The 144179-nt window shown below is 39.7% G+C and overlaps 2 protein-coding genes across 6 annotated transcripts; one reads left to right on the top strand and one right to left on the bottom strand.

The window, feature by feature from the left end:
- The first annotated feature begins 3248 nt into the window (after positions 1–3248).
- On the top strand, positions 3249–42851 carry TDRP (testis development related protein). Of its 3 annotated transcripts, none has more exons than XM_060752718.2 (5): positions 3249–3369; positions 6686–6912; positions 26071–26130; positions 36188–36291; positions 37754–42851. In XM_060752718.2, the coding sequence occupies exons 2-5, from the start codon at positions 6787–6789 to the stop codon at positions 38097–38099; spliced, it is 636 nt and encodes a 211-aa protein (XP_060608701.2). In that variant the 5' UTR covers positions 3249–3369; positions 6686–6786; the 3' UTR covers positions 38100–42851. The 3 variants fall into 3 exon arrangements, with proteins under 3 accessions (XP_060608701.2, XP_067324330.1, XP_060608702.2); XM_060752719.2 differs by lacking the exon at positions 3249–3369 and adding an exon at positions 6356–6444; XM_067468229.1 differs by lacking the exon at positions 26071–26130 and having other exon boundaries at positions 3250–3369.
- A 13715-nt stretch (positions 42852–56566) lies between these two features.
- FBXO25 (F-box protein 25) lies at positions 56567–105043 on the bottom strand. 3 transcript variants are annotated; one of them, XM_060752721.2, is made up of 11 exons: positions 104895–105043; positions 97367–97509; positions 83617–83714; positions 81241–81290; positions 80369–80461; positions 75986–76079; positions 72825–73009; positions 68035–68214; positions 66508–66651; positions 63305–63331; positions 56567–57782 (listed from the first exon to the last, which is right to left on the bottom strand). In XM_060752721.2, the coding sequence occupies exons 2-11, from the start codon at positions 97501–97503 to the stop codon at positions 57693–57695; spliced, it is 1098 nt and encodes a 365-aa protein (XP_060608704.1). In that variant the 5' UTR covers positions 97504–97509; positions 104895–105043; the 3' UTR covers positions 56567–57692. The 3 variants fall into 3 exon arrangements, with proteins under 3 accessions (XP_060608704.1, XP_060608703.1, XP_060608705.1); XM_060752720.2 differs by having other exon boundaries at positions 68035–68217; positions 104895–105042; XM_060752722.2 differs by lacking the exon at positions 63305–63331 and having other exon boundaries at positions 68035–68217; positions 104895–105042.
- Positions 105044–144179: the final 39136 nt, after the last annotated feature.

Genomic DNA, 144179 nt, shown 5'->3' with positions numbered 1-144179 from the left:
GTCTGTCAGTCAGTCTGTCTGTCTGTGGTGCTGGAAGCAATGTTCAGAACTGCCTCTATATATGCAGCTTATCTTTAGCAACCAGAGAAGGCAGGAGCTGAATTGTTCATGTTTTATACATCAATCCTGTTGTTAATAACTTCAATATGTGTGTGTGAATGCATAATGTATATGTATATGAGAGTCTGCATGGTTAAACTATTGGAATAAAACTCCAGAGAACAGGGCATGAATTCTTCACTCAGCCATGGAAACTGTCCTTGGGAAAGTCTCTCTCTCAGCCTTAGAGGAATGCAAAGGCAAACATTTTTTCCCCTGTGACGTGGCAGCTAAAAAAGCCAGTGTGGTTCTGGGCTGCATCAATAGGAGTATAGTGTCTAGATCAAAGGAAATAATGGCGCCCCTCTGTTCTGCTTTGGTCAGATCTCACCTGGAATAACCCTGTGTCCATTTCTGGGCCACACAATTCAAGAGGGATATTGACAAGCTGGAATGTGTCGAGAGAAGGGCAACCAAAATGATTAAATGTTTAGAAACCAAGCCATATGAGGAATGGCCGAGGGAGCTGGGTCTGTTTAGCTTGGAGAAAAGCGGGCTGGAGGGGATATGACAGTCATGTTTGAATATTGGAAAAGATGTCACATTGAGGATGGAGCAAGCTTGTTTTCTGCTGCTCTGGAGACAAGGACAAAAAGCAATGGATTCAAATTGCACAGCAGGAAAAAAAAGATTCCACCTAAACATTAGGAAGAACTTCCTGAGAGTAAGAACTTTTCGGCAGTGGAATATGCAGCCTCCTTGCTTTAGGCTTGTGAGCAGAGGATGGCCATCTGTCGGGAGTGCTTTGATTGTGTGTTCCTATACAGCAGATAGTTTGACCCAAAGATGCTATGATTCTAAGTAATCTTAACTAAGTAGATGATTACAGATCATTGCCTTTATACAGAGGAAATAGCATAGGGATTTGCTCTTAGAAGGGAATTATAGCTGATCACTGGAACTTGGCTTGGACAACATGAACAGCTTTCTGAAAACAGACAAGACTTTTTTGAGCCACTTTTTTGGTGTCATATTTATGTTGTGGTTTACCTCAGACATTGATAAAGAGTGTCATGTAACGAATTGTCACACACACTTCTACAGAGCTTTGTTTGTATTGGAATTCTCCATTCTGTTTTTAAATCAAGCGTAGCCTGTTGAGCAGGCTTGACTCGGGGGACTAAATTCATTAGAGCTCACTGGTTTTCCTCTATGAGTTTCTATATGTGATGAGTACGTCTATGATGAGCAGTCAGACAGACAGACAGACAGACACACACACACACACACACACAGACACAGACACACACAAGTAAACATACACATATGGTTTTTGTGAGTCTCTATATGAGTCTACAAAAATCTATATGAGCATATATATCTATCTATATAAATAAAAATGTAATGTTCGTTTGTGGGATTAACATAACTCAAAAACCACTGGGCAAATTGTCTCCAAATTTGGGCACAAGACACCTACTAATCCAGGAAGTGACCATCACTCAAAAAATATGAGTTTGCCATTTGAGAGTTGTAGTTGCTGGGATTTATAGTTAACCTACAATCAAAGAGCATTCTGAACTCCACCAATGATTGAATTGAACCAAATGTGGCACACAGGATTCCCATGACCAAGAGAAAACACTAGAAGGGTTTGGTGGTACAAACAGAGGCACAACTCTGTGGCCCAAATGATTCATTGGAGCTTTGGCACAAGTACCATCTGCCAGTAGTAAAGAACTGGTGGGATCATAAACCTGCAAAGGTAGTGGAAAATGAACACACAAAAATACTGTGGGACTTTTAAATCCAGTCTGAAAAGGTTTTGGAACACAATACACCAGGCATCACGATTGTGGAAAAGAAAAAAGTTTGGATTATTAATGTCGCCATACCAGGTGACGACCGAATTGACGAAAAACAACAGGAAAAACTCAGCTGTTATCAAGACTTCAAAATCGAACTGCAAAGGCTCTGGCATAAACCAGTACAGGTGGTCCCAGTGGTAATGGGCACACTGGGTGCCGTGCCAAAAGACCTCAGTCGGCATTTGGAAATCATAAACTTTGACAAAATCTGGGTTGTTGTAGGTTTTTTCGGGCTATATGGCCATGCTCTAGAGGCATTCTCTCCTGACATTTTGCCTGCATCTATGGCAAGCATCCTCAGAGGTAGTGAGATGAGGTTGCTTGCCATAGATGCAGGCCATGAAAGCCTTCGACAATACATTGGCAAAATCACTATCTGTCAACTGCAAAAGGCCACCTTACTTGGATCTGCGCACATCATTCCAAAATACATCACAAAGTCATTTTGAAATGGTCATATGACTGGTCAAATAAATAAATAAATAGTTATTATTATTATTACATCACACAGTCCTAAACGCTTGGGAAGTGTTCGACTTGTGATTTGAAATCAAGCATATATAATAAGCATGTGGACAATTTCAACAGAAAGGAAAAACCCATGAAAATGAACAAAATCTGGCTACCAGTATTAAAAAACTCAAAAATTACAACAGCAAAACAACAGAGAGTAAACGATCAGGCACATCAAATCACCTCTCAACAAAAAAAATTCCCTCAGGCACTTCCAAGCCATTAAATGCTAATCAAGGTGGTCAGCTGAAACATTCACACCTAGCTCCAGCAGACAAGAGTTTTTTGTCCCACCCTGGTCTTTCCACAGATATATAAACCCATTTTTCCTACTTCCAACAGACCTCACTACCTCTGAGGATGCTTGCCATAGATGCAGGCGAAACGTCAGGAGAGAATGCCTCTAGACCATGGCCATATAGCCCAAAAAAACCTACAACAACCCAGCATATATATCTCGTTTGGTGTGTCATACTTTGCTTTTTGTCAATAATAATAATTCATAAGTAAAAGATGCTGCAGGATGTGACACACACACAAAAAAGTTTTTGTAGCTTAATAAACTTTTCCCACGTATGTGTTTCTTTTGATAATGACAGACCCAATTAGGAAATGACATGAAGTCATTGTGGGAGCTGATGTCTAAAACACCTGGAAGGCCCAAGTTTGCCCATGTATATAAAGGAGAGGAGCCCCCCCCCCACTTTCTTCCAGTGTGCGCGAGGAAGGGGGTGTGCGCGAGGGAGGGGGCGCACGCGCGGTTGCCGTGACAACGCGGCAAGCCCTTTCCCTCTCTCCCCCCGCCCCCCTGGCTGGCTGTTTCCCCCTCCGCGCGCCCCTCCCTCCCTCCGTCCAGTCAGTCAGCTGCAAACATGGCAGCGCTGGCCGCTCTCCGCTTCGGAGCTGCTGCTGCTTTGGCGGCGGCGCTGCTCTCTCTCGACGGTCCCAGGTGAAGGGGGAAGGGGTCGGTGGGGTGGGGGCGGCGGGAGAAGGGCCTTGAGGGAAGGAGGGCCATCTTATTCGCCTCCTCCTCCTCCTCCTCCTCCTCCTCCTGGTGTCTCCGTCCCTTCTCCCTTCTTTCCTCCACAGCCAGAGCCACATTTTGGAGGAAGGCCTCTTGCTCCCCTCCCTCAGCCTCAAGCCCTATTTTTCCCGCTCTGGCCAGGTACAGCTTGCTATTGCTTCTGATGTAATATCTCTCCCCAGCTGCAGCCGGAGGAGATAAGATTTTGAAGAAGGGGAGGGTCTCTTGCATCTAATCTCCCTGTTTGTGGGCCCTGAATGGGGCCTCTGAGTGCCTCTGAGCATGTACAGACTACCTCTGAGGATGCTTGCCATAGATGCAGGCGAAACGTCAGGAGAGAATGCCTCTAGAACATGGCCATATAGCCCGAAAAAATCTACAACAACCCATGTACAGACTGCAACTGCCTCTGAATAATTTATTTATGTATTGATTTACCCTTCTCACCCCGAAGGGGACTCAGAGCAGCTTCACTTCACACAATATATTATATTATTAGCATAGTACAATATCATCATTAAATATTACTATATTGGACTATACCGTTATATTGTAATATTATTATTAATATTACATGTAATATAAATATATAATTATAATATCTTATTATTAGTTGTATTATATTGCATTGCATTATAATATTATAAACATTATGTGTATATATAATATATTAAAGGTAAACGTTGTCCCCTGACTCTGGGATGTGGTGCTCATCTCCATTTCTAAGCCGAAGAGCCGGCGTTGTCCATAGACACTTCCAAGGTCATGTGGCCGGCATGACTGCATGGAGCGCCATTACCTTCCTGCTGGAATGGTACCTATTGATCTACTCACATTTTCATGTTTTCGAACTGCTAGATTGGCAGAAGCTAGGGCTGACAGCGGAAGCTCACGCCGCTCCCAGAATCGAAACCTGCAACCTTTCGGTCAACAAGCTCAGCGCTTTAACCCACTGTACCACTGGGGGCTCCTATACAATATATACAATATATTATCTTATATTACTAGAATAGCAGAGGAGACAAGATGGAACTGTCCCCTGGCCCCCACTCTCTTCACTTATTTACTTATATCCCGCTTTATCTCTCCATACAGATACTCAGAGTCTCACAACTAAAAACAATTAAATACAACTTAAAATATAATATTTATTTAATTTATTTATTTGATCATTTCAAAATACAACTAGAGTAAAAGACAAGGCAAAAAGGAAAGGACAGCAGCTGACCCATCAATTTACAATCAGAATCTTATTTTCCTGGTTCTTCTCCCAGGAAATGTGTTCTTTACTTGATAGCTTTCAGAATAACTTAAAATATACAAATACGCAAGAATAAAACAGTATCGTTAATTATTATTATATATTATCAGTATTATAATTAATATAGTAATTATAATACTAGTATTGTATTACATTGCATCATCATCATCATTATATATACAATATATGATATTATTGGCATAGCACAATATTAACATATATTGTACTCTACTGCAATATTATTAGTAATATTACATGACTAATTAACCCAATTGTATACTATTTTAGGACTGGGAAATTATTGTTATTATATTTATTCATACTTATTCATACCCCGCTTGGGTCCCCTGGTGGTACAGGGGTTGAACCGCTGAGCTGTTGAACTTACTCACTAAAAAGTTGGCGGTTCAAATCCGGGGAGTGGGATGAACTCCTGCTGTTAGCCCCAGCTTCTGCTAACCTAGCAGTTCGAAAACATGCAAATGTGAGTAGATCAATACTTTCCTGCTTTGTCATACAGTTATGCCGGCCACATGACCTTGGAGGCATCTATGGATATCGCCGGCTCTTTGGCTTAAAAATGGATATGAAGACCACTTCCCAGAGTCAGACATGACTAGACTTAATGTCAGGAAACCTTTACCTTTACTATATTTATTCATAATCCGCTTTATCTCCACCAAAGGGGATGCAAGGCGACTTAAAAGAAAAGCACCAGCGTAACCATTTGAAAATAGACAAATACAGGAACATTCAAACAGACTTAAATAGAACCAGAATTACTAAATTCCCAGTTAAAAAGCCATTAAGAAACATTCAAAGTTTAAAACCCCAGCACCCACTTAATTGATCTTAAACACCTCCATCTTTAAAAGCCTGGCTGAATAAACAGGGAAGTCTACTTCTCAAACTCCCCTCCAGTGTCAAGGTCTCTTTCTGAGTTTTTCTGCTTTTGATGCCCTCTTTTTCCTGATCAAGGTTGCTTCTGAGCATGTACAGATTGCAGCTGTCTCTGGCTCAGCTGAGCCATTACTCTGTGGCAACTAGGCTGGATACTCATTGGAGAATGAGAGGGTCTCATTACTTCCCGCAGCATGAATCATAGAGTTGGAAGAGACCACATGGGCCATCTAGTCTAACCCCCTGTGGGCCTTCCCACACAGCTCTATATCTCAGAATATCAAAGCAGAAAATCCCACAATATCTGCTTTGAACTGGGTTATCCGAGTCCACATTGCCATATATTTGAGTTCAAAGCAGATCATGTGGGATTTTTTTCACTTGTGTGGAAGGGGCCTGTCATGCAGGAAAAGCACCTTCCTTCTTCCCCATTCAGTGCCCTTTTCCTGCGTAGAGTGCCTCGAGCATGTGCAGATTGCAATTGCCTCTGACTTACCTGAATCTCTATCTCAGCAAATTGTATACATGATTAGGAATGGGAGAGGCTCGTCCCTAGCAAACCCTCCCCTCTCCAAAGTATCAGGGTCCCTTCTTGAGATTCCCCTCTTCAGCACCCCTTTAACTCCTTAGAGGTACCTCTGAGCATGTACAGATCGAAGCCACTTCTGACTCGGCTGAATCTCCAGTCCAACCAGATCCATATTCAAAAGTGGGAGTGTCTTTTTTTGCTCTCTTTTCTGGAGCTTCGGAGGCCCACGCCTCCTTTCTTGGCATGGAATAAGATGGAGCTGCTCCTTGGTGGGTTTTCCGGGCCTTGAAGGTGTGAGGCTGTGGGCCTGGTGAGTGGGGAGTGCCTCTTCACTTCTTGCCTCTATTACTATTTTTACATATTCCGTGCACTTTTTTTTTTGCATATTTTTCGTCTGATCTCTTGGCTTTTATGCCTGGGCCAAGGTGTCTTTCAAAGCGCTCTTTTTTCCTTCTCCAGGGCAGTTCTAACTAACCTGAATAGCAAAGTCATTCCCATTTTCCCCTTCTCTCTCTCTCTCTCTCTCTCTCTCTCTCCTCCACTTTTCTCAGGGATAAATAAGACAGGCTCAACCACCCACTTCTCTCCCTCCTTTCCTCCCTCCCCAGTTTGCTTCCCTTCACCTTCCCACTCCCCCCCCCTCCCCCCAATAATGTGGAAACTCAACAAGAGTGGCAAAGTTCTCCTGGATGATTCTCCGGAAGACGAAGAGAACCGTCGCGGGCATGATTCACCCCCTCCCTCATCATCATCACCAGCACCTGCCTTCTCAGCACAGGTAAAAAGACAGACGCCACTGGGCTGACTGTGGATCGGATAGTATTTTTAGTATTTTTGCCATTGTGAGGCCTGTCGCCTTTTGTTCCATTTCATAGGACAGTCTTTTCCCACTTTACCCCTCCTGGGATCTTGGCGTCTTTAATCTGATTTTGGTGTTATGAGTAATCACTTTCCCTTTAACTTGGATGCCATAATAATGAGTTTTGTGGCAAGGAGGCATTGGTATGAACTGCTGCATACACACCCTTTGGAAAACTGTTTTCAGTCTTTTTCTCAAAACTTCTGCCTAGCAGTGCTAGGACTCATCAAAACAGTGGTTTCCAGTCACTTTCTTTTATAAAATACTTCTGTAAAGGAGAACTCTTAGCTCTACTGATGGAAATAAACTGCCAGTGAAACAACCATTTCACTTAAACATACTGTAGCTGAAAAAATGATGCTTGTTGGAAGAGAGGGCAGAGGACTGTTCAAATCTTTTTTAAAAGATTAAATGTGTTTCTTTGGAATTAAGGGCCAGAGAGACAATTGCTTCTGTTAAGCATATCCAAAAGAGTAATGCGTGTTGGAGGAGAGGATTATGCAAATTCTAACATTTATTTTTAAAGCAAAGAGACTTGAGACAAAGGACGTTTCTAGTATTTTAACATTCCGATATATCTGGTTTTGTTTTACATTTTTTAAATTTGTGGGACATTTTATGTTTCTTGGGTTTTAAAAAATATAAAATCTGTAGCATCTTAAGAGTACAGCAGTGGATATCGTTTTACGCTTTCATGTATTTTTGTTTGGAAGTAGTTGTTTGTTTGTTTTGAAGTGCTTTGTGGTGGAGAGAAAGGTGTAAAAGGGAAGGAAAAACTGCCATGAATCTTCAAATGGATGACATCTTGATCCTTCAGACTTAGACTTTATTATTGCAAAAATTGACTTCATTTTCTGTAAAGCAAAGGCTAAGGAGTAAAACCTCTTGTTCTTTGGACTGTAGTGTTAGTTATGGTTTGTTGAACTTATTAAGAGTAACATCTGAATATGCATGCTTAAAATGGAACTTTTAGAAACTGTTGTATTTTATTGTAAACATTTCAAAACAGAAAAAAGAATGATAGCTTGTGGAAACATAAAGTAAATGGTTGACACATAGATATTACAAATGTATTTATAAGATACCTCCAAAGTCTAGCTGATACAGGAGTTTCTTTAGAGGCCTACAGTGTAGTGTGATTACATTCTAGAATCTTTTCTTATATGTAGTCTACTAAACTTCTGCTGTAATTACCTCCCAAGAATGTAATGATTTGGATTCATAGTTGTGTGGTTTCTTCAAATGTAAAAATCAAAGAATGCTGAACAAGACCAAACTTTGTAGGCACTTTTGATTCAAAATGTCCCAAGGCAGGATTGACAATGATTTAGGTTAATGTTTGAAAATATGAAGCAGCTTATTTGGAATTAAGAAAGATTTAGGCAGATCAGGCCTTAACCACTTGGACTTTGTAGTTTGTATTTTGGCTTCTTTTAAAAAGATTTCCTGCTTGTGGAGAACACATAACTAGGCCATGACATCACTGTCACTGAAGGAACCGTATAATGACAGTAAACAGCGGGAAGACTGTTGTCCTGCTCACACTTCAGCCCTGATAACGTGATCCATATACACTGGCTGCACATTTTCATCTACAATCATCCCTCCCCATTTTCTTGGTATAGGGGCACAGGACCCTTGTGAAAGTGAAAAACTGCAAGTAAAAATACTTTTTTATCTAAAAAAAATCTTTCTAGGAATTTCTAAGTCTCCCAGCAAATAGAACACTGGGGAACCTATAGATTCTTAGAGAGAACATTTTAAATCAAATCAAAGTCAGAACTTCGTAAATGTGGAATAGTAATTGTGTTTTAATTGTGACTTTTAAATCACATTCTATTTTTTTTGTGTTTTAACTTTTGTCCCAGATATTTTCATATTTTTATGCTTTAATATGTGCTTTTATGGTTCCATTTTCACTATGCTTTAATATGTGGTTTTATAGATTATTTGACTTATGTTGTGCCTGTCTTGCACCAAAAGGAGAGGCGGGTAATTAATAATAATAATAATATCTCAGTGTACATAACTAGATCTGGTTCAGAGTGTCTTATCTGCGTCTCAACTAAACGTTCCTTTTCCAACATGGTAGACCTGTGCATAATATATACAGTGATACCTTGACTTAAGACTTTAATTCATTCCATGATCAAGCTCTTAACTTAAAATGCCCTTATCTCAAAGTGAATTTTCCCATTGAAATACTGTTACTCTGTTCCGGCCCTCTGACTCCCCCATACCCTGCTCATTTTTTTGTTACGAGTTTTTAAGTAAGAAAATGTACTTTATAAATAACAAATATTCATATGAAACAATAAAAAAGAAAGATCAGCTTTAGAATGGTGGAACCAAAAAGCTGTATCACAATGGTAGAAGTAGAAAGTTGTGGCAAGGAAGTGCAAAGCACAAAGTGAAGAGGCATTTTCTTCATACTGTACTCATTTCATTCTCCCTCCCCCCTCTCTTCATGAAGCCAACATACCAGGAATAAAAATCACAGAAAACCAACCAATCCAAAGTTCCTCAAAGCAGACAAGAGCATGAGGCACGGAGGGTCTCCCTTGAAGCTCTAAAGCCCTGTACTCTCATGCTAGCTCTCCCTCTGGTGCTAGCTCTCCCTCTGGTGCTAGTCCTCCCTCTGGCACAAGCACTTAACTCAAAATACTGATCTTATGTCAAAACTAAATGCAGGCTGAGTGACAGCTCTTAACTCAAAATGCTCTTAAGTTGGGACACTCTTAAGTAGAGGTTCCACTGTACTGAATTCCATGTAATGGTCCAAGATACCACAGAAGCTGTGAAAGCAAGTAACAGAGAAGGCCGTAAGCCTAAGTCAGCAGTCTTCAAAATAACTCTAGTGCTATGAGGTAGACATGCTCTTAGGTTGATTTTCTTTTTTCCCCTGTTATTCTGAGGGACTGGTCTGAGAAAATCACTCCATACAAGTAAAGACATAACAATAAGCATTATAATCAGGCGTCCACATTCACCAAGGTTAGGGGCTCAGGACACCAGTGAAAGTGGAAAATAGCAAAAATGTGAATAAAAAGCTTTTTAAAAATCTGAGAGTACATACCTCTAGGAATCTCTAGGTCCTCCAGCATAACTTCATAGCTAATTTATGCAAGTAAACCGTATAATCATGCTGGAAGACCTATAGTTGTCGACATAATTGTTCTCTTTAGGGATCTCTAGATCCTCCAGCGTGACTGGTCAGCTTTCACTTTTATGGAAGTTGACCATAGAGATTCCTAGACATAATATATTAATCAAATAATTGAATAATCAAAGCTACAAAAGTGAAACCTGCAAATGTGGAGATCTATCTGTACTTAGTTTGCTGCTTGCACTTTTTCTGTTGTTGGAAGGGGCTAGTCCTGCCACCTTAGCCCCACTAATCTCTTCTGTACAGCCTGTACAGTATTTATTGTGCCCCCCTTCTGGAAAGTGTAAGCCCTCAGGCCTATATAACTGTGATGAGGAATGTTGTGTCTCTGGATATGCAATGTAGATTATGGCACCTGCTTCTGCTGATCTCCTTACGATGGAATGAGCAAACAAACATGCATGAACCTTTACTTATTTCTTTCTCAATTTAAACTTCAAATACTTCCTTTCACCCCTGAAATTAATGTACATTTTTGCATACCTAAATCTTATGAAGCCTTCAGCAAACTCTATTGGAATATGGTCACAGTCAACATTGTCATAAACAATTTTGGTGTGGTGGTTCACAGTAGGAAGGAACTGATTGAGCTAGATTGGGCTGAATAGCTTTCCCCTGGAAAGACTAGAGCTACCATACATCAGTGCCTCTAAATCTTCATCCTGGAGAGATCTAGTAGGATACCATGGCCAGTTATAGTGAACACTGCCAAAAGATACAGAAGAATCAAGAGGGACATACTTCATTTCATAATCAGGCTAAAGACCAGATTGAAATCCATCCACATAATTTGTTTTATCTGGAAATCTATGGAGCTGAAAGATGCTCTGCAGCATTTCTCCCAAAGATGAAATATTGGAAACTAGAATGATGAGGTTCAGAGTTACCTTTTCAAGCAGAGGTCTTGTCACAGTATATTTTATGCATATTGTAATAAAGTTGATAGTAAGAAGCCTAAAATTGCTTTGGCTTTTATAGCTGCTTCATCACACTTTTAACTCATGTTAAATTTGTGGTCTAATAAGACTCCTAAATACTTTTTATATGTACTGTTATAGGCCATAACCAATACATTAAGTTGTATTTGGAAAAGATCTATACATATAAAGTTACACAGTGTCACTACTTTATGTCTCTTGAATGCATTGGATGTTCACTTTCTTCTAGCTACAGTACTTACAAACATTTACCAAGTAATTTAATGAATTATCAGTTTCAGCTTTTATATTCAGAATCTGAGATTTGATCTTGCCCAAAAGTTGTGTTACTTTGGGATATGCATTTCTGTGTGTATGGCTGTAATTGTGGATTGCCCTGAGCATGACATTAAGCTTTCATATATCTCTCAAGAGGGAGATTAGTAGTTTCAGGAAGGTAATTCTTGTTGCTTCACATTGTGGTTTTAATGGTATCATTACTGTATTTACTCAAGTCTAATGCACCATCAAATCTGATGCACACCTCAATTTTCAAAACCCCGAAACCCAAAAAAGTATTTACCATATTATGCAAATCTAATGTGCCCCCTAATTTTGGGAAGGTAATTTAGTGAAAATGGTGTGTGACTCAGCATCTCAGGTGCTTTTAAAATATAAATAAAACTTTTTTATGTTGTTAGTAGTGAAATTAGTGTGTCTTAGAATCAGTGGCATCTTAGAATAGGTGAAATACGGTAATTAGAAAATGTGTGGCTTCAAGAAGTTCAAACACTGCACTGTAGTATCTGTCTGACTTTATCATCCATATCTCTCTTCAACTGCTTTTTACTTAAATTCAAAAGCAAAGTTGACTTTTCTGGATCTTAGATTAGTTCTGAAGTAGCTTGGAGATTTCCACATCATTCACTCCTCAAAGCTGAAGCAGTAAAACAATTTTATTTTGTTCAAAAGTATTGTAAAGATTGCTCCTCATTCCTAGGTGTACTAATCCAGAGATAGCTTTGTGATATGACAGCTTTGTGTAGCTCTTTGACTATATTGTGCAGAAGTAGCATAAGCTGCTTTGATTAACTGAATAGCTGAAAAGATGAAAAATAACTCATATAGTCAGCTAATTCTCACAATAATTGTACATATTAGTAAAACTATACCATTCAAGGTGAAACTTTTTTTTTTTGCTTCTTTTGTGACAATGGAGGCTTCTTCCATATCCATTGTTTTCCTGGATAAAATAAGGCTAATATTGTTGTAGCTGTGTGTCTTCAAGTTTTTTCCGACATATGATGACCGTTAAGTGAACCTTTCACAGGATTTTCTTGGCAACATTTGTTCAAAGGGAGTTTGCTTTGTCTGAGAGAGCATGAATTGCCCAAGATCTCCAAGTAGCTTTGTATGACTTAATGCGGATTCAAACCCAGGTCTCAAGAGTTGTAATCTAATGCTCAAACCACTTCACCACAGTGTCTCCTTCCAGCAAGACCGTTGAAAGCAGTGTTTCTCCTACTCTGCTCCTCTAGGTATTTTGGACTTCAGCTTCCAGAAATCCCAGCCAGCTTACCAGCTGTTAGGAATTGTGGGGGCTGAAGTCCAAAACACCTGGAGGAACAGAGTTTGAGAAACATTGACCTAAAGAAGCATTCTGGAGAAAGTAAGTAAGACCTTGTCTTAGAGGGCATCTATACTGCAGAATGAATGCAACATGACACCACTTTCACTACCATGGCTCAATGCTATGGAATCCTGGGAGTTATGGTCTCTGCTAAAGAGTGCTGGTGCTTTAACATACTCAAGATACCAGGATGCCATAGCACTGAGACATGGCAGCGAAAGTGGTTTCAAATTGCATTAATTAGTGTAAATGCACCCCTGGAGTACATTATCTACTTGCAAAGCTGAATACACAGCAGTGCTGGAGTGACCTGGCAGGCCTGTTCTTACTTTTGTAAGGTGTATCTGGATGGCTATCCCTTTGGAACCTGTAGAATTGAACTCTCCTTCTTTTCTAGTATATCCTTAAATCAAAATGCCGAAGTATGGCAATACCATAGCTAACAAGATTGCAGCCTTGTCTGCATGTTCACTATAAGAATAGATCCCAGCTCCTTATTAATCTAACATATTAATGGAGCTCCTGTGTGGCTTGTGCACTTTTTCTAGAAAACTGCTTATATAATTATTAAGGAGTGGGAGACTGACTTTGTTCGGATAGCCTGAGAGTGCTGTCAGTGATAAGTCAAACTTGAATATTTGTGTTGGCAGGGTGTGCTTTTTAATTTAGTCAATGTAATGAGTTAAGTAGGGAGAACAAAGTGAAGATGGGCTGCCAGTTTTATTCTTTTACCCTTAAATTAAGCAAAGAAAAAATAGGGGGGAAAGTAGAAATATACACTATTTACATTTCTCTTTGACCTATTTTCCTTTGATCTTGTATTATGTTGTATTTAAGTGGCAGAAGTGCAGAGACATGTTTCATATTAATTGCAGCTTATGGCTGTGCAGTGAATGTTTCATAACTTGGCTGTGCAGTTTTATCTCTACATGAATTAATTATTTGAAAATCACTCATACAATTCTGACAGTAGCTTTTCTGTGAATTTCAGGGACCTCAAGAAAGACCTTGGGGGAATGGGAAGGAGATCAGTGGCTTCTTGGTATACTTCAGTGATACATATGAATTAAAAGCAATGAAATTAGATTTCATAAAGCATAAAACATAGGAGAAAATACTCAGGAAACACTTGCGTGAATTTCAAGATGTATATTTTGGGAAAAACCTAGACAAAGTTAACCACATATATTATGTTAGAAGAAGGAGCAAAAAGACAGTGAAAACTGTAAAGTGGGGGGTAGAATTAAGGAAGGGACTTTAGGCACAAAAGTAATTAGCAAGCAAAGATCTTTTTTTGTCTCATTGCTTTCCTTGCAACTGTCTTGAATCAGAGAGGGAAAGAAAAAACAACAGTGAAACTAGATGAGAGGTGATGGGGTTACCTGGGAAGTAGCTGTTTTCCACTTCTCCTCTCCCTCTCTTTATACACGTTTTATGTATTTTTGTGTACGTCCAGACTCGTAATTCCACGTTCTGCATCAAAAATAGCTGTGCAGAGTTCTCTACTTTTATCTTACATTTTGACTCCCAATTCTCCTTGTCACTCATGCATGTAATCTGAGAGTTGTTTTTGCCTCTTTGAAAGATATTTGATACTGTTGTTTGTAAATTCTGCTGGTTTGCTGATGGTGATAATTCATCCTGCTTATACAGTTAGAAGCTGTTTCCAGGATCAGAAGTTTCTGAGCTTTCTATTAGTGGTTCATTATGGGGACATTAGAGAAGCCTCTATTTAGAAAAAGAGGTGCTTTTAGAATGTAAATTTTAGGACTGATCCCTCCTTCAGTTTTACCCACTCTTTTGTTGTGCAAAAATGCTAAAACAGCAAGCAAGATCTTTTTGAGAGAGACTTTTTAAAAACTGGTCATAACACTCTGATGTGAGTTTGTTCCCTCAATTTCTATTTAGATTTAAGGATGGTTCCTCAATTCCCTTTCATTTTAGGTACTTCTTAGTACTGGATGGGAGACACCAAATACCAGGTACCAGACTCTATATTTCAGAGGAAGAAAGTGGTGAAACCACATCTGAGAAGTCCTTACCTAAAAAAACACACAACCATATTAACTTCATGGGGTTGCCATACATTGACAGGTGACTTTGGGAAACTCCAAAATGTCATAAATAAATCCTGAGTATTTGTTTATTCTTCCTTGGCTTAGGCAACAGTGGTTGGTCAGCTTTCTGGAGTTACAAATGCGCTTTCTCAAGAGAGCCTGGAGTAGGGAAAGAGTAATATATTTGTTTTCATATAGGGGCTAGAATTATCCAGTCTTGTGACTGCTTCATAGGCTGAAAATATGTGTTTCATCAGCAAATACATTTGGCTGTTTGGGGTTGGGACATCTAGAGAAGAACTAGTGACAAGTAAATATCCTCCTGAGACCTTTTCCTCCCATCAAGCATATTCCCTTCTTAGAAAAGGGGAAAAGGTTATTGAGGTGGATTTCAGGTGAGAACTGATAAGCAACAAAGATTTAAGCAATCCTCTCCTGCCATCTGACTCCTTTGCAAATGCTTCCCCATTACTGCCACTATGCATCAATGTTAAAATGCAGTCACAAGGTCTGGAATTTCTTTTAAGGATATAAAGTACTCGGCCTTTAACCAAATACATGCTTATATTAAGAATTTCTTAAATGATAGCATGTTTTGTAAATTAATCTTTGAAAGAGCAGGTGTGTGGGAGAGAATGAGAAAATTGTGTAAACTAGATTTAGAATGTCCAGTTATTGCCTTAAATGGCTGTATCTTGATTAGTATTATACATTAAGATTTTGACATCCAGAATTTGTGGTATGGGAACCCACAGTTTCTTAATACAAACCTAACTATTAAAGTGAACAAGCAAGAAAGATTTATTACTTAACCACAAAAGAATTGGAGTGTAATCTGTGTACAAAAAGAAAAAAAAAGTGTGCTTGTTGAATTAATCCCTTGATTACCTTATGGTTTGCAGAATAGTCAATAAAAGAGCATTTGTACATTCCTCTGGAAACACACTGGCACCGCTTTGCCAAAACTGGCAGGTTGTTACCAAGGTGTTAATCAGGATTTTCCCACTGCATGAAAAGCTACCATTAGTTACCTATTTATCATGGGAAGAATGTATCTTTAAATGTCAACTGGTGGGGGAAAGGGAAGCCAAATTAGGAGGTAAATTTCAAGTTTGCTCTTTAGCAAAAAGCATTTTATATAAGGCAAATTGAACAATCCATACATAGAAATAAAATAAAATAGTACACTATCACCACCCCAAAATTTGGAGGAAGAAATACAGTGTGTAATATTACGTTATTGTAATTTGTTATTGTAATATCGAAAGATTGGTCATTTAAAACATGTGTATTCCCATTCTAGAAAATATGTTTAATGTAGGATCTTTATTACGGTATATGCATATACATTGATTTCCTCATCTGCAAAAGGTTACTGTGGAGGAATTGCAATTCTTTATAGGTATTGCTTTGTTGGAACAAAGAACTACTCCTATGAAAGAGTTCAACTTGCAGCTAAGCACATTTTCATCGCTTGGTTGTGGATTTGCTGGTAATTTTTGTGTAGGGATCATTTCAAATTTTTCTGTGGTAAAAATGTGTAGGTAGTATATTGACTTAAGAGTGATGAGAATGATTCGTATTATCTATCAGCTACCTAGTTAAGTATGTTTCCATAATCGCTCTTCACCCGAATCTCCTTAAACCCTAGAAAAATATTGTTCACCCATTCTCTGATCACTGGCAGAATTCACCCCCCCCCTTTTCTCCATACATCTAATTCTCAGTTAATTAGGTGACAAGGTGAGTTGAGGTCATGGCAATAGTGTCAAAATGATGGCTTAGTAGTGAATGTGAATACAGAATGTTTGTGGATGAGAAAATGTAGGTACCTTGTCCACTCTGGAAATTTTAGAAAATCAACCCCCCAAACCAGGGCTGATTTATCCATGGGTCAATATGTAGATTAAATTATTTTAAAATAAGAACCGTCCCCTTCTCTGAGTAGAGTGGCAAGTCGCTTCTCAAGTCGCTCCTGGCAGGGAAAAAAAGTAGAGTGGCAAAAGGCGAGAGCTTATTCCATACTGGGAGAACTGAAAGGAAGCATTATCCTTCTCTTTTCTCTCCACTGTGGCATCTTTTCTATCTTTTTAAATGTCTGGGCAGGCAAATGGCAACAGCAGCCATTCCCTGCCTAACTTCCTGATGCAGCTTTGGTGCTTTCCCCTTTCCACAGAATGGCCCCTGAATTATCCACGGGTCAGCTCTAAACCCGCCCTTGACTTATACATGAGGTTGACTTGTACATGGGTATACTGAAACCATTCCATTACAGTTTTGTTACAGGAGGTTCCTTCTGGCAGCGATCAAAGCACAGATGAGTAACATTTCCATCACCTGGCAGAGGAATGTCAGATTAGAACAGATTACTTAGTTAAGTAATTTTAACAGATAAGTATAGATCATTACTTTTATACAGAGCAAATAGCAGAGGGATTTGCTTTTAGAAGGCTGATTCCTGAAGCTTGGCTTGGACAGCATGAATAGCTTTGTAAAAACATGGCAAGCCTTTTTGATCAATTTTATTGGTGTCATATTTATATAGTGGTTTACCTCAGACATTTATAAAGAATGTCATGTGTTGAATTGTCACCAACACTTCTGCAGAGGCTTGTTTTCTTTGGAAATCTCCGTTCTGTTTTTAAATCAAGCGTAGCCTGTTGAGCAGGCTTGTCTTGGGGACTAAATTCATTGGAGCGCATTGGTTTTCGTCCTAGGGGAAGATCATTGCCAGCTTAAAAAGGCAATATATAAAATATGGCACTCAATATAGTTTTTTTTAAAAAGTTTTAGTTGTATAAAAAGTTGTTAATATAGATTCCATAGGCATTGTGAATGTGTATGTTGGTGCAATCACTTTAATTTTATGTTCTTGGATGGAAGACGGTGTATATTCGATTTTAGTATGATGACTGACCACTGTAGTTTTAAATATATGTGCTTTTTAAATGTTTTTTAATGTTTTATTGTAATGTGTATTTTGATATTTTACCGATTGTATGTGTTTTTATGGTTGGAAACCGGGCTGAGTCCCTCTTACGAGGTGAGAAGCTCGGTATATAAAACTTTGAAATAAATAAATAAATAATAAATTCTTATATTAGTGAAAATTATATAGCAGTTTTAGGGGGAAAGAACCTAAAAGTTTATATCCAACTTTGCTTACCTAGTTGCAGTATAGACAGTGCATATGATGGATTCCCTTTCCCCCTGACAGTCTCTGTATTTGCTCAGAATATCAAAATCTCTTCAAATAGTTAGAGATTCTGTGGAGGTGCAAGGATAGGGAGAAGGTGATGGATGAAACCCAATGTGTTTATTTATATAGTCACAAAGATTTAAGATACTTAACATCTACACAATACCTAAAACAGGGGATTTCCTGTGCTGAAAAGGGGAGGGGGTGGCTGCATGATGTTAGTGCTAAATTTGCTCTGATTCGCTGCAATGGTAAAAAAAAGGGCATGCTTGTCTTTTGCAGAGTTTATAGAAAAGAACATATATACTTACAGAGTCTAAATGTTCTTTTTGAGACACGAGCCTTGTAGAACTCCAAACTCCTTCCCCAACTCCTCTGACCACACTGCGCCTTCCACACTTCTCCAACAACCCATAGCAAGAAGTGGTATTTTTGCTCCTTTATTTCCCCAGCAGCTCCCCCACCCTGGCTGTAACCACACAATGTTAGCCAGGTGGTTTGGCTCTCACTCCCTTCTGCCTTGATCCTTGCACCACTTACTACTTGTTGCTTAAGAAATGAACTCTAACATGCGTGGGGACCTGCTCTCAGGTCCTGTTTTTTTTATCCTCCCTCTTAAACCTGCATTTTCGTGCTGTCTGGAAGTGCCCTTACTCTCATTTCTTCTACACAGTTTTGTTCTTTGTTGCCCCCCCATAATGTAGTCACAGTACTGAATTTTTTTCATATCCCCTACAATGAGTGTATGAGTATTCACTTAAATAGACTCTTCTGTGGATGAATTACTAACATCTGGAAATTCATTTCTCACAAAAGAGATATTATTGCCCTTTGAATTGTATGGTATTTGGCACTATTTCTGTTGATAAGATGTTTTAGGTATCTTTTAAAAAATGAAATTAATTGTGAAACATATTATTGTGTTTTGTTATCTTCAGTGACCACTTTAAAGGCTACGTGTGGCCCTGATGATCTTTCAAAGGACTCTTCCATTTTGCTGAAAACATATATGCACAAGGCAGTTTTACCACTTTTTTCGGAGGTTCATTTATTTAGCAAGGAAGTACATTTTGGCTTACTTACATCTTTGTTAAATAAAGCTTGCTCCTGGACCTAAAACAGGTGACTTTATGGAAACAATATAAGTTTTCATGGTTACTTTTTGTTAAAAACAAGCCAGTCACACATGTCCACACATGTTATGTACACTACTGGCAGACCCCAAATTACGAACAAGATAGGTTCTGTAGGTTTTTCTCAAGTTGAATTTGTATGTAGGTCAGAATGGGTAAAATTTTAGGTGTAACTGCAGTCAAATGTATATGGGGGGGGGGGGGAGCAAGCTTTGGATAGCATAGGGAAAGGTTTGCTGTCTGTGCCCTTGTTCAAAAGATTTGATATCAATTTCTGGTCCTGTGATATTTGAGTTTGAAAAAACTGGCTTGTGGAAACAGATTGTTGAGTAAGCTTCAGTGGAGACACCTTTCCCCCATGATAACTCTTTCAGAAATGAATTTCACTTTTTAGGAGTAGATTTCTCTCACTCCCTGTTGTTTCACTACTGTTGTTCCCAAGTTGGATGTTTGTAACTCAGGGATTGCCTGCACACTGCTCTTAATTTTTTTCAGAAGTAAATGTCTTTCACATTGATGTTGTCAATTTATTCAGGCTAAAATAGCAATAGACCTTTTTTTTGCCACTTTGCGGGCAGTTATATATAAAGAGTGCTGTACCATCTTACGTATTTGTTCAAAAGTTCTCTTGGTTACTCCTATGTAATTAACTGTTCATATGACATAGTATATTTAAGAGTGATCTGAGGAAAGAAGAAACATTGTAAAAGGATTAGATTGTATTTCATATGCCTGCCAAGAAATATGGAAACTGTTTTGTAATATGAGATACTTCTAGGCTCTAGGTTATGTTTTCATTGAAATATGTGCTTTGATTGATTTCTGCAAAAAAAATATCAAGGAGTATTTGTCCATAAAGATGTGAAGTTTCATATTTTATATTTTATGCAACTCTATTCTTATCCAAAGAGATCTCTTCATTTTCCAAATTATTTTTGTTTTAGCATCACAATGCAAAGGAAGACCTATGCACACTGATGTATCTGTGTTTTTAATGTGTTATCATTTTTGTCTATTTTCTTCTTTCTTACTTATTTCCCATATCATATAAAATGTACATTGCTCACTTATGATAACTACAACCCATTTCCATTAAAAACATTACATGCATGATTCTCTGGAGGAAATCACATATATTAATATATGATTTGTGAATATTAAGTTCTTTTGAGGCCTGCATAGTTGCTAGATGTTACTTATTCCCATATTCTGAAGAAGTGTGTTCATTTCTTTAATAGTGATAACAAAATGCTCATCTAAATGTCTATACTCAATATAGAAATATAGGTAGTTGGGGTGTGGAGGGATGCATTTATTGTTTTATGGTGTGTTCTAGGGAAGGCAATTTTTTGTGCAGTAGTACAATGACAATAAAACTATTCTATTATATATTAATAGCAGTCTGTTTAAAATAACACATGTCATTAACATTTGGCAAATTTTGAATACTATTCTTATTTTCTTTCCGTCTGTGCCAAAACATGGCCTCATGTATTCCTAGGCTTTTTTGTCTTAGTATTTTAACAAATTTGGTGTTGTTGGAAACTTCAGCCAGTTGCTGCTATAATAATAATAATAATAATAATAATAATAATAATTTTTATACCCCGCCTCCATCTCCCTGAAGGCTCTTAGGGTGGCTTACATGGGGCCAAGCCCGATCTGCAGCTATTTAGAGTATAGTACAACTATACTCTAAACGTATCTCTACGGATACCTGAAACAATGGATAATAGCAAGCTCGGTATTTTTACTGTACTTGGGTCAAGAGCATACCATAGAGCTATATTGGGGAATCTAGAGAGATACATAAACACTTTTGTCTGGGCGTATTGGTGGTGTTTTAAAAAAAATATCCATGAAACTATGGGTGGTGAATTCACAAATAAAGGGGTCATTACTGTACTGGAGGCTACATTTCCTTCAGCCTCTTTTCTTTTGTTGAGTTTATCCAATTTTAGCAGTAAATTGCCAAACCCAGTATTTCCCAGTAAGTCTATATTTCTGAGCATTAGCATAATACTTGATTTGTTTCTTTATTGCTATAGCAATGTCCCGAGTGATTATATTTAAATCTGTCTGGTTTTCATCCTGATTTGGAAAGGTAGTAGAGTGTTTATTTGAAAATAGTTTTTCTACTACAGCGAGACATAAAACATGGAGGAAACAGAGAACAAGGAAAATAATATTTCTTAAATGACACAAATTGTGCTGTGATCTAAAACATATATATTTGAAGATAATGCCCATCTTGTACTGTATACTGGTGTTTTAATTTAGCAAAATAAGACACAATGAGCTGACTAAGCATATTCCATTAACACTGTGGCTGTTTCTGTTGCCTACTCATAAAATGTACTTTAAAAGGCATAACTTGGGCATGAGTCCACATATTTGGAAAACATATTTCCATGGATCCTGTTCTTCTGTCAATTTTAAAAGAACAATTTTGCAATCATTATCTCCTTGATAATTGTCACAATCACCATCTGGAGGCTGTGCGGTTGTTTCATTTGTCAGTAAACTGGCTGATAAAATACTCTGTAATGAGACAGAGGCCCCTTCCACACAGTTGAATAAAATGCAGCCATACATTTCTTGCATTTCTTTGCTTGAACACACATGAATGAGACAGATTTGAAAGGGTCCAGAATATCTAATGAGTTAAGTTTACAGGGGGATTTTTGAAATTGCTGTGGTTTCAAAAGCATACAGTTTCACAATTTAGAAATTTTGATGGCTGTAAAATAATTTCAGGAGCTTGAGCACATGATAGAACAATTGCTTGTGTGGTTATCCAGACACAGGTCCCTTCCACAGAGCCATATAACCCAGAATACCAAGGCAGATAATCCATAATATCTGCTTTGAACTGAGTTATCTGAGTCCACACTGCCATATAATCCAGTTCAATGTGGATTTTATACAGCTGTATGGAAGGGACCTTAGTTGTATCAACCAGCCATATGCCCTACCCCTGACTGCATTTACACTTTTGTATTCTGTACTTCCAAAGGTTCACAGGAGTGGTCTGTCTCTAAAAATGACTGATTTCTTATCTGGATACAGTTACTATGCAGAAAGAGTATAAGTTGTTGCCACCTAAAACTTGGACAAAGAGCTAAAATTAGCTACATGCTTTATGCAAAAGAAGATACCGATTGCATTTACTGTAAAGTTTTCAATGATTTTCTGATAATCTACAGTTATTATTTGGGCACCAAGAAAAAAAATGTGGATTATCAGAAATTCACAGAAATCTTTTCAGATTTCTACAACATATATGCACCTGTTGGGCCATCCCCTGTGGTAGATCTTTTAAATTGAATGCAAATTCAGCTGAAAGAGTGGAATGTATAACAGCAATTCTGCTCGGTTTGTTTCGGCAACATGCAGATTATTTGCCACTGAACTTCGTCTTTGGAAGCTACCATACATGTTTGTGATTGTTGAAAGATATAAGAATAGTTAAGGAAATAATTTGGGAGGGGGGAGTTTGAGGTGGTGTGAAGTCAGCTTGATAAATCCAATGTATAGGTTTCAATTACATCACAGTGCTTTGCATGCTAATTCAAGTATAAGTAATTTTAGCACCTAATCAATGTTTTACCTCAAATTTGGTTTTTTTCTGTGAGGAATTATTGCTGCTTCTTTATTAAATATATGGATTCTTGGAAATAGTAGGCAGCATTTGTTAAACCATATGCACTAGGATTGGCTTTCTGCTGGAAATGCTTTACTAGATCTTCCCTTTAATCAGCATAGTTAAGGGAAAAGGCTTTCATGATCAGTTTTATTTGTGATACTGTGAGTTCACTTTGCAACCAAACTGACTTCACAAGGGTGCTCTATATCCCCTTCTACACTGCCATATAAAATCCAGATTATCTGCTTTGAACTGGGTTATATGGCAGTGTAGAATCATATACCATAATCCAGTTCAAAGTAGATAATATGGATTATCTAATTTGATAATTTGGATTACATGGCAGTGTAGAAGGGGCCTGAGAAGCCCTGGGGAAGATATGTTCTCTGGGTGATTACCCAAAATGTCATTGGTACTGAAATCACTTAGCAAGGTGTTCATTAGTTGTAATGTGATATTCTTGATTAAACACATTTACCTTTTCAATACTATAATGACCCTTCTATCTTTTAAAGTGATAAATCCTTATTATGACACAATACACATGTAATTCCTCAAGACATAACAAGACATTCTCGATAGTTCCTTTAAGGATAGATTTTAGTGAGCTAGTTCTCTGTCTACAAGATAGGTTGGTTTTGGAAGTCTTGCTGACATCATGGTCAAATGTCCAATGCTAATGACAACAATACTATTTCTTGCCTTACTTGATTATAGTCAATTTGGTATTAGTAACATTGCTAGATGATGAGTTTGGTAGTTTGAGGCACATAAATAAATAAGGCAGAGAAAGAGAAGGTGTTGTGTATTTAAGGCATTTCAACATGGTACTGAATTTTAGCTTCAACAACTCAGTCTCATGAGTAAGATTTTACACAAGGACATTACAAGTTTTCAGGAAGCCTTATCAACACCATATAAAAGGGGAAAGATATATCTATTGTTACTGAAGCAAGTAAGAGATAGTTGTTTTGGTGGATCAAATGAAGCAATTTAGAGCAGGTGACACTGCTTTCTTCACAATACAAAGTAACAATCACAATACATTTTTTACACTGAGGAGGAGTCAATAGTCAAAATCAATTTATTCAAGGAGAATGGCCAAAGTCAGAAAAGGGACCAAGTATTCATTTATTAGAGGTCTGAGCAGTCAGGTTTGCAAGTAAAATAAAATACAAGAAGCAGGAATATGCAGACAACATCACTTTCAAAGTGATCCTTGGCAACCAAGGTAGAATGAGATCATACCTGCTGAAAGAGTCACCCAGAATACGTTTTTGGGTTGAGAACTGGTTGAATTCTTTAATAGCAGTATTATCCAAGGGTACTCAAATATGACAACAATTATTTGCCTGAAAGGGATCATCCACAGGAAAGGAGTTTTAACCAGGAAGTGTTCAACAACTTAGGCCCATTCTATGCTGCCAGTTCAACATAGATTATCTAGATTTTGTATGGCAGTGTAGAAGGGGCCTTCGAGAACACGACACACTGGTGTTGGATTGGCCAAAGGGTCCTCTATATATGCTTGCATTCCACTATCAAGGATTGTAATGAAAATGACAGAGATAGTGCAGAGATAGTGTTAATTGCCCCACCACATGGGCCATCCAGATCATAGCATCATCTTCTGCTGAATCTGTCAGTGGAGAGGCCATACTGTTTTCTTTGGAACTGGTTCTATTAACTCAAGATCCAGCAAATCATCCAAACTCATTATTAACGATTAACCATGTGGAGGATGAGCAGTAGTCTCTAAATAATGGGATATATACAAAGCCAATTCTGAACACCATTTGACTTCTAGTTGATTTTATCTATCTACCTACCTATCTATCTGAAACCACTTGGAAGAGCTTTCCAAAGGTGATGTGAATGAAATTCATTATTAATTGAAGAGGTGCAGATAAGTAGTGTCTTATCCTTTTTGCCTAGAGGAATTGAGAAGTGATCAAAACATAACAGACAGAAGCTTCTTTGTCTTCGGTGTTATCAATAGGAGGGAAGCATATCCTCATATTAAATGTTTTTTTGAGGACAGCAACTTTGCAAGCACCTTCCGACATTCAGAAATTTCCATCATGGGATTTCAGTTTAGTACTGAATTGTTTTAAAAAGGCCTCAATTGGAAAAAAAAAGATTAATGACTAAGATTAATGACTTTTAAGATGTCAATTCTAGTGGTCATTTCTCCAGCAGGGCAAGTGTCAGAAATAGTATTGTTGTCAACTAATCTAAACCTAGGCCATTTTAATAAAGATAAATTATCCTCGAACATTGATCCATCATTTCTTCCAAAATCTGTTTAAGGTTTCAAAATAGATGGATCATTGGAACCTGACACATTAATTAAAAATGGCATTCTTTGGATATAAGAAATGTTGTGAAAATCTCTATAGACACAACATTCAACTAAATAAGTGGCGACTGCAACAGCAGACAGCTTTGAACACATATGCAAAGTAGCTGGGTAAACAGCCATCAACTGTATAAGGCATTACAAAGTAGATAAATATATGTCAGTTCCCACCATCTTTGGATGAAATAACTGGCAGGTATTGTTTAAGACTTGAGCAGCCAAAGGGACACAGATTGGTTGTTTGTGGATTGCTTCTTTAGCCATCCTTACCATAAACGATGACCATTCTAGGAAGGCTGAAAGAACAATTTATCTCCCCTCATGGCTGTATTTTTTAAAAAATGGAAGGGAAGATTTGTCACTTTCTAACATTTTAACTTAATTCTGAGTTGCTTTAATGTTTGCATCTTGTAAGGATATCTAACAAAACTGAAAGAGTGAAAGAAGGGAGCAAGGGATAAAATCATATAGAATTTTGATCTCTTGCGTTAGTCAGCTGGCACAAGGGATTAACCCTGTGGTTATAGATTGTTCATTTAGCTTTCTTAGAATGATAATTCGTGGTACACATTAGGTTGGTGTATACCACAAATTTTATTTCCTACACCATTTTATTTCTTACACCATTTTATTTCCTACACCAATTGCTTCTCTCTTATTCTAGGCAGGTGCAGTAGGATTAATGATGGGGGAAAATCAGATGGGTCTGATTTTCAATCCACATATCCAAGAGAAAGCTGTCTCCTACAATCCCTTCACTGTCTCATATAGTGGTTTGAACAGAACAACAGGGATTTTGGTGTAGATACAGTCAAAGTTCATTGTGGGCACTGCTAACATCTATTCATATAACATTAACTAACATCTATTCATATAAATATCTGGTTGTTATCACAAAGTTTCTTCAGCTATCTTGAAATGTCTAAAATTAACCACAGTTATGTTTTTCTTTTCACTTCTTAAAACTAAGACCAAGGATCCATGTCTTCATGATGAAGTTTCATCCTCAGTTTCACAACTTGCAACAAAGGTATATGCCTAATTTTGAGATGTGACATTAAGCATATTTCTTGTAACACCTTTTCTGTGTATGTGTTGTTCTAGACTGGTTGAGAAATGGAATTACTCTGTGTGTGTGTGTGTGCTTCAAAATGCTTCAAAGGTAGTTTTGCCAGTTCCTTCCTTATTCTGAAATACAGCCTACAGCACATTGGCAGCCTCCTATCAAAATACTAACCAGAGCTGCTCCTGGTTAGCTTCTAAGATCAGGCAGGATCTTATCCCTTCAGGGTTTTATTTAATATGTATTTTATTGTCTCTATTTTATTTTCAATTTATTTGGTTCCTCTTTCTTCTTTCTATTTTGAAGATAAGCCTACTTGTGTTTTGTACTTCATACTTTCTTATGACAAAACAAATAAAAACCATAGTGCTTGCTTATGTTCTTTGCAATAGGAGTGTGCATGACATATTTGCAGCTCTGTAAACCTCTAGGATTTTTATATTATTGCTAATAGATTACGTAAGTATGTAGTGAGCCAAATGTATAGGTGGTTATATACTTCTCAGGTTGATCTTGAACCAAATGTTCCTAAATTATTTTATGTCCATGTAGCATTAGAAATACTTTTCTGGCAATAACAAGCTGACACAAGTGCACTTGTTTTAATTCAGTGTAAATTGTATAATTTATTAAACAGTGAAAAGTCAAATTATGAAACATCAAGTGAACACATGTTCTTTCTATATTTTGAATCAGTTTTGCACATAGTATTTGTATAGTCGGTAAGGTTTGGCTTAAAGTTTCTTTCAGCAACATTTCCCTTTGAGAGCACCCCCAATTTCCAATACACATGTATTCATGCATATGTATGTTTGTTCTCTTTCACACACACCTGTCTGCTTTATAAAATTTGAGTTTTTAAAAACATGAAACAGTATAGAAATTGTGAAAGGTGCCAAAGGACAAAGTGTGCCTCTTCTGTCCTTTCTGCCTTCTTACAAGCAAGATAGGTTCTGCAGGTTTGTGATTTTTAAAATACTATTTATATTTAATTCTGTTTTAATGTCTGTATCTTTTAAATTGTGTGCTAATGCTTTTATGTTAAGCCACTTTGAGTTCTCTTCAGGAGAGATAAAGTGGGGTATAAATGCTGTTGTTGTTGTTGTTATTATTATTATTATTATTATTATTATTTGTTTTTAAATTGAATTTGTATGTAAATTGTAACAGTTACATTTGTAAGTATAACTCCAGTCAAAATGTATATACTTTAGCTTTAGATAGCATAGGGAAGGGTTAACACCCCTGTGGTGTTTTTTTTTTTTCTGCCTGTGCCCAGGTTCAGAAGAATTCACGTTTTGTTCCTATCATAATTGGATTTTGAAAAATGTGGCTTGTTGTGGAAACAAGGATTGGTGATAAAGCTTTAGTGGAGACACTTTTCCCCCATGATTACCCTTTCAGGAGTGAAATTCCCTTCTGAGGGGTAGATTTCTCTCACTTCCTGTTGTCTCACTCCTGTTTGAGTCATTTGTAAGTCCTATGTTTGTAACTCGGGAACTGCCTATATTGCTCTTACTTTAGTTCAGAAGAATGAATGTCCATTTTAGATGTTGGTATTATTAACTGTTGCAAGGCTTTTCCTAGAAAAAAGAGCCAATAAGCATAATAATAATTACTGCTTTTCCAGCATGGCAAATTGTCACACTTTCTGCTTGAAGCATCTTTCTTCTGCACATCCTGTACCAACCCTACAGTCATGTGTCAAGAGTGATTTCTGGAAAAAGCATGAATGGGCATGAGGAGATTGGCCTCAAGTGGGAAACTGGATTGCCTTTAAAGAGAATGTGCAAGCTATTCATTTGGCAGTTGATATGATAGACATGGCAGCTTTATATTTGTCACATTCATATTGAATGAAGCACTGCTTTGCTAGCCAAAAGGAAATAGGACTGTGGCCTTCTGGATGTTAGATAGCAATTACAAGGAATCCTATATAGCAGTGGTTCCCAATCTGTGGTCCGCAAGAACTAAATTTTGTCTGTGACCTCACCATTACTACACTGTTGCAACGAGAGTGAGTGGTCTCGCAAAACCCTCTTATAATGCCAAGGCTTATTAAATATGGTTTTCTGTGGGTGAGCAGATGGTGACTACCAGATGGCTTATGTTCTGTATCAGAAACTAGAGTTGATGTGGTCTATCTAATGCAGTTTTCTGAATCAGAACCCCAAATAATCAAACTGAATCTCAAGTTAACCAAAAACTGATTTGCAACCTTTTTGGTACTGATGTTGGAGAGTGCTCTCTGGTCAAAGTGGTCCCTGATCAAGTGGTCTCTGGTCAACAGCATAGCGTGAGATGAAGTATGATGGTGGCTTAACAACACGTGGAAAAACTCACCCCTTTTGCCTTCTCCAGCCCATGCTCTTTGCCTTTGTAGACTGAAAAGGTATTCTGTCAAAAGTGCCAAGTGTGCAATAGTGACTTATCCAGGCCATTTGCTGAGAAGAAAGGAGCTTCCTGAAAATCTCTACACAGCTATTAAAGCTATGCAGGAAATAAGCACAAATAACCCCAAATCAAGTTTGGTGCTGTGATCAAATACTGAGACCAGATGTGGTAATTGTATAGGTGATGCTATCATGTGTTGGACTTCAGGACTTCAGCTAGTGGTCTAGGGCCCTTCCACACAGCCATGTAACCCAGAATATCATGGCAGAAAAATCCCACAATATCTGTTTTGAACTGAGTTATCTGAGTACACAGTGCTATATATTCCACTTACCGATAATGTGGGATTTTATTCAGCTGTGTGGAAGGGGCCCTAGAGCACTGCTTCTTAAATTGTGGGTCCTGACCCCATATGAGTCCTCTTAGCTCAGTGTTGGGATCACCAAAAAAAAAATGGCAACTGAAGGCCACCCATTTACACAGATTTGTTGGGAACAACATGCAATGTTTATAGTGGACTCTGCAGAAAATGTTTGAGCTGAGTTAACAAAAAGGGAAATCCGTGTGTTTAGCAAGCCTTGCAGCATGCTGATTTATTACCAGTAAATGTTTGATTTTATACCTATTTTATATGCCTATGTATCCAAGGCCACAGAAAAAATTCTCAGGTGGAAAGAGGTTGCTAGTGGGAAAATGTTTAAGAAGTCCTGATCTAGAGATTTCTGGCTAGAGGACACCTTATTGTAAAGTAAAAATTGAGCTATGGTCTGAAGCCCTGTGAAAATGAATACCTGGCCACATTTACTCTTCAGGCTCCTGGGTAAACCTGCTCAGTAATTGGAGGCTAATGGGCAAGAGACATTCTTCTCCCAGCCAGCAAATTCTGTCTCACAGTAATCTGCAAGTCTCATTTCTTCCCATATGCGTTACTACATTTATTTTCAGCTCCCTTCCTAAAGAACGATTTTACAGTTATTATCAACATTAAATTATTCTAGATTCCGCCTTTCCTTGTTTTGTTTTATGCAACTTACAACACAGAAAAATGTCACCCAAGATAGACAAGAATAAATTTACTCTGTGACAAGTTGTCAGTCTCTGTCTTGCTGTCTGTTTAGTATTGTGTTGGGAAAACAATATGGAATTCATCAGAAATTATCTCATTTTCAACCAGACTGTCCTGTAGGAGACAAGATAGTCTGCATACCTGCTCAGTTGAAAGGTTGTAGTAAAGAAAGAAGTTGTGTTATTTTTGCTAGGATGCAGACATATGTTGGGGTGCAGTGACCTTCCTGGCAGCAAGCTTAAGTTTGACTGTTTTACAACCATCTTAGGTTTGACTAAAAATACAGAAATGGATTAATTTAATTTTTTCTTTTGAAAAACGGAATGCACGTATGTGCTTAAAACAACCTCTGAAGTTCAGCTTAGACTGTATTCTGTTTCATATATGTAAAATATTTACTTCATAGCTGTGGAGAAATCCCACTGAATTTTAATTCTGCTTTACAATTCAATCCAAGATCTTTCATCATGTCTGATAATGCAAATTTCACTGACTCCCAGCTTAATGAGCACCATGACTTTGAGAGCATCTGCTCCATTACAGTTTGGTTTGCTACCATCATCATGTCGCAAGTGAGAGAAAGGTTTGTGTGTGTGATTGCATAATAACTGGGTGTGCTAGAAGCATTTCCTCAAGGAAAGTGCTAGTGAATCCCTTACCAGAACTCTGGGCTCACTGTCATTTTATCAAAAAGGAGAATATTTAACAAAATATCCCTTACAATCAGGAAAAATACAGACCAAAAGACTCTGTAGCCAAATGCACCATGATGATTGCTTAGTTCAGGATATGCTGTAGAGGTCCCAGGGGATGACAGTGCCATTATGTGTTTGGTTATAGAACAAATGTTTTGCTTAGTTAGTGGCTCCAAAATCTCTCACAATGGGAGATAGAGCATCATGCCTCTTTCTGTGATGATCGTCGTTTCCATTTCCACATTCTTTAATTATTAACCACAAAATAAGCAGTTGCTTAATCCCAGGCAGCACTTTTCAACAGTTTTTCCTAAGTGTTATGTACCTTGATATGTTTGTGCACACGTCAGAAAGTTGATTAATGCTTTCCTTGAATATATGGTGTTAACGTCATCCAAAAATTATTTTAGCGGATTATTTCTCATTAACATGCAAACCACCGAGCAACATATTTTATTGAGAAGCAGAACAGTTCCATTCAGAAACATTTTTCATAACATGTACGTTTTGCATTTTTGCTAAAACGGCTATGGGTTCTGTTTGCCATTTACTTCACATTTATTTTTACATATCCTATAATGCTATGATTCTCGCTGTATTGTCTGTTACCTCTGATGGAAGAATTATGAGTGAAGCCACCTCTGCTTTTTTCTCTTGTCACTCATTAAGGCATTCATTTCCTTTTGGTTTTAAGGAAGATAATACACAGACTTCACAATTTGTATAGATTTTTCCACCAACTGACATTATTTTAAGCAGATCTATTCTTTCCTTTGCAGTAGGCCTGAGTATTGTGTGCGGGGTCTGTTCCAGGATTCTATTTCCACATATAATATGGAACCCTATTTTTCTTACCTGAAATGATTAATGTCTTGGGCTTCTAGTGAAGCGTACTACAGAATTGCACTGGAGGACCTACAGATGTCTAGAAAACTATTCTCTGTAGACCCCCAGAGCCATTATATTGTGAGCTTTCAGAAAGATCTCTGACATAATGTTTAGCTTAAGATAGTGGTTCTCAGCCTATAGGTCCCCGGATGTTTTGGCTTTCAAATCCCAGAAATCCTAACAACTGGTAAACTGGCTGGGATTTCTGGGGGTTGTTAGCCAAAACACCCGGGGACTCACAGGTTGAGAACTACTGGCTTAAGTTGATGATATAATTGCTCTGGAGGCCTAGAGTGAGCACTTCTCTAGGCATCACTAGATCTTCCAGTGTTGATTCTTTCATATCAGATCTATTTGCATATAACTGAAACCACATTCAATAAGCTCACGTAATATTTTTTAAATGTTTAACTGAATTCTGAATTTATTCTGCTGATAGGAGTAAATAATAATCATCTGCTTTAATTGCTTTAACAATGACAAGTTGCTGTTCATATTCCTTATTGCACAAGTTGTTATCGATTAAACTACAGTTGCTTATTGGCAGAATATTTCTAGGACTTTAGGTTTGGGGTGCTAAAGGTACAGGTGCCTGTTCTGAGATATTGGGTAAAACTGTAAGACAGAAGTCAAAGGATGGTTTCTCAAGAATAGTCATTTTAGCTACGATTGTATAAGATCAGTGTGTGTGTGTGGGGGGGGGGGGGGGGGAGTATTCTATCCTACAGCAAAACCACCCTTAACCCACCAAATTCTTGCTTGCTTTCTTTGCTACTGGCACCAGTAGGACTTCATTAGAGGAGATATTATGGGGTGGGTTGATTTGAAACACTCACTGCCAATTTAAGTAATAGATTTTTTTTCAATTTTGAATTTTATGCTTTTACTAAATAAATGTTTGGGAATTGAGTGTTATACCTATTAAAATCTGCTGCAATGAACCAGAATTACGGTATATGCGATGTCTTTTATGGTGCATCTTAACATACAAAATTCAGAGTTCAAGGACTAAGGCCATTCCAAGGTCAAATTGCACATAATTCTATATTCAGCATACTGCATTGCCCTAATTTTCGGACAATTCAGGTATCACATCTTGCTGTCGTTCCAGAAAGATTGGACACAATTCACAAGGAAAACAACCATTCAGTAAATGAAACTTTAAAACTTTTCTCATGTATATTCTGTTCTGAAACAGAATTCTTTTTTATGTACGATAAAGCAAATTTCCTTCTGGGCTAAAGACCTCATGAGGGATTGTTTCCCTGCAGATATGTAGAAGTAGGCCTAAATTACTGCAAAATACCTAAAGGCACCAGGGCCTGTCTGATCTTGGAAGATAAACTGCTTAGTACTTGGATGGGAGGCTGCCAATAAATACCAGGTGCTGTGGGCAATATTTCAGAGGAAAGAGCTGGCAAAACCAGCTCTAAATACTCCTTGCTTAGGAAAACGCTATGAAATTCATAGGATCACAATGACTCGGCAGGCGACTTAAAGAGTTAACCCATTTTAACATAACATACAGAGTTTAAACGGGTTTTATGCAGTCGTTTTATTATATCCATCAGTACTCTTCCCTGTGGTCCAGTTCTTCCTTTTATGTTTACATTAAAGTAAGTCCAATTGAGCAAAGATTCCCAGCAACATTAATTACAAGTTTCCCCTCCTAGCAGCCTAAGCCTCCTTTATTGCTTCCTGATGAGCAGGGGAGGGGGATTAATAATGAATAATCTATTAACTGCCCTTGAGCGGCCTGGCGTAATTGCTATGTTTCCATGGGGAGAGGGGAAGGAGGCTGTAACTTTGGATTTCTTCTGTTCTATACATGTTTATTTTTTTGTTTATGTATGCTTGTTCAATGTTTATGTATATTGTAATAAAATTATAGTGAAAGGGTACTGTAGAGGAAAACTAAGAAGACAACACAATTGCAAATAAAAATTGATATGAGGACAGTTAAGATGCACAGTTGATTACTAATCCAATCCATGTTCACTATGAAACAGAGAAATAGCCAAAACCTGCAAAACCGGAAACTTTTAATTAACAACATAGAAGTCTTTTAAACCCCAGCAGAGCTTTGATTCGGAAATTGCCTTATGTCATGAAAAAGTGTCATAAATCAAGAAAACACAAGAAATGTTATAATGTGGCAGGGCAGGTGATAATATTCTTCAGATGTTTCATAAAAGGTGACTGGGGATGGCAAATCCAGAGAAAAGGCTTAATTTGGATGCAACCCAAGATTATAATTGTTTCTTTGTCCTGAGTTTTCATCAAAGAAGAATGATTGCACCTTCTATTTCAAATGCTGATTTGTGTGCACTTTTTGCCTAAATATCCGAAATGATTTGAGAGATCACTAAAGTTAGTAGCAGTTTTAAAAAAACCTTCTAAGAGTGGTAGCCTTTCAGACCATCTTGATACGAAAGGAACACACATTGTGACCACTAAAAGCTGGGTGGGAGCAGAAAGGATGGGGGCATGGCTCACCTAAACACAAGCATTTTCCTAAAGAACAGGGGTACTGTCATGAAGCAGGAAGGTAACATTAGGTCAGTGAGTACTGGATATGCTCAATTGAGTTGCAGATCTACCCAATCAAACCAAGTATAACTCTCAAAATTTTAGTAAAAAAAAAAATCAAACCAAAAAAACCTGGATCAACTTATCCATAGGTCAGTGTCAGGACTGTACCTTGACTCTTATTTTAAAAAGGTTGCCATCCCCTTCTCTGAATAGTGTGCTGAATTGCAAGAGCTTATTTTGTCCTGGTGAAACTGAGAAGTGCTAACCACTTGGACTCTCTCTGCTGGGGCACCGCCTAATGTCTTTTTGAATGCCTAGGTAGTAGGCAAGGGCCTGAATGGCATTTTTGCTTTTCCGTTTTTGCAGCATGACCCTCAAACTATCTATGGGTCATAGCAAAGTTTTAGCCCCATAAGTTGCCTTCAGCTTATATAGGAAGTTGACTTATACATCAGTATAAATGGCAACTGACTCTGTTTTTAAAAAAATAGTAAATATTGTTTTTGTAGTGAGGGAAAGAAACTATTTTGGTAAACTGGAGAATTTAAAAATAAAAAACTGCTATGTAAAACATTCAACTTCACTGCTTTGTGAGCAAGAGTGTGAAATCAAGGGGGTTGGAAAGAAATTTTGATGGTTTGGAAAGTTCTCACTTCGCCAATGCACATGTCTTTCAAGTTTTGAATGTGAGAATGAGGCTTACAAAACGTCCTGATTTCAGCATACCAAAGCAGACAAAAAACAAAACAAAAACCCCAACAACATTGTAAAATAACTTCTGGTAACGCTATGTACATTCCATTCTTGCCTGAAGCTGATCACCTGTGAACATAATTGAGCAGACTTTGCTCACTTTATATCCAGGAGATGTTTTAGCCGTGTTTTCTGAAAAACACTTTCAGGCTGGATCTACACTGTCATATAATTCAGATAAAGCAGATAATCCAGATGGTTAGTCAGGTGGTAAATGGGCTTTTAGGATGAGGTGTTTGACTAGACTCTACCATGCAGCACTGTAGTTATGGTAGCACCATGGTACTGTAGTTACAGTGCTATCTATACTATATACACATGTATGGATCTAGAAATGTTAGTTAAAAAACTCCCCAAAGCTGCGTCGATTTATCCATTCTTCAGTGTAAGTACTTCACCTAACGCTTATAAAAAAGGAACCATCACTTCTCTGAGTAGGGCGGTTAAAGAAAGAATTTAGCTGACCCCAGGAGAACCTAAAAGACACACCAACTTCCTTACTCTCTCCGCCATTGCACTACTTCTGGCCTTTTTGAATCCCTGAGTGGTAAAATAGTGGCAGTGGCCAAGATGTCCAAGAAAACACTATGAAATTCATAGAATCATAGAGTTGGAAGAGACCACATGGGCCATCTAATCCAACCCCCTGCCATGCAGGAAAAGCACAATCAAAGTATTCCTGACAGATGGACATTCATGGGAATCATCATAAATTGGCAGGTGACCTGAAGGCACATATACGCACATCCAGCTACAATTGGGAAAGAGTTACAGAAGGTAACTCTGTAACTTATCCTCCCACAAGGATGATAAAACATCAAATCATCCGGGCGTCCCCTGGGCAACGTCCTTGCAGACGGCCAATTCTCTCACACCAGAAGTGACTTGCAGTTTCTCAAGTCGCTCCTGACACGACAAAAAAATAAAATAATGCAGGCAAAGTTCAACCCCTCTCTTAGCCATTCGGAGACCAGGGAAAGGGGACAATAAAAGACAGGCATTAAAAATTAAACTCTATTGTCAACAGAATAGTTATTTCCTCTGAGACTCAGGTTGTCCCTGTTCTGTGCAAAGTTTACTGATCTTTTCTCAGGCAGAGAACATTGAATTCTTCTAGAAGGACTTGTGTCATTACCTCTGGAAAAAGCTTTTAAAGAGCTGCATAGGTAAAAATGTTCAATTATAGTCCAAGTTCAGGAATGTTACCTTTTGAGACAAAACAAACCACCTTCCACCAGTTTAGTTCCAGTCCTTTAGCTCCATCTTCTTAAAGTTTTCCCTGTGGCAGAAAAAAAATGGTATTTTCAAATCCAGGAAAAATATTCCAGGGTTGCCACACTGACCAGTCAGCAAAATACAGCAATATCTGCCAAAGAGCAGAACTTCTTTTGGCTGAAATGCACAAAATACACCATGCGAGCTTTTGAATCTCTGCTAGCTTTTTCATGATGCAGAACAAAGTGTTTGTAAATACGATGTTTATTTTTGCATGAAAGCACAAATAATCAGCACATGAAATGTTAATCATAGAGGTGTCACAGTTATAGATTCCATTATAGTAATACAAAACCAGGCTGCAGCAGGTGTTTTAACAAACATCACATATGACAATAAATCTACGACAACATGTATTTTATATAGTAGTGTTGTACTTCATACAGATGATATTTTAAAATTGTATTATCATTATTATTAGGTTCAAGGTGCAGGCTTTCGGGGCTGGAAAGAGGTAACATCCATATTCAATAAGGAGGATGAGCAACAATTGCTAACAGGAAGTAAATCTCCAAAATCCAAAGGGTATGTATATAGAGGAGTAGTCAATGATGCAAAAATGCAAAGGGCTGTGCCTTTGACAGAGTTGTTTATCAAGTTGCTAAAAATATTAAAGCTGAAATAAAAACTTATCAGGTTCAAATTTTTACGATTAGACACTTGTTCTATTATAAGGTTCATAGTCACACTGTCCTTCAAATGAAAACACCTTGTTTAAACTAAGGTGCCACAGTAGAACAACCCCTCTCCCTTAAAAAAAGCCATTCCTAAACATCAGTTATTAGGGTGCCAGTTGTGCCCATACCTTGGGAAGTCAGATTTGGCCATAGTAGTCCATGCTCAGGTTACATCCCAAATAGATTACTGCAACACACTCTATATGGGGCTGCTTTTGAAGACTTTTCGGAAGCAACAAATGGTCCAATAGGTGGCAGCCACATTGCTCACCGGAGTGGCATACAACTCCCTTGTTACATCAGCTCCACTGGCTGCCAATCTGCTACTGAGCACAATTCAAAGTGCTGGCTTTGGCCTATAAAGCCCTAAATGGTTCTGAATGTATCTTCCACTATGAACCACTGTGGAGTTTAAGATCATCTGAGGAGGCTCAGCTCTCAGTCCCGCCTCCCTCGCACAAGTGATTGGCAGAGACGAGAGAGGGGGGGCCTCCTCAGTGGTGGCCCCTCGACTGTGGAACTCCCTCCCCAGGGATATTAGATCAACCCCCTCCCTACTAACCTTTTGCAAGAGAGTGAAAACATGGCTTTTTTTACCAAGCCTTTAAAGAACTTGTGCAATAGTTACACTTGGAACAATATGGAATGACTATTGGAATGGCTTATGGATTACATGTTTAACTCTGAATGTATTGTTTTTAAATGTTTTAATTGTTTTTAATGTACTTTTTGATTCTATTTTAATATTTATTTAAGTGTACATTGTGTTTTAAGGCATGGAATCATTGCCTGTATGTAAAGCTGTCTTGAGTCCCCTCCGGGGTGAGAAAGGCAGGGTAGAAATGTTGTAAATTAAATATATAAATAAATAAACAAACATGGGATGGCATTAAAAAAAAACAAAGCCATTGGTTGGGACCAACCCAGTGTATTTAAATTCCTAGCTAACTCAGTTCGGTCTATCCAGTGTTTCGTTTCAAATAAAATGCCTGTTTTGTCTATTACTGAAAGATATAGGCATAACAACACCTAGGAGATGACTGCTCACTTTTCTGCTGCCCTACCCAATGTTGCCTGATATGATTGTATTGGTTTTGTGTTTCATCTATTTTAAATTTATGCCATTTTGCTTAATCTTATTTCATTCTGTGTTTTTGTCATTTTCAAAGTAGAATAAAATGTTTAAGTAAACAGGTATATGAGAATAATGGCAAAATTACACTAGTCCTCCTTTGCAAAGGTATTTCTTTTATTGGTCTTTCCCCCTGCAAAGTGTTTTTTCTTATAAAACCACTTTTTTTGTTTATTAGAACAAATTTAAAATTAAAAGAGGACGTGAAGTCAGAAAAGAAACCTGGATTTTGGGACAGTTTGGTAACAAAACAGAATATCACATCCAGGAAGCCAGATGAGATTGAAGGATGGGAGCCGCCACAGATTCCTGCTGGAGACCCCCTCAGTGATGCTGGAAATGCTTTAAGTGACTATTCCTCTTGGTCGGGCTGGGAGGATGAAACCAAAGGATCCACAAAATACACAAACCTGGCAAGTTCAGGAAATAGTTCACGGTGGAGTATCAAATCAGCTGGGAGATTGGTTAGCATTAGGCGACAAAGCAAAGGTAACCTTACAGATAACTGGGAAGAACTGGAATGAACCAAAGAATGTGAAATGTTCTCCAAATGATTATAGATTGTGTGATTTACATATATCCTCAAACCAAAATCAAACTGCTTATTATTGCACCTTTTTACAAATAATATTATTCAAATTGTCCTGTAGTTTGCTCATATTATTGCAAGTTGCTTACACTTTGTGTTTTCCATGCTGAACAAAAGTCCAAATCCTGTTTTGTAATTTTGTTTCACATATTCATACTGCCTGGTGTCTTTCTTTTTTTTAAAAAAATGAATGTACACAGTGGATTAGTATTGATTGCCTTATACAAGAACTTCACGAATATGAAGTTTTAGATTTCTTGGTCTTTGGACATGATTTTTTATTTGAATGCTGCCCTTGCTATTTAAAAGTACTGATTTGCAGCTAACACTGCATTGCTTCATCTTACTACATTCCTTTCCTTGTCCTTAGCATGAACGTATGATTCTCAGGCTGGTGCATCCGAGATCCTGCATTCTCCCAATGTACTAAATTGTACATGACATGTGAAAATATCATGGGCTTTTCTTCTTCTGCTACAAAGTTTTCAAAGATCAGTAAAACAAATTTCCTCTATATTATTATTATTACTTTAATTTATAATTCTGCTAAAACAGTGTTGCAATTACTACAAGCCAAAATTGGAAAAAGAGCAAAGGCAATAGCTAAGGTCTGGTTTTTATATTTTCAGCTTCCTTGTAATAAATATCAAAAACTGATTCTGAATTATTGGGCTCTATCTTGCAGAAATAACAGAAGCAAATGCTGGACATTTGGATAACTTACATCACAGAGGCCCCTTCCACACAGCTGAATGAAATCCTCCATTATCTGTTTTGAACTGGAATACATGGCAGTGTGGACTCAGATAACCTTATTCAAGGCAGATATTGTGGGATTTTCTGCCTTGATATTCTGTGTTATGTGGCTGTGTGGAAGGGCTCAGAGATACTTCCCATGGCACTGCTGTTTGTCAGCTGGCTTGCAGGGAAGTAAACGTTCTCCACAACTACTACATCATTCTGGGAATATAAGAATCAGGCCTGAGCTTCGGAAATTTGAATCTATGCATCTATGTTCATCAGATTAGAGCAGTGGTTCTTCAACTTTGATCCTCCAAATGTTTTGGATGTCAGCTCCCTGAATTTCTGACCACTAAATATACAGAAAATCAAAGTAAGTAACCATTGAAGTGGGAATTGTGTGGTTCTCCAGTCATTCTTGAACTGCATCTCCCAGTGGCCCAAGCCAGAAAAGACAAAAGAGATGTATTTCAACAATATCCAAAGAGCTACATGCTTCTCCAAGGATGCATTTTCATCTTTTGTCCCTTTTCTCCCTGAACGACAAAGTAGTATTGAAGAGTGTCCTCCCTTTGTATTTTCAGAGTGACAGAAGTTAACAATGTGGTTCTTTTATGTACATTTTAGCAGTTGCATTTGCTATTGTGAATTTGCTGTTGTGATTTGCTGTCTTACCAGTCGCTGCTATATTTTTTTATTAATAATAAAGAGCTATGCATTATAGTGCACATGGGAGAGTAGGGAAGTACTGTAAAGTATGGGATTCTTTCTGCCCCCAATGGAGTATTTTTAACAAATTCATTTTATTGTAAATTTCCCAGTTTATGAGACTAAAGGATATCGCATACCGCAGTGTGCCTACATACCACTGTGATATGAGAAGGAAAAAGGTCAGGCATATGATCTGAGCAACTCCCTTTCATTCAGTTTACAAAGAAAAAGAGTATCTGATCCATGCACACCTTTTTGCCTCTGCCATAACCAGATTCTGATCTCAAGTTGAATGGATTTGAAATGTAATAAAAGGTCATCTTTGCCACATAGGTCTATTTTAATGGCCTCTATAACTGTTCATCAGACGTTTTTCTGTTCTTTTGATGGCTGTGTGTGTGTATGTATGTATATATGTGCTTCCCTCAAAAGATGGAAATCTAACTCACAAAAAAATGATTTTGCCTCAAAATGTTGTTCCTTTGAAGAAGACAAGGGAACAAGTGCTGACGCCACTTGGAGGAATAGGAGCAAGTTGCAAATCAGAGGGAATGTGCAAGACAGTCACTAGAAAGCCATCTTTCAATTAACTACAGCCACTACTGATTTGAAATACAAACAAAAATGTTTAAAGTGCCTTGTTCCAATCCTGTAAATGCTCGGTTAGACATTTTAATCACTTTCTTCCTGTTCCAGATGCATATTTGTTTAATTTTTGCCTTAAGATTCTGTGAATTGAATGTTTAATCCAGGTTGCCAGAATAGTTGATTTCCCTCAGTGAGAGAGACCTTTACTTGACACTGATAGCAAGCCAGTTCACTGCTGCTGATATAATGAGCAATATTGACACCAAAACAAACAAACAAACAAACAATAAAGCCCCACAAAGTTCACAGTTTGCTTTCAACTATGAGCAATTTTTAAGTAAAATGAACTAGTTTGTAACTATGCAGAGAGTTCCCATGTAATTCTCCCCTTTCAATTTAATCACCTAATCCAGATAAAGGATAGAATTCATTTAAGGCCATCCGCTGTGTGGAGAAGGAACAGTTCCACAGACCCTCAGGATCTGCTTCAGATTATTCCCCCTGGAGTCATGTACAATCCTGTATTGAGAAAGAGTAAGGGATTATCATTGTCTTGACATATATTGTCCGTCTGTCCCCCAGTAGCCTTCATTAATATAAACACACCTGGCCTCCTTCAGATGTATAAATACTCTGCAATGTCTTTGAACTTCCTTAATCTGTTGGTCCCTCTCCCTTCCTGCCTCTGCTCATGCTAAGACATTCCTGTGCCAGCAGGAGCTGGTGACTCCTGTGCAGATTGCCGGATTCCTGGACTAATCATTCCTAACCGGAGGGTGCTTGCGTCAGAGCAGAGCCATCCTCCTGTTTTGTCCAGTTAGCTTGCAACTTGGAATTGGGTTATCAGATCACATCATCTTGTTTCCTTTTGATTCCTGAAGAAACCGACTGCATCTGTACTTTTCTAAAGGTTCTCTTGATATGGCACCTCTTTAAGGAGTGGTTTTACATTTGGATCACCAAACCTCTAATAAAGACTGTAAATTTGTTTAGGCAAGTCAGTAAAAAATAAGTTTTATTCCATTCAGGTCAGCAAAAGAGTTTCACTTTTTCTTGTTAAAGAGGATATCACTTCATTGGCTGTCTGTCCTCCCCCATCCTGACATATGTCATTGTAGAATATAGTCACTTCTTTATGTAAAACCTTTTCTAGTTTACACATTATGGAAGACCTTTCTATATCAGGAGTAGAAACATGTCATTCTGGCCCATGTTGAGGGCTCAAAAAATGATTGTGGACGAGATCAGGAGCTCAGGGATTTAGAGAAGCTTTTTAATACTGTGACAGGTGGAGATTCTGCCTCGTATGTTACGCAGTCAAGTGCCTGTACGTCACCTTGTTTGTGATGCATGGCTCTTTTCTTTGCTGAAGTGAAGTTCATACAATTTTGCTATTTTTAGAGAGCCTCTGAAGGGTACAGCTGCAAAGTGGAGCTTATCGTAATAGCAAACATACAACATCCAGTATGTTGGATCAAGCTGTTGTTGTTTGAGCAACTGACGTGTGATGCTGAAGCTGAAGTTTGAGAAGCAGGATGGATTTGTCTTATGTTTGCTCCATTTCTTGAAAATCTATTTTGTCACTGCTCACCGTCACATGTTTGGTTAGTCTTTATCACAGCTGGCACTAGTCCTGTAGACTACAAGGATGCCTAGCCCTACTTTCTCCTTTTTGTTGTCATGGCATACCTTGCTGTGAAGGCCACCAAACAGTGGTGGATGCCCTCTCTGGCACTTTTGCCCAATGACGTGTTGTCCTCCCATTAGTTCTTAATACAAAATCCTGGGTCCTCTGGATGGCAGGTCCATAGGTCAGGCCTCAAGGAGGAACCGGGGATACATACAGTGTGGCCTGAATTTATTTAAGCTATGAAAGCATTGGGTTTTTTAAAAAGATGGGACATATTCCACCCAAAGTTCTGTAATTTCATACCTTATTGATTTCTAAGGAGTTCAGTGGCCAGAATCCAATTATAGACTCAACTAGCATAGGCCCATTGAATCAATGAAATTTGCATTCAGTGCTTTACCAATGTCACGTTGAGTCAATGTGTCTACTGCAATTAGCACTAACTAATGGATTTTGGCCAATATGTTTAATCCTTGCATTGAAATTAAGGGGATGGAAATGCCCTTCACTTTGGCTGGGTCATGCCCATGTTTTCCTAAAGCAGAATTGTTTAATTTTAACGGCAGTGATTAAGTTTTAATATAATTTATTGTTGTGCTATTGTAGAATTATTTGAGTTTTATCTTGTGTATTTGTTTGATGAATGTTGACTCTTTCTTTTTTCTTTTTTAAAGAAATATCACTACCTAGACTTTTTGGGATCTTCCTTTAAATGGTGTATGACTTTCCTCTTCTGCTTTGTAAAACGTTTTGATTTAGTGTCCACTGGTTTAAAAGAAGATACCATTGTGATTGTATTCAAAAATTGCACATATGTAATGAATCAATAATTGTTTGTGTTGCCTTTTCTCTGTATCTATGCATAAATTCCTAGCTTAAACTCAAAGAAGGCGAAATGCTTTATGGGGCTGCAGATAGTCACATAATGATCACATTTTCTTTTCTCTAGTATTTTGTTAATTTCACTTCGAAAATATAGTATTTTCACAGATGAATAAAAAATGAGTTGAAACAAAAGTAACGAAGCTCTTCATTTCATTTTGTTAATTGTGACTGTTTCTTTAAGAAATTGTCCCTGAATACTTTAAACAATCTTTCCCAGCTATCCCTTTTGCTACATCTGTCTATGTTTCTGTGGTTTGATATCTCAGCAACAGCATGAGAGCTGGCTTCCTGGTGCAAGGCAAAGAGCAGGTGAGTACTCTTCTAGCTGCAATAGGTGCAGGTGATACATATAGCTGATTGCTTAAGGGAAATAGAAAAGGCTTTGATGCATACTATGGGAGTTTTAGTAACATCTTGCAAAAGCAGATGTGTCCAGTGGACTCTGAACCTTTTGCCAAATTTGAGCAAAATACCAGCTGCTTACCTTCTTTCTTTGGATTCCTATAGTCTCAGTACAAAAATACATTAAATTTTGGGCAGTACACCACAGTGAGAGCCAGCATGGTGTAGTTGTTTGAGTGTTGGATTGTGCTACATGGAGACCAGGGTTCAAATCCCTGCTCAGCTATCAAACCTCTTGGCTGTCCTTTGACAAATCACACACACTTAGTCTCAGAGGAGACAAAGGCAAACCTCTTAATAAAATACACTAAGAGAACCCTATGATAGGTTTGCCATGGGGTTACCATAAGTCAGAAATGAAGTCACATAAGAAAAGAACAACAACAACAACCTCAGCAGTTTAAGAACAGGAAACATTAATAGATAAAAATGAGAACCCCTATAGTATTCCACTATTCTTGCAAAGTCAAAATACTTTGGAAAATGCAATAATGTTCCCCAAATGCTGAAGCATGAAGATAAGATACCAGATATGTCTTCTTGGAGAGGGGCTGTTCTGATGCCATTCACTTTATACACAAAGATGATGGCATCTAGGAATGAAGCCAGTGTACAAGCAATCTCATGCAGGAGAGGAATAATAACCTTGCTGTTGGTTTCCTTCTGTCCTTTCTGATTTGGATTTTGATAGAAATCTTTCTGTGAAATGCCACTTTTGGGCATTTACATGAAGCATGACCAAAGGTACCGTGTGCCCTGCCTTCCTCCTAATGATTTCCTTGTGTGTGGCTAGCAAAGCCGTAACATAAGGTTCTCCACAAGCAAAGCCTCACCACCTCAGTCCTTGAATGCTGAGAGTGCAGTTTCTCTTTACATAGTGATATTTTGTTTGGCACACTGTCCTGTAAGTTATGGATTCCGAACTTAGAGTTATGGACCCATAACTGTTCCATATTCAATAAGACTATTTATATTTATTTACCACATTTGTACCCTGCCCTTCTCACCCTGAAGGGAACTCAGAGCGGCCTTACAAAGGCAACAATTTGATACTGCGCAATGAAACAATTACAATACAGAAATACATAAAAAATATAGTTTTATTGAAGGACTACATAAATGCCCCTTAAGAGGTCACCTTAACAGCCAGCTGCCAATCAGGTGAAGAAAGGTTGTTTAGCTGCTGGTTAAGTACTTTCCAGGCCTCTCCTGCCAGCAAATGAGGCTGTGACAGTTGGAAATGGGACCTGTACCACACTTCCTCATCAAAACCTTGTTTTCTGGTGAGATAGCCTGGGAATGTTATCTTTCTTAGGGTGCTTCCAGGCAGCACCAAAACGCGAGATTAATATGCAGGATAAACAAACCCGGGACTTTAGAGCAGGTCCCCACACAGTCCTGCCGGTCCCAGGCTTTCTTCCCCAGCCATCCTAACATCACTTCTGTGTCTTGGGATAACATGGAGGGCGGACAAGGGACATCTGCCAGAAGTTATTTTAAAATCACTCAGTTGTGCACTGATGCTTATATGCACTTGTGCAAATATCCTAAAATAAATATGGAGAGATTCCTATGTTCACATATACACATCGCCACATAACAGCGGGAAATATATATATATTTTAAATGCCTCTTTCCCCAATTATTTAATGTTATAAAACTTCTTTAAAAAATCACTTTCAGTAACTTCTAATGGCTCTCCGATTTTCCTCTCTTGAAACCAGCTGGAAATGAGCTGTGTCTCCGTGGGAGCCTGAAGAGCTGATCAGCTGTTTCAGGCTTTTTAAAACCAGCACAGGTGGAAAGCAGTCTCCAGAGGGGATAAAGAAGGAAATCCTAAACTTCACATGACTGCAGGGTCACACAGTCATGGGAAAATCCACTTTTTTCATCCAGAACCGGGATAAAGGAAGACCTTTTTGAATCAGGTTTTCCCTCCATTGCTGTGACTGAGTGCACCTTTAGTACAAATGTCATCTGGCCATCCTCCTTTGTAACCCGTTCTCTCCCGAATTGTAGGTACTGTGTGGAAGCACCCTTAGAACCTCAATTTGGAACGTGTCTTTGTTATGGATACAACTGCTGCTTATTAAGGTGGGCTTGAGGAATTAGGCCCAGAGCTGTTACTTGGTTATACAGGGTTAGTCAAAATGAATAGGCCAATAAGAAAATTAATTTTAGACGAATGTATGTTTATTGTAACCAAACTACAGCTACGTATCGACAGATAAATTATCAAAGTTTTGTCTCACCTTCAGAGATGTTCGATATGGGCGCCCCGTGTGACACGGCAGACGTCCAAGCGATAGTCCAGTTCATTCCACATCCGTTGCAGCACATCCGACGTAATGGCATCGAATGCAGCACATATGCGCTGTTTTAAGTCGTCCTGTGGTTTTACCCTTGCATAAGCAGCCCGTCTCCTCAAATTGCTTTACCCACCTCGCAATGGAATGTCGATGAGGTGGTTCCTTGCCATACTTGGCTCGAAATTCTCGCTGGACCGTAATTACTGACATTGTTTTAGCAAATGTCATCACACAAAACGCCTTCTCTTTGCCTGATTCCGCCATTTTGAAAACAACAACTCCTAGCGACGCCTAGCGGCATTAACGTACATGTGTGTTGCTCAAAAAAAACTTTGATAGTTTATCTGTCGCTACGTAGCTGTGGTTTGGTTACAGTAAACATACATTCGGGTACAATTAATTTTCTTATTGGCCTATTCATTTTGACTAACCCTGTACTATGTAACAAGTTGTTGATATCCGTGTTTTTTTAATTGTTTTTTTTCTTTCACAATGAGTGGTTTCTGTGCACTAAAGACATACCTTGTATATGTGTACATGGGTATAAATACCCATACATTTGTCTTCATTCCATGCATGTGATGAGGTAGACCTAGCTGCCACAAACATCTTTCTCTCTGTTAAATCTCAAAGATGCAACTTTGTCCCTTTGCATATTCAGACTGATGTGTCAGTGTCTGAATTCCCCTAAAACCTCTTAATTTCTCTTCCTTAACTCTGACAGACTCCTAATCCTAACCTTGTCTGACCTTATTCCCATTCTACTATACACACCCACCTCTTTAAAGTCCTTTCAGACCTTCAGGCAATCACCCAAAATCCCATCCTTGTTTCCTCTCCCTTAACAAATCCTTAGCACAGCACATATATTAAACATTACATACATTAGCATACTTTACCATAATACAGTATATTTAATGAATGCAATATTTTCCAATAAAAGTCCAGATCCTTATATTGGCAGCCAACCACTTCTTCAAATGCTTAACATCAGCCTACTATATATTGTACATAGTAGAAAGTTTTGTTTCCCGGAGACCCATTGAATGCCAGGCTTAACATACATTGTGATGCTACCCCTCGTGTTGTTGTTTAAATGAATATAGTAATTATTGACGAATATGTTCTATAAGCTTTTGTGTCCAGTAAATATGGTCTTGGTGAGCTTTGTTTTTGCATAAATATTAAAAATAAGGCAGGACTCAAAAGTTGATGTCTCTGCTGCTTTATGTAAACAAAAGTATAGTACCATCGGAAAAGCTAATAATGTCACTGCATGTGTATTTATGTGGACTGGAATGGCCTCGATTCAGCAAGTTTTTATTGACCCCAATGGAGGGTGCCAATGCACATTCCCTTTTGCAGCAGAAAGAAATTTTCAGAAAGAAAATTGAGGCTGGATAAAAGGCAGATATAGTACACACTGTGGAGCATTGCATTATGAAGTCAACGAGTGAGGTGCTCCATATCAGAGAGGCTGCCATTGAGAAGACATTTCTATCTTTGGGCTGCCCTAATGAGGACAAGAATCAGATCTATTTAGTCTTATGTAGATTAGATCCATTTAAATCAAAGGGATTAAAATTGCTCATGAGCACATTAAGTGTCTTGATTTTGATGGTTCTGCTCTAAGCATGAGTGACTTGATTTAAAGTTATGTATTTTTCTCAGCCTTTATAAGAGCAAGATTGTTTCAAATGATTATTCAAGATGTTTTGCAATCATGTTTGGGTTGTGCGTTGTAATTTTATTGCTGCTTTTTCAAATATAAGATACCTTGTGAAAACTTCCAAAGTAATGGAATGTAAATATCAAAAATAATATTATAGATATTTGCCGTTTTTCACGCAGATCCCTTGCAGAACCATTTATACTTTGATGGGAAAATTTCTAAATTGTTCCTATCTCAGGGATCACAGCAAACTTGCAACCAAATGGCCATAAAGCAGCATTTCTCAACCTGGGTGTCGGGACCCCTGGGGGGGGTCGCGAGGAGGTGAAAGGGCTTGACAAAGACTATCAGAAAACACAGTATTTTCTGTTGGTCATGGGGGTTCTGTGTGAGAAGTTTGGCCCAATTCTATCAGTGGGGTTCAGAATGCTCTTTGATTGTAAGTGAACTATAAATCCCAGAAACTACAACACTCAAATGTCAAGGTCTATTTTCCCCAAACTCCACCAGTGTTCACATTAGGGCATATTGAGTATCTGTGGCAAGTTTGGTCCATCATTGTTTGAGTCCACAGTGCTCCCTGGAGGTAGGTGAACTACAACTCCAAAACTCAAGGTCAGTGACCACCAAACCCTTCCAGTATTTTCTGTGATTATGAGAGTTCTGTGTGCCAAGTTTGGTTCAATTCCATCATTGGTGGAGATCAGAGTACTCTTTGATTATAGGTTAACTATAAATCCCAGCAACTACAATTCCCAAATGACACAATCAATCTTCCCAACTCCACCAGTATCTGGGATGTGTACCACATTTGGTCCAGTGAATGAAAATACATCCTGTAGATCAGATGTACATTATGATTCATAATAATAGCAAAATTACAGTTATGAAGTAGCAAGGAAAATAATTTTATGGTCATCACAATATGAGGAACTGTATTAAGGGGTCACGGTACGAGGAAGGTTGAAAAATACTGCCATAGAAGCGTAAAGCATCTTTCACTAGATCTACATACCAGGAAAGAGATCATATGAGGAATTGTAGGAGGCAAGAGTGTAAATAAACCCCTTTCTTTGTTTTCTCTTTCTCTATTTTTTTTCATTAAAAGGTCATTTAGACAAAGACCCTCTGACTTGTCTTCAGTTCATCTCATATTTTGCCCAGGGTTGCTGAAAGGCCTTGACTCTCCCCACATTCCCTTGCTGTGCATTCTGTTTAAACAGTAAACAACAGATTTATGACAATAAATTGGCGGTACAGCATATGGCAGCCACAAACAAAAGGAAAACAAATCAGCCTTGCTTCCCATGAGGAAGTAAACTATTGTTTGATAAGATCTACGGGTTGATTACTTTTGGATGGAGAAAATGTCCTAAGGAGTTCACAGATTTTTAAAAATAGTGTAACTTTATTTGTGGAACAAAATAATACTCTTGGAGCAAAGAGACTTTCTATGTATTAAAACCTCTTTCAAAGTAAAGAATTTCAATTTTCCATCCTCTACCCGTATTTTGGATTTGGCCCAAGGCTAACCCTAGGTGGGGCCTAAAAGCTTCCTTCTCTTTGTATATGTGTATGTTCATTAGCTTGCTTTGAAACCCTTGCCATGCCTTGGGATGCATATCAATTACCACACCAAGTTAAAGGTCCCTTTAGCACAGCCTTCTCTTTCTTCCGATATTCAATCAGAAGCACACAAGGTTAGCCAAACTTCACATTACGAGCACCTTCCACTCCTTACCTCCCTGGCATCCTAACAATTTTTCTTTACCCAGAACAGGAAAATGTAATAACAATGTGCACTGTGCTTTCTAATTGCAAGCAGGAAGAACCATTATCTAGACTTGAGCTGGATCTCCACTGACACTTCAGATGGCTCCCATAAACTGGATATTGGATTGGCCATAGTAAGTGTCCCCACATGAATTTCCCCAGAAGCTGTGCAGGGAGAAGGGAGGTGACCCCTCGCCCCTGTGTCACAGTGGTCATTGGCTGAGATATGGGTCCCACCTGTTTTCTGTCACTTGCCATGGCATCAACCAGGGCAGCAGGATGCCAAGAGAGAGGGGGAAACCTCTCTTCTCTCTCCCATCCTTTCCCAGTACTCCTAGCCAGTGTCATGCCAAGTGACAGAGAAGAGACAGGACCATGTCACAGGAAGAGACTGCTGCAACAAGGGAGTGGGTGGGAATTGCCTTCCCGTGTTGCCATCATGTCCTCACAAGCTGTAAGTCAGGAGATAGTCTGTGGCAGAATTTGGAATTTCCCCTGACTTTGGGTAATATGGTGCAAGGCCACATTACAGTGACTTTACTTCATGTTTCCCTGACCAAACCTGAGCGACATTTGGCTAAATGGCCAGTTTACACAGGGTCATGGCCTGCCCCAGAAGAAAGATGTTGGAGCATGTAAGGAATCTGTGTGTGTGTGAACTGCAAAATGAGATGCATGAAGCTGCATTTGATGTATATATAAAACTACTAGGAAAGGTCATTTGGTGTTTTGGGGTGTGCTGCTATCAATATGTGGAGATACCCAGTCTCAAGTCAAGGAGGCACTCCTGGTCCTAAATCAGTCTGACATCACTAATGGATTTCATGAGGGCAAACAAATTGAAATTTAATCCAGACAAGACAGAGGTGATCCTAGTAAGGAAAAAGGCAGATCAAGGAATAGGGATTTAGCTGCTTTTAGAAAAGATTACATCCCCCTGAAGACTCCTGGAGACGCAGTTTTATGAAGCTTTCGCACATGTAAAGTTTGCGTCAACTGTCCCCATTCCATCAGATATCAGATCTGGCGACAATGGCATATGTCTTAGTTATATCCTGTTTGGACTACTGTAACACATGGGGGTGCCTTTGAAGTGTGTGTGGAAATGTCAGCTGGTCCATAGAGCTGGAGCCAGACAGTTAACTGAAGGAGGTTACAGAGATCATACTATGATCTCATGGAAACAACTTTCTTGGCTGTCAATTTGTTTCCAGGCACAATTCAAAGTGCTGGTTGTGACCTATAAATGTCTTTATGGCTCAGGTCCCGGCTATTTGGCAAATCACATTTCCCAGTATGAACCTGCTTTGGTTTTGAGATCATAAGGGGAAGGCCTTCTTTCAGTCCTACCATCATCACCAGCATAGCTGGTGGGGACATGAGAAAGGGGCTTCTTGGTGGCTGCACCTAGACTCTGAAACTCACTTCTTGAGGAGACCAGAATACCCCCTTCCTACTTGACCTCCAATAAGAAGGCTAAATAGATTAATTCCTATGCTCACTTTTATGTTTTTTATTTGTATTGTGCTTTTAAATTGTGAGGCACTTTGAGCTCCAGCTTTGGGGGGAAAGTAATACAATATAATACTATTAATAATTGGTAAAGGTAAAGATTTTCCCCTGACATTAAGTCCAGTCGTGTCCAACTCTGGGGGTTGGTGCTAATCTCCATTTCTAAGCTGAAGAGCCCGCATTGTCCATAGACACCTCCAAGGTAATGTGGCTGGCATGACTGCAAAGAGTGCTGTTACCTTCCCGCCGGAGCGGTATCTATTGATCTACTCACATTTGCATGTTTTCGAACTGCTATAATACAATATAATAATTCCATATTTCAAATAGTGCAATATGGGAATGTATGGTAATAATATTGTGTTATGCTAATAATATAATATATAGTATTTACAAATAACTTGTAAGCTGCTCTGAGTCCTCTTCAGGGTGAGAAGGGCAGCATATAAATATCATAAATAAATAAATAAATAAATAAATAAATAAATAAATAAATAAATAAATAAAAGTAATAATTGTAGTAATAGTAGTAATGCTATGGGAGTTGTAGCTCATTGAAGCACCAGCATTCTTTGCCAGAAAAAGCTGAAGATCTTACAAAACTACATTTACCTAAGGATTCCATAGCATTGAGCCATGGCAGTTAGGGCAGCCAAACTGCATTAACGCTACAGTTGATGCACCCTAAGTGAAAAGAGAGCTGAAAACCCTTCCAAATTCATCTATCCTTCAAACAACAGGATTTTTTTCTGCTGCGTATGGTAGCAGTGATGGGAATGAATTTAGCTAGCTTTTAAAGAAAAGCAACTTCAGATAAGAAAACTTTAGCAGGGGAAAGTTTCCACATCATCTTCTGACTCTGGAAATGACCGCATTGCTCCAGCAGAAAAGCTTTGTGTCCTGAGCAACCACCACAGGTCAGACTTGATCTATGGCCTATTCATTGCAAATGAGCACAAAAGTTACTCCAAGAAGCACAAGAACTTTCCTTTCCCACATCTACCCGCACTGACAAAAGGTAAATCAGGCAGCAGGCACTTTGGCACAATTGCTGGAAGTCATGTGGACATGAATCATTTGACCCCCTTCGTTCATCTCCGCATTCCTCCAGCTGCAGGGGACCCATTTCAATTTAGGCATTTTTCTTTAACTCCAGGATCTTGATGCTGTTGTTGTTAGGGTTTATTTTAAAACACACTCTGTTCAAATTCCCCCTTTCTTTTACCCAAATACAGTTTTCATTGACTGCCTGCCTGCTAAGCCTGGAAAACCAGCCAGTGGCACCCATGAGAATAGGAAGGGCACCCAGTTCAAACACCAGCTTCTTGGGTTTAAAAACACTGAAGAAGACGGACTAAGTGCTGAGTCCATGCAGGTTGCCATAGGTGCCCTGCAACTTATTTGGAAAGTAATTTTTTTTTCTTCTAGTGGCTCCCAGGAAAGATCATTCATCCTTTTAATCTGAAAAGGTGTGTTTCAAGTGCTGGGAATTGTGAGGACTATTACTGAATTTTTCAAGCAGAGTGATGATATTGACAAGGCAGAAGCTGAACATGGTCTAACAGACGAAAATATATGTTTTCATAAAACATATGACCCCCAGTAGTGCAATGGGCTAAACCCTTGTGCTGGCAGGATTGCTGACTGATAGGTCAGTGGTTCAAATTCGGGGAGCATGGATTGAGCTCCCTCTGTCAGCTCCAGCTTCCCATGCGGGGACATGAGAGAAGCCTCCCACAAGGATGGTAAAACATCAGAACATCTGGGTGTTCCCTGGACATCCTTGCAGACAGCCAATTCTCTCACACCAGAAGCAACTTGCAGTTTTTCAAGTCGTGCCTGACACAAATAAATAAATAAATATAAAAAGTTTTGCTTCCAAAATACGCATAATAAAGTGGTCTAATGGAGATATGTGTGAGAGAAAAAAATATGGTTGTAGATTAGCATGATGCAGGAAGACAGAGGATATGGAGGAAACTATATATTATGCTTTAGTTATAAGGATGGAGAAACCAGAGAGACGCTCTATTGTGCAGGCTTGCTTCAATTCATATTACACCAGGCCTTTGTCCCAGTATCTTTAAAACAAAAGTTTATTGTATTGTTGAAGGCTTTCATGGCCGGAATCACTGGGTTGTTGTGTGTTTTCCAGGCTGTATGGCCATATTCAAGAAGCATTCTCTCCTGACATTTCACCTGCATCTATGGTAGGCATCCTCAGAGGTTGTGAGGTCTGTTGGAAACTAGGAATTTATATATCTGTGGAAACCAGACCTTGAAAAGTGCTAGGCCATCAAATCCTAATCAAGGTGGCCAATTGAAACTTTCACACCTACCTCCAACAGACAAGAGTTCTTTCTCCCACCCTGGACATTATTCCAAAAATATATAAACCCAATCTTCCTAGTTTCCAACAGACCTCACAACTTCTTAGGATGCCTGCCATCGATGCAGGTGAAAAATCAGGAGAGAATGCTTCTGGAACATGGCCATACAGCCTGGAAAACACACAGCAACCCAAATTATTTACACTATTTAAAATCTATTGCTGCAGTTTCTTCAAGAACCTTAAGTGTTAGAGTATTGGTCTCTACAGCCATTATTATATATGTCTTCACTTTGTTTAATAAAAGCCCTTTTGCCAGCATAATGTTAGACCCGACCCCCCACCCGCGCCCCAGTGCCGCCAAGACAGAAATCTTAAGTATTTAAAATGAGAAAAACTTGCTTCGTCTCCTGGACATTCTCTAAAATTGATCTGATCCTTTTAGCTACCCCTTAAAATTGACATCTTCCTTTTACTATTGCCTGCTGTAGTGCATTTAAGCTTTCTCATTTGGTAAGCCAGTGCCTTTCACTTTCTGCATAGAAATGCATTTATACAGGTAGTTAGCCAATGTGCATATGCGAGGAAGCAACTACATGCCTAATTAGGTTGTAACACACATGCTGTTCATAAGGCAAAGTCAAATTAATGTAGGAAAAATTATGTAAGTTGTTCATAATGGCTTGTGTATATCACAGTCCCCGGCTCATTTCTAGAATTACTTGTGCTTCAAGTACTTTGCAATATTCCATATGGCTCTGCTTAACTTGCACTTCTGAAGTGCATGCATTGACATGTGTGTATAACCCAATCCAAGCCAACGGTTTTTATCATGGCCTTCAGGGAGGGAAGGACTTTTGGTAGGGAGAATATGACTTTCAAAAGGTAAGTTGTAATACCTTCCATGTATTTTGAATTCCACAAGGATTTTAAGGCCAATGAAACCAGATGTCCATGGCTGGGGATGAGTAACGGGTTCAGTAAAAGTAGTTGTTCTCCCCTCCATCTGATTTGTAAAATATGTCTAGGTTATGCCAGACTCTCAGAGGTCGCAGCTGTTTCTTTTTGCCTATTGGAAAGGAAAGGCAAAGGAAAGGCTGTCTCTCCCTTTTGCTTTAGTTAACCGAATGCAAACTACTTTTTGCACTCTTGAACACAGTTTGCGTCAAGGACCATGGAGAAATTGGGAAGGGGAAGATAGAAACTGGGACATTTAATTGGGGAAGTTCATTGTTGACTCCATTTATGCAAAACATTATTATATTAGAAAGCTCTTTGGCCGATTCTTTTGTGATGCCTATTTTGTGAGGGCATAATAGGCTATGGCGCAGCTACTTAGTAGCCAGCTGCATTAAATCACTACTGACCAAGAGCCTGGGTCGGAGTAAGCTCTCAACCATTAATAGTCTAGCTTGCTGTTGACCTAAGCAGCCCGAAAGACAGTTGCAGCTGTCAAGTAGGAAATTTAGATACCGCTTTATGCGGGGAGGCTAATTTAACTAAAGTATGACACTGAGAAGGTGCGCAAACCAATAGTGCAGATGTGGATGATTATGGAGGGAATTAATCTCAGGCCTCAATTGTGTATAAGAATATATTATAGAGGAGTCCAATTATTAGTTGTAAATTAAGGTAACTGCCACCAACGTGAGGTATTTGAGGTATCACCGATGAGATCTGGCTCTACGGACGCAGGTTAGATGAGATGAGACGGTTTTTAACAAAAGATAAGTTTATTGTGTACAAAGCATATGGTTGCAGGCTGTTAAAATAACGTATAGAACTTTGAATATCATTTGGTTTTAATATAGTCCACTCTTTCAAATAACACAGCTCGTGGCCAACTTTTACTAAGGTGAAGCTCTTTAGTGAACAATGTTTCCCACTATAACTAGCCTTCCAATTTGATCTTTCCTTGATCAAATCTCTGATCTCTAGTCCTTCCTTGACTAGGGATCCTAACATGCTTCCTTTAGTCTTCCTTGACTAAAGAAACTGGCCTGGTTTCTCTCTTCAGCCCTTCTAGACTGAAAAACCTCCAGCTGCTCTCACACACCTCTCTCCCAGGCTTTTCAAGCCTCCACACTCTGACTCACTGGCCCTTTTCCAAAGATGGCTCCGCCCACATCTCACTCCCCTGAGCTAGCCTGCTTGGTCTCCTTGGCAACGATCACTGTGGATTCAAACCAGATAACTCTAGTTTTAGCTACTGTTACAAACACAAATATATACTCTAACGGTTAAACACATACATAGTATCAATGACTTCTACACAGACACCATAAAACCTTCCAGCAGCATGTGTAAGAATGAGGAAGTACTTCATCAAGGACTCTGTGTCACAAGTGGAAAGTGAAGCGGCAGCTCCCCCTGTGGCTGGAATAAAGCATAGCCCCATGAAGCCAGAAAGCTGGAATGTTAAATTGCCTCTGTGTCTATATATGTTGTATGTCTATGGCATTGAATGTTTACCATGTTTAAGTGCATGGTAATCCACCCTGAGTCCCCTGCGGGGTTAGAAGGGCGGAATATACTGTAAATTAATAAAATAATCTCACTAATGAATCAATGATGAGAAAAAGAAACTCTTAATTTCTTCCTGGTGAAAATATGGCAGTACAGTCACTGATGCAGTTCTAAGTTAGTAAGACAGAGGTCCTCCTGGTCAGTCATGAGGCCAATCGGGATATAGGGTGGCAATCTGTGCTTGACGGGATAACACTCCCCGAGGACACAGGTCCGCCGTTTGGGGGTCCTACTGGACTCAGCGCTGACGCTTGAAGCTCAGATATTGGTGGAGGTCAGGAGGGCCTATTCACAATTAAAGTTTGTGCACCCACTGCGTCTGTACCTTGAAAAGTCAGATCTGGCCATGGTGCTCCGTGCCTTAGTTATGTCTTGTATGGATTACTGCAATGCACTCTACATAGAGATGCCTCTGAAGATGGCTGGGAAGCTTCAATTAGGACAAAGATCAGCAGCCAGGCTGCTGATTGGGGTGGGTTATAGGGATCATATGACCGCCTCCTGAAGCAGCCACACTGCCTGCCTATTTGCTTCCAGACCCAATTCAAACTGCAGGTTGTTACCTATAAAGCTCTGCATGGCTCAGGTCCTGTCTATTTACGTGACTATATCCTCCCTTATGAACCTGTTCAGGCCTTACAATTGGCTGAGGAGACCCTCCTCTCGGTCCCACCACCATTGCAGGTGAGGTTGGTGGGAATGAGGGAGAGGGCCTTTTCAGTAGTGGCCTCCCGGCTCTGGAATACCCTCCCCAAGGAGATTAGATAAGCATCCACTGTTGCAACATTTAGGAGGAAATTGAAGAGGTGGCTCTTTAAACAGGCTTTTAACAGTGACTACAATATTTATCCTACCTTATGTATACACCTTATTGACTAGTCTATTTTTAACCTGTTTGCACACCAGCCCACCCTCCCACAACGAGACTTGAAGTATATCTTTGGTTGTTGTTTATGATGTCTGTTTTATTATTGTTATGTTGTTTTCTGTGGTCTTATACTGTTGTTGTATTTTATATGCTATGTTTTTGACTCTGTGTGATTGGACTTGGCCCCATGTAAGCTGCCCTGAGTCCCTTTGGGGAGATGGAGGTGGGCTATGAAAATAAACTTGTTATTATTTTATTATATAAGTATTGTATTGTATTGATTATGTTGTGAGCCACCCCAAATCCCATCTGGAGATGGGATGGGATACAAATAAACATTCTTATTATTAATTTAAATTGGCAACATGGAAAATCAATAAAATTTCATTCACCCTAATGTGAATTGATGCGTGTGTAAGGTGGCAATATATTTACATATAAAATCCCAAACACCAGTCAAAAGGCAAAAAACATTATTTATTTGTATACAAAACTAGATTCAAAACACAATGTGATATACATTGTACGGTATTAACCTGTATACAGTATTACATTGATCTGTATACAACATTACATGGAAATGATTGCTGAAGTCAGAAGAAAATATCAGTCTTTTGGAGTGTGCCATTCATTGGCCTGCTCTCCTCCATTCCTGCAAATCTGCAGAACAAACAGCAGCTTCCAAGAGATTCCAGTCCATCTTCATCTCCTCCAAAGTGAACTAAGAATTTTTGTAGAACTTCAACGGGTACCATGTAGGACTTTGCAGTGTGAGCTTAGCAATACACTTCTAATTGTCTCCACTAAAGCCCTGTAAGACCTTTCTAGAAGCCTAATGGCAGCAAAAACTAACAGGCAATCATTTAGAGCATAAGCACACGCCATAGAAACCCATGGGACTACCACCCGACAATTCCATCTGACACAATCAGCAGCTCACATTATTTAGGATACAGTTAGACAGGTGTGACTTAATTAACAAAATAGATTTTAAGAAAATAAATTATCTGGAAAAGGTATTTACAAAATGTAGTTGGCTTCTTCCATACAAAGATGCACAACAGGTTGCACAACTATGTCCTACCAAACGTGCAACATTCACAGCCAACACAGTATCTACAAAGAAGCCAAAAAAGTATCCTCTCACTATGCATAGGACATGTCAACTGTATACATTTGAAGGGGATGTCAGAAGACAAGGAGTAAATCCATTTTGGTCACCTCCCCTTAATGAAACTGCCCACTTCTCCCAGCTCAAAATCCATGTGACAAACCATAACAAGATGGTGATAATTCCCTTGATAAAAGTTCCAAAGCTTGACAAACTTCATGTATTCAAGTGGTCGAGATCACTCTCTTCATGATTTTCCTTTCCTTGCAAACAGCACATTCCTTCACTTTTCTTCCAACAAACTCAATAAAATGGTCTAGTCAATACTCTCTCTCTTTGATCCCATTATGTCCCTTTAAACTACAAAGCTCACTCACAGAAATATTGCACAAAAAGCAGTACACATATAAGTGCATGATTATGCCAAAAAAGAAAGAAGAAGTGAAGAACACACACAAAAATGAATTACACTTAAAATTTGAAGAGGTCTATGAAGTGCTGAGGAGATACTGGCATGAAACAGCTGTTTGGATCATTGGCTGTGCAGGGATGTCCTGTATCCTAAAAAAAATGAAGGACAGAGTTATTTTCTCTAGGTAGTGATAACCGATTCCCTGTTGTAAAGCAGTTTTGAAAGCCAGAAGTTTATATATAGCAGCAGCATTGAGGTAAAAGTGCAGCTTGATCAGGATCTTCTTGCTTCTATTTTTAAATCAAGTTCGGAGAGAGAGCCAAAACCCACTCCAAACTCCAATAGGATCTTCCTGACCAATCTTACAGTTGCTTAGGAATAACACTTTCAGGGGCAAGAACACAAGAAGCTGGCATATAATATATGAGATAGTCTGCCACTGGTTTCACCATGATATATGTATGTCTATGAATGGCTGTGACTGGGGTGGATAGCCGCTTATTTATTTATTTACAGTATTTATATTCTGCCCTTCTCACCCCAAAGGGGACTCAAGGTGGATCACAGTACATATGTATGCGGCAGTTTATACACTGACAAGACAGACAATTGTACACAGAGAGAGGTATAGGCTTTTCCCAACTCCGGCATCTTGGAGGCTTGTGCTTGGCTAAAGACCAAAAGCTCACCCTGACCTGGGCTTCGAACTGCCAACCTTTCGATTGACATGATATATTTACTGCAGTTGGTGGCTTAACCTGCTGTGCCCGGCCCTTAAGAATCTCCTCCTCTTCCCAACTAACTTCCTCTCACTGTCCACAACTTGGTGTCCTTCTACCAGAAAATGCTACATATTAATACCTTTCAGGTAGGATACAGCAAATACATGGAATAGGCACACTATTCTATTTATACAATACACACTTTGTTTTATTAGAGGGCAATGTTAATAAAGCAGGATTGGACAGAAATATATTGCAGATAGCTAGTTTTAAAGAGGATCTAGTTTAGTAATGCACTAATAATCCAAGAACTCATTACACATTCCTCCAGTCCAGGCGGTAACTTGCTAGATTACTTGTTCCTAGCACAATACCACAACAGTTATGATTCAATGACCTAGTCATGTTAGTCTGGAATATCAGCATGTAAAGGGATCTTGTAGCGCTTTAGAGATTACTGGAGAGAATGAAGTTGGCAATATAAACTTTGTAGATTAAGTCTACCTCCTCAGGCACAAAATCTTATACCAACGTTGGGTTGTTGTAGGTTTTTTCGGGCTGTATGGCCATGTTCTAGAGGTATTTTCTCCTGACGTTTCACCTGCATCTATGACAAGCATCCTCAGAGGTTGTGAGGTCCAATGTTGTTTTCGCAGTTTCAAAGGTCTACAACATCACTTTGCAAACTGTTATTGTGCCATTTTTTAAATGGAGGACAATATGTTCAGGCCTCCCCTGATCTCTTATCACCATAATCTAGAGTGGCTGGTCTAATCTGGATTCTGTCTCTTCCCCACAGAGTGACAGTGTAGAAGGGCATGTAGTAGTCACCTGCATTATACAAATATTCAGACATATCATGATCAGACATATCAAAGCAGGTCATTACTCAATCCCATTTCCCCTTTTTCTTCTGCCCACTCCCCTCACCAAAGAAAAACCCTACTCTCAATCTCTAAAACTACTAAAGCCATTGTTTGGAGCAACCAGATTCCCAAGGCAACCTTGGACCGGGTTGTGGCACAGCTGGTTGGGAGTCAGCTGCATTAAAATCACTACTGACCGAGAGTTCATGAGTTTGAAGCCAGCCCGGGTTGGAGTGAGCTTTCGGTCATTTGTCTAGCTTGCTGTTGACCTTTGCAGCCTGAAAGACAGTTGCATCTGTCAAGTAGGAAATTTGGGTACCGCTTATGTGGGTAGGCTAATTTAACTAATTTATGACACCATAAAACTCTCCAGCAGCGTGCAAAAAGAATGAGGAAGTACTCCATCGGTGTCACAAGTGGATGGTGAAGCGACAGCTCCGCCGGTGGCCAGAATTCAAAAGCATACCTTCATGTGGCTGGAAAGTTAAATAGCCTCTGTGTCTCTGTCTATATATGTTGTGTATCTATGGCATTGAATGTTTGCCATTTATATGTACATTGTGATCCGCCCTGAGTCCCCTGTGGGGTGAGAATGGCGGAATATAAATGCTGTAACTAACTAACTAAATAAACCTGCCATGTCATAAAGATTAGTAGTACTTTGGTCATCTTCAGAGTTTATTGCAGAAGCTAAGCAGAGTAGATCCTGGTTTATACTCAGACTGTTTGGTGTAGTTGTGTTACTTTACATCAGTGGTGTTAAACTCCTGGCCCTGCAGGTGTTTGGGCCTCCAGCTCCCAGAAGCCCTAGCCAACATCTCCAATTGCCATGAATTCTGGGAGCTGAAGTCCCAAACACCTGGAGGGCCACATATTTGACACCATTGCTTTACATCGTTTCCAATGTACGGTGAAGCTATTGTGACGTATTATTGGCAAGATTTGTTCAGAGGGGTTTGCCTTTATTTTCCAAGGTCAAGATACTGTGATTTCTCCATGGTCACCAAGTCAGTTTCCATGACCAAGCAGGGATTCAGACTCTGGCCTCTAGAGTCATAGTCCAGTGCTCAAACCAACATGATACATTAGCTTTCGTTCAGATATGGGATCACTAAAGTACATCTGCAATTACCAGGTAGGACTTGGAAAGATTTCTGTCTGAAATTTCAGAGCCGCTGCCATTCAGCTTACAGTGGCACAAGGTATTATAACAACATAGTAGCAATCCTTAGATGAATAGAATAATGCATGATAGGGACTATAGAGATTTTTCTCTCTTTTATAATATCAATATCTGGGGTCATACAATGGAACTGAATGGAGGGAGATTTCTCCATGCAATACAAAGTTCAGCTTTAGGACTCATTCTAACAAGAGGAAACAAATCACCCTAAACCTGAACTCTTTTAAAAGGAATTTTTTAAAAAATCATAAAAAAACATCAGTCAGCAACGTGTTTTGTTGCCTTGAAAATAAGGGAGAGCATTTTTCTTAATACCAGTTGCTAGGGAACATAACTACTGCCCTCAGACCCTGTTTCCTGCATTGCACCTGGATTTCCATTGTGTGAAGAGAACAGTGGAACAGGCATGCTTTTTGGTCTGACCAGGAGTGACTTTTACATGTTTGGAAATAGGGAGAGGGGAAAAGTAATCCACACCTGTTAATCGAAGCAAAAATAAAGTGAAGGAGATATTCTTATTGTCCTCTTAAGATCAAGTAAAGAAGAGGGGAGCATAGGGCCCACAGGGAGGCATAAGCTCCCCGTGGGCTCATAAGTAGCTAAAAGCGTTCTTGGTCAAAATATGTAGAAAAGTAGGACCTTCTTGAGAGTCAACATGGTGTAGTGGTTTAACTACTAGGTTACGACTCTGAGGAGAAGGGTTTGAATTTCCACGCAGCCATGGAAACCCACTAGTTGACCTTGGGCAAGCCACACACTCTAAACTTCAGAGGAACATTAGGGCAACCCCCATTTTGAAAAATCCTGTCAAGAAAACCCTGTGATAGATTTGGCTTAGGGCCACAATAGATCAGAAATATGTTGAAGGTATACGAACACTGCCTTCTTAGGTGAGCCTAGATGACATATGTGATGATAAAAGGAGGGGGACCTCAGAATTATTTAGAGTGCAGACAGGAAAGGGCTTTGGGACCATGACTATAACTCACAAGCTTTCCAAACTTTGAATACTTTCATCATTTTTCCTCATGTTCATGCAATACAGCTACAGACTGCAGCTGTACACAGACACATGAGTGTATCGGCTGCAGTCTGTAGCTGTGTTGTGTGAACATGAGAAGAAATGACCAAAATCTTGGGAATGTATGTTATTCTCTTAGAAATCATATATTTTAAATATATATATTAATGAAATGTTTTTATGCAATACATTGTGTTTCCATACACTTAGTTATAACAATTTATTTATGTGTCCATATCTTTCATAAGGGGTTGGCTTAACCTCCAGTTTGGTAGCAAAACTGAATTACTGTGTCGCAAAATGATGTGTGTCACCTACATGAAATGTTTGGAAAGCTCTGCTCTAACGGATCCCTTGTATTTTTGTGGAAATGAAGTGTTTCTCTATGCTTGAAGTGGATCACATTTTCTCAGTCTAATTTTCCCCAAAGAATAAGACATAGTAATGTGGGGCAAACTTGGGGCCACAGCCCCTAAGTAGGATGGGATCTAAATTAAATCCATTACATTTGATATACTTAATCTAGTGCAATGCAGTTGCCCTCTCTCAGCTCTACTTTTCATCTTAGCAGAGGAAGAATGGGAAAGACACATTACAATTAGTGACAACACAGAAGGCATAACAATAAAAAAAGAAATTTACAAAATGAGACAAAATAAGTGTTGTATTTATTCCAAACATTACCAATTGTCTTCAAAGAATCACTTTTTAAAGTTTGGAAGAAATTTGGAAAAATAAAACAATCTAGAATTAAAATGAAAAAAAATGCAATCTAGTGCAGTGCAGTGCGCTTTTTTCCATTTGCAAAACACTCCACCAAAAGGTTGCTGCCCAAGATGGGGAAGAAATGGAGTAGCGACAGCTAAAGTTAAGCTTCCCATGCAGTACATGGGAAACTAGCCTTCCTCAATCCACCCACTTTGGAATTTGGAAGGTTCAGGATTGGAAAAGGCTATCAGGAAGTATCAGTCAATATATAACAAAGGATCAAGAAATTATTCAAGGCATTTTTGGACATCCATACCTGAGCAGAAACAACCTAAAATAAATCTTAACATTCCTGCTCCTTAGGAGATAAAGATTGTTTATAGAGACACTCTCTTCTGACTTGGTATCTGACAAAACACATTTTCCTGCCTTTAAGCTAACTGGAAGCTGTGCTTGCTTACATTAGAAAGCTAAACAGCAGGTTTTTGTTTTGTTTACAGTACTTAAAAACAGTAACCTAGACATATTATACATTACCCAGAGCTGAGAGAACAACATGCTTGGATTTGATACATTGCATTTACAAAGAGGTAAAGCCAACCCTCCCATTTGCTTGGGTTAGGGGCACAAGACTCCAATGAAAGTGAAAAACCATAAATAAAACAATGTCTATTATTTTTATGTGAGAGAACACTTTTCTAGGAATTTCTAGCTCATCCAGTATGACTCTATGATGATCTACTTGGGAGGTCCTAGAGGTCTCTAGATCCTTCAGCATGATTGGAGGAAATTGAGGACCTAGAGGTTTTTAGAGAGAATATTTTTAAGCAAATCAAATAATAAAATCTACAAAAATGAAACCACAAATGTATAGCCCAGGCCCAACTGGGGACTTATGTTGACAGAAGAAGTTCAGCAGAGGATCAAGGAAGAGGTGAGGAACCCCTTCACTTGAAGGAAGATCTTACTCTTCCCACCTACACTTATCTTATCTACAGCTCTGCTTTGGTGGTTTTTTTCAGTCCTCTGGGGCAATTACTGAAGGTGGTGTGTCAAATCCTCTTCTTGAATCCACCTTCTGCCACCCTAAGTACCCAAGTGGCCTTTGGCCATACTATTCAGTCCCGCAGTATGACAGAAGAAAACCATGAAGAAAAGCACATGGAAGTACCTTGAGTAACAAAGCAAGATGGTAGTCCTTTTGAAGCCATGAGAGAAGAAACAGGAAGGAAGGCAGTGAAGCAAAAGAGAGGAAGATTTTACTGGACAGAATAACAAGAAGTAGCAATGTTCAATACATGATTACAATTCTGTCTACTGAGCATTCCTATCTAGACAACCCAAGTGGGGGAAATTATCCCTTAAAATACATTAAGAATAAGAAGTATATAGATACAATAGAGTCTTGCCTATCCAACATAAACGGGCTGGCATAACATCGGATAAACAAAAATGTCAGATAATACAGAGTCTCCTATTGATACTCCTCCGACGTGGCACTAGACACCTAGATTACTAACAACAGGGACTCAAATGGTTAACGCAAGGCAACACCTTGGAGCTAGAGCAGCCCAGCGGGAAATGCCTGGATGTGGAAGAGAAGCGAGGAAATCACAGAGGGAAGGAGGGAGGATGCTTCCTCTTCTGGTCCTGCCTCTTTTCCTCCTTTCCTCCCCCCTCCTCCTCCTTGTCTTGCCTTTTTCACTTATTGGGAATGGAGAGAGAGTTGGAAAACACTCCTTTAATTGAAGGGGAAATGCTGGTGGAAAAGGGGTGCATCGGATAAGATGGAATGTTGGATAAGCGAAGGTCGGATAAGCGTGACTCTACTGTATAACATTCTGTATGAAAGTCAATTTGTTGCATTGAATTTCTTCAACATACTAAAGATCTTTGATGATGGAATTCCTATTTCAAATCTGAGTATTGGCTCCTTTCTCTGCCTAATTCTAATAGGTCATATTATTTAATTACAGAATCTCAGCCACCTTCACACTTCCTAAACACAGTTTTATCTCATGAGACAGCGCTTGTCAGACACTGTATCCTCAAAGCTCTCCTTGGAATTTGGTCGTTTTAAAACCAGCAATGCTTGCTTCCAAAAGGAACGGGCATAATTTCTCATTGTAAATTATTTTAAAAGGTAGTAGTTAAACGCTGTAGGTGGGAGGCTCTTAACCTAACTGTTCGTCATTGCCAATGACTGACATTAAATATATCTCATCTTCTCATTTCTTTGACCCTGTTTGCACTACCTCTGCGCCTCAAAGCATTTTCATTTGTGATACTTAAATCATCTCCAAGGTTTTTTTTCCTGTGCTATTTATATGTTAAATGTCTGATAGCTGTTCAGAGGTAGGCAGCCGTCACAGTGAGAACTTTACTCCTGCACTCCGTTTATAAAACTGATTGAAACAAGAGCTGCTTAATGCCCGTGTGTGCACAAAAACTTACCAGTAACTTTAGCTGTTATGAAACATCGTAACTGATACAATATAGCAATACAGTATTCTATGCTCTAGACCAGGGCTTATTAAACTTTTTCAGACTCATGACCCTTTCCCACCAGATACAGAATACAGAATAGGTATAAAAATAAAACATTTACTAATAACAAATCAGCATTTGCAAAGCTTGCTAAACAGGTTGATTTTACTTTTTATGAAATACAGAAATCTATTGTAAACCCTACACATTGTTACTACAGTCAAATAAATATCTAAAACAACCACTAGGTGGCATTCAAAAAACCTACACTGTTGCCAAATTTTTCATGACCCTGACATTGAGCTAAGGCAGTGGATCTCAACCTGTGGGTCCCCAGATGTTTTGGCCTTCAACTCCCAGAAATCCTAACAGCTGGTAAACTGGCTGGGATTTCTGGGAGTTGTAGGCCAAAACACCTCAAGACCCACAGGTTGAGAACCTCTGAGCTAAGGGGACCCCCTTTTGGGTTGGGGACTCACAGTTTAAGAGGCAGTGCTCTAAATCAGCTATGATTGGAAACTAGCAAGAGAAGGACACTGCACTTTGCATCAGGCTTCTGTTCAGAAACTGAATGCTAGATAGGCTTGTCTTTGACCTGATTCAGCAGGGCTTTTGTGATGCTTACAAGCTTTCATCAACCTATTCAACATGGCAAAATGTGGCTTTGGCAAGTTTGATTAATGGCAAGCATAATGCACAGCTAATCATCCTTCCAGTTTCAAATCCTGGGAAATGTGTAAGGATTGTATGACCAGTTGCATGTCAATTTCTGCCAAAAAATAAGACTTGTTGAGGGACCAAGGAAGGTATCTCAACCAGCAGGCCCAAGTGGATAGCTCCTGCTGTCTAAAAGCACCCATTCTACGTTTAGACAGCTCTTCTCAATCTCTTTACCCTGGAGGAATATCTGAAATAATTTATCAAGGAACTCCTCCATAAAAAGGCAGCCCCCTTCTTTTGGCAATCACGATCTCTAGTTACAACCTGCATTATCTTAGGGTTCCAAGGAATCCTAGTGGAGAAACACCAAATTAGAGAGGACAGCATGTATTTTTTTCTTTTTGTGGCTTGCCTACATTTTTTTGACAGAAAAAAATGTTAGGTTAGTAAAGGTAAAGGTTTCCCCTGACATTAAGTCTAGTCATATCTGGCTCTAGGGGTTGGTGCTTATCTCCATTTCTAAACTGAAGAGCTGGTGTTGACAATAAACACCTCCAAGGTCATGTGGCCGGCATGAGTGCATAGGGGGCCATTACCTTTTTGCAGAAGCGGTACCTATAGATCTACTCGTATTTGCATGTTTTCAAACTGCTGGCTGGCAGAAGCTGGGCCTAACAGCGGGAGCTCACCACGCTCCCCAGATTTGAACCACCAATCTTTTGGTCAGCAAGTTAAGCAGCTCAGCAGTTTAACTTGCTACGCCATCGGGGGGGGGGGGGGAAATTAACATTACACATGTCTAAATGGGCAATAAGGGACCCAAGCAGGCCAGCATGACTTTAAGGGACAGCATTTTCTATTGATCTATTTATTAAGTCAATCTCTGCTAAGACAAATTCCATTTGGATATTTGGGAGAAGCTCAAAGAGATGACAATGGAAGCATTCATTAGCTGGCACAACTAGTCATGTCAAAGCTGCTTTCTGTGTTGCATGACACATTTCCCAATGGAAATCAATATGCTCTCAAAGTAATTTCCCCAAACAAGTCACTACTAAATATAACACAATGTTTGATCTTTTAAATTATATATGTTTTGAAAATATTTATATTTTAGAACTATGAAAACTGTAAATAATATATGAAAAACAATATTAGACACAGTAACATTCCTTAGTGCTACCAACTAATGGTTTAAAGTTTTATAATCAGTAAGAATTTTATTACCTTCCAAAAAAGAATACTGCAATGTCGACAAAAATGCAAGGTGTCTCCATACTGTTCCTTTATAGGATAGCATTTCTGAAGTGCGAAGTACATCAGCTTCCAGTCAATATGACCTTTTTCTGACAGAATAAGATGCCTACAGAACTGAACATAAATGTAACATTTGAAAGCCATCATGTTATTTCAATCAACTCTGCGAAGAAATATCTAATGGCACCAAAATGCTTAGTTCCAAACACAGATACAGAAAACCATTGTCAAAATGTTACACTACATGATGATTTTGCTAAACAATGCTAAATTTCTGGAGTCCTAGTTATAACTCAATGCATGCCTCTTATCAGGAAAGCACCACTGAATCTAGAATTACTTATGAGTAAAGGCTATTTCAGGTTGCACCCATTATCTCTCATCATAAGCACACCCGACTGCAACCAAATTCCACAGAAATGAGTGGGGTTGATTTCTTTAAAAGTAGACTTACAATGAACATGTAACAACAAATGAACGTTTTTGTCTTTTGCTTAAGTAAATTCTATGATCTACATTATTCACAGACCTTTAAACAAATATGAATTTCTCTCTCTCTTTCTGTTGTATATCTGCTATATTTATATAGAGCTAAACTTGTACACAGTTGTATTACTAGGATTGGTGTCACCAAGTGTGATAATTTATGGTGTCATCCCATGGACTATCTCTTGTACTAGTAACTAGACCAGTGATTTCCAACCTTTTTCTGACCAGGGACTACTTTGACTAGGGACTGCTCTCCAACATTAGTACCTAAAGGGTTATGAATCAGTTTTTGGTCAACTTTAGATTCGGTGTGGGGTGCTGATTCAGAAAATTGCATTGGATAGATCACATCAGCTCTAGTTTCTGATACAGAACATATTCCATGGTCAGTGATAGGGAAGGAGTAGCAGGTGGCATGAAACGAGCAGAAATAAAATAAAATAAAATAAAAATAAAATAAAAAAATAGAGGAAGGAGGCTCGTGGACCAGATTTTTGTCCTCGCGGCCCACTGGTGGTTTGGGGCCCGCAGTTAAGAACACTGAACTAGACTATACAGAATCTTTAGTGATGTTTTTCTACTAATGTTATTCATAAATCATTCCATATATCATTGAATGCAATGACAAAATCAGTAACTACAACAAAAATAACAGCAAGAAAAACAGTGGATGTTTGTAGTATGTGCAGACAAAAGAATGTGATTCAATTTGTCATTGTAATTGGAAATTAATGACGGTTCTTGCCAAAGCACAACCACATTGAAAGACTCAAAAAGTAAGTTAGCACAGAGTAGGTATATCAATATGTGACATGTCAGTTAGGCTTAAAAATAACAATTGTGAGGTTATAACTAACTAGAAGTATATTTTTAATAAAACAATAGATCTCTGCTGAAATACTTTTATCACAAAACTGTTATCAACAGTCATTTTAGTTTCACCCCTTCTGACCAGTGCTAATGGAAGCTCCTTACATCTGTACAGATATGTATGAAAGCTCCTCTTACCTGTTTTTCAGCAAAATGGTACTGGCAGAGTTTTTTCCACAGCTGTCTGTCTTCGCTGAGCATATACAAAGTGGGAGTCACTTGGCCCAAAGTAATGATGTCCCAACCATCTGAAAATCTATACAAAATGTTGTTCAGCATGTGCAAAGGAAGATCACTGAGCGTACATCCATTGTTGACCTGCTGCAAAGCAAATTGATCACTGTTAGTTTGTTAGTTTAATGCTCAAGTCATCAAACACACTTTGATAGCATGGAAAACAACTATGAATGTCCCTGGTAACCTTCAACCAAAACAACACAAGTTCTTATAAGAGGTTTCAAGTTTATGTAACTTTACTTTTATTGCAGGGGTAGTAGTTGCGTGGCTCTCCAAATATCTTCAGAAAGCGAGTTCTAGTATCTGTTGCAATTGGCTAAAACTAACTACCGTAGTTCTATAGAGACTTCCAATTATATCTGGAAGGCAGTAACTAACAGTATCCAGCGGGTCAAACAATCCTTATACCTGTCTTACAATGTAGTATTAATTCTACTTCTACCAGAATGACAACCAGAAAACTATGCATACGAGGAGTTAAGTGATTCTTTCCCCTGTTAAAGCTTTTGGTACGATATTGTCTCTAGAAGCACTTTATCCAGAAATTTCTCATCTAAGAAAAAAAGCATACAGCATAGCGAACTAGTATTTTATCTTTTTTCTTAACAGGCAACTTATTTGCTATCATTACAAAAAGGATTTTTTTTTTTACAAATCACTGGTTTTTTAATTCCATTCTCCAAGATTTTGTGATACACCAAACAACATATTGGTCTGTTTTTCACAATTATTTCAGCTATGAGACATCCCATAGTACTTCACAGAAGATACCAGAGTTGCTGGTAACTGAGGGAAATAAGGTTGAACACTGTAAAAACCACCCACTGCATGGCTATCAGCCTCTACCCAGTAGACTCAAATCAAGGAAAAGCTTCCAGAGAACCACCACTCCTCTTAATGTTCTCTCAGGTCATCCTTCTGGGCAGCTAAACCAGGAAATCCCAATTGAATGGCTCCCCACAAGGGTCTTCCTCCAGGGAAAAAACAAGAATGGGCAACTTGGAAGTCCCTAAACAGACTCAGAAGTGGAGTGGGCAGATCAAAAGACAACCTGGCAAAATGGAACTACCTAAAAGAATCCTCCAGCTTGTGTGACTGTGGAGCAGAACAAACAACTCTGCATCTGTAAGCTTGCCCACAATGCCCTGCCTCATGCACTGAGGAAGAATTGTTTAAAGCTACAGAAAATGCTGTCACTGTTGCCCAGCTTTGGTCAAAAATTATTTAGCCACTTGTGCTCCTTCTATTTTTATCAGTTTTATACTTATGTATACAATAAAAAATAGTGTTGCAAATGAAAGCTACTAGTGCAATTTATCATGTGTTGTAATTACAGGTCTGGTCATGGGCCGACATCTAAGGATGCAATAGCACTTCAAAATCTAGCATCTGCAGTGGTCCAGAAATCAACCTATTTTACAGGAATCCACATTAATTATTACAACTGCCAAGGCATTATTATTCTGGCTGGATGGTGAATAAAAATTGCCCTTGAGTTCTTTCTCAACAATACTATCATAGGAAGAATGTTTCTGGCTTAAAGAAATACCTTGGTATTTAGTATATATCAAAGAAATAAACAGGCAAGCTTCGTCCAGTTATACATGTAAATATATTGTAGTGAAAAAGAGGAATGCTTATGTGTTGAGGGCATGTAGAGGTATAGTTGGTTGCACTGTGCAACATTCACCTGAAAATGACAACCAAAAGTTACTTCTGGTTGTGACTTCCCCGATAGTCCCAGCTGTTTTGGCGTGTTGCAGCAGGTGTTTTAAGTTAATTAAATACCATCATGATAAGGTTTAGGCAGATATTTGGTTCATATGGTTCTCCTGAGGTACATTTGACTCAAGAATTAGACTGTAGAGTCCAATTTTTGTAACTGACAGGGTATTACAAATAAAATCATTAGCATAATTTATAGAAGTTCTTTATTTCATTTACCTCACTGTAAAAAAACCACGTTAAAGCTATACTAATCCAACTAATTACGACAAAGAAAAGTCACTGCTCTTTCCATCACAATTTTTTAAAATTGAATATTGGATTTATTATTAGGGTGGGAGAATTAGGAGCTCTTCTTGTACAAGAAAAGTATCTTAAGCCTAATATTTTTTCCTATGTAAGCAAACACTGATTAAAGCCACAAGATATACTGTTGATATTTCTAGCATTTCACATTCAATAGCTTATGATATTACAGCTGTATTGATATGAATGCTTCTACCCTAGGGCTGAGAGCGGCGGTTAATAAATGCAATAAATAAATAAATAAATAAATAAATACCAGGCGCTAAGTAACATTTAATTAGAGCAATCACATTCCCAATTTCTATGTATAGCTGAAAATACTGGACAGTGAAGAAAGCTGACAGAAAGAAAACAAACTCATCATTTATCTATTTCATTTGTACGGCAGCCTCCTCTCACAGCAGGACCCAGAGTCGCTTTCAGAGACAGTTAATTCAAAACATTCACGATAAAAATGTTCAAACATTTGTCATATAAAACATTTAAGTTTTTAACAAACATATATTTAAAGAGACAAATAAAACATCTCAATAAAAAGCCATCCTGCTTATACATCAAAAGCCTGTTTAAACAATATATAATATCTATCTCCTTACTTGCCTGATTACTAAAGGAAAGCAGGGAGGGGTCTGGGATGGTGGCAAGACTGAGGGAAAACTTTCTCCTATAGATATTAGAACTCTGGTAGGTGCGCATGGGGTGATGTGGCCTTTCAGATAGTCTGGACCTAAGCCACACAGTGCTTTACAGATGATGACCAACACTTGAATTGTGTTGGGAAATGAACTGTGATCCATGTAATGAGTGCGACTGGTGCATAAACTTTAGCTGTGGCAATTGCGCTTCTTTCGACTGCTGAAGCCTTGGCATCCAGGGGAACAAACCGCAATTCTGAGATTTCAGAGGAAGTGCAATCCCAATTTTCAGAAACTGAATCCTTATTTCCTGGCCTGCCTTCCCAGTCTGGATTAAGTTTCAATTTCTCTCTCATCTGCTTCAGACACCTGTTCATTTGAAATGTGGTGCTGTAGAAGCTCTATGGAAATGCACTCTATGTGGGGCTGACTTTGAAGACGGCTCGGAGGCTGCAGCTGGTGCAAAGATCGGGCTACCTATAGGGAGCATACCATGCCTCTATTAAAGCAGCTCCACTGGCGTCCGACAAGTTTCCAGGCCCAATTGAAAGTGCAGGTTATCACCTATAAAGCCCTATACGCTTTGGGTCTAACCTATCATTGAGACCGCATCTCCTTCTATGAACTGGTGTGGACTCTGAGATCTGCCAGGGAGGCCCTTCTCTTGGTCCCACCAATGTCCCAAGTACTGTTGGTGGGGACAAGAGGGCCTTCTTGGTGGTGGTTTCCCAGCTCTGGAATGCCCTCCCTAGAGAGATTAGGTTAGCCTCCACTCTCCAAGATTTTCAATCTAGTCTAAAAACATGGCTTTTAAAATAAGCCTTTGACCTTGAGTAGATTGTAATGGTTAGACTTGACTTAGTGATTGCTTCACCCTGGCACTTTGACTCATTAATTGAAGACAGTCAGTTTTATCTGCAGGCACTACTGCGTTTTATGAATTATGTGATGTGCTATGTGCATTCCCTGAGTTCGCTGTTATAATTTTATGTTGTCATCATTTTTATGCTTACGTATTCTTTGTTTTATGTGTGACACTCTGGAGTGCTTTTGTGAGTTGCCCCAAGTCCCTTCGGGGAGATGGTGGTGGGGCATAAATAAAGATGATGATGATTATTATTATTATGAAATGCTAAAAGGAAGAATAAATGGGTCCAGGGAAAATCAAGCTTTAACTATCTGAAGAAACCAGCATGACTAAACGGAGACTGAAAAGACATGATTCCCTAGAAAATACAACCACCCTTAAAAAAAGTGAAAGTAAAAAAAGTGAAAGACCATATTACAGATGGATAGGATGCAGGAGTCTGAAACATGTTTACAGGGTGACTTGAACATCTCTCATTTACAGGGTCACTGCAGGTTGAAGTTGACATGGCAGATAATAACAACAGAAGTGGAAATGGCCTCTCTAGATTTTCCAGCTTACAGAAACTGGGGTGCTATTTCATGGAATTTCTAATTTCACCTTAGCTTTCATATTAAAAACTGTGATCAAACAAAATATGCTAAAATTCCCCACAAGCACCAGAAAGATGGGAGTATTAAAAACCTTCCCCTTTCCTATTGCCTAATGATCTGAAATTTGGAGGAAGGTCAAGGGAACAAGTGATGGAAAAGAACCCAATAGGAATATATAGGAATGCCTTATTGTTTTTTCTTCAAATTTAGCAGTTCTAAAGGGAACTAGAAAAAATGTAAACTTTCACAGGTATGGAATATATTCAGACACTTAAGCAACTCAAGATTCTTCTTCTTCCCAATGGGAAAAGCACCCAACACTGAAAAAAACACCCCATCATAGGTTAGCTAGGTTGCAGTTTCAAATACTTTAAAATGGCTAACGTTTTTTAAAAAAGTTTAAAAGATTTTGTAACTTTTTCTCACAATTTGAGGTTGGGACAGGAAGGGAAGAGACCCCGTTGAGAAGTTTAGAGGAAAGGATTCCATGTTTCCAAACCTTTGTTTGAATTCTATTATAACAAATCAAAAACATCACTGAGATAATATAAAAGCCAGCTATACCTTGGTCATCTGAAGATTGCTGAGCTGTTGCTGCCACAAAAGGATAGTTTCCAGCCGGCAAATCCAAATATTGATGTTTCCTACCAGCACTGACTTCCCTACGCCTCTTATTAAGGTGCAAAGTGTAGAACTCAGGTCTTGAAGGAGGTCTTTGATGAGACGTGGGTTGTACTGGTCTTCTAGAACTAGACGGGGAAAATTTAAAAACACAGAAATATTCCAGATTAAGTCTAATTTTTTTAAAGCCTAGGTTAAAATCGATACTCAATTTTATAAGATAAAAGCAACACTGCCATTTTCAGTACATCCGTGCTCTTTCCTAAAATCCTATTATATAAAGATATACTCTGAACAAGACATAATTTACATATTTTTCTATTACTGCTGATAATAATGCACATGTATTAAAGATTTGTAGAAGCTGGTGTCCAAAACCTCAAAACGACTAAGTATCTGAATGAGATAGGGAAGCAGAATATGCAAACTAAGAAAACACCTTAGGATATCATGGTGACATTGGACTTAGGAAAATAGAAGCAACATCCTGCCTGCCCAGACCTCGATCAAGCAAGAGCGAAGATGGTGGCACTCATTTTGCAGTAATTGCATATATCTCAGTGGGTGTCTGACCTGTACAGCCATCTATGCAATTAGGGCTGGGAGCCTGCTGCTCATAATTTAGGTATTTGAGTCAAACATGGGAGAATCAGCTCTCCTGTCCTGTCACTTTTCAGTAAATCAGGCTTAAAGTTGCTTCACAAAGCTATGCAGGTGTACCTCAGTCCATTAAGTTTCTGACATACAAGCCAAGTTTTGCAAATTATCTTGCCTCACCAGCTAGCCCGCAGCATGTTAAAAAAAAAAGTCTAGATCTACAAGTGTGACAACCAAAATGGAAATCATAAAAAAGGAAGCTTATAAAAGAAATTGCATTCCTGGATGCATTTCTGGAAGAAAATTATGTAATCATGCAAGTTCTTTTGCTGGCTGGTTTATACAACAAGGGCTCCTACATGGTGTGATGGATCTGGACCAAAGCCTTAAAAAATCCACCCCTTTTGAGTCCAAAGCAGAGAGAAAGGAAAAGAACAAAAATATTATTGTCTGCAGATAGGTGAAGTGGCCCTGTCATGTGACTGGGAAATAAAGAGTGAAACAGATTGGTTGTTGCTAGGTGGCATGTTTATGTGAGGGAAAAAGGAGGGGATGAAGGGAGGGACGGAAGAAGAAGGGAAAGAAAGGAAGGGAGGGAAGGAAATGAAAAGGTAGAGAAGGAAGAACAACAAAGAAGTGAAGAGGAAAGAAGGAAAAAAGAAAAAAAATGGGATGGAAGGAAGGGGAAAAGGAAGGAAGAAGTATATGATACTACTACTACTACTACTAATATTAACAACAACAACAACAATTTATTTATTTATAATCCATCCTCTCTTTCCAAAGAGACTCAAGGCAAAAGCAAGGGTGATAGAAAGCAAGGGAAGAATGGAAGTAAAGAAGAACAAAGAGGGAGAAGTTGTATGAGGGAAATAGTAGAAGAAACAAAAGAATCACAAATAGAATAGAATAATTTTATTGTCATTGTACTAAAATGACATTCGCACCACCACTGCACAGCCCCACAAGAAAGAATCGCAAACATACTATTGTCAGAGTATTGCCATGGAATTAGGCTTTCTCACCGCCAGAGAAATGAGAAAGCAGGTGGGCAACAGCCAGCCACTCCAACATTGGGTATATACGCTACTATAGTATAAAATTATTTTCAGACTATCTGTACAACTTATATATGAAACATAAATGAATTGCGTGTTTATACTTGAGTACCATATCCAAAATAGCTTATTGTGGAAATACATGCAAATACAAGTATTCTAAAATCAGAAATCCAAAACACTTCTGGCCCCAAACATTTTGTATTTAACCTGTACCAATTTTTCCATGAAAGAAGTAGTTTCCAGAATCTCAGGCTTAAAGTTGCTTCACAAAGCTATGCAGGTGTACCTCAGTCCATTAAGTTTCTGACATACAAGCCAAGTTTTGCAAATTATCTTGCCTCGCCAGCTAGTCTGCAGCATGTTTTAAAAAGTCTAGATCTATAAGTGTGACAACCAAAATGGAAATCATAAAAAGGAAGCTTATAAAAGAAATTGAATTCCATGCACAATCATGTAGTAGTTAATGGCAAGCTTTGGGGCCAAATTTATAGATTTTGATTTCACCCATGGGTCAGTCAAGAGCCATTCTGAACAGAAGAAAGCACCAATGCCACTGCTACACAGTCATTTTCCCACTCAGAAATTCAATCAAGTCCATGAGTAAGGAGGTTGTCCTAGGACTGACTAAGCATTTCCCTCTCACTACTCTGCTCAGAGAAGAAGATGGTTCATTTTTTATAACAGTCAAAGTACTCAAACTACAACTCCCATGATCCCACAGTATTCGGCTATGCCAGTTCAAGTGATGTCCATCTGCATTAATTCTATAGTGTAGATGCACCCTGAGTGTGTCCATGCAGCTTACTATCATTTAATTAAATTCAAAGCAGAGTGAATATCTGCATTTATCTTAATCTGACAACAAGAATGTATGGCCTTTGCCAACAACTGCTTTGAGAGGCCTACAGTAAGAGAACATAAACTGTGCTTCTAGGGTTTCTTGTTTTACCAGCTCCTACACAACATGACTGATGGCCACCCTGGCTTGGCGTTGAAGCTCCAAAAGGTTTTCCACTTTTTTGGTCGCTTCCTTTCTAGTAAAATTGCAAGGTAACGCAAGGTGTCAACTACATATTTGTATTCTTGAAATACCTGATTACTCAGGTGACCAGCATACCAAGCACATGAAAGGTTAGACCTTCTCAGCCCAGTAAATAACTCCACAGGTTACTGGCTTGCTAGAAGGCTGATAGAAGAGAGGCCACAAGCCCCAAGTTCCACCCTGTAGTCTTATGCTTGCCTGTGTTGAGCTGCAGAGGAAAAATGTATGTGGGTGTGTGTTTCACTTCTACTGCTAGCTTGCTCATTCACCATAGAGAATCCCTGACTGCCCACAGATTAAATACAAGAAGCTTTTCTGTATGTAAAACCTAAACCAGCAAAACCCTACCCTAAACCCCCTTTACTTCCAAGCATTTAGGCAGATTAGGATAGCTGCAACCTTACCTTTTTGAACGATTTTGTCCAAGATGTTGAAATAGTTCTTTTGAGCTGCACCGCTCAAAGACGTCAACTGGGATTTGGCTATTAACTGCAAAAGCTAAAAGAAATCAGTCTGTATTAGAAAATATGGAAGCCCAGATTGAACATTTAGTCATATCATAAAAACCACAACAACAACACAAGATGCAGAATCCCCCAACTAGCATGGCAATGTTCTAAGATCTGGCGGAAACAGCGGCACTGTTAGGATGGTAAGCTCGCTGTCATTTTTGGAGCTCTACTAAATGCCTGGGCTACCCGTTGATGCAGCGGGTTAAACCACTGAGCCGCTGAACTTGCTGACCGAAAGGTTGGTGGTTCAAATCCAGGGAGAGGGGTGAGCTCCCGCTGTTAAGACCCAGCTTCTGCCAACCTAGCAGTTTGAAAACATGCAAATGTGAGTAGATCAATAGGTACCACCGTGGTGGGAAGGTAATGGTGCTCCATGCAGTCATGCCAGCCACATGACCTTGGAGGTGTCTACGGACAACACCGACTCTTCGGCTTAGCAATGGAGATGAGCACCACACCCAGTGTCGAACACGACTAGACTTAATGTCAGGGGAAAACCTTTACCTCTACTTTACTAAATGCCCAACCTTGCCAATTGTCATTGTGGTGCAATGTGCTGTTTGCTGTCAAGCTGACTTTGGGTGCACCCACATCAAAGAATTAATGCAGTTTGATATCACTATAAGTGCCATGACTTAATGCTATATAGAATTTAGTCGCAGTTTCACGAGGCACCAGTACTCTTTGGCAGAGGAGGCTCAAGACGTGGTAAAATGAGAACTCCTATGATTTCACAACATTAAGCCCTGGCAGTTGAAGTGGCGCATTAACTCTACAGTGCAGATAAACCTTTTGACCTACAATGATTCTGCGAATAAAACATCTCTAAAACCTCCCATCATCAACTGCCCCACTCTGGTCTTGCAAACTCAGGACCTTGACTGAATCAATCCAGCTATAGTGTTCCCCGCTTTTCCTGCTGCATTCCACCTTGCCAAGAATTACCATTTCTCCTCCAGTCAGTAATTTCATCTCATGGTATTCTCAAACTACTGCCTCAGTTTAGACATCTTCTCTTCTAATGAGAGTTCAGGATTGATGTACCATATATACTTGAATATAAGATGACCCAAATATAAGCCGAGGTACCTAATTTTACTACAAAAAACTGGGAAAACGTATTGACTCAAATATAAGCCAAGGGTGGGAAATGCAGCAGCTACTGGTAAATTTCAAAATAAAATTAGATACCTATAAAATTACATCAATTGAGGCATCAGTAGCTTAAATCAATATTTTGAATATTTACATAAAACTGTAATTATTTTTTATTACATTTATTATTTTATGATTATAGAATTATTATAATGGAAATGCAGTAATAACAGTAACAAAATAAAATAATAAAAGTAATAACAATAAATAGAGTAAAATAATAAATGTAATAATAATAACATAGTTAAATCATAAATGTAATAATAATAATAATAATAATAATAATAACTCAGTAAAATAATAAATAACTTTGACTCGGGGGGGGGGGGGGTTCACCCTAAAAAAGGGCTGAAAAACTTGGCTTATATTCAAGTATGTATGGTTCTCTTGGAACTCTTCTCCAGGACTACATTTCACATCCCATACCTAACCTTGAAGCCAAGCAGGCATAGCCTGGTTAATACTTGGATGGGAGACTGCCAAGTAATACCAGGTGCTGTAGGGTATCTTTCAAAGGAGGGAATTGGGCAAAATTGCATGAATATTTCTTACCTAAAAAAACTATGAAATTCACAGTAGGGGGTCGCCATTCGTTAGCAGCAATGTGAGGTACATAAACACATACAATGTTATTATTTAATTTTAAACTATTACTACTATTCTACTATGTTTGGCAAATACACAAAAAGCAGCTAAAGAGCAACACTAGAGAAGCAGATGGGCAAGTGAATGACACTCCTGAAGTTGCCAAAGATTGAATTCTTAAAAAGGATAAGCACAGACTATGTTCAAATCTCCGATATCTCACTAATCCATGTAAAATTCCCTTTTCAGTATCACAGCAGGAGTCCAAGTAACTTATGTGTATCCATTGTCAGCACTTGCTGTTAACATCAAAAGCTCTCCTATGAATTGCACACAGTTCTCTTTCAAACTGAATTCTGCTTCAAAACAAAAGATACTTATATATATTTTAAAATGATTGGTATACAAAAGGAAGAAGCAATTGCTTCCTAGCTACTGCTACACGGACTGGAAATTAAATCCTCCAGAAATATTCTCTCAAAAACATTTTAGAGCTCTTTTCTACACTTTTGCATCGCCCCTGTGATGGAGAGAAAAATATGTCTTGTTCACCTGCCTACATTTTTGAGACACTTCAAACACCGTTCAGCTACAATGAAACACAGTTGCATCCCACTTTTTTCCATTAGGGAACAATCAAGAATATCAAAGGAAAGGAGCGGGAATAGTGGGCTAAAGGCACACTCAACATATTTATAATTGCATGTTTAAAATAATGGCATTTCGACAATTAAACTTCAAATGCATTTCTCTGAATTGCTGTGCAATCCTACACGTCTAGTCAAACTTTATTCAATGCAACTGAACAAGCTGTGTTTAATGGAGCTTAGCCCCATTACAGAAAAGCTGTGTTAGAAGGTCTGCAGCATTGAGGCTGTGTTTTTGTGGATTGAGCTGCAAAATGTTAAGAGGGCTACTAATCCCTGGTTTGGTACCAACCCAAGCTCCAATGTGAACTGAAACGCGGGGGTGGGGGGCATCTACATTGTAGAATTGATGCAGTTTGACACCGCATTAACTGCCATGGCTCAGTTGAATGGAATCATGGGAAGATTTTTAGCCTTCTCTGGCAGAGTTTTGGTGTCTCACTAAATTACAAATTCCAGTTTTCCATGGTATTGAGACACGGCAGTTTAAGTGTTTCCAAACTGCATTGACCAGCCGGCGTATTCAAAGAATCAAACTATAGGATTGCTTTTTCAACAGCTTATTCCAAGGCCAATCTAAACTTGAGTTGTTGTTGTTTATTTGTTCAGTTGCTTCCGACTCTTCATGAACTCATGGATCAGCCCACGCCAGACATCCCTGTCGGCTGAGGCCACCCCAGTTCCTTCAAAGTCAAGCCAGTCACTTCAAGGATACCACCCACCCATCTTGCCCTTGGTCTGCCCTTCTTCCTTTTTCCTGCTATTTTCCCCAGCATCATTGTCATCATTGACAATACATCATTGTCTAAATTTGGGAGGTGCTCATAGTATAAAGAATACTCCCAAAAGTACTTGAGATGAAGGGAAAAAACAGTACAAGATGACTGAATAACATCCGGGGAATAAGTTACAATAGTATTTAGCTTAGAGAAGCAAGCTGGGAGTATGAGAGGTTTGTATGATACTTGCAGAAAGTTAATGAAACTAGGAATATATAAGTAACCATTAATACAATTTACATTTTGAAAGCATAAGCAGACACTCCTCTCAAAATCAGTAGCACTGTATAAACATCAGGCCTTTATTTTATCAATGACATTATGAACTATGTTCTATACTTGACTGAGAATTGACCCCATTCTTAATTTCTGATTTTTATGTGAATATGGTTAAAGCTCTGAGTTGCTGAACTTGTTGACTACATATTATATATTTTATGCGAAACAATGTGATTCATAATATAGATTCGAATGTGTCATCTTTTGTGCCATTTCCATTTTAACATATATATCTTGTTTTACTCACTGGAAGAATTCAAGCCAATTAACCAACCAGGAATGACCACTTTATAAAAGGACAAAAATGGTATTTGTTCCTAGGAATTTTAGGAAAGCACAGCACTGAAACAGACCAATAGCAGCTTCTAAGAATAGCAGTCAAAACTAGGGAAACTAGGGATTTTCACTATTACCTTGACGCATATTCTATTGTTATGTAAAGTGATGAACTTTGATATGGTTATAATATATGAGACAGCAGCACTAGAGGAAAAATAACAATATAGACATTAGCAGGCTCACTGAAAGCAGCTTCAAAAGAAGGCATTCAAAACCCACTGAACTGGCAAGAGGGGAATCTCATCTCAAGTGACAATTGCCCTACGAAACTGAGAAGCCAACTCTCGGGTTACTGTTGGAGAAAGATTTCCTGACTGCTTAAGCTCTGTTACCATATAACTCTCCCTTCGTGTTTAATCTGACAAATGGAGGCAATTGCTTTCTCCCAGTCTCAGATAAGCTCTCCCCCGAAGGTCACCAGCATGCAATGAGCTGATTATTTTTACAGTTCAGTGAAATTCAAACATGGAGCGATCACACAAATATCTTACTTTAACCACGTAATTGAATCTTCTGATGTCCTGAATTGCGCTTGAAAAATCTAAGCGATTAAAGGCTTCTCCCAAAGTGCAATAGCCATGCCTCTGGAAGAGAAAAACAGAAATTGATATTAACGGTCCTTTCTAAAAAGAAAGCTTCTTGAAGGGATGCATACAAGAGCCTTAAGTGTCCTGCCCATACAATGGTCCACCTACAGCCTTCCCTGTGATATAGTCATTGAGCTTCCTAGCTGTACCATAGCCTTCAGAGATGAGAGAGAGCAGAGAAAGAAGACAAATGAAGCTGTATCCGAAAACACAGAAACAGCCTTGGTTCTTTGTGCTCCTTCACTCACCAATGGCCCATTCTCCCATATTTAGCAACATGTCCTTGATCTACCTATATACAGGAAGGCATGTATGCACTTCGGCATAAACAAATAGGAATATAGAGTGTATGAATAAAAGAAAAAAAAATCCCAGATGACTGATGGTTGATACTGAAGCCTTGAAATCTAAATTGTTCCTTCTTGTCCATATGAATGAAAGAATGGCAAGAAATCAGCTCATTCAATTCCCACTCCTGAAGACGAGTTAGTCAGTCTCCCATTGGGTAACATGCATGTTTAATTAATTCATTAATTTATTAATCTTATAATAAAATAGATTTCTCTAGGCACAATGCAATACATGCAACAAAATCCAATAAAAGCATCATGAAAACTAATTCAGATCGCAGCGGAGTATAATCCAGTAAGGACACAAACATTAAAATCATCATCAGATATTTGAATTAAAAATCACACCGCAGGGAGTCAGATATTTAATTAAAGTTATTAATTAAACAGATGAGGACTACTGAAATATGTTCGAGTTACACTTACTTCTTTGGTACTTTCTTTATGGACATATATCCATTTCTCCCCATAGAAATCTGAAAAATAAAACACAAAACTAATTCCAGTGTTCTACTCTACAACAGAGCCCCCAGTGGTGCAGCGGGTTAAGCCATTGAGCTGCTGAACTTGCTGACCGAAAGGTTAGTGGTTCAAATCTGGGGAGTAGGGTGAGCTCCCACTGTTAGCCCCAGCTTCTGCCACCCTAGCAGTTCAAAAACATGCAAATGTGAGTAGATCAATAGGTACCGCTTCTGTGGAAAGGTTAACAGTGATCCATGCAGTCATGGCATCCACATGATCTAGGAGATGTCTACGGACAACACTGGTTCTTTGGCTTAGAAATGGAGGTAAGCACCACCCTTCAAGAATCGGACATGACTAAACTTAATGTCAAGGGGAAACCTTTACCTTTACTTTACTCTAAAATGATCACAGTTATAAGAGAGGATAACAAAGATTTTGTTTGAAGAACTGGAATAAAGTAATTATTATCTACAGGCAGGACTTTCACAGACATTATTTCTCTAGCTGAAGACTGAAAAAGACTTTAATAACTCTGTCCAGCACTGGATGTCTGCAAGCACAAAAGCTGAATCCTAAGTAAGGAGGGCTTGTCTTCTTCCCTTTACATCAACTTGAGTACATTATGAATCTGCGCCTATGGAGTGTGAATCTCACTGTAGCCAGTTTTGGGATATCTTTCACACAGTTGGGTGGTTGGGGAGAGAGGCAGAGGTTATCTGATGCACATGTTGAACATAGAGCCAAGAAAACATTTGCTTGCATAAAATGTTAGGAGGGGAGACTTCTTTTAAAAGTATCCAAATTATACCATTCTGATCTGGCTGAGGTGCTCCACATGTGATGGTTTTTAAAAATTGTGTCAGAAGCGATTTGAGAAACTGCAAGTTGCTTCTGGCGTGAGAGAATTGGCCATCTGCAGAGACTTTGCCCAGGGGATGCCTGCGGGAGGTTTCTCTTATGTCCCTGCATGGGAAGCTGGAGCTGACAGACAGGAGCTCACCCTGTCTTGCGGATTCAAACTGCCGACCTTCAGGTCAGCTGTTCAGCCGGCACAAGGGCTTAGCTCACTGCAGAGACTCCTTTCAAAAACACCCAAATTATACCATTCTGATCCGGCTGGAGTGCTCCACATGTGAGGGCTACGTGCACTCCTGAACTGGATGGGGAAAGATGCCTAAATATTCTGTGCTTGAGTTCTCCCTTCCTACCGTAGGCTCAGCACAATTGACAAGTTGATTTACATTCTGAGCAGACACTGCTGTGTATATGAACCCCTGGAATAATATTGAAAGCCATTCCGTGATGCAAATGATTATGCTGCAAGTGAGCTGAAGTCTAATTGATTTCAGAGGAATCTCACTTTCAAGAAAGTATAAACTTTGGGTATTATTTAGAAGTGCTTGAAATTGTTTTTATTTTTAATCTGCCTCACAAACCTACAGTCTACATACCCATAAACAAGTTATTTTATTGAAGAAAGCCATAGGTTTAAAAAATACCCTCCGTATGAGTATGGTAAGAACACATGCCTTAAATAAAAGCACATCATTTTCCTTCAAGTTTCCCCTTGTCGAATTTTGCCTAAAATACTGTATGACCACCAGATCTCCAAGAAGGGTTCCTGCGGTTTCACTGTCTGGCAAAATGCCATTTTCTAGGTCCTCCAGAACAACTCTATGATTGGCCAGAAATCCTTTGCTTCAACAGGGTTTACTATTTTCTGTGGTTTTGTTTTTGCTTACCCCTCATGAAACCTGGGACGATATGTCCCATAGATACGGGCATCATACTGTAGGCATCATACTGTACATCCCTCTTTTTCTCTCTATGTATTTGTAATGATATATGAGGGTGGGTCAAAAAGTTTTGCTTCCTGTGCCATAAAAACGTTATGAATGAACATATAACAGAAGTTACTACAGATCATAACCTGAACTATCCTCTACACAAAACTACCATTCAACATAGTCACTATCAATTTGTAGACATTTACACCATCATTTAACCAGGCATCAAAACCATTATGGGAAAATTCAGGGTTTTGCTTTGTGACCCATGATTTTAAAGCTGTTTTAAAGTCATTTAAGTCATCGAATCTGAACCAACATAGGTTGTATTTTTGGATCTCTGAAAGACAACTCATGTAGTTTCAGATTCAATGACTTGTATAATAGCAGAATCTCCACATATTTTACACTTCTCATATATACAAAGTGTCATGTTTACATTATGTTTTTTTCATAGATTCTATTGAAGCACAAGCTTATATTTACACTGAATATTTTTTTCTTCTTTTTCTTTCTAGAACTGAAAGTAAACATAAAAATTAGAGCTTACATTGAGATTTTGCATTATTTCTAAAATGATCCTTTTTCCTCTTCTTGCTTGTAAATTCGCAGTCAGCATTATATATTTCTTCATCATTATCCAAGATGCTGGAAGAAGAACACACATACACATTTCAGCAAATGAAATATTTCCTAAAATGCATTTCATATACTATACAAATCCTTGAATACTGAAAGATTCAAAGGAGCAGGCAAGCACATTAAGGTCATTAGCTAGTGTTAGTTATTTGCAATCCTCAAGAAAAGCATCCTCTCTCTGGAGGTTTTTAAGCAGAGGCTGGACGACCATCTTTTGGAAGTGGTTTGATTGTGTGCTCCTGCATGATGGCCCTTAGGGTCTCTTCCAACGCTATGACTCCATACAAGCTTTCATTCTTTGTTTGTAAACACAAGGATTACTTACACATGTGAACATCCCAGAGTGAATCTAGCCATGTTGGCTTCAGTAGATCAGGTTGATCAAGCTGGACCAGAACTAGATGAGATAGGGCATCTCCCAGAATGATCTTCCTAACTTGCCCCATGAGATGTGGGGTTCTGAGAATGACCATTCCCCTAAATAAAATTTTCCAAGAGAAGAGCTGAAGCATGTCTAAATCAACCATGAAAAGCGACAGACCAGGGATGGGACAAATGGAAGCCTGTAAGCTGCATGCATCCCAAACAGCTGTTTTGTGGTCCCCAGAGCCTCCTTGATGTTAAACCTTTTGTCCCCAAATGCCCTCCTGGGGCCATTTTACTACATTCCTCCCCCCTCCCCCCATTAACTAAACTGAGATTAGAGGGGTATTTTTTTGAATGAGAAGAAGTGACTCCGGTTCAGCTCCTTCAGAAACTTCTCTGGGCCCTAAGAATGTTAAAAGCATGGCAAAAATTACTACTGTACCTTCAGAGGCATTTTGATGCTGAATATTTTTAGTCTTTTCCAGATTTTTTTAATCCTGCCAGAAACTGCAAGTCGCTTCTGGTGTCAGAAAATTGGTTAAGAGGAGATGTTGCCCAGGGGACGCCCGGATGTCTTACCATCCCATGGGAGGCTTCTCTCATGTGTCTGCATGAAAAGCTGGAACTGACAAATAGGAGCTCACCCTATCTCGTGGGTTCTTACCGTCAACTTTCAGGTCAATAGTTCAGCCGGCACAAGGATTTAACCCATTGCACCACCGCGGTTCCTGTCTTTTCCAGCGGATATGGTGGATTGTGGGATTCTCCAAGAATTAATGTGGTCCAGACTTACACAATTGCCCACCATGTGCCAGAGCATATGACAGCTGACAGAGGTATATATTTAAGTGTCAGAGAAAACTGAAAACCCAAAACTAAAAAAAATCATCGCCCTTTTTTTCTTCCATTCTTCATTGCTCCCATTGGCAAGTCTTCCATTAAGTTCTCATGAAGCCATAACATACATCATGATTTCTGGAGTGCTGCACCTGACTTCCAAATAAATACATACAAGACTACAGTTGTCAATTTCCTTGAATACATTTCAAAACAAGTAGGCAATAAATGTGTGCGTATGAAATGTATCTTTAAAAGTGGTGCCATTAATGAAAGTACCAATACAATTCTATTTACAACTCACATATATGAAACAGAGCATGCAATGTGAATACTAAATGTTGAAATAATTCATTCTGAAAATATGTACCAATGTTAAGACTGATCTGATGGAAGGAATGCTTTTGTATTTAAAACTTACATCCATATCCTATTTTTCTGCTAGAAATGGCTCTGAAGGCAATTAAACAGCAAAATTCAAATAAAAAAGAACACAACAAATAGACAACACTGCTTTTAAAATTCCCATTCAGTCCCAAACCTGTGTCTACTCTTCGCAGTCTCCAAAAATAGATCTGGCTGGCAAAGATATACACAGTTATTTGTGGGAAAAGCAACTGAGTAGATTAATTGTAATTATGTTCAGTCTTTTTGGAAAGAATATGGTCATCTAATAATACTGTGTACTAATTAATGGCTTGCTGTAATATTTTATGACACCATTTTACTATTATTCCAGGCTGTTTAAGATCAGAGCTAAAGCAGTTTGGTGTAAAAAGTTCAAAAAAATTCCTCAGTTTAGACATTGAATTCACACACAAAATATTTCAAGGAACAGTAGTGATTTAAAGACAAAGTATTCATCTTCCCAGAACTCTGATTAGCTAAGATGTTCTCCTTCACACAAAGCAGTCCGCCTTAAACAGATGCTGAAGCTTTACAACACAGCATGTACAATAAAAGACAGTAAACATCTTCCCACCTTCATTCCCTGACAGGAAAATTGTATACAAGCGTTTTCTATGCTTGCCAGTGTTCACTTTTAATAAACAGCTGACTCTGTCAAACGAAAGTATTTATCACTGTCAATGTAGGTTTACAAAACATCCACAATATAGCCCAGATGCTGTAAATCACTAAGACGAGAAAAAGGAAGAGCTGGAGACTGTGTAGGTATCCATATATTTAGGATTAAAACTGCACTTATTTAAAAAGTTGTCACACCATCAGTTTAATGCTGGATTTCAAACAATTAATTATAGGAATTTGATCTTACTGAAAGACTTTCAAATTGTCAAAAAAGGGACTTGTCCTTTTTTTACTATCAACATCCAGGTGCAAGAAGCAGAAAGCTGGGTCTATGTGTAAGACTTACTGTCTAGCACCTACAACTGGAGATTTCTTAACTTGCACAAAACATGATGAACTTTATTTCACATGACCTTTCGTACACACCAATGAAAGTCTGGCAAATTTCCAATAAAATAACAAATGTTAATAGCCAGAAGGAATTGAAAGCTTGTATATTCAACATATTCTTAAATTATAAATTAACACAATGCCTGACTTGGATAGAAAAGGATCAACTTCTAGAGCAGGTATGGGCAAACTCAGGCCCGGGGCCCGGAGGTGACCCCTTGGACTCTTTTCTCAGGCCCTCCTCTCTCTTACCATTCTTTCCTTCCTTCCCTTTTACTTTCCTTCCTCCTTCCCTCCCTCACCTCCCTATTTCTGCTTCCTTCCCTTCCACTCTTTCATCCTTCCTTCCCTCTCTTCTTCTCTCCTCCCTCCCTCTCTCCCCTTTTGTCTTCCCTTCCTTCTCTATGGAGCCTTTTCTGCAGAGGCTGTCTATTGGGAGTGCTTTGCTTATGCCTTCTTGCATGGCAGGGGGTTGGACTGGATGTTCCTTGGTGGTCTGTTCCAGCTCTAGGATTCTATATTAGGTGTAGGCAACAACCCAGTGATTCCGGCCATGAAAGCCTTTGACAACACAAAAGTTATCTGCTACTATATACCCACCTACACTACAAGAAAAAATTGGACCACTGCCAATGATGTACCATCTTCTTAGCAACTAAATAGCCATTTGTTACTCAGAGAAAAAGTACCTGATACTGCAGAGGCACAACTCTATGGACTCAGTTTTGAGAACTGAATGAATCAGCTGGCCTATGCCATCTATGTTTCCCTTTTTTAACCTATGAAACCTCTTGCAACACTGGATAGAAAATTGCCTAACAGAGTTGTCAGACAGCTGTTTCTGGTTTAGGCAGCATTCCTCTCATTTGGGGAGGGCTGTCTTTTCAAAACAGAACTTACTGTGTCTTACAGAAACTAAGTAGCATGGTTGCTATGAGGCCTTGGATTGATACTTCCATTAGACTCAGGCAAGCTCACAAAAATGGACCATCCTCAACACATGCCATCCTTGCAGCAGCAAATCTGTAACTATGTGCCTCCATCTGTCAACTTCTTAGCCTAATTCGGGCAGAACTTCTTTAAAAAAAACCCAAACTATTCACTTTGTACAAACATAGATACTTGCGGCACAGGCTCAGCATTGAATATCTATGCTAATCCTGTTGGATCTTTTTGTAGGCTCTGACACTTTGGTCCATCGGATCCAACTACAGGCAATCCCCAAGTTATGAACAAGATAGGTTCCATAGATTTGTTCTTATGGTAAATTTCTATGTAAGTTGACTACATTTTTAAAGTGTAACTCCAGCCATACATACATACACACACACACACACACACAGAGAGAGAGAGAGAGAGAGCTCTGGATAGCATTAGGAAGGGTTAACATTCCTGTGTTGTTTGTTTTGCTGTCTGTGCCCTGTTCTGAAGATTTCCCCTCACTTTCTGTCCCTGTGATAATTTGGCTTGGATTGGTGATAAATTTTCATTGGAGACAATTTCCTCCCCATCACAACTCTTTTAAGAGTGAATTTCCCTTCCAAGGAGTAGATTTCTCTCACTTCATACCACCTCATCCCCATTCTTACCGATGAGTTCTTTGTAGGTTGGATGTATGTAACTTGGGGACTGCCTGTATCATGATTAACATCACTAGGAATGCTTTGCCCTGATTGTTACATTTGATCACCCCTCTTCCGTTTCATTTTAAGGATCTATGTCAAAACTTTTCCTGAAGGGTGTGACAAGGATCAGTGTTAGGTCCTCTTCTTTTTTCATTGTATACCTTCCCTCTTTGATTTCTCATTTCAGAATTGGATTTTCAGGGTCACATTCAGGTAGATAACATTCAGATTTTCCAATTTTGTATCAACCAATGCCTCTGTTGTGTCTATTAAAAACCCCATAATTTCAGTGCATCTTATTGCAAAGTAAATATGTACAGGTTGGCAATTTCCTCCACCCCCACTAATATTTTGATTGGTAGCATCCCTCTAAACTAATGTTCCCCAACATTTTTTTGGCCATGCTCCACCTAAGCATCTCTAAAATCCTATCCCCCCACCCCAGTGACATATAATTTTTATTATTCAAAAAGTGAACTCCACATGGAGGAAGTCTAAAAGGCCATTAACTCTATCTAAACAGAAGTTGGATGGCCATCTGTCAGGGGTGCTTTGAATGTGATTTTCCCGCTTCGTGGCAGGGGGTTGGACTGGATGGCCCACGAGGTTTCTTCCAACTCTATGATTCTACGATTCTAACAGGGGAGTTTGGGATGAAAGTGGTCTCCCTCTTCTGAGCTCATGTACTCTCTAGTTATCTATACTCTCATCACTCCTTCCTCTCTATTAGTGGATTTTCTTGTTACCAGCTGGTCGCAAAGTACATTCTGATTTTAATTTCAAAAATATGCATGTTACAATATATGTGTATATACTGTATATAAGGCCCCTAGAACTTAAGAAATGCAAAAAAAAAATCATTGTTGATAACTCATTCTTAAAGTCCCTCCCGAAAAATCAATCTCCCCCCGGTGGGGTGTGTGTACCACGTTGGGAATCAGGTCTCTAAAATGAAGGATTTACCCCAAGCAATGACAGTGAAGGTCTGCCCTAAAGGATTTCTCCCAGGGAAGGGATTGTTAGGCAGGTTTGTCATAATGTCATCATTGCTTCCCAATGAATACAGCACAACAGCCTGTATTATAAGGACTTTCTGGATATTATGCTAACATGTACCAATGAAGTTGTGAAAGAAATGCATAATGCTGTACAGACTATGTGACCCAAGCTGAATCATCTTTTACTAAACAAATGGTTTGAAAATGTAAATCAAGATAAGGGAATCTTACGGTATTCCATTAAAATATTTTCCTGATTTGCATTTTAAAACCATTTATTTAGTAAAAGATGATTCAGCTTGGGTGTAGTCCAATGTGTTAAGTTTCAAGTATCCACAGTAGTTTTGAAACATATCCCCTATGCATACAGAGGCCATACTGTACGAGAGGTTTGCTTCTTTTGCATACCATGCCTGTGGTCTACTATCCGTGACCCCTTTAAAACAACTCCTCCATTTCAATGCTCAGAATGTTATTGTTATAATGCCTCCCTATCCAGTAATTCTGTCTTGCTTTTCTGCCATGCTGCTTGGAAACAGCAAGGATGATTGATGCCACAAGTCCCTTCCCCCTCTTTACTAATATTTTCAATGCACACACAACAAAATTCCACCAGTTTATGGGGTCATTGTTTATTGTTGTTTTTACAGATATTGTGCATTCACGGCTCAAGAAGTATAAAATGACCTCCCAGGGGGGTTATTTTAATTGCTAATAAGGTGAATATTACAGGAAAGGAAGGTTGCCAAACTGTTTCCCTCAGGCAAAAGTCACTCTCGCTTAACCAAGTTGCAATACTGAGAGGTTACTATAAACTAAAGTGTACACTGCACAGGAACAGCAGGGTGTTTTTAAAACTTTGAAAGACTGCATAAAAAATAAACACAGTAAAAATAGCTATTTGAGAAATGTACTATGCAATTGAGTCATGGATAAGAAGGGGGGAAATCTTAATATAGACCGGACCCTGTGTTATCTTCCCTGCACATGAACAAGCTATCCAAAATATTTATAGTCACTGTTGTGACACTAACTTCTAATCCAAGTGTTTTTTTAAAACACCAGAATTTACACAGGAAGATAATTTACACTCTTTCTGAGTGACCACATATCAATGTTATGAGAAGCACAATAAATTATATGTCATCCCTATAGGTTTGCCCTAAAAATAAATGCAAAGCAAAAATTGTACAACTTTTAAGATCAAGATTTTTTTGCTAAGGGTGGCAAAGTATGTAGGCTGGCAAAATCCACTCTAGTAAAGGTAGGTAATGGTAAAGGTTTTCTTAGACATTAAGTCTAGTCTGGGGAGTGGTGCTCATCTCCATTTCTCAGCCAAAGAGCCGGTGTTGTCCGTAGACACCTTCAAGGTCATGTGGCCAGCATGACTGCATGGAGTGCCATGACCTTCCTGCAGGAACGGTACCTATTGATCTATTCACATTTGCATGTTTTCGAACTACTAGGCTGGCAGAAGCTGGGGATAACAGTGGGAGCTCACCAGATTCAAACTGCTGACCTTTTGGTCAGCAAGTTCAGCAGCTCAGCAGTTTAATCCACTGTGCCACCAGGGGGCCCACAACCCACTCTACCTTTGTCATAATGAATCTAAATATTGCAGATGCATAAGGTGGGAGATGATCCACATTCATGCTGCAATATATTAATTTCAGCTTCAGCTTTTGGCAGAAACAGCTGGTATCCTGATTTCTTCTGCTGGAAAGAACCTAGCTCACCATAAGACAACCGTCAAACCTCTTGTTAGACTTTCCCAGGATTATTCCTGAAAATACATAATGCTTTCTTTGGATAAGATATGAACAAGTCACACCTAGCACTTTCACTCTTACTAAGATGAACAGGAAGCCTTCAATTCAGAGCTTTCCAAACTGTGTGTTGGGACACACCAGCGTGTCGCCTGTGGTCCCTAGGTGTGTCAAAACCTCCAGGGAAGAAGACACCACTAGACAAGACCCCAAGGGGCATCTAGCCCAACTCCTTTCTGCCAAAGCTCTCCTGACAGATGGCCATCCAGCCTCCATTTAAAAACCTCCAGAGACGTTCAATCACTACAGATGTGGAGTGCTGTTTAAGTGTAGGTGCTGCTAGAACATTTATAATGTGCACAATTTGTTTATTGACTTGCAGTAATAACCACTAAAATGGACCAGTTTCTAATTAGGAAAGAAAAAACTGTTGACAGTAATGTTTGTGATTAACCCCATGGAGCAGCTATAGAGGAAATGACACAAGAAGCACCTGGAAAAAATTCCAAACCTCAATTAAATTGTAAAGATTATATGAATATAAATATGTTATTTATATTGCATGAAACTGTTCTAAGGGGTTGGTTTAATCCCAATTTGTTAGTAAAACTGAATTGCTGTGTTGCAAAAGGATGCCTGTCAAAAAAGCGTGGCAGCAACTTGAAAAGTTTGGAAAGTGTTTCTCCAGCCACTCTGCTCTAAGGTATCATATTCTCACATTTTGTCTTAACAGGGAAATTTTGGTTCCATAGTTTTGGAAGAAGCCAGGATATGAAATCTAATTTTGAAGGTGGTTTAACAGCCTGACTTGTTCTCAAACTGGTAACGAGTTTCAAATTCAGAGGATGAGAAACAGATGGTTGGAAGTTTCTGATACGTTCCTGCTCATGCAACAAAGGGATTGCCTAGACAGACAACAGATATATTAAAATCATGCATGCTGGGCCTTAGACTAAGCTTAGTTCCACATGAATAAATTTAATCTATCTTGCCCATGGACTGCAAATAATCTAGGGCAGTGAAGCAAGCTTCAATAAAGAAGCAATATCACTTATATAAAATTGATTCCAACAAGCAGTAATTACAGCTCATTTTCTGTCACTTTGGATGTAAGATATAATTAAACAAGAGGCAACACGGATGAACAGCTCATGATTAGAATTACCATTGTTACTGCCACTAGAAAGGTCGGTAGTTGTGTACTTTTAGTATATATATGAAATGTTCACTTAGAATTATGGCGGCTACAGAGCATAAAAGTAGTTCTGTTCCAAAATTGGGAATATTGCTAGGTCTCATCAAGAGTTATTTCGGTGCGGAACATTGACATGTATTATGGCTATAGCATCTCCTTACAGTTAGAAATAGCAACCTTCTTCAAGCTTCCACTAGTAATTTGTTTATATATGATACTGTTTTGCTTACTGAATTGTATATGTATGTTTTGGTATGCAGTTTTCCCTTTGTTTCTTAAGGTTGTGGGAGGGGCTGCAGACCACATGATCAGATTTGGGACTGCTCAGAGCTAAGACTCCATTTCAGACTTCAGACTCCATTATACTCTCTGTAAAGATATTGCTGTTGATTCTAAGAGAGTTGCTTGAGACTTTGGACTGTTAAGATTCTAAGAAAGATGTCCTGTATAATCTGAACAGCGAAACCATTTCAAACCTATCTATAACTGGATTGACAAGTTATGTACCTGTATGCTGAATACATGAAGATTGTGAGTAAACCAGCTATGTTACTTTTATTTTATTTTTTGTCATGTCAGGAACGACTTGAGAAACTGCAAGTCGCTTCTGGTGTGAGAGAATTGGCCGTCTGCAAGGACATTGCCCAGAGGACGCCCGGATGATTTGATGTTTTTAATCAACCTTGTGGGGGGCTTCTCTCATGTCCCCGCATGATGAGCTGGAGCTGATAGAGGGAGCTCATCCGCCTCTCCCCGGATTCGAACCTGCGACCTGTTGGTCTTTAGTCCTACCGGCACAGGGGTTTAACCCACTGGGCCACCGGGGCTCCTAGTTACTTTTAATGAAGAATATCCATTTTTGGTCTCTTGAGAAAATGATTTAAAAGCAATATATTTTATGGGAGTTTAGATTTTTTTTGGGCACTGAAAGAAACACTTCTGAAACTCTGGTGTTTTTGTGCATGGGCATAATCTCTGTTCCTAACAGATCAAAGACAACCAGGTGATCATCAGTCTAACAACTGAGAAACCTAATTTGCCTTGCATAAGTACATGTGGATCTGTACCACTGAAGAGATGATTTTACTCAAATAAGTTTTTAGCTCTTCTCAGGAAGATCACACTTTACAAAAGGGTTATTATTTTCCATATGGTAGTGAATGCCAATTAATCTCCAAAAGGTCACACTTCCAAAAGGCTTTGGAGATTCTGGTTTTCCAGAAGGTCATGATTTCAAAGGTCATGCCTTTCCAAAGTACAGTCAGTGGAACAAGCAGGCCCACAAATAAATTCTGTCCAGATTATCTGTAGCCAACATTATCAATTGCTAAGAAATTCCTCATTGCTGAATATTTGGGACACAGGGGTTGGGGTAAATGAACTCCCAAGGGTTATATAGTGGTGAAGCAAACCAAGAAAATCCAAGTGCAGAAGTATGCCTCAACCCCCCCCCCCTCATAGTTATGAGACCTTTACAGGCAGGTTAACAACACAGGAAAGTTCACATATACTAATACAAAAATTATCAACAAGATCAGTCCTACAAGTGGACTCTTTCTTTACACATTCTTAACAACTATTATCATGCTACTAAGATTTCAGAGCCCATCTGGTTGGAAGCAGACCCTCAAAATAAAAGAAGTTCATAATTTTCTTTCCTTCTTCTATGTAAATGTCTACCCTTTTTTCTGACAACCTATTCTTTATTATTTATTTATTTATTAGATGCACTTATTGACCGCCATTCTCAGCCCTTACGGGCGACTCATGGCGGTGTACAGTACACATAAAAAGACAGTTACAGAGGCCAGTATCAACAACATATGACTATACAACAAATACAAACTACATAAAAATCCGCTTCATCTCTTAATAGAATCATAGCCAGTCTCATTTTCCTTATACCATTCCAGTTCTCATTACCGTAATGTTGTTGCTTAGCACTTAATTAAATGCCCTCTCGAACAGCCAGGTCTTAAGGCTTTTTCGAAAGGACATGAGGGAGGGCGCCTGTCTGATGTGTGCCGGGAGAGTGTTCCACAGCCGGGGGGCCACCACCGAGAAGGCCCTCTCCCTCGTCCCCGCCAGCCGTGCCTGTGATGCAGGCGGGATCGAGAGAAGGGCCTCCCCAGACGATCTCAAGGTCCTCGTGGGCTCGTAGGCCAAGATGCGGTCAGAAAGGTATTTTGGGCCGGAACCGTTTAGGGCTTTGTAGGCCAAGACCAGCACCTTGAATTGGGTCCGGTAGCAAATCGGCAGCCAGTGAAGCTGGGACAACAAGGGCGTTGTGTGCTCCCTGCTACCCGCTCCAGTTAGTAACATGGCTGCCGCACGCTGGACCAGCTGAAGCTTCCGGGCCGTCTTCAAGGGCAGCCCCACGTAGAGAGCGTTGCAGTAATCCAGGCGGGATGTGACAAGAGCGTGTACCACCGTGGCCAAGTCAGACTTCCCGAGATACGGGCGCAGCTGGTGCACGAGCCTAAGCTGTGCAAATGCTCCCCTGGTCACCGCTGAAACCTGGGGATCCAGGCTCAACGATGAGTCCAGGGTCACACCCAAGCTGCGAACCTGCGCCTTCAAGGGGAGTGCGACCCCGTCCAGCACAGGCTGTAACCCTATATCCCGTTCGGCCTTGCGACTGACCAGGAGTACCTCTGTCTTGTCTGGATTTAGTTTCAGTTTGTTCGCCCTCATCCAGACCGTTACAGCGGCCAGGCACCGGTTCAGGACCTCGACGGCCTCCTTAGTAGCAGGTGGGAAGGAGTGACAGAGTTGGACATCATCTGCGTACAGATGACACCGCACCCCGAAACTCCGGATGATCTCACCCAGCGGCTTCATGTAGATGTTAAATAGCATGGGGGACAGTATGGAACCCTGTGGCACCCCACAAGTCAAAGGTTGTGGTGCGGAACAGGAGTCCCCCAATGACACCTTCTGGGTGCGACCCTCCAGAAATGACCGGAGCCACCGCAAAGCAATGCCTCCAAGACCCATTTCCGCAAGGCGCCCCAGAAGGATACCGTGGTCGACGGTATCGAAGGCCGCTGAGAGGTCCAGGAGCACCAACAGGGACACACTCCCCCTGTCTAGCTCCCGGCGCAGATCATCCACTAAGGCGACCAAGACCGTCTCGGTACCATGCCCCGGTCTGAAACCAGACTGTGCCGGATCCAGATAATCCGTGTCTCTCAAGAATACCTGGAGTTGTGAGGCCACCACGCTTTCCATGACTTTGCCCAAAAAGGGGAGATTGGAAACAGGCCGAAAGTTGTCCAATTTAGTGGGGTCCAGTGATGGCTTCTTCAACAGCGGCTTTATAATAGCCTGTTTTAGGCTCGCTGGAATCTTGCCTTCCCGAAGGGAGGCATTCACCACCACTGTTACCCACTCGGCCAATCCCCCTCTGGCCTCTCTCAGAAGCCAGGATGGGCAGGGGTCTAGGATGGACGTGGTGGGCCTCATTCCTCCAAGTATCTTGTCCACATCCTCGGGTTTCACAAACTGAAAAGAATCCAACAAAATAGGACAAGCAGGTGCTCTCGTTACATCCACAGAGTCTGCATCTAACGCAGCGTCCAGCCCAGAACGGATCAAGGCGACTTCTTCTACCGGAACCTCTGGTGGTGCAGCAGATTGATCCACTGAGCTGCTGAACTTGCTGACCAAAAGGTTAGCAGCTCAAATCTGGGGAGCAGGGTGAGCTCCTGCTGTTAGCCCTAGCTTTTGCCAACCTAGAAGATTAAGAAAACATGCAAATGTGAGTAGATCAATAGGTATCGCTTCAGCGGGAAGGTAGCTGCGCTCCATGCTGGCCACATGTCCTTGGAGGTGTCTATGGACATGCTGGTTCTTAAGCTTAGAAATGGAGATGACCATCACCCCCCAGAGTTGGACACTACTAGACTTAATGTCAGGGGAAAACCTTTACTTTTCCACCAGTTTTGAATTATACTCGGAATGTGGATACTGGATGTATGATCCACTTTGTGGCTTTGGTAAAATGAAACTGATTGAAAATTCTACCAATTTAATACACATTTAATACATGTTGAAATAAAACCAAATGAACATGTGTCGTAGGGTTCTGCATTTCATCTTTTCCCAGTTTGATAGTGCTCTTTCCCCTAACCTGTCAATAAACAGAGGATATCTGTATTTTCAACATAATTTTGGGGGTTGGGGGGAGGTGCTTTGAACATCAAAGTGTTGTTATGACTTTGTGTGAAGTTCACATACTGAGTCTCGTAAAGCCAGCAATTTCAAGCTTTTTGCAGAAATAACCTCATTTTAGTGACATGGGTCTAATGGCCCATCTCCCATTCAAAACAGCCGAGTCCCCATGGCAACCCTGTATCAGTTAATTAGGTGGTTATATTATTGCTGAATACCATGGTAATCCAAAATAGCTTTCATCTCCTATGATGTTAGACAAAACTGGTTTCACGTCTCAACACCTGCACCATCGCACATTAATACTTTATGCCTACTGATGAAACACAAGGCATTTTTCAACACTTACAGCACTGTTATTAGTGTAATCCTAACAAGCCAAGGAGGCAAACATTTAGTAAATGCTTCAAAGTAGCAAAGCATGAAGCAAACGGGTAAAGTCTGCAAATGTTTAACTCCAGGAGAGTTATCTTGCTCACAGTCCTAAATTCAGAAACCAACAGCCTTCTTCAAAAGTTCTTGCACCTATGTTGAATTTCAAAGTTCAATATAGTATTTAAAACTCATATTTCTGGTCTTTTCTTAATCCCACCCATCCGGCAATCAGTCCAGCATCTGTATATGGTTATTTATTTATTTGCCATATTTATATATTGCCTTTCGCAGCCCAACGATGACTCAGGGTGGTTTACAAACGACACAATTCGATGCTCCCAATAACATAAAAACAATTAAAAACATTTAGCATAAATAACATCACATTAAGCAGTAAAAACCAAGAAAAACATAAATCCTCAGCATCTCATTACTAAAATCATTATCTAATCACATTGTCCAGTCGTTGCGTAGATCAAAGTTTGCCTGTTACACTGCATTTGTAAATGCTTGCTAAAAAGCCAAGTTTTAACTTTTTTGCGAAATGTTAGTAGGGTGAGGGCCAAACTAATATCCTTAGAGAGGGCATTCCACAGCCGAGAGGCCACCACTGAGAAGGCCCTGTCTCTCGTCCGCACCAACCGAATCTGTGAAGAAGGCGGGACTGAGAGCAGGGCCTTCCCAGACGATCTTAGAGTCCTAGATGATTCATAAGATGGTTATATTTTAGCTGCTTCCCTTTATAACAGATGTCTTGTTTTAGCCCCAATGGCTACTTATCTAAAAGCAATTTTAATACTGGCAGCCATTCATCACATGAATATAAAGTATGGTTCCAGTCACAATGGATACCACCAGGTAGATAGTTTCTTGGTTGGTCTACATTAACTAAAACAGATAAACTTACACAGCATGACTGATGTCATTAAGGCGATTGTTCTCCTCCTCAAGTTCTGAGCTGGATGGCTCACATCGCTTCCAACCATCTTCTGTTTTAATCCACCTCCACCCTGGAGACCGCCAGTCCTGGCCCAAAAAAGGCATGGTTTCCTTAAGGGGAGAAATAATCAATGCAATTTTATCAATTTTACCACTGTGGCAGTATAATGATCTTTAGGATCTATCAACCCAAAAAAAGGTTTCTTGGAAGGAAGACTAAGATAAGACATGATCACAAAGATAACTATTCAGTGGCTACTGAGCAATTGAATCTTCAATTACAAGAAGGTGTCAGACACAGTGAACAAAATGAAAGCATGCTTTCAGCATTTTATACTACAGCAGAGTTTCTCAACCTGGGGGTTGGGACCACTTGGGGGGGGGGTGTCGCAAGGGGGTGTCAGAAGGTTTACCAAAGACCATCAGAAAATATAGTATTTTCTGTTGGTCATGGGGGTTCTGTGTGGGAAGTTTGGCCAATTCTATCGTTGTTGGGGTTCAGAATGCTCTTTGAACTACAACTCCCAAGTGTCAAGGTTTATTTTCCCCAAACCCCACCAGTGTTCACATTTTGGCATATTAAGTGTTCATGCCAAGTTTTCTCCAGATTCATCCTTGTTTGAGTCCACAGTTCTCTCTGGATGTAGGTGAACTACAACTCCAAAACCCCAAAACCCTTCCAGTATTTTCTGTTGGTCATGGGAGTTCTGTGTGTCAAGTCTGGCTCAATCCCATCATTGGTGGAGTTCAGAATGATCTTTGATGTAGGTGAACTATAAATCCCAGCAACTACAATTCCCAAATGACAAAATCAATTCCCCCTAACCCCACCAGTATTTGGGCGTACCGGGTATGTGAATTATTATTGCTGCAGTGAATTAAAATGCACCCTGCATACCAGATATTTACATTATGCTTCATAACAGTAGAAAAACTACAGTTATGAAGTAGCAATGAAATTAATGTTATGATTGGAGGGTCACCACAACATGAGGAACTGTATGAGGGGGTCACGGCATTATGAAGGTTGAAAACCACTGTACAATAGCTTATCTCTCTAGTACTGGTTCTATAGCATAGTACTGTGCGCACCGAAGCTGTGTATTCAAAATAATTTAATCCAGATTAATGTGTCTCTAACATCATTCATAATAATGTAGTTGTTATAGTCAGCATATTTACTAAGGAGCAAAATGGAAAAATATTTTAACTTTTCAAGGCTTGCTTATAGAAGATTGATGAGTTATGAGTTTGATCTTTCCTTGAATCTCCTATAAACAAGCCTTGAAAAGTTTGAGTACTTTTTCATTTTGATATTGATGTTTCAGAATCTATCATTTTAAATGTAAGGATTCCTTCAAAGTGTGACAAAAGATGGGATTACTGATTAGGAGCATGCTAAAGGGGTATAAATTAATTGAAATGACATAAGCAGCACCACCATATATGGCATTAGGAATATGAAAAAGTAGTATAATTTAACTGAAAGTAATTATGCATGCAAGAAGTCAAAAGTTAAAGGTAATATCACAAAGGACCTGAGTCCAAAGTGATGAGACCAATAACCTATCTAGTTCTGTGTCATCCTATGGCTCCCAAGTGGTCTGCTAGACACTTAAACATCTGGGGACCCACAGGTTGAGAACCACTGTTCTAGATGTTGGGACATCTAGGAGATGTCCTAACCACTGTCCATGTCTACTGGGGCTTCTGGAAGCATAAAATATCTAGAAGACCAAATATTGAAGACTAGTGCTCTAATTTTTGGTACTTGGTGGCATGCTATTGCTGATAATGAACATTATGTTCCCTACAATCCCTTTCAATGTCATCTAAATCAGTGATCATCAGCCTAACTATAGGCTATGTGAAGAAATACTTCAATGGTTTAATCTTGAATTTCCTACTGCTTAATATCACTCAACCATTGCATTTAGATTTTTGATCTAGTCTGCAAGTTACAGAAATAATACTCTATTTGCACACATTTATCAAAAGCTTTTGCAGCCTAAGTCTACTTCCACAGATGATCCCAATGCCACCCTGAGTTCCTGGAATGAAAAGACAGATATACATGAAATAAATACATGTAGTCTACAAAAGCTTATGCTACCAACTTTGTTTTGTCAGTCTCTAAGGTGTAACAAGATCCCTTTGCATACTAATAGTACAGACTAGCATGGCAATGTCTTTGATTTCTAAACTTACTAAGAATAAATTTGATTACATTATTTTTACACACGCAACCCATTCACACCAACCTCTTAATGTTGCAATTGTAGTTGTACCCTTCACTTCGAAATATGTATCCATATAGACTGTTTTCTTCATTATACCAAAAAGAAAAACACATTTATTGCTACCACTGTTAACTAATAACTCTAATCTTGCCAACTTCATGATGATTTTCCGAAGCAAGAAGAGAATGGAAGAAAGGCATGCAATCTACTTTTAATCTACAATATGTCTGATTATTGTATTGTAAAAAAAAAAAAAACCTTTTTTTCTTTTGCTCTCTCCCCAAATCCTGGTTTATCCCCTCTCACTCACCTTTAAGGAAGGGTGATAAGTACTACTCTAGCTACATTCTTGCAATGAGCTTTTATATATCTCTTCTTTAAACAAACTTTATTGGTTTGGTCAGATATTTGTTTTATCACCTAGTTATGTAAATAATATACCTGCCCTTTCATCTAAGGAACTCAAGGTGGCATAGTATGAGATCAATGCTCTAGCAAAAGGAGTATCACCATATATGGCATTTAACACATAGGTAAGATTATTTCCATTCACAGCACATTAGCTTACTTTGCCGTGAAGGTGAAACAGAGAATATCACTGGCCTAAAGTCAACAACTTGTATATAGTGCCCGAGTGGGAATTTGAACCCAGGTTGCCATAGTCCAGTGTTACAACTTCAGAGCATGTAGCAGTATCACCATATATGGCATTTAGCAAGGAAGTAAATATACTTAGGTTATAGCTCATCAGTTTAAGTAGCACTTCACTTTACAGAGATTTATACTAAGCATTAACAAGATACAAGGAGCTTACAATCTAGTATATCAATGATTAGAACACAATAAAGGGGACTGGTTGTATATTCTACATTTACAATGGCACATCCACACAACAAAAAAACCCTCCACATATGTTGTGGCTAGGGGCACAGGACCCCTGTGAAAGTGAAAAACTGCAAATAAAGTGGTTTTTTGTTTTTTTTTTTACCCAAGAGAACACTGCATTAGAAAATTTTGGGAGTTCCAACATGACTCTTTGGTCAACTTCCATGAAAAGTTGACTACAGAATTGCATCAGAGGACCTAGAGATTTCCAGGTACCTTCTATATTGTCATATAAAATCCAATTATCTACTTTGAACTAGATTATATGGCAGTGTAGACTCATATAATCCAGTTTGAAGCAGATAATGTGGATTATATGGCAGTGTAGAAGGGACCTCGGAGAGATGTTCCCTCTAGAAAACACTTCAGTGTTTCCCAAACGTTGGTCCTTCTGTTGTTTTTAACATCTCCAGATTTCCTAGCCAGCTTGGCCACCAGTCAGGAATTTTGTGTACCAAAGTCCAAAAGATCAAAGGTTGGGCAACACTGCTTCAGGTCCTCCAGCATGACCAAGGGAAGCTGGCATTAGAGTCACGCTGGAAAACCCAGAGAAAACATTTTTCATCAAATCTACTAAAGTCAAACTGCAAATGCACAGTGATAACTCTACTCTTAACTTCATTTCAAAGACCCTTCAAATGGTTGCTAGAGGATTGATGTTTTTTAAAATTTCTACAAGCCTTACCTGAGCTGGTTGTTTCACTTCACCGAAGCATATTTTTAATTTTAATAAAAAGTTTGGTGAAATATGTTCAAATGCTTTTCTTTATTTCTTTTATTGTGCTGTAGGAAATTATTCCTATTATTTTGGTGTTAATTCTGCCCCTGGTACCAAAGTTCCTGGTCAAGTAGTAATGTGGAGGGACCCCTCTACTTGATTAACTGAGTGTATTAAGATATTTAGCTTTAGCTCAATGCAGGACAACCAAATTCAGTGTTGCAATTTGGCTATCGGCCTACACTTAGGAATATTTATTTATTTCATGTCAAAAGTATTGCATAAATAAAACGAGTATAAAACTGATAAAATAGAGAAAGCACAAGTGGCTAGCTAATTTTAGACCAAAAATGGGCAACAGCCAATTGCATTGTCTGTAGCTTTAAACAGTTCTTCCTCTGTGCACGGGATAGGGCAAGCACACAGATGCAGAGTGGCTTGTTCTGCTCCAGAGTCGCACAAGGTGGAGGATTCTTTTAGGTAGTGCCATTTTGCCAGGTTGTCTTTTGATCTGTCCACTCCACTTCTGAGTCTGTTCAGGGACTTCCTAGTTGCCCATTCTTGGTTTGCCCCTGGAGGCAGACCCTCGTGGGGAACCATCCAGTTGGGATTTCCTGGTTTAGCTGCCCAGAGGGATATTTGTGCTGTTGCTGGGGGAAACATTAAAGGAGTGGTAATTCTCAAGAAACTTTTCAGAGTGTACTGAGAGGACTTTCTGTGGGGGACACAGAAAAAGCCTTCTCAAAAACAGAATAAATATAGTCTGGCATTCCTTGGGCAACGTTAATTGTAAACGGCTTATCTTTCCAATCCAAAAGCATTGTTTTACAACATTACAACTCAGGAAGATGGTATAATTGGACCCACCCACCCCTGTATCCACAAGTCCTGCATCCATGGATTCCAACATCTGTGGCTTGAAAATATTTCAAAAAATCCAAAAAAGGAAACCTTCATTTTGGCATTTCTAAGAAACACTATTTTACTATCCCACTACATATAATGAAATTTGAGCATCTATAGAGCTATTCTACAGCAGTCCTGGGTGCAAACCCCAGCAAATATTAAGGTCCTTCTATAATTTCAAATTCCTACCCAAGCACTGACCATTCCCACTCTAAACTATTTCACAAACTGGTTTCAAGAACCAAGCAATTCAGTAGGAAACCTTACAGGCTATGTTTGAAGTCCCTTTCTGAAAAAGAACAACAGTGAAATGGCAGAAAATGGGTGTAAAGTGAAAAGGAGAAATATTGGACAAGTAGCTTTTACCCAAAATCCTTGGGACCAGAAGCATTTCGTATTTTGGAATACCTGCATGTACATAATAAAGTATTTTGGAGGTGGGACCCAAGACAGAACAGGAAATGTATTATACACATAGCTTGAAGGTCATTTTCATACACAACTAGTGTATATACCTGGAGTTGCCAGGGTTTCAGAGGGACTGGTGACGCCCTACTTCCATTCCTTTTCCCTTTCCCTTCTTTTCACTCCTTTCTTCCTTTTTCTTTCTTCCTCCCTTCTCCTTCCCTTTCTTCTTATATTTCTCTTTCTTTCTTTCCTCTCCTTTGCCTCCGTGGCAATATGGCTCTCTTTGTGGCTCTTTCCTTCCTCCCTTTCTCTCAGACAGGTTAACTTTCTTTCCCAGTGACACCACAGAGGGCACCTTGGCTATTAACAGGCAGTCCTTCACCAAGCAACAGCCAATACAGTGACATCACAAAAGGCCACGGGATTGTCTCATTGCAACAGCCTTTGTGGTACAGACAGGCAGGCTTACTATGACTTTTAAGCATATAGACTCATGTATACACCCAAAGTTGGCAGGGTGGCACTGTGACTGCTCACCTGCTTTCTCCCTTCTCCAGCTCTGAGAAGGCCTACCTCACAATGTCTCCATAGCATCTCAGGGCAATGTTGGGCAGGCTCTTTTTGTGGCCCTTTCTTTCCTTCCTTTCCTTCCTTTCCTTCCTTTCTTCTCCCTTCTCTCTATCTGTCTCTTATCCCTTGCTTTTCCTTATGTGTCTTCCCAGTAACATCACAAAGGATTAGCAATAGCAAAATCCTTCCCCTAGCCACTTTGAGTCTCCTTTGGGGGAGATAAAGTGGCATATAATAATAATAATAATAATAATAATAATAATAATAATAATATAGCAGTGACATCACACGAGTCACATCAACTAGCAACAACCATTGTGGTACAAACAGACAAAAATATACTTTGGCTTATATAGATACATATATTCTAAATAATTATGTGCATGAAACAAAGTTTGTGTATACTGAACCACTGAAAAGCAAAGGTATCCTTACCTCAGCCACCCACGTGGAGGATTTTGGAGTCTTTCGGGCCCCTTCAACACTGCCATAAAATCCAGTCCGAAGCAGATAATTTGAATTTCATGGCTGGAATCACTGGGTTGCTGTGAGTTTTCTGGGCTGTATGGCCATGCTCCAGAAGCATTCTCTCCTGACATTTCACCCACATCTATGGCAGGCATTCTCAGAGGTTGTGAGGTCTGTTGGAAACTAGGCAATTAGGCAAGTGGGGTTTATATATCTGCGGAATGTCCAGGGTGGGAGAAGCATTCACATTCACAGTTCTTTCTCCCACCTTGGACATTCCACAGATATAGAAACCCCACTTGCCTTCTGGAACATGGCCATACAGCCCGGAAAACTCACAGCAACCCAATTTCGATTTTTACATGGCAGTGTAGAATGGGCCTCAGATTTGTGGCTAAGGAATGCTTAACCCTGACTCCCCAGTGGGGAGATGGGGCGGGATACAAATCAAGTTTATTATTGTTGTTGTTGGCTTGGCCCCATGTAAGCCTCCCCGAGTCCCCTTGGGGAGATGGAGGCAGAGTAGAAAAATAAAGTTCTTCTTCTTATTATTATTATCCAGAATAAAGAGACGGGAGAAAAGGAATCCTGCTGAATATTATATTTTCTCATTGCTCCATAGGACTGAGGGCACCCATCTTTTGCACAGCTTTGGAAGCCATGGCACTGAATTAAGGTCTTGCTTATAAGTAGACTAGCATAAGGCTGGCCTGTTATTTATTTTAATGTAGAAAAAAGAATGCTCTTTGACCAATATGAGGGATTGGAAAAGGGGCTTTTTCAGGTGGGCTGATGTCAGTTCAATGGAGAGGAAGTTCTCAAGAATATATACCAGGCATGGGCAAACTTGGGTTCTCCAGGTGTTTTGGGCTCCAACTCCCATAAAAGTTTGCCCATACCTGATCTACACTGTAGAATGAATGCAGTTTGACCCCACTTGAACTGCTAGGGCTCAATGCAATGGAATCATGGGAGCTGCAGTTTCCTGGGGCTGGATTGACACTGCCATATAATCCAGATGATCTGCTTTGAATTGGATTATGTGAGTTTACATTGGTACATAATCCAGTTCAGAGCAGATGCTCTGGATTTTATGTAGAAGTGTAGATCCAGCCTGAAGCAGAAATAACCCATGGCAGGGAAGGCTAAAGACCTTGCAAATCTGCACTTTCCCATGTGCCCCTTGCCTTGAGCCAGGGCAATTTCAAGTGGTCTTAAACTGCATTAATTCCACAGTGTGGATGCACCCAACCTGGAAGGAGGTGGGGGACAAAACAAGGTTCGACTTCTCATTTCCTTACCGCAAACAATGGAGAGAAGCCAGACACGGGTCTTCCTCCTTTCTCCCTTCCGAAGACCCCCAACCCAAGCCGAGAGAGAGAGAGTCCTGTTATTGACGGAAGCAGCAAGGCACTTCCATCATAGTCCCCGCCCCGCTTTGCATTTCTCCCATTGGTTAAAGCGCAGCCTCGCTTGTTGCCACCCTGAATCTGGCCCGGCCATTGGCTGCTGCGGGCATTGTGACGCTCCCGCCTCACGTGACCAGAAGGAACCTGAGCACGTGTCAATGTTTTGGTGAGGAGGGGGGTTGAGAGAGAGAGAGAGAGACTCTCACTCAGAGGGGCGTGGCCTAGCTCTCCTGGTGGGCGGAGCTTCGCTGGGAAGCATTGACTTTAGTGGCAAATCTAGATGAACTCTCTCTAGGAGGCGAAACACGATCAGCACTCCTTGGAAGGGAATTGCATGATTTCTGCAGTGTAGATGCTCTCATACTCTGTTTCCCCTTCATGGCAGGAGAAGCTGGTGTGCTGCCAATTTAAATAAGAATCAGGCCTATCAGGAAAAGTGCCATAAAGTCAACCACACTGTTTGAATGGCATTTGAACCCAAGTTGCCATATAGTCCAGAGTTACAATTGTGACCTCAACTTCCTGGCATATAGCTGCATCACCATATATGGCCTTTGGCAAGGGGATACTTAAGTTTTTAACAGGGCAGCTTCAGCATTTTACAAAGATTTACAATATGCACAAACACGATACAAGGAGCTTGCAATCTAAGATGTCAATGAGAACACTCTACAAGGGACACTTAACCCTGAAAAGTGGGTGCTAGAAATAATATCATACGAAAGTTGATTGGCACAACCTGGGGATCACAACCAGACACAGTGAAGACATCTGCCCTTGCACTTTGCTACTCTGCTTGCTGAGTATGCATGCCCAGTGTGGAACACATCTCACCACGCCAAAACATTAGATGCGGCATGTCTCATTAAGAGCCACATCTACTGTTTTAGTGTGGTGAGATGTGTTCCACACTGGGCATGCATACCCTAAGATCTACAGAGACACTCGCTGGAACACTTCAGCAAGCAAGAGTCCAAAAGTGGCAGGCTCAAACCCAGAACCTCAACCAATGGCTGATACCAAATGAGAGACTCCCCCCTGAGCACACAGAAGACTGGGCGACTTGGAAGGCACTGAAAAGACTGCGCTCTGGTACCACGAGATGCAGAGCCAAGCTTAGGAAACGGGGCTACAAAGTGGAATCCATGACATGCGAGTGTGGAGAAGAGCAAACCACAGACCACCTGCTGCAATGCAACCTGAGCCCTGCCACATACACGATGGAGGACCTTCTTGCGGCAACACCAGAAGCACTCCAAGTGGCCAGATACTGGTCAAAGGACATTTAATCAACTACCAAGCTTGCAAACGTTGTGTTTTGCTTGCTTGCTTGTTTGTTTGTTAAAAAATGCAATACAACTGTTTGGTTTGCTCCTGACACGATAAATAAATAAATAACGCTGAATACATTGTGTAACAAAATACGTAAAATGTTCTGCTCCTGGTTTGAAAGAGTTATTGTTTAATTGTGCGGTACATAATTTGTAAGTAGTTGTTACGAATACTCCAGAAATGTTGCAGTTATTTATTTATTTTTATTTGTTCTGGTTATACCACGCCTTTCTCACCCCACAGGGGACTCAAGGTGTCTTACAGACTACGGCAAAATTCAATATCGCATAAGAACATAACATTAAAAACATATCTCATCAACTATAAACAATTAAAACACATGACCAAATAAACTCATGGAACAATAAAAACAGATTAAAACATATAAGTGCTTGATTTCATTCATCCATAATCCTTGTAATAATAATAATAACAACAACAACAGCTCCAGACTTTCGAATCCAGACTGACACAATGGAACACAATACACCAGACATCACGATTGTGGAAAAGAAAAAAAAGTCTGGATTATTGATGTCGCCATACCAGGTGACAGTCGCATTGAGGAAAAACAACAGGAACAACTCAGCCGCTATCAAGACAACAAAATCGAACTGCAAAGGCTCTGGCATAAACCAGTACAGGTGGTCCCAGTGGTCATTGGCGCACTGGGTGCTGTGCCAAAAGATCTCAGCCAGCATTTGGAAACAATAAACATTGACAAAATCACGATCTGTCAACTGCAAAAGGCCACCTTGCTTGGATCACCTTCCGCATCATTCGAAAATACATAACACAGCCCTAGACGCTTGGGAAGTGTTCAACTTGTGATTTTGTGATACAAAATCCAGCATATAGATCTTGTTTGCTGTGACACACTGTGCTTTTGTGTCAGTATAATAAAAAAATTCTTTTTATACCCTGCCTCCATCTCCCCAAAGGGACTCAGGGCAGCTAACATAGGGTCAAGCCCAATCAACAAAGTTAAAACATAACGTATTTAAAATATATAACATCAGTATAAAACAACATAAAACAACATTACACCAATATATAGAACAAGTATCAAAATCAACAACCAACAGTATAATTCAAGTGTACAACAATTTAGACTGGTGTACAACAATTTAGAAGGTAGGGATAGTGAGTAAAGTGGATAGGTCATATAGCAGCAGAAGGATATGAGCAATTTCAACAGGGTCATTATAATTTTGGTTTACTATAGTAGTAAGGTGCAAGGACAAGATGTTAGACCATAGTTAGAGCCTGCTGTCCAGTGAATTGTCTAATCAAACACACAACGGAGCATCCACATCTTTAGTTTTTATGAAACGTGGTTACTATGTTGTAGTAATCTATAGATGCGAGAGCTGGACAATAAGGAAGGCTGAGTGAAGGAAAATAGACACTTTTGAACTGTGGTGCTGGAAGAAAACTCTGAGAAGATCAAACCAATCCACACTCCAGGAAATAATGCCTGGCTGCTCACTGGAGGGAAGGATATTAGAGGAAAAGATGAAGTACTTTGGCCACATAATGAGAAGACAGGAAAACTTGAGGAAAATAATGATGCTGGGGAAAATGGAAGGAAAAAGGAAGAGGGCTCGACCAAGGGCAAGATGGGTGGATGGTATCCTTGAAGTGACTGGCTTGACCTTGAAGGAGCTGTCGACAGAAACACAGTCGACAGAGAGCTCTGGAGTTGGAAGCAACTGAATGAATAAACAACATTCCTTGTTCATAATCCTTGTTCAGCCTGTGTCGAAATCCGTAATATCTTATGCTCCAAATGCCTGCGTACAGAGGCAGGTCTTTAGCTTTTTTCTAAAGAACATAAGGTATGGGGCCTGCCTGATGTCACTGGGGAAGGAGTTCCACAGCCGAGGGCCACCACTGAGAAGGCCCTGTCTCTTGTACCCACCAATTGCGCTTGCAAAGAGGGTGGGACCAACAGCAGGGGCTCCCCATCAGATCTTGAAGCTCTAGTTGGCTCATAAGGGGAGATGTGTTCAGATAGGTAAGTTGGACCAGAACTGTTTAGGGCTAAAGCCAGCACTTTGAATTGGATTGTTATACTCCAGAAACTCCCAGACATAGTATCTTGGGGATCTTATCATATGTAGGCAGAAACAAGAAGACTGCTGAGTAGAAAGACTTGTGATATACTAAAAGAAACCCTTATCTGTCACATTCACTAAGCACTAAGTACAGATATTGCAAAGGAGTCAAACAGGAAGCCTAAAAAGGAACACTTTGTCATCACCAACAATGTCCCCTCCCTGATCCTCAGATCTGTTAAGACAACAGTATTTTTTAAAATGTCGCTATAACCACAAACACAGAAGGGTAGTAAAATACATGTGTTTGTACGGAAAGCCAAAGGTTGAGTCTTGGGTAATGCTATCAAAAATGCCCCCTCCCACCCCCCACCCCCCAAAATCAAAGGCACCATTAGTCTCCTGGTTGCAACTCTGGAAATTCCTGGAAAATCCAATTAGATCTTCTTTCCTACACAAGTTAAGTGTACACAATCATTACACATTTTCTGACACGCAACCAGCTGGCACTCCCACCAAACAAGAACTCAGACATCACTTAAGGTATAAGGTCATCAAAGTGGACCCATCGTCCTTTTGTTCTAATCTTGAAACCCATCAGGACACTGAGCCACCCATTGTCCAACTTCCGGGAATCCCCTTAAACCCACGTCACTAGGAGTAAGGCCATCAACTAACCTTTGTCCCCAAAACCCAGCCGACATTCCTTCCCAAACTCCAGAGAGCAGATACAAAAGGGCAGCAGACAGCTTCAAATACAACCAAGGACAGTTTATCAAAATTCCCACCAGAGTGCACAGGCAATTAACAGCAGAGATTCACAGATCTTTAAACTTTTGACTAATCACCAATCAGGAATGGACGAGTTTCTTCGGCCATTGAAACTATCATCAATTTCTACTGGAAGCTGGCCACAGAACTGCTTCTCTGTATAAACTTCTAGGTTTTATATGAGTATGATGGAGGACGTTGACCATAGTGCCACACTGGAGGACGTCAAGATTCCCAGAGATAATATTTTTAATAACAAATGTGAATAATCAAATATGCAAAAGTCAAGACTTCAAATGTGGAGGGGTGACTATACTTTGAAGGTATTTGTGACAACGCTACTATTAGGCAAAATGTGATTTTGGGTATCATTCAACAAAGAGCTCACCATATGTTATTTTTATACACTTGTTGTGTTTTCTGTTTCGTGTGCCAGATATTATGCACACAACATGATATGATATGAAAAGAGGGCTATCTCTATTAATCTACCACAGGTAGCAAGATGTTTTGGATGAACTCTGCACTGCTGTTTCCAAATCACCATGCATTCTATTTAGCCATGGAAACAGAGGGTGTTTGGTTTTAAAAATGCCTACAGGAGATTAGAAGCAGACTTCAAATTAGCTTGAAGGTCTTCTTTCTGCCTATATTTAAATCTCACATTTTACAGAATGCGTTCACGGATGATCAAGCATTAATTATCACTTTTAACCTCTCTCATCAGATTAATTCTTTGGCTTTGAAAGGATGTTTGAATTACATATTGATCAATAGATTCATCCCCATCTTTGTGATTTGCACCTTGGCAAGATGTCGTGCATTTGACAGAATATCTAATGGCAAATTAGAAATCAAGGCCCGTTTTCTTGAATTAATTTGAATTAAAGAGATAATTTCCACTTTACTGAGATTTCTTAAACTTTAATGAAATATACATCAGCCATCTTAAGTATCAGGTGTGTGTGTGTCCATCTTCAGTTGATGAGTACCTCTATTGGCCAAACTTGACACAACTGCAGTATACATTCTATTCATATATGAGTTGGAGGTGGGATGTGTATTTATGACGAATAGCAAAAGATGCATATGAGCAAGACGCTGATCCTTTTTCCATAATACATCTTTCTTCCCCTTAGTCAGTTGATTTACCTGTTATTCTCTGTATACTTTACCATCTTAATAGGTTCACCTTGTACTTTGTATGTCTGATGATACCTTTAAAAAGGTAATTCTATTCTAGAATAATTTGGGCTCATGGTGGCTTCTATTTGGAGCATGAAAAGTTAAATTTCCAAATTTAATTTTCTATCTTTTCTATGGAAGGATAGCCTTTATTGGAGGCACCAAAGACATGCCAAGAAGGAACGAAATGACCAATAAAAGACTGGAGATCATCTTCAGCAAAGATGATGCTGAAGGTACAGATTTCTCAATTTTTTTATTCAGAAAAATAGGGTTTTTACCTAGGACTTGTGTAACAGCTCAACCGAAGCCTTGCTAACTGCAGAATTGGGAAGCTGAGGAGCAGCATGGTATATTAAGTCAAGTGTTGTACTATCATCCTGATAATCACCCATTGACCACGAGTTACAGCATCCCTCAGAGGAAGGCAAGGGCAAACTCTTCTAAACAAATTCTGCAAAGAAACTCCTGTGATAGCTTTACTTTAGGGACTCAGTAAGTCAGAAATGACTTTAAGGCACATGACAAGACCAACATACAAGAAGTACTTAGGGAGATTGCGATTTAGAGGGAGCTAGGGTTGAGTCAATCTGAGGAAAGGAAAGCCATGTGATGGCGTCAGGCATGTAGCCGGGGGGGGGGGGGGGGGGGGCTCGGGGGGCTTCAGCCCCCCCCGAAATTCTCATGGTGGTTCGCGAAAAGGCCTTACTGGTGCATTATTTAAACTGTTATGTTTATTAATATCATGATTTGATCACCATACTCAATATATCCCATATGTATGGGGGTATTGGGGTAATGATACAAAAGGTTTGCTAGGCTAGACCCTCTTTCACTCAGACTCAGCCCCCCCCCCGAAACTCAGCCCCCCCCGAAACCCCCCCTGAAAATTTTTAGCCCCCCCCCCCCCGAAACGAAATCCTGGCTACGGGCCTGGATGGCGTTACATAATTTCAGCTTCCAAATGATCTGTGGGTTTGGAGCCTAGCATGTCAAATAAGACACTTTATTCCCAATAGCCAAAGAGGATGTTGGGGGAGACAGCACTCCAATTCAGCAGACAAATTCATCAGACAAAAGGTGCTCAGGAGGTTTGATCAATTCAATGGGAACCCCAAGGAGAGGTCCAATTTGGTGACAGGTATGAGGAAACATTTCCAGGAATTAATCAGATCATATCAGGAAAAAACAGGAAAAGATCAAGAGGCTCTTGTGTAAGTCCACTGCATGTCCCATGTGTGTTCCAGGGACACTGTGGGGTGATGATGATAATGAAGCTACATCCTGAGGACTGGGGTGTGATGAGACAACATTTCAAGGGAAATTCATGAAGAAAAAAGAAAAAAGTCAATGTAGGCTTGCTGTATGTCTCAATGGAGCTATGGACCATAATTCATAATTTGGGGGTCTATTTTTCGATAACAAAGGCATAGTGAAATGTAGAGGTAGCCAGTGTTAAACATCTGTTTCTTCTCCTTGTTTTCCTTTGTTTCTTCGTATATTTTGTCCTTTTTTTCAAAAATGCGACTTCAGTCACCTTACAAATTAAATCACAGTATAGTTAAAATGTACAAAAGTTTACATTAAAATGTAATTAAACTACTAATCTGACTCCAGAAGTACAGTTGCAAGCCTACATCTGCAGGGAGACTGAAATTCAGTTCAGCACACACTGAATTCCTATTCTCAGACCTGCCTCACAGTCAGCCAAGAGGACTTCTGTCTTATCTAGATCTAGCTTCAATTTGTTCATCCTCACTCAGTCCAATCTGCCAACAAAGCTGAACTATTGTTTTAAAACTGAAACTGCTTTCTAGGGAGTTGTGTGCCATCAGAATATGGGTGACACCTAATCTGGTACTTCTGAACAATATTTCTCAGACAGTTTAGTATAGACTTTGATAGGCGCAGAAGACAAAACAGAGACCTGGGAGACTCCACTGACTAGCAGGCAAAGATTTGAACAGGAGTATCCTAGCACCATTTTCTGGGCTCACCCCTCCACCAATGCAGCTTAGAAGGATATAATCAGTGTTGGTGTCAAAAGCTGCTAAAAGGTCCAGCAGAACCAACAGAGGCACACTCCCACTTCTACCTCAAAGTTCCTTTGGAGATGCCATCAAAGTTCCTTTGGAGATGCCATCAGTGATAACGCCAAAATTATTTCATTCCGCCCCCTCCACATTTTTCAGTATATGGAAGCAAATTTGATAGGAGGTTGAACTGGGCCTCATTACTGATAATGGGAGGGAGTCAACATGGTTAAGTGGTTTGGACTATAGAGATCAAGGTTTGGTTCCCTGCAAAGACACAGAAACGCATTCGATAACCTTGTGCACATTCTCCCAGATTCAGAGGGTGGTAATGGCAAAACTCTTCTGAACAAACTGTGACAAAAAATAAAATAAAACATAATAGGGTCACCATAAATCAGAAATGACTTGACAGCACACACTAACAATCCAATCGGTGAAAGGAAAATGTTTTTGTTGCTCTGAGGCGCAGGAAAAGTAGTCATCAAGCCTGCCATGTCCTTGCTTTATTGGTCACCAGGAGAACTTGTCTCATTCTACCTAATGCTAAGGCCATCCTTGTTTTCCCAATAACTTCTCCATTTCTCAGATGGTAGGGAACCTCAAAGAAGGGCCACTGGTGAGATTAGTGAAGTCACTGGCAGTTTTGGAGACAAGCAGAGTTTGGGATACTGTTCTCCCAGACCAGGCAGGGGCCTCAAAGCCTTCTAACATAATTTTAAATTGAATAAAGCAAAACATACCATGGGTCAATAGAGCAGCAAATGATGTTCCAGCAAGAGTTGTAATTCCCAAATATGTGTGATAGTGCCCTTGTCCTGGTGTTATAAAGAGTTAATGAGAGCTGGCAATTGTTTGCTACAAGCACAATGAAAAGTGAATGATCCTTTTCTAAAGGCAAAAATCCCGTTCATCCAAATGTTTAATACCCGAAAATGTTTTCTGAGAGATCAGTAAAAGACAATAAAGTATTATAAGCCAGACTGTAATTTCATGTAATTATGCAGGGCATCATTTTGTATATAAACATAAACTACTCAAATGTTCTTTACTTTATTGAATGAGGCATAATTTCAACTGATTTCAACAAGTGTTCCACCAAGTGATTTATGTTAATGCTGCATTTAGAAACATGTTCCTGTTGTGGGGGGACCCCCCCCCCTGCCAACTAAAAAGAAAGAATCATAGCATAGAGCAAAAGAAGACGCTTTGTGAAATCTTTGGGCCAGCAAAGGTGGCTGTAATTCTGTGGTCATAAATCTTTGAGACGGGAGGATGGATGAAAAGGCTTACAAAAGTGGAACATTTAGTCATTCATTCATCCATCAATGGAGAATTTGGCACAGTACTTCCGTTCCTACGATGAAGTCACTTCACTAAAACATCAGGACAAGTGCTCTGGAAAGCAAGACTGAAGTAAACATATGGACGGAAATGTTCCACTTAGAAAACACAGAGGCAGGAGATAAAGCTCCCCCCTTTCCTTTCTCAGCCAGCTTGACTTTTTCATTAGTGTTTAATCATAACAACTAAGCATCACTGTTTTTGCCATATGGGAGCATTGCCTGAAAGAAATTAAAGGAAGCCCATGTGGGAAAATCATAATGAAATGGATTGTGAGAGCCCGCAAACCATTCAGTCAAAACACCTCCCTTACAAACACTTGGGTGAAATGCATGTTAATGAGGCATGTTCCAAAATACCAGCTAATTCAGCTTTCAGCAGTTCCAAAGTACTGGAACTACTTGACCATTCCAAACCATGTCAGTGTATATGGGTGTGTGATTATGTGTGTGTATTTAATTTTAACTTAATAGCAAATGTAGAGACTTTGGGGCCATAAGATTGACACTGGATGTTTTCCTGTCTCTGGTAGAGGAGGAGAAGCTATAGATGCAGTGTAGTGATATCTGGAGGATGAGAGAGGCTTTTACTTACACACACGCACAATCCATGGCAACCTGAGGTTTTTGTGTCAGTGATGCAGAGAATCCACTATGGTTTTCATTCTCCACTAGCTTAGGTACCTGGCGATGAGTTAGGTAATTTGTAATGTTATTTATTAGAAAAAAAATTATTTATTTTTGGAATTTATGAATGGTCCCATTAGAAAATGCATAAGGATTTGGGTAAACTACAACTGCCATCATTCTCTGCCATTGCCCCTCTCCAAACTCTGCCTGTATTTAAAGTTGGTCATGATGGGTATGTGTGCCAAGTTTGGTTCAAAGTCATCATGGTGCGGTTCCCAGTGCTCTCTGGATGGGACAGGAGTGCATCCCCCATCATGCTGAGTCGGTCCCCCCTAAAGCCCACCAGTATTTTCTGTTGGTCGCTAGGGGAGGGGTCTGTGTCCCAAGTTTGGTCGAGATTCATTGTCAGTGGGAGTCATAGGGCTCTCTGGAAATGGGAGCTGTCTTAGAAAATACATAGATAGATAGATAGACAGACAGACAGATAGGTAGGCTTATTATTATTATTATTATTATTATTGTTGTTGTTGTTGTTGTATTGTCGAAGGCTTTCATTATTATTATTCTGACACAAAAACACAGTATGTCACTTCAAACAAGGTATATATTCTGGATTTCATATTCCAAAATCACAAGTCAAACATTTCCCAAGCGTTTAGGACTGTGTGATGTATTTTTGAATGATGAGTGCAGATCCAGGTAAGGTGACTTTTTGCATTTGGCAGATCGTGATTTTGTCAATATTTATTGTTTTCAAATGCCAGCTGAAATCTTTTGGCATGGCATCCAATGTGCCAATTACCACTGGGACCATCTGTACTGATTTATGCCAGAGCTTTTGCAGTTCGATTTTGAGGTCCCTATTATTATTATTATTATTATTATTATTATTATTATTATTATTTAGAAGATAGATATAGATTTGAAAGTAGTTATCCAAGGTACTGCTTCTGCCAACCTAGCCATTTGAAAACATGCAAATGTGTGTAGATCAATAGGTACCGCTCTAGCGGGAAGGTAATGGTGCTCCGTGCACCTAGGAGGCGTCTACGGTATGGAGATGAGCACCATCATCCAGAGTTGGACACAACTAGACTTAATATCAAGAAGAAACCTTTACCTTTTACTATCCAAGGTACTAGGCCTATTTTAGGAGTAGGATTCAGCACCTTGGATAGCGCTTCTCAAACAAATTTGAGATAAATTCACCAGATATGGAAGCCATCTGTCACCATTGCCATTAATTCACAAATCTCACTAGACAGGGACTCAGGAGATTTGGTGGACTGGTTTTAAACTGGGCGGTCTGCAGGTTTTCCAGTTACCACAAAATATATGTGCATCCCTGATCTATTCTGAGTAGCAGTGGCTCTCCAGGGTCTCAGGTGGAGGATTTTCACATCAGATGCTTTTATCTGTTGGACAATCAGGAATCCCAGCTGGGGCTTGTATACAAAGAATGTACTCAACCACTGAACAGAATCTTCTCTCAAATATCCCCCAAACAGCATTTAAAAGACAAATATATGAATCCATGTCCTCTATTTTAGCATGTGTAATGTCAGGGGACAACCTTTACCTTTACCTAAGTGGTTAGAAACCTGGACTTAAGAAGCAGACATAGGTCTTGGCAGTTGACAGCTTCTATGTGGATGATGTGTTGAAGCCATTCCAGTTTTTAGTTCATACTTTAAAGAAATGATGCAGGGTGATGAGATATGATCCTTCTATATGCTAGGCTTCCTTATAATTTGTACTATATCCAAAGTGGATTCTCCAGTACACTGACATGGAAACCACAAACTGCCGCATAATGAATGAGTGCAAAATTGGATTGATTCTGCTGTGATGAAAGGTTTAACTTGCTAAGGGAGGATGGAGACAAGGAAGCCAATCCAAGCTTGTAGAATGTACAAGAAGGTTGCATCTTCAATGAAAACAGCGGTCCCAAACTTTGGCCATCTGTTGTTTTGGACTAACTACCTCATCACATTGAGAGAAGAAAGCATGGAGTAGAGTAGAGAATCACCCCCTTATATCGCAGTCCTGTTTCACGTTCTGCCTCCCCATTACTCTCACATGTGGAAACGTAAGAGCTGGCAATACATTCATCTTGCATTCATCATAAAATCAGGGTTTTTTTTAAAAAAAATTAATCAGAAGAAACAACAATATCCAAAAATCAAGAGATCCCCTTGATTTTTAATGATCTTTAACGTAAGGGGCCCTGCTCAAAGCCCCTTACATTAAAGCACACTGACACCAATGTAAAACCCTTTCTTTTCATGGGATCCTATGGTTCTGCATCAAAGCCCATAGGATACAAGAGACAGTGATCCAGATTAAAACCATTGCTTTTCATAGGATCCTCTGATTCTGCATCAAAGCCCATATGATACAAGAGACAGTGATCCAGGTTAAAATCATTGCTGACAGTTGGGCATTGAAACAGGACGGGAAACTCTGATAGTTCCCATTGCACCTGTTTTTCAATTGCTGGCCAGTGTTCAGAATTCCTTCCTTTCAGGACATTTCAGCCTCTTTTCAACCCTGGAACATGTGATGAACTCTGTGTCTCTCCATGCTAGAAAAGTGGGTGAAGTATCCTATCAGGGGGAAATTTCTCAATGTGATGAGGTCAATTGGATGGAGTCTCCTCCTTTCAGGACACTTCTGCCTCTTTTCAACCACTGAAGTCTATGCATGAGGGCTGGAAGTAGTTTAACTCATGTGATGAGCTCAGTGCCTCTCCATGCTTGAAAAGAGGCTGAAGTGTCCTATGACTGGGAAATTTCTCAGTGTGATAAGGTCTCAGATAACCCAGTTCAAAGCAGATATTGTGGGATTTTCTGCCTTGAAATTCTGGGATATAGGGCTGTGTGGAAAGTTAGGCCCTTACATACACACACACACAGAGAGAGAGAGAGAGAGAGAGAGAGAGAGACTGGCAGGTTGGGGTTTTAATTAATGCCCTGCCCAACTTACTGGGCAAGGGCTGTTGCAAGAGAGGGCACCTTCCCACCCACCATGCTGCATGAAGCCCCCTGCGCGGCGGGAAGTTTCCTGCCTCTGGATTGGCCAGGGACGGCTTCCCTCCTTGCCCAGTAGCCTTTATAGGGCTGCCCTAAGCCTTTGCAGGCACCATGCCTGTTTTTGCTTATCCATCCCACCTGCCCTTCATGCTTGTTATGTGTTTGGTTATTGTTAGCTTTTGGTTGGCATGTGGCATGGGCCCTGGATCTGGCTTTCTTTCCACCCTAGTGGAAGGGGGGGGGGGCATCCAGTGGTTACCTGGGGTGCTGAGTTAATATTTGCACGGTATTGTGCTGGCAGCACCCTGGTGTGTATAGTGGTATTGGTCAGCAGCGGGTTGCCCAATCATGATCCAGAACCTAAGCATGGTGGTCAACCCTTGTTCCTGTAATCAATAAACAAGTTGTGGCCATTTTTCTTCCCAACTCTGTGTCTGAGTCATCTTTGGTTCTGTTGGCAGGAGAGGTGTTGCCCATGCACATGCAAAGGAAATAGTGAGTTACCCTGTAACCATTATGATTCTTTGTGATGCCTGTTTTGTTACCTCTTGCCTGGACGTGAATGTTTGGCTTGCCATCTCTACACTATCAAAAGACACACTACCTTCCAAGCCAGTGTTCTGGGCTACTACCTAAATACTCTGGTTGGCATCTAAAGAAGGATTCTGTGGTTTAATAAGGCTAGAGTCAGTAGCATTTAACCTAAGGGTTGTATTCTGGGGGACTACCCTGAAGAGGGGGTTTTCTTTATCACACTTGCTTTTCCCAAATATCTTTTTTTTTTGTTGCACTGGCCCTTCCCTTGTGTATTGAAATCATGTGAGTTGTCATGCCTGTAACATTACTCATGCTCTTTTTTGTTTGGGAAAAAATCAGTTGCTTCAAAATATACACTGACAATGCCTGCTGGCTCTATATTCTGTTACAAACGTGTGCTTTTGAGCATTGATTTGTTGAGGCAGCCAACAGTGGGAGCAGACTGCCAGTTCTGCTGTCTGAATCCAACTGCATCAAAACAATTGCTTTAAAAGGAGTGGTATGTACATAGGAGCTGGCAGGGTTAACCAAAGAAATGAACAGCATTAGCAAAGGTTTATAACCTTTCCTTACAGGAGAAAGAGCTGTTTCCACTTAGGTCCAAACTGTGAAAATTGTATGCAGGCTTCAACTGACAGAGAGCACTGGGTCTTGAAATAATTATGGTATTTGAAATCATTTCATGTCCCTTCGATTGCTGATTAAACGGCATAACTGGTCTGCAACTTCTGCTGCATTATAAACAAGAGCCTGGCTTCTTGAAATGCTGGAAGGCATCACTCTGGAGAACACACAAAGGACCTGTCTGGCTTATATGTATTCCCATTTGGGGCTCGTGGTCCCATCTGACTCCCCGGGTGTTTTTTTGAATGAAACAACCCCCTGCCTGAACTGCAGGACACCCTCTGCTTACTCCCCTGTGAATGCTCAAGTCCCATTATAGACAATGGCATAGTTAGACGATGTCCCATGTATAAAATGGTAAACAAATCAAACAAGTGTCAGATACAGCCTGAGGATCTGTGGAATGGTGATAGACTGCAGCAGGAAATGTCTACATGTCATTGTAGTACTTGGTGAGTAGCAAAATTAAGATTTGTGTGGGGGATTTTTTCCTGAATATTTTTAGCCACAACACTCCAAATCTGTTCCCCAAACCAGCTTTCTGAATTCTGTCTAATGGTAGGGCTGCCCCTGTGCAACCACAAGGTTTCCTCTCTCAAGCCATAACAGGGCCTTTTCATCCAGCAGAGGTTCTGAGGCGGAGGAAGAGGATAATAATAATAATAATAATAATAATAATAATAATAATAATAATAATAATTTTATTTTATACCCCGCCAACCATCTTCCTAAGGAGACTCAGGGTGGCTAACAAAAGACAAGCCCAAAAAATTACAGATAAAAACACAAGCAATTAAAAACATCAGATAAAATATAAAATCATAAACAACATCAAAACAATATGGCTAAGAGAAAGAACATGAATGAGGTTCAGGCTCAATGAGTGCAATGATGTAATGCTGCTGCTGATTTTTTCAGATCCCTGGTGTCTGCTACAACATAGAATAATAGAATTGTGGAGTTGGAAGAGACCTCGTTGGCCATCCAGTCCAATCCCCTGCCAAGAGGCAGGAAAATCAAATTCAAAGCATCCCTGGCAGATGGTCATCCAGCCTCTGTTTAAAAGCCTCCAAAGAAGGAGCCTCCACCACATTCCGGGGCAGAGAGTTCCACTGCTGAACAGCTTTCAGTCAGGCAGTTCTTCCTAATGTTCTAGATCTCATGGCACATTTGGGAAATTCTAATTTGTGGTGCAAGCTGGGGTGAAATCATTTCCTTCTGAGTTTCAACAGCATTGTTTAAATTGACTTTAATGAACACCAATGAGATATCTCTTGAATATGTGACCAAGACAAAACACACGCACACTTGTATAAGTCCTTAAATAGAAGGTGTATCTGTGGCAGGAGTGAGAATTGCACAGTCAGACTTCCAAATGTTTTTGGCATTCTGGTCTCCAGCTTTCCTCACCATTTGCTATGCTGTTCACAACTGCTGGGAGTTGCAATCCAACAGTATTAAGACATCTGTACAATTTACATGTAATGTTCTGCTACATTACTTTCAGAGTATTCAATACTTTTAAGGTCTTCATTGAAAGAATCCTGTGAATAATACTTTGGTGAGATTTCTGAGAATGTGTGCCTGGCTAACAGAACTATTGTTCCCTTGGGAAAGATAATAACTCTCTTTTATGTTTGAATGTGGGCGTAGAGAAAACAGCTTTAGGCAAATTGCTTGTGCTTAACACTAGATGGCAACAGACCACATTGAAAATAAGGGGTATTCCCTATACAAATACAAAAGATAGGTTATAATTTCAGAACCTGCAATGCAATTTTGCAGGAACAAGGAATCAAATTTAAATAAGGACAGAGAAGTATGTGTTTCTGTGCTAGTTTTTCTGTCTTACTAGGTTTTCCCATCTGATTTGTCAGTATAATTTTTGAATTTTTACATTTTCCCATGGATCTAACTTGCCTTCATTTATTTTTCACTACGGACAGAAATATAACAAAATCAGTTAATGGAAAAATACACCTAAATAAACCCCATCTTCTAAGAAGTCACTTTGCAGGAATGACAGGGAATAAATATAGAACATTTCAGTAATGGAGAACAGTGAAAGGAGATGGTTATTGGAAAATGTTCACAATGATATTAAGATTAAAGATGACAGTGTATAATATAGGCAATAATTAATTGGAACCAGACCTTGCCATCATTATAGAAAGACCATTAAAATCAACTGGATTTAATGTATTGTAGAAGGCTTTCATGGCCGGATTCACTGGGTTGTTGTAAGTTTTTCGGGCTGTCTGGCCATGCTCCAGAAGTATTCTCTCCTGACGTTTTGCCTGCCTCTAATCAGGGGCGGCTCAACCCATTACGCAAAGTAAGCATTTGCAGTATAGTTGATTTTGCCCAGGGGTGCTCTTGAGGCGCTCTTGGGGGAAAAATAGACCTTGACATATGCGAGTTGTAGTTACTGGGATATATAGTTCACCTAAAATCAAAGAGCATTCTGAACTCCACCAATGATGGAATTGAACCCAATATGGCACACAGATACTAGAGACAAAGTTGAAGTACTTTGGCCACATCATGAGGAGACAGCAAAGCCTAGAGAAGACAATTATGCTGGGGAAAGTGTAAGGCAAAAGGAAGAGGGGCCGACCAAGGGCAAGATGGATGGATGGCATCCTTGAAGTGACTGGACTGACCTTGAGGGAGCTGGGGGTGGTAACGGCCGACAGGGAGCTCTGGCGTAGGCTGGTCCACGAGGTCACGAAGAGTCGGAGACGACTGAACGAATGAACAACAACATGGCACACGGAACTCCCATGACGAACGGAAAATATATATCAATTATTGGTTGGGGGGGGGCAAAATACTGTTTGCTTACCATTGAAAATTACCTAGGGCCACTTCTGCATCTACGGCAGGCATCTTTAGAGTTTGTAAGGACCTCAACCCAACTGGATTTAAGTTAGAGATCACATTTTAACCATTCACTTCAGTGCATGTATATTTTGTATACCTGTGCACATAAACTGCTGATCTTCTACAGTTAGTTTTCACATAACGTTCAACATGTGTACACTTAAATGGACATTTGGACAGTTGAGGGGCATTCATACAATACTCTGAATCCACAAGCCTATCTTACATTAAATCCCATTGATTTCAGTGGGACTAGTTTAAGCAAGAAGGATAGTTTGAGCTAATAAATTTTGTTTCTTAATTGTGTACTTCATTAGTGTTCAAGCATATTCAAAATTTCCATTTTCATGACACTTTCTAAGATAACAGACTTTTGTAGAACAAGCACAGCAGGAGGACATGGATAGTGGAAGGCAACATCATGGAGAATAGAAAAGCCACTGCCTTGTTTATCTCTCCTGCAATTGCAACCTTCCATGTCCTGAGTCCTTGAAAACCTGATCTGATTAAACCTCAGCATTTGCAACCTCTTCTCTCTTTCAAGGGCTCCTGCTGAATTTCTGCACAAAAGATTAGTTTCTTAGGATTATTTGGGAAAGAATGCTTTTTGTATGCCTGTCACCTGCACACTCGAACAAAAAAAAAAATATTAACGAGATTTTGTTTACGCTTCTTAACATTAGGGAATGGAACTGCTGCTTTCAAATTGCTAAGGAAGATTCTCTTTCCTTCTTTTCTCTCTCTTGATCTCTGGCTACATTTTCTTCTTCTGCCTGAGCAATATAATAGTTTTTCTCTGGCACTCAGATGGGAACAATGTGATACTCCAACGGCAAAAAATGGCACGTGCTTCATCCCGTTTCCTTTCTGCACTGAATGGTAGCAAAAGACATAGGTCTTACACATTTTCTGTTCTGAGAAAGGGAAAGAATAAGCAGAGGTGGGAGAGGAAAATATGTAATTTCTGAACGGTATACTGCAAGTTTGCTTTCAGTGGATCAAAATATAGATGGATAGGGAGAAGGAAAGGCTGGGATTTTGGTCTCCACGACAGGGAACAGCCTTTGTGGACAGCTGTCTGATGTGAGATAGTGTAAACAACCAAGATCCACTTGGGTGTTGTTTAGGGAAACATTTTAATGAGGTGATTTATAGATCCAGCCACAAAATTTTCTGTTGCCGTGTTTGTCTGTCATGCAACTCTTTAAATTACAGGCCACTTGAAAGCCAGTGCTTGGGAAAAGTGTGTGTTATTTTGTACCAAAATTCCCAGAATGTCCCATCGATGTGGACATGGTTCTCCAAGTAAAGGCATACCCAGCAGTGAGCCTTACCATCTGGTAAGGCTCCTTGCTGGATTGGTTGGAGTCCAGGAAAACATGGGCAAATCTCTGACTTTTGATGACAGAAAAGATGAAAACAGCCCAGCTTTTAAGAGACGAAAACGGATATAATCGCAAAAATTGCTCAAGGCTCTATCTTACTTTTGCTAGTTTGGATTCTTTGGTGTACCCAGCCCCTTTTTTCTCATCCCAGGGATGCAAAAGAGATGTGACCTCATTGGACACATGGCATTGATCTGTTTTGTGTATCTACTTTTATAGAAAGCATCCAGACAATAACGAAGATGCCGGGTGTATTCAACATTTTGATACATCCAGATATATTAAGAATCATTTTAATGGTGTAATTCAGTTTATACTGCATTGTTTCACACAATTTAACAATTGTTATATCAACTTGGGTGATTTATTTGGATCAAGATAATCTATAATGGCAATGATCGATTTCTGTAAAGGAAGTATATTAAAATGAATTGCTCAGAGATCCAATATGATGATTCAGTTATGCATACCTATATTTGCCTGGTTTGCTGCAAAAACAAGGAAGGTTTTTTTAAAAAAATTCTGTTGTGACTGAGATGTAACTCATTTCAGACATGAGCTCATAAAAATACATAACTGGAGTATCTATGCAAATATTTGTATGAAAGAAGCTTCAAGACTCTTTGGATTGCATTACAGATTGTGCATTCACTATTTGAAATAGGGATATATTTGGATTTTATTTCTGCTCCCCACATAGCCTCAGAATACCTGTATCTGCATATATATATATATATATATATATATATATATATATATATATACACAGTAGAGTCTCAGTTATCCAAGTTCCACTCACCCGACACTCTGTATTATCCGACACCGTCATGTGGCTGATTGGAAACATTGCACTCATGAGAACAGGTGGCTTTCTTTCCCATGCTTAAAAACTTGGAGAAAAAGGAGGAGGAAAATGCATCTCCAAAGGGAAGGGGGGGGGGGGGTGAATCAAAAGAGAAAGAGGGATGGGAGGGAAAAAAGAAAGGAGAGAGGGAGGAGGGGAAAGGAAATGCAATGGCTCCCCCCCCCCCCATTTGCCTCATTTGCCTTTCCTGGCCGGGTGGTCAGAGGAACCCCCTTTCTTCCTCTCTCTCTCTCTCTCTCTCTTACTTTTTCTCCCCCACATACTCTCTCTTCTTCCTCCTCCTCCCTCTTTGTAAATTTGTAAAACCATAACGTAATTTGACATTTAATAGGCTTTTCCTTAATCCCTCTGCATTATTCAACATTTTCACTTATCCAACTTCTGCTGGCCCGTTTAGGTTGAATAAGGGAGACTCCATTGTATAATGAGAAATAGGGACTGCAGTGGTGCAGTGGGTTAAACTGCTAAGCTGCTGAACTCACTGACCAGAAGGTTAGTGGTTTGAATCCATGGAACAGGGTGAGCTCCTGCTGTTAGCCCCAGCTTCTGCCAACCTAGCAGTTGGAAAACATGCAAATGTGAGTAGATCAATAGGTACCACTTTGGTGGAAAGGTAACGGGGCTCCATGCAGTAATGCTGGCCACATGACCTTGGAGACGTCTATGGACAACGCCGGCTCTTTGGTTTAGAAATGGAGATGAGCACCACCTCCCAGAGTCACACTCAACTAGACTTAATGTGAAGGGGAAACCTTTACCTTTGCCTTTATATAATGAGAAATCTTGGACATGGGACCAAAGGCTAAACATGCAGCTAATATATGTTTCATATCTATCTTATTCCCCATAGCCTAAGTGGCATTTCATAAAACATTTTAAATATGTTTATGCATGAAACAAAATGTATGTACATTGGAACATCATAAAGTAAACATGTCAGTATTTTAGCCACTTATATGAACAGTTTTGAAATTTTGGAGTATTTTGGATTTCAGAATTCTGTGTTAATATAATGACTTTTAACAAAAACAAAGTTCTGCTTCAAAGACCCATCGCAAACTCTGTTCCTGCGGGAGCAAACCTTGCTAGCACGTCCCTGACGTCATGAGCCTGCGCCTCTCTCCCCGCCCCTTTCTCCGCCCCTTTCTCTTTGCCAGCGTGGTTTTTCCTTTGCTAGGGCAGCATTGCCCGCATTTTCTCTCAGTTGAATTCTGCCAACTGAGAGAGTATGCTGTCAATGCTGCCCTAGCAAAGGAAAAACCACGCTGGCAAAGAGAAAGGGGCGGAGAAAGGGGCAGGGCGAGAGGCGGAGTCTCATGACGTCAGGGACATGCTAGCAAGGTTTGCTCCCGCAGGAACAGAGTTTGCGACGGCTCTAATGGATTTCTCTTCCCTGGGCATATTATTTCTTCTTTATATAGTCAATAAATATAGTTCACATACTTACTTACTTACTACTTAGGCGATCCCTCGTTGGATGAGTAGGATAGTCTTCCATGATCTGTATTCTTGTGGATCCGTAGGTGACTGTGGAGCCCTATTCTTGACCTGCATCTTCTCCCACAGTGAGGGCATTAGTTTCCAGGTGGAAGGCAGTCTCGGTCAGGGTTGGCTTGACGCACCTTCCTCCTGGCACGTTTCTCTCACCCTCCATTCGTGCCTCTTCAAATTCTGCAGCACTGCTGGTCACAGCTGACCTCCAGCTGGAGGGCTCAAGGGCCAGGGCTTCCCAGTTCTCAGTGTCTATGCCAGAGATTTTAAGGTTGGCTTTGACCCCATCTTTAAATCTCTTTTCCTGTCCACCAACATTCCATTTTCCGTTCTTGAGTTTGGAGTAGAGCAACTGCTTTGGGAGACAGGGGTTGGGCATCCGGACAACGTGGCTGGTCCAGCGATGGCGGAGGACCACAGCTTCAATACTGGTGGTCTTTGCTTCTTCCAGCACGCTGACGTTTGTCCGCTTGTCTTCCCAAGAAATATGCAGGATAGTTTACATAAATTTTATTCCCAATGCTATGCTCATCTATCTGGGAGCAGAGCTTCCAAATAATATTAGAAACAAGTTATTTTCTAGGAAATATGAGTGTGACAAAATTACTTATTACAACCAAAGAGTATAACTAATGTATTTTCTTATGTGTTTTCCTGGAGTAACACATAAGAATGTCTAGTTCCTTCCCATAAAAATATGAGCAATTTGACAAGATACTTTCAAAGTTTTATAAAATCAATTTCTCAAAGAAAAAGAAAGTAATTGAAAGGTAATGAACAGTGCAACTAGAAATAAAATGAGTTAATTCTGACTTCCTGTTATTGTAGCAAGTAACACCAATAGATTACTACTTACAACTCAACAGAAGAGAATACCTTTCTAAACTCTGCTTGAGAGTAGATTTCATTCTTTCTCAAGCTATATGTGTGTCTAGGTTTGATTTATTAATGGTGACATTTCAAAATGTTCCTTTTCTCTTTTGGTTTGAGATGACTGTAAAGAACCTATATATAATTAGATTAAATCAGCTGTGAAACTGGAATGTCACATGGACATTTTCACCTCATACCATTATTTTGTGCCACAATATGTGCTAATAGTGACCTCCCTTCCATGTAAAAAAGAACATGATGACTATTTGGGAGATCAGGCAGTTCAGATGCCTTATCTATCTTTCTTCAGGGTCTCCCCAATGAACCATGAAGCTTTGCCGATAAGTGAATTGAGACTATGTGTTCAGGAAGTGCAACCAACTGGCCACAGCTTTCCAAGAGGGCATCTGCACTGTAGAATGAATGCAGTTTAATACCAATTTAACTGCCATAGTCCAATGCTAGGGAATCATGGGAGTTGCAGTTTTGCAAGTCTTTAGCCTCCTTTGCCAATTAATGTGGTGCCTTGCCAAACGGCAACTCTTATGATTCCAGAGCTTTGAGCCATGGTCACTGTCTCATCATCTGTGTTGGAAAAAGTTCACTTGCTTGTTGAGTGATCTTTTGTGCATAAAACAGTAAGGATCACAATTTTGTTGCTTGCCTCAGGCTGCAAAATATCATTGGACAGCATGGCTGTTCCCTTCTGCCTAGTCGTCAGCTTGGCCTTGTTAGTGTTCCCTCTTTTTCTCTCTTCCTTTCTTCTAGCAGTCTGTCCATCCCTGACACTTTGCCAGTACAAAACAGATCAGCTGTCAACGTTTGGATAAACAGGCCCAAATTTGTTCAAGCTGTGGCTCAGGGGAAGATGGCTGCCTGCAGCTACTAGAAACATCAAAGCGTTCCTCGGCAATTTGCAGAAAATGTCGGGCAAAATAACAAGGTTATCTTGCAATGGCAAATGAAGGAGAGCTGCTGTGAGACTAGAAAGAGGCAATCGGGGACACAATACTTGCCAGTATGCAGCTACCACCGTACATACACATATGGACCCAGTACTCTCAGCTTATAATGGTGGTGCCTGAAGGGCCCTTTTACAACATGAAGCAAAGAAACAGCTGGAATGACTTTTGCTGGGGTATTTCATGCTATTTGGGATATTTGTACTACTGCATGTTCTGTACTGAGATCGTGAGAGACATGCCATCATTTCGATAATTATCCACGCTTAGGTCCTCTATGAAAAATGAGCAATAAAATAAATCACCAAAGCGAGGTAAATTGCATAACATGGGCACATTTTAATCTGTATATTATTTGACCACTGGAAAATAATTTTCTCATCTTGGTACCATAAGAATGAGTTACCTTGGAGCGGTGAAAAGTGGGGAAAGTACAGGAGGAATTGTTCCAAATGCAGCCATTTTGGGGGAAAAATTCCAGACTCTGTGGGGACACACAGAGTGAAGATGTTTATACCTCTTTTCATTTAAAAAAAAAATGCCAAGTAGCTCAAAACGAAGACAACACAGCAGCCGGAGTCCAACAGAATCCTTGCACTGAAGAAGACTCTTACGAAATCTTAGATTAGATTCGGCAAAACCCCTCCCATATAAACACACACCTTGCTCTCAATATCTGCTCCAGAAGGCTGTAAAACCCAGTCCAGTAGAGATTTGAACAATAAGACAGCACGTGTGGGGTTGTAGGAAGAGAAGGAGGATGTCCCATTACACTATCCTGGGGCTATCGTAGAGGCAGAAGGAAATTGTCTCCTCCAAGATTGAATGATAGCTTCTGCCATTAGCACAAGGACTCCTCTGGATCCTGGCCAATAAAACTAATTGATAAAAAAGTAAATCAACAATAAAATAATAATCATAAAAAAATCCTTCAGTTCACTAAGGACAACTGTTTACATTCTGTATACATTACTAATAAAAAGTCTATTCTAGTGCAGTTCTACACAGACATTATAATGCAATTTGAAATGGATTTAAGAATAGGGTTCCCATGGGCACTGCAGAAACAGCCAGAAGCAGCATATTAAAAATATTCATACACAAGTCTGGAATAAGGCAGTTAATGTGAGGCATCTGATCAGAGTATATCCCATGCAGGGCTCAAAACTGGAACTGGAAAAGGCAGAGTGCTTATCAGGACACCATTAGCAATGAAGCATTTTTTTTAAAAAAAAAATAATTGAAACACAGCTGGCCAGAAGGTAAAACATTACTTCCTTGGGAGAGGAAATCACTTCATTCCTGGACATTGGATTTCCACCCTTTTGTCCTCATTTCCTGTGCCTTGCCATGTCCAGCACTGATCTCAAAAGGACACAGATATGTGCATCAGTGCAAAGCTCTAAGCAGCTGTCTAGCTGTTGGGGCTCAGCAGCAAGGGTCAGAGGATGAGGGGAATTATGGGTTTTCCACTGAAGCATCTGTGTGGAATCATGGTGATTTCCAGGCCTTGGATAAGAGAGAAGTGCCAGAGACAGAGATTGTCTGGGATTCTGGGGAAAAGTCAATTTCTCATGAGAATCAGGCTTCAGAAGATTCAGCAGATAGGAAGGTTTCCCGCAATATCAGATTAGGCCCCCACATGGAGGGAGTGAATGATAGATCAATTAGGCATTCAGAAAGACTCAGTGAGAAATCCTTGAAATGCAGGTGTCAAAGAGATGACCTCATGGCTTCTTGGTCAGGTTTGTGCTTAAATTAAGTAATGTTTACTTGGTGTCTCCAGAGCAGACAATGTTGTCATAGAATCAAGTTCTTGTTTCAGCTCTCAAGTTCACGTATCAAATCTCCTGTATTTACCAATGTTCCTAATAGAGTTTTTCCTCAGAAAAAGTTCCTGTTTTCATCCTTGTGGATTTATGCCTATGCTCTTGACTTCCTGGATTTCATGTACCTTGCTGTTTTGGACTATTGATCTTTGTATATATGGACTACTGTTATTCCATTGCACCTTTTCTACTGCTTTTTGTAAATAAACTGCTGTAGTTAGTTATTACTGGACTCTGTGTGCTGCTGGGTGAAAAGGTGCCTCAAGGCTAGAGTGCAACATGAGCTATGGTGATCACAGTTTTTGGGTTCCGTTCCAATCCCCAATCAATTTATATTGTGGCCACTGTCCCCCACACCAAACCAGTTCCTGGGGTGTTTGTGTAGGTGCTGCATAGTTAAACCAGTTCATTTTGATCCACTTCCAAGGTGGATAATACGCATTTGTGTAGAACTATCTCTAGAGACAAAGCTGCTTTGGAAGAATGTTGCAATAATCAATAGAAATATGAACAATCGATTGGATTTTCCTTATACATATTGCCCTGAGTTTGCACTCTAGATGCAACCCTGGAGTCCATTCATTATATACAGTTATAGCACTTTTTTCATGTCAGGAGTGACTTGAGAAACTGCAAGTTGCTTCTGGTGTGAGAGAATTGGCCATTTACAAGGACATTACCCAGGGGATGCCCAGATGTTTTGATATTTTACCATCCTTGTGGGAGGCTTCTCTCATGTCCCCGCATTGGGAGCCGGAGCTGACAGAGGGAGCTCTCTCCGGATTCAAACCTGCGACCTATTGGTCTTGAATCTTGCCGGCACAGGGGTTTAACCCACTGTGCCACTGGGGGCTCCTAGTTATCGCACTATGACTTTGTCTTAGTTGCCATAACTGTGCCCTATGAAATCCCGAAGCTTGCAGCTTAGTAAGACATCCTGGAGGAAGTCTCAGGCTCAAGACTATAAATATCCCTTTTTTAGCTGCAAATCCCAAGATTCCATAAGGTGTGGCTGTGGTAGTCAAAATGGAACCATAGTGCTATAAACATGGAATGGGACAAGGCCCCTAGATTTAGGTCACTTAAGAGAGGGGTTCTTCCATTAAGCAATTTGGAGGGGTGACTTGCCCAACATCAGCAGCTCGCCTATTTGTAATCCTTACTCCGCCACCGATATATGCAGTAAATTACACTGTTCCTTGCCATGAGATAGCTTTCATATTTATTTTCACCAGAGGTTTTGCTTTCAAAGCAATTTGGCTCTCGCAAGATGAAAAGATTTGTCAGATGTGAGACACCTTCATTATGATAGTTTGATGCTAAACATGATGGAAGAACACAGCAGAAATTGTGATGATGAAACAAAGCAAAGATCAGTTTTGATGCCCATCTCCCTTGTGATTGCATTGTCTCTTAAGCACCATACACCAGGTGTTTTGCCATCAGATGCCATCAATTTCTTAATTTAAACAGAAAATTTCACATAGTTTTCAGAATACATCCTATTTTTAAAAATACAATACTTAAAATATTACAAATTGTCTACAAAATATGGAAATCACAGTCTTGCCAAACTGTCTTCGTGGCAAACTTATCTGCAAACTTTTCTTTGATTGAACAGGAAAGAGCAGTTGACCCAACTCTCATTGGATCTATCTCACAAGAGTATATATGATATATCATGATGGTTGCTGATGTAAGATAAAAAAACCTATAGCCAACAAACTAGTTGTTAAGTTGTTGTGAGTTTTCCGGGCTGTATGGCCATGTTCCAGAAGCATTATCTCCTGACGTTTGCGTGCATCTATGGCAGGCATCCTCAGAGCTTGTGAAGTCTATTGGAAATTAGGAAAATTGGGTTTATATATCTGTGGAAAGTCCAGGGTGATCTAGCAGTTTCAGGGCTGGTTTCTTACTGCCTGGAGGAATCCTTTGTTGGGAGGTGATTAGTTAGCCTTGATTGTTTCTAGCCTGGAATTCCCCTGTTTTTGAATGTTGTTCTTTATTTACTGTTATGGTTTTAGAGTTTTTTTAAAATACTTGTAGCCAGATTTTTTTTTCATTTTCATGGTTTCTTCCTTTATGTTTGTTGTTGTTAAGTAAACAATGTACTGTAGATAGTTATGGAGAATTCTGGAACGAGTAGTCCAAAAAAACCTTTCCAAACTGCACTAATTTCCTATTATGTTAGAAGTCTGCCTTTTGAGCCATGAAGATAGAATAAACCTGAGATAAGGGGACAACTAATACATGCTCCAAGTGTTGAACAGTAGACTAAACAGAAACATAACATTTTATGAGTTTGATGACTAGACATAGATAGACAGACTGTGTTCTTCATCAATGCTAAATTATAAAACATGTCTAGTAAAAATAGCAATGAGATGATTCAGTGACAGCTGGGGGAAAAAAAGAATTTCCTGTTCCAAATTTCAGCTAATAATACTTGAAATGAAATATTTGCTGCCAGCATGTTTCACCATTTCTAAAGATTTATCTTAGCTGTTTATCCTAAACAGAAAGATACAGAGATGTTGGACATTTCATAATGGAACTGAAGAAGAGACTGGGTTAAAAAGCAACTTCTCTGCAACCTGTCATTTTCCCTGGAAATCAGTAGTCAAGACCTGGCATCGCCACCATATGTCCTGCTTGGAAGAATTTGGGCCACAGGTCTGGTATACAATCCCAGAGAAGTTAAATTTAATCAGTTTCTATTGGGTGTGTGTCACTTTCAGAGAAAAGCCATGCTGAGAGTTGATCAATACATCTTTAACCAACCAAACAAGAAGAATGAAAATGTGTTGTTGGAGGCTTTCATGGCCGGAATTACTGGGCTGTTGTGAGTTTTCCAGATTGTCTGGCCATGTTCCAGAATAATTCTCTCCTGACCTTTTGGCCACATCTATGGCAGGCATCCTCAAAGGTTGTGAGGTCTGTTGGAAACTAGGCAAGTGGGATTTATATATCTGTGGAATGTCCACGGTGGAAGAAAGAACTCTTGTCTGTTTGAGGCAAGTGTGAATGTTGCAACTGGTCATTCAATGCTAATCAAAGTGGCCAGTTGCAACATCCAAAGAAAACATCACGAGAAAATGCTTCTGGAACATGGCCATAGAGCCAGGAAAACTCACAGCAATCCAAGAATAAAAATGATTGTCAGCAGAATAATAAAAGAAGCTAATGAACATTTCAAAATGTTACTATGGCTGTAAAGAAGATGGATGAAACACACAAATGCCCAGAGGAAAAAAATACGAGTATATAACTTGTCCAAAGCCCAACCAAAGAACTCTGTGGTTTGCATTTGGGCAACTGCTAAATGGCTTCTTGTTGATAAAGGTGTGATTAAGTGGCATGTTGCTGGCTGAGGAGTAATGCTCTACATCAGCGGTTCTCAACCTGTGGGTCTCCAGGTATTTTTGCCTACAACTCCCAGAAATCCCAGCCAGTTTACCAGCTGTTAGGATTTCTGGGAGTTGAAGGTCAAAACATCTGGGGACTCACAGGCTGAGAAACACTGCTCTACGTGGTGATGATATCTCTGGACTACTGCCCAAGTAGATCATAGAGACCCCTCAGCCTCTCCAGAACATCCTTTATTCTCCAGCAACTCTAACAGTGACCCACTTTGGAGGAGCAGAGCTCAGTCTCTGATGCAGTGAGTTGCATAAGATAACTACCCAGCACCTACATAGGTACTGGAAACAGGTTCTCAAATTGTTACGTGATGGCCCTTTCCTACAACTTCTTCCATCCTCATTTTCTTTACCATATAGTTCTTTGTGATCCAGCAGCTTTGAAAGCTTTCCACGGCTTTTAGATATATGATAATTCATTTGGGATTTCGACAGCAGGCAAGAGAATTATAGTTTTAAGTTTTCATTTAATAGGCTTCTCTTCCTTTTCATCACACCCAGTGTCAGTAAAATTATGTACTAAGGAGCACATTTACATCAAACATGACTCACTATTTTTAATTAGAAATGTTGGCAAAAATAATAGGGAACATGTCTTGTGGTAACATTCATTTTACAAATTACATTTATCCAGTTTACTGCAAATCCTCCTAGCCCTTTGGTCTACCACAGCTTAAGGATTGCTGCTGCTATTAGCACACTGTTTTTCATTTTATCTTTATCTCTGAGTAGAACAGGAGGACCCTTACTCCATTGGTATATTAGAACATTGGTCCCAGTTAGAAGATATAGGAAGTCTATGGTCCACACTTCAGTACAAGTTCATGCATAAGAATCTATTGTATCCAAAGCTCAGAAAACATTTTTTGGCCATAACTGTTCCAACAAAGAAGTCCAGGATCATCTTTCTGACTTGTATCAGAAGACGGTGCGCTTTAGTCATTGGAGAGAGACAAAAGGGGATTGAGAAAGAGAACTAAACGAAACTGGGAAAACTTTCATAATCTTAACTCAGCCATGAACATGGACTAATAACCTTGGCCAGGTCCACTATTTCTCAGGAGCATTGCTCAGCTGCAAGATAAATACTTAAATAGAAAATTGTGTATAATCACAGATAATAAATAAACATGTGGAAAATTAAAATTAAAATGATTTCTCTTCAATGGTTGTAGAAGGTAGAACTGCTATGTAAGTTGTTTAGGATGTTGCCCTCTGCTGTAAAATAAATTAAGATAAAATCCATTTTAAGATGAATAATAATAATAGTAATAATAATAATAATAACCTTTATTTGTATACCGCCCTATCTCCCCACAGGGATGTGCTTTCCAATATGTAAGGCAAAACATTCAATTGCAATAAATGCAGACTATTTATTTATTTAGAACTTTTATATCCCGTTCTTCTCACCTCTGTGGAGGGACTCAGAATGGCTAACAGCAAGAATTCAATGCAACAATAAATAACATTTAAACAACATCCATAAAACAATAGGTTGAAATGCATATAAAATTACAATACATATAAAACCATTCACCAAGATAAAAACAACGTCCAATTCCATCCGTACATTGTGATGAATAACTTTAGTCTTTACAATTACATCAAAATAAACACATTTGATAATATAACAAACTCAATTAAACTTAATAGACAAAGTAACAACTGAACACCATAAAATACAAACATTCTACTAAAACACATTGAAGATAAAAATATAAAAAACACATTACATTGTATCTCCATCAGTAGAGGTTCAACAAAACCAATGGCCAGAGTTACTAAATGGACGTGGGCCAACTATAAAAGGGCGGGACATGGGATAGTGGAAATAGCCAATCATAGGGCTGGGGAAGTGGATGAAGTACAGGACAGAGTAGTATATGGTTACCTGGGAACTGGATCTAGGGACTGATCATTCGCAAAAACTTGCTGGAACATCCAGGTTTTCAAGTCCCTATGAAAGGAGGACAGTGTGGGGGTCTGCCTGATCTCCCTGGGAAGGGAGTTTCAAAGTCGAGGAGCTACCACCAAGAAGGCCCTCTCCCTTGTCACCACCAACTGTCCTTATGACGGCGGTGGAAGCAAGAGGAGAGTCTCCCTGTCAGATCTTAGAGCCTGTGCCGGTTCATAGATGGAGATGCAATCCCAAATATAGGCAGGGCCTGAACCATTTAGGGCATTGTAGATCATAACCTGCACCTTGGGCCCAGAAACTTATCAGCAGCCAGTGGAGCTGCTTTAATAAAGGCGTTGTACATTCCCTATAATTAGTTCCTGTTAGAAGCCTGGCTGCAGATCTTTGAAGAATCAGTTTGTATTTTTATTATTTTTATTTTTTGTTTCTTTTTTATTTGTTTTTGTTTGGGGTTTTTTTTTGCTTCTTTTTCTCCTACTCTTCCTGCTCGTTCTTGTCCTTTTCCTTTCTCTCACTATACCACTATAATATGTTCCTTCAATTTCGCTGTAAACCTTACCTTTAACACAATAAAAAACTACTGGGGGAAAAAAGAATAATTTTGTTTCACAACAGCTTAACAGCATTTCCACTAAACTATCTGCAGAATAACAAGTCAGTTGACTGACACTAAATCCACATAAAATGTTGTGAAAGACTTAGTAGGTCCTGTGGCCTCAAAAAAGTGGGCAGGACTTTTGCTGTTTGTCCTTATCTTTTCACCAACATTTACATACAGAGTTGCTTTTGGAGCCCTTCAAGTACTACACAGACATGAATCTTGGGCATTGTAACATGGTTGTTCAGGACGTCCAAAGATGGGAAGGAGAGCGGAAAATGACAAATGGATAAATCCAAGAAGATTAATATCTTGGCTACAACGGATTTGACGCTAAATTGTGCCGTGTATAGGCTTGAAAAACAAGACGACAGTATGCTCTATTAGTCAAAGCAGGATATAATGAGGACTTTCCACCTACAGGTGAATAAGTAAAGGACAGATATTGAACATGATGAAGAGCAGAAGACAGGAGGATTGGACTGTGCCTTGAATGTATGAATTATGAGCATAGGAAATGTCAAAATAACCTTGACTCTACAAGAATGATGTGGAGGATGTCAACGGCATCACTCGATTTGTCAGAAGAAATTATGGGAATAAATTAAGATTGATGCAGGTATCAAGGAAGCCATTAAACTGCCTAGTATTTAGTATTGAAAATGGCAGCTGTTAAATGAAAATTGTGGAGAGTGTTCTGAGCAGGCACTGGGCCAAACAAAACCAAATGCAGCAAGAAGATATTAGAGGGATTAAAACTGCATGAAACAATTATTTCATTAGGAGTGACAAACAGATAGATGTTACACTGCTAACTGTAATAGCAAAGAGCTATATATAAATGGGGAGGAATTATACACCTGCTGGTTGTGGAGTAATGAAAATTAGTAAAGTTAATGTTGTTAATTAACCACATTTAATTGGGATGATACCAAATTATAATGAAACACCAGCAAGCATTAAAATAGCCTTTGTAGTTCAATGCTTTCTTTTTTCAATGATTACTTCACTTTTAGACAAGAAAGCAAACTTCCACATCAGTGTGATAAATTTAACCCTATCCATTGCCTGAGAAATCTTTACAGTACATTGAGTTCAATGCTGTTTAGTCCAAGATGAACTGATATGCAATTGTAAACTAAATCAGATAAAGTTCGTTTACTGTGCCATTTAGCACAGTAATATAAAACATTTATTTTTCCTACTGTTAATTCAGGTTTTAATCTTTCCTCAACAACAACAACAACAACAACAGCAGCAACAACCTCTATTTATACCTCACCACCATCTCCCCAATGGGGACTCGGAGCGGCTTACATGGGGCCCAGCCCAGACAACATATTACAGCAATAAAATCAAAGCATAAACAAAAACACAACAATATCATCAAAATACATTGAAAAAAAAAGGCAGTCATAAAATAACATTATAAACACAGTCACAATAACGATAACAACGGGCGGGTCACATATACAGGTTAAAACAATTAAAAGGCTGTAATGAGATAAAAAATAGGAGCAGGACATTTATGTGGAACTCAAAAAACACATAGAGTTGTGAGGCTAAACTTCCCATTTAGAGGGTGCGAACTCCAGTAGCAAAAAGAATGTTGAGGGGTGCAAAATGTCATGGTGTGCACCTACTCACCAAAGACGCAGCGGAAGAGCCAGGTTTTAAGGTTCTTTTTGAACATTTCTAGTGAAGGGGCTTTCCTGATCTCTCCAGGCAAGGAGTTCCAAAGTCAGGGAGCCACAGAGGAGAAGGCTCTCTCCCTTGTACCCACAAGACGAGCTTGTGAGATTGGTAGAGGTGAGAGAAGAATCTCCCCGGAAGATCGAAGTCTCAAGGACCACAGGGACCACAGGGTTAGGACTAAGGCTAGAATGAATAGGCTACAGGAAATAGGTGTCAAGGCAGATGCTAACAAATGGCATTTCCCCATCACAGTTTTATTTCATTTAGGTCTACTTAGAAGTAAAGCCTGATAACAGTTTTCAAGCATACTAGGGCCCCACCCACACTGATGGATAATAGAGTTTGAATGCAGTCAAACTATATATATGATAGTACAGTGGAGTCTCGCTCATCCAATATAAACGGGCTGGCAGAAAGTTGGATAAGCGAAAATGTTGCATAATAAGGAGGGATTAAGGAAAAGCCTGTTAAACGTCAAATTACATCACGATTTTACAAATCAAGCACCAAAACATCATGCTTTACAACAAATCAACAAAAGAAGCAGTTCAATATACGGTAACATTATGTAGTAATAATTACCAAAACATCGCAATGTATTGAAACAGCTGTGGATCCAGGCGGGAAGCAGACTGTGTTGGATAATACAGAACATTGGATGAGCAAAGGCTGGATAAGCAAGAGTCTACTGTAATTATGATTATGATTATTGCCAGAGTGATAAAACATCTATCTATCTATCTATCTATCTATCTATCTATCTATCTATCTATCTATCTATCCATCCATCCATCCATCCATCCATCTATAACAAAATAAAGAAAAGATCACACCAATAAAATGTAGGTTCAAATTACAAGTTCAAATTGACTAGGTAGCCACGTTTGAAGAGAGATGTCTTCAACTGAATCTTTATTTCTGACAGCTGATTTAGCTGTCAAATCTCTTGTGGCAGGTCATTCCCATAGTATTGTGGCAGCCGATTAAAAAAGCCCTTTGGGTGATGGTCACTAGTTGGGTTCTGGATGTAGCACCCCCAGAGGATTTCAGTATCTAGGGAGGAATCAGCACTCACCATATAAAGTAGTTTCAAACTGCATTATATGGCAGTGTAGACAGAGCCAAAGGTTGGCTCCAAATGGGCAATATACAACCCTTCAGGTTTAAGGGAACCACCTAATCCAGCATGCCTCATTATGACCTTTGCACTTTACTCACTAGCCCTAGAATCATATAATCATAGAGTTGAAAGAGTCCTCATGGGCCATCCAGTCCAATCCGCTGCCAAGAAGCAGGAAAACTGCATTCAAAGCACCCCCGACAGATGGCCACCCAGCTTCTATTCTCTGAAATGTTGTTGCACCATCCGCCCACCCGTGATGAGACATTGAATTTTGTTATTGGTTATTGGTTGATCATTGTTTTATATTTTGTTATAATGCTGTTGTTCTTATTTTGTTCTATTTTATATCATTGTTATACATTTTCATGTGTCACATTTTAAACTGTATTGTTGGGCCTGTCCCCATGTAAGCTGCCCCAAGTCCCTTTGGGGAGATGGAGCCGGGGTATAAAAATAAAGCTGTTATATTATTATTATTATTATTATTATTATTATTATTATTATTATTATCTAGGACTGCTGAGAGTTGCACTCTAACAAAATATACAGGGTTGTACATTACCTGTCCCTAAATTCTATGTAGGTCTGCTCAATATCTCAATTCTTTATATTTACTTAAGACTCAGCTCAGTTGAAAGAGCTTCCAGGTATGCAGAGCGTGCATATAAACTTGTAGGGAACTGATCTTCTGCCTGAAAATACAGATCAGTTGAACACGATGACTCTCTTGCTACAAACTACAACTCTTTGTTTTATGTAGAGTTTTAATATGCATCTTGTCTTTCATTAATGATTGGAAATAAGAGTAGAAGAAACATCTCAGCATTAGATCCCATGATAATACTGACATGACACATCTCTTCTTCTCTGGTGACTATATAGCCATCCCTTCAGTGCTGTTTTCTTTGGATCACACCCAAATATTTAATTTCTAAAATTTGAGAACACTAAAACCATATCATGACTAGCTAGTCACCTTTCCCCTCTATTGTTGGAAGAAATTGCTGTTATTTGGCAGCATGTTATATGCTCATAAGCAGGCTACCTTATTATTCAGCTGGCTGAGCCTTCATATCCAAAACAGGTTCCAAGGCTTAGCGCTGAGGATAGCTCAAAATATTATGTGATGCTGTTTTGTTTTGCTGCATTTACCCATACAATACTTACGGGATGGGTTTATTGGATAATATTGCTGGGTAGAACTACAATATCAGACCTACCATATTGTCCCAGGTGGGACATGAAGCTAGGATGAGCCCTGAAACCGAACAAAAAGGTAAACTGATAGCAAACAATGACTTTGATCAAAGGCTCCACCAATTTACCAGTATGTGCTTTCTGTCCCTGACTTACTCATATGACTGGGTGAGACAGATAAAGTTCATTCCAAGCACCAGTATCTTATAGAACTACAAAGATAAAGGCAAAGTGTGCAGGAGCAATATCACGTGCATATGTGGTGTCTTCTCTAAGGTCTGTGTGACCCATGCAAAATGCAGACAGATATCTTTTTGTTGTTTACAAAGATGTTCTCAGAGTCTGGCACTGTAGCCATAAGATCGGGCTGTTGGCCCTGTTCCTTAATACCATTGCTGAATCCCTCCAGTCTCTCCTCTGGCTTTCTCAGTAAATTTCCATTCTCTTCACCATGGCTACAGCATTTCTAGCATAGCACAAATGACGGAGTTCGACAAAAATAATACAGGCCATGGGTGAGATATCAGCTAATGTCAAAATGGAGTTAATCAGGCTAGTTACAACAGACTAGCCAAATTTGTAATTCTTAATTTACTCCACTAATATTAGAGGATGTAGTGGATTGCTGAAGCAAAGCATTTGATTCATTAGGCAGAAGTTTGATCAGCTCACCCCAAACACAACATTTAGCAGAGAAATCAAACTTTGTCTTCTTCATAAGGATATAACTATAGTTGTGAATAAAGATAAAGGTAAAGGTTTCCCCTGACATTAAGTCTAGTCGTGTCCAACTCTGGGGGATGGTGCTCATCTCCATTTCTAAGCCGAAGTTCCGGCGTTGTCCATAGACACCTCCAAGGTCATGTGGCCAGCATGACTGCATGGAGTGCCATTACCTTCCCGCAGAAGTGGTACCTATTGAGCTACTCACATTTGCATGTTTTCAAACTGCTAGGTTGGCAGAAGCTGGGGCTAACAGCAGGAACTCACCCTGCTCCCCAGATTCGAACTGGTTTAACTGCTCATGAGGACTTGTGCATAATCAACACAGACTCATCTTCTTATTAAATGATAAGAAAACGTATACTATACAGTACCAGGAGAGTTTTGAGCAGCTCACCCAGAGACAGCGCCTATTAAACGTTCAATGGATAAAGGGGAGAGAGCGAGAGTGAAAGCTCTGAGCATTTCAGACCCCAGAGACATGCAATCAAATTGTCAGTTAGTATAGGCATGCAACATATTCAATGAAAAAAACATTTGGAAGATATTTCATTCCTTGGCTTGCTAGGGTTGAAATCCATTTTCTAATTTCTACTGATTCTCATGTTACAACCAGTTATCAGACCAATTCAAGATGAGAGGAGAGTAAGATGACATCACATCATAACTTATTCATATGGGCATACTTTGCAAGAGAAAGAGCCACCATGCCCACAACCAAATAAAATGTTTGTTGTTGTTTACTTGTTCAGTCGCTTCCAACTCTTCGTGACCTCATGAACCAGCCCATGCCAGAGCTCCCGGTTGGCCGTCACCACCCTCAGCTCCTTCAGGGTCAAGCCAGTCACTTCAAGGATACCATCCACCCATCTTGCCCTTGGTCGGCCCCTCTTCCTTTTTCTTTCCATTTTCCTTATCATCATTATCTTTTCTAAGCTTTCCGGTCTTCTTATTATATGGCCAAAGTACTTCATCTTCATAAAATGTTACACATGCTCAAAGTCTTCAGTGGCTGGGAAGTGGATACAACATGAGGGTCTTATGGGAAGATGGGGCAACTTGAGCAGATGCCAAGGCCAATGCTAGTCTCCTGGATCCCATTACATAGATCATCAACATTCATTTTCTGAAAAGCAACCAGAACGGGAGCATTCTCTGGTTACATATTTAATGACAAAACAAGGCTTTCAGAGAGTGCATGGTTTGCTTTGGAGGAGAACTGAGTTTCTTGTACGCATCCAGGAATGTGATTCTCCTCTAAAGTGTGTGTGTGGGATGGGGAAATGGCCCTGATTTATGTAATTTTCCTTTAAGTATTAAGTGCTGGCTGGCTGTCAGTTAAATACATGAACGGTCTGATTTTAAAGCTATTGTGTTAAGGTTAATCATAGGTGATGATTGCCATTCTTTTTGATGACTTGGTGGTATGTTTGCAAGTGCAAGTCATCACAAAGGGGAGAGTCAACAAATAAAGAGCCTGCAGCAGGTATGGACTGGCACTGAGATGAGCATCACTCCTACTTATTCTACACCTTGAAGTTTCCCAGCTGACAATGTGCTTTGTGATAATCAGATAACAGAGCTGAATACAAAAGACAATATTGTTTCCTTTCCTTATGTTCTTCTTTTTAGCCCCCCCCCCCTAAGATGGCTAAGAAAGGGGGTTAGACAAATAAGAGGGGAAAAACCCAGTAGCTACTAGTCTAGAGATGCAGTTGCTAAGAAAACTGGGTGTAAATTGGTTTTCCAAACTCTGCCCTAGACTATCTATTACTGCAGTACAGCAATTGGAATAATTGGCTCTTAATATCATTTCTTGCTTTTGGATTTCCTGGAGACATGTCTTACACTGCTGTAGGAAGCTGGATGCTGGACTAAGGATCAGATGGAACATGGCCATACAGCCCTAAAAACATACAGCAACCCAGATCCAAAAGAGCTCGTGTTTTTTCCCCAGTTCTCAAGAAAACTCATATAATGTAGATTAATTTTTCTCTTTCCCCATAGCTCTGTTGTCTTATTAATTGTTCTGTTGAGGTGTTGGTTTTATCTTTGGCTGAGACGCTGCAATAAAGAACATCTTAATTGTTTGTTTTAGAGAATTACGATTCCGACTGCAAAGCAGAAATACCCTGGGGATTTTGGCAACTGGGGCAGAAGATGAGAAGCAAAGCCGTGGAAGAGAAAGGAGACGGCTGGAATTGAAACATTTTTAAGGCGGCTTTCTCATTATGAAATCTGAGATGTTACTTGAAAGTTTGGAGAAAAAGACTGTAGGGCATCCAAAAATGCCAACATGTTTCAAGTTTTATGATCCAGGCTATTATTGTGTAAAGAGAGAGTTTGTCCAACTTTGTCCACAATACCTGGGATAGGGATATAATTCAGCTTGTGGGAAATGGGGCTATGATTCACTGGCTGTTACTTTGCTCTACACATATCTTGATAATTGCTATCTTCTGACCATACTACTTTAGACAGAAAAAATATGTTGAAAGCCTTCGTATTTTATTCCTTTGAAGGCTGCAAAGTTTTTTCAGGCCACACTTTTTCCTTTCAAAATCAAAAGAAAAGGCTTCCCCAGCTCTGTTGAACATCTGCTCCTGCTGCCTCTCCTTCTCCAGTTTGAAGCATTTTGCTTAGCAGTTCTGGCATCAGTCAGGCTATGGTTACGTTATGTTTAAATGCTAATATCAATCAAGCAATCATTTATATATTCTGATGTTACCTTTGTTTTGAATGACAAATACAGAAAGTCACTGCCTAAGTGGATGTAAGCCAGTGTCATTGTTTGCACCAGTAGCATGTTCCAGGGTGAGTCCAACCCATAAGACAAAAATGCCAACACACACAATATACATGGGGAAAGAAAGCTATGATCACATTGGTTACATCTGTGAACAGGATTGGTTCACCACACATGGGTCAGGCATTAAACAACCTGACTCTTCATCAATGAGCCCATGCTGCAGCTGCTGCCAAAAAACCTTTAAGAGACAGGTGAGGAAACCACATGAGCCTAAGCCCTAGCCACATCCCACTTACAGGGGTATGGTGGAAAGGTGTCTGACACGCCCTCCCCAAGTGGGATTCCCTTCCATCCAAGTGGGATTCCCATCCCATCCAAGGCTGGAGTGGCACTGGTGATCAATGTCTCTGGTCCAACTGCAATTGAGGTACAGCAGTGGTTCCTAACTTTTTTTTGACCAGGGACCATTTTGAGCAGGGAACACTCTCCAACATTAGTACCAAAAGGGTTATGAATCAGTTTTGGTCAACTTTAGATTTGGTTTGGTTATTTGGGGTGGTGATTCAGAAAATTGCATTGGATAGACCACATCAGCTCTAGTTTCTGATACATAAAATGTGCCATCCAGTAGTCACCATCTACTCACCCACAGAAAACCATATTTACTAAGCCTTAGCACTATAAGAAGGTTTTGTGAAACCAGTCGCTCTTGTTGCAATAGTGTAGTAATGGTACCATATTTTAGGTTTTGCAGACCACTGGTGGTCCACGGACCACACGTTGGGAACCACTGGGCTACATGGTAAGTTAAGCAGCTGATTTTTAAAGGATATTTTAGAAGACAGACCATTGAATCAAAGACCAGTCAAGACCAAATGCTTCCCTTCCAGTAGATGCAGAACTGTTCCTTCAGAGGTTGCTGTATTCTCTTCTGTGAGCTGAGAAATGTTTGGCGTTCATTGTGAGTAGCCCCCACTGCATGTTCCTCTCACAAAACTCTGTGTGCATATTAAATTGCCATGGGTCTATTTTTATGAGAGGAGGAGGAGGAGGAGACACAAAGAGAGGAAGTCGACATGTTTGGGCATCAGGGCTATCAAAGACATTTTGCTGATTGGGGCAGAGCAGTACATAACATCCACTCTCATTCCTAAAGTCAAGATGCATAACAGAAATCTCCCTATGCTTGGCTGCATACCCTTGTAATAAATCAAATAGCTTTTCTGTTCTGGCAATGATGAGCACAAGTTATCTGCTGCTTGAAGCAAGCACCTGACTTTGCTCAGTGATGGGAGCAGACTTGTCAATCAACAAGTGAGAAGCTTGTGAAAATTGCTTTTTTGAAAAGCTCTGGCATGGCTATAATTTCTTTTTAATATTTGAAATCACAACACATCCTCAAGTGCCATTGCTTTCAGATGGTCCATAAGTAAGGTATACAATAGGCATGGGCAAATTTAGGCCATTCAGGTGTTTTGGACTTCAGCTCCCACAATTCCAAACAGCCTAAATTTGCCCATGCCTGGTATGCAACATGATACTGGATATAAATGTCACTTGGACCCAGGCAGCAATGGATGGCAAAGGAATTCCTTTGACCAGCTAGGCCCCTTCTACACTGCCCAATAATCCAGATTATAAAACAGATAATTCACATTATCTGCTTTGAACTGGATTATATGAATCTATGCTGCCATATAATCCAGTTCAAAGCAGATAATCTGGATTTTATATGGCAGTGTAGAAGGGGCCCTAGAGGAAGAAAACAATTAAATCTCTCTTGCAAGGAGGGCCCTACAATGGAGGTGTGACTATTAAGTAGGCTGTCAATTAGATGTTTTACAGTAGAGCCTCGCTTATCCAACCTTCGCTCATCCAACATTCTGCCTCCCAACGGGATCCACAGCTGTTTCAATACAT

The sequence above is a fragment of the Anolis sagrei genome, chromosome 1 (assembly GCF_037176765.1).
Source record: "Anolis sagrei isolate rAnoSag1 chromosome 1, rAnoSag1.mat, whole genome shotgun sequence".
NCBI classification, from domain to species: Eukaryota; Metazoa; Chordata; class Lepidosauria; order Squamata; family Dactyloidae; genus Anolis; species Anolis sagrei.
The sequence above is the reverse complement of the archived record's forward strand: the minus strand, read 5'-3'. Positions and strand labels throughout refer to the sequence as shown.

Coding starts and splice junctions, on each gene's coding strand:
- TDRP (XM_060752718.2), top strand. CDS start 6,787: ATGTGGAAACTCAACAAGAGTGGCAAAGTTCTCCTGGATGATTCTCCG. Junction 26,131..36,187: donor TTTCACAACTTGCAACAAAG/GTATATGCCTAA, acceptor CATTATTATTAG/GTTCAAGGTGCAGGCTTTCG. Junction 36,292..37,753: donor AAATCTCCAAAATCCAAAGG/GTATGTATATAG, acceptor TTTGTTTATTAG/AACAAATTTAAAATTAAAAG.
- FBXO25 (XM_060752720.2), bottom strand. CDS start 97,503: ATGCCTTTTTTGGGCCAGGACTGGCGGTCTCCAGGGTGGAGGTGGATT. Junction 81,291..83,616: donor AAATAATGCAAAATCTCAAT/GTAAGCTCTAAT, acceptor TTTATTTTTCAG/ATTTCTATGGGGAGAAATGG. Junction 76,080..80,368: donor GATTCAATTACGTGGTTAAA/GTAAGATATTTG, acceptor GATTTCTTTTAG/CTTTTGCAGTTAATAGCCAA.